At 35.6% G+C, this 144,179-nt stretch overlaps 1 protein-coding gene across 1 annotated transcript; it reads right to left on the reverse strand.

The window, feature by feature from the left end:
• Positions 1 to 55,185: 55,185 nt before the first annotated feature.
• On the reverse strand, positions 55,186 to 119,741 carry LOC145685161 (uncharacterized). The gene is made up of 5 exons (XM_081757514.1): positions 119,592 to 119,741; positions 118,195 to 118,246; positions 90,052 to 90,133; positions 80,239 to 80,345; positions 55,186 to 55,457 (listed from the first exon to the last, which is right to left on the reverse strand). Exons 1-5 carry the CDS (start codon positions 119,739 to 119,741, stop codon positions 55,186 to 55,188), a joined length of 663 nt encoding a protein of 220 aa, XP_081613640.1.
• Positions 119,742 to 144,179: the final 24,438 nt, after the last annotated feature.

Consider the following 144,179-nt stretch of genomic DNA (forward strand, 5'->3'; position numbering starts at 1 on the left):
TTTCTTTTTTGCAGCAATTCGTGTTAAGTGGACAATGTTCCCATAATGGCGAATTTCGCTCAGCACGAGAATAATCTAGGTAGTTGGTCTAACTTAAGGCAGCTTATATCATGTAAAAGCAGCACCTCGTAACAATACTACCACAACATGCGTATGATGCTACTTGCAAATAACGAACTTACTTGGGCAGTGTAATCTACAGAAAGATACCAGATGTGTAATCAAAAGCTAAATTGCAGAATACCTTGATAACCTGAGATAGGGTAGAGAAAGAACATTCGTACTACTGAATGTGACTCAATAACGACTCCAGAGAAGGTGCAAGGAGAGCGAACGGCCTCTGTGGTACGCCGATCAAACAATAAAGATTCGTATTTTATACTTTAAAAAAATATGTGGTCTCCCTTTCACAACCCGGAGAAATTAAAACCGATGTCGTGAAGGATTAATTGATAGTTAAATACTTGAATACTGTGAAGTAGCTGTGTATTAAATGTGAAGTGATCATGTGATAATTGTGTAAACTCTTAACTTAATTCGCTAAATTCAATTATTTTATTAAATTGCATTATCAACGACAGAATCATGAACTCTTGAAAATCCAAAGGAATAAAAACTTTTATTAAGATTGTACATTCTGCCGGTTCATCGCCGCAGATACTTTTGAGTTAGACAGCAGAGTAGTGGCATAAAGGTAAAGAAGAACATTATTACAATGAGTATCACAGACAGGATTCGACGCCCCTAGCAGTCCAACAGGATTGAGTTCCAGTTGTTGGCTAATACCAGAACATCCAGGTTCCTCTAGGGCAAACCCTTCATCGCTCCAGATGACCAGGACGACCCCAGCCTCGTTGGAATTATCAGGCTAGTGCTCTTCCTTTATTTCTTAATATTATTCTTTTCTCTCTGTCTCACCTATTTCCCTCAGCTAGTCATTTTTCAAAATTAGAAACATTTGAATTTCATTAAATTCAGCCATAATTTTACAGTTAAGTACCATGTTGTGCATCAGTTTCATCCCCATTTGGTTGGATTGATTTATTACGTATTCTGAGCTACAACTGATGGCACAGCACCGGAACAATACTTACTGTCAGGAGACTTCTCATTGAAGATATTACACTCATATGTCAGGAAAGAAAAAAAATACTCCTACTATTTATAACTAAAATAAAGTCAAATAAACAATAAAGATCAGCACGCAATAAAAACTTCAATTCGTTCCAGGAGATGTCAACCGCTGGAAAATATTTGCTACCGCCAACGGCGTGATGTGCAACTTCTACTACCTTTGTTTTCAATAGTGGGAAATGCATATGAATAGGTGTCATTAAAGACACCGTACCACTAATGTTACCTTGCAGTAACACATGTATTCATAAGATGGTAACATATTGACTCTATTAACTAAGTCATTCTATCTATTATTTAAACAGTACGCTATTTTAAAAATTCGATTTCGTTGGAAAGCTGCAGTGAGGAAAACACATGTACGTTCCCGAGGACATATGAATACTTCGAGGACTTATTAAAAGTCCACTTTGCGTGATTCTAATAACTACGTGGGTGGAATGTTTGATCGCCTTCACTTACCTCTGTTTTCCCCTACAACAGTATCTGTACAATTACAGAGTGCCATACGCCTTTCGATCCTGCATTGCCAGATACAAGCAGTATAACTATAATGTTTCAAAATCCATAAATTTTCAACCTCGCTTTGAAATCTGCATTTCCTCGACTCTATATCCAGCGTCCGTACGTCGCTGTCAGCAAATTCCTCTGTGATAAGAGCATGTAGGTATATTTCCTTAGGATTGAAAATGAAGGGCACTCCTCCAACGAAGGCACCTTCTATTGGTACATCATATACATTATGGCTCAATATCTATTGAAATACAAGTGGAAAATATTATATAAAAAATTGAACATGAAACAAATTATGCAAGGAACAACTTAGGGTTAACACAAATAGCCCTACACGGCTTTTTTATTGGATAGTAAGGCTTCATTACTATTCTTCTCTCATTACAAGATCTGACAGTAATTCTTACGGATTCCTTACGTTTAAATACCTAGGTAATAGACTTATATACTATAATCACCTGGGGATAGAGGAGCCAAGAAAGAAAATTAATGACTCTATATACAATTTATTAAACACTACACATAATTGTCTTATGAAAGATAAATTATTTTTAAAAAGAACATTAAATAGATTTGTACACTCCGCATAAAAAATTGCGACAGTTAACGCTGTGTAGTTAGGCCACCCACTATACACATTCTTATCCCGTAATCGTGTCAGGTAAAGAGACCCCCTCTCTCTCCTCCTTTCTTCTCTTCCATACTAAAATTAGCTTACAACATGAGCGCAATTCTAATTTCAAACTACGCATGTATTAGTTTCGATAAACTGAAATAACAAAACAAAGACGACAAAGGATTCATAAGTTGATGTAGGGAGAAACTGAAACACACGCAACGGAAAATTGAAACCAATGGATGTCTCTTTCACAGAGATTCAAAAGTGAGGTAGAGAGAGAGATGGAGAGAGAGAGAGAATGAGAGAAGAGGAGAAAAGAAGAAAAAAGTAAAGAGAGAACAGATGAAGCTGTGGAATTCAAACGTAGTAAGAAATGAACCTAATATTATAAAGTTTCATTTTCAGAAATCCAACAGTAATAGAGATTAACGTTTGTTTTTACATATTTTTTCAGAACTATTCGAATATATAGAGGATACTTTAAATATTCACTATGTCACTTTCATAATGGATATCATACTCAATTTCCAATAGAATTGTATATCTACGAGACACATCTAGGATAATGTCAAAATTTTAACACACATGCTTTGTTTCCGCGTGCTTCGATTGCACATTGGGTAATGTTCATTCGACGTAGTGATTCAAAATACATTTTAATATATATACAATACATAGCGTTGATCATATCCTCCAACTAGTAATTAACTGAACAAAAACCCAAAAGTAAACAAAAAACGAAAGGAAAAGAAAAAGAAAGAAAGAAAGACAAAATTGAAGTGTGTTATTTTATTGCTAAATTTCTACCCTACCCTATATTAAAAGTCCGAACTGTATCGTAATGAAAAGTTACAAATGTTCAAAAGGAAAAGTGTTACTCATAGATGTAGCACGTTTCAAACTTCAACGTGAATAAAACACATTGAAATATAGGATGGGAACAAATTTTGTGTCGAACTAGTATAAATAAAATTTTGTTTTCAAATAACCAAAGAGGTTACCATTCTCTAGTCTTTTCCGAGGATGTATCTGTTCCGAACATCCAGCATTGATTTCATCTCTTCCGGATATAACGTAATTTGCACAGATAAAATGAACGCGCAAAGAGCTCAAACGGATTATCGTGTCAGTCGGATGATGTTGGTTAGCTTATAGACCACCACTGGGTCGAGGATTCAAATCCGTAAATTCGACTGAGACTCGGTAACACAGTGGGTAAAGAAAGATATTTTACTTAGTCCTTTTCGTTTAAACTGTATTTCTGTCAGACATGACCATGACTGGAGATATTATCCCCAGAGCACAAAAAACATGACGCCGAAGTTAATAGTTAATTAGATTCTCCAGACCAGGCATATCGGGCTCTTGCTCCGTTTAAACTTTGGAACATGAAGTGCGTGTGTGCGAGAGAAAGGGAGAATTGAAAGATGCAAAGACAGGATAGGGAAACGTTAAGTAAGAGAGAAAGGGGACGAATATAAATATGAAACATACTTACCATTATAGTGTATGATATAGAACGCACACACTGTTTATCTGAATTATCGCTAGTAATGCCTTGTAAGTTCTCCATCAGAAGATAAACTTCTGCAGCTATTATTTTATGCAAAAAATCGTACTACCTGATGGGGAATCGAACCAAGGTTTTGTATTTGGAAGTCTAGCATACTACCACTATACCACCGATGGCTTTAGCCAAACTTGGTTTAACAAATGTTGTTGTGTTTATTTCTGAGAACGATAACACGAAAAGTAAATACTGCAGATCAATGATGTCTTTGGAATGTCCTGATAATCCCTTGTCCTTTCCCAGACAATATTCGTAAATCGTTTCTATCATGATACAGGTGCTTGCTTCCACATTTTATGTATTGTTTGTCCAGTATGATAAGTCGATTCTTCTCAATCAGTTTGTAAAAAAATAACTTCTGCGTGAACAGGACTGGAACCTATGTTACGTAGCTGTGTTATTCACAAGATCATTATGTTACCTGTGACAGAAATAGCCTACTGTTTAAACGCAAGGGAATATGTAAAATATGTTTTTATTCTTTTTGTTCCAGAGTCTCAATCGAATTACCGGGTCACTACGGATTTGATTTCTCGACCCAGTGGTAGTCTATAACCTAACCAACATCATCAGACTGACACGGTGATTTGTTTGAGCTCTTAGAGTGTTCATTCTATCTGTGAAAATTACGTTATATCCGGGAGAGATGAAATCAATACTGGATGTTCGGATCAAATACATCTTCGCTAAAGACTAGAAGATGGTAACCTCTTTGGTTATTTGAAAACAACAATTTTTTATACTAGTTCGACACAAAATTTGTTCCCATCCTATAATTCAATGTGTATTTTTCTGGTTGAAATTTGAAACATGCTACATCTGTGAGTAACATAAACTTTTCCTTTTGAACGTTTTTAACATTTCATTACAATACAATTTGAACTTTTAATATAGGGTATTTCTGATAGAAATTTAGTAGGAAAATAGTACTCTTCAATTTTCTCTTTCTTCCTTTCTTTTTCTTTTCTTTTCGTTTTTTGTCTTTTTGTTTTCTGTTCAGCATGCATTAGTTGTCTGACCAACTCTATCTATTGGGTATATTAGAACGTATTTTGGATCAGTACTTGGAATGAACACTGCCGAATTTGCAATCGAAGCACGCGGAAACAAAGCATATGTGTTAAACTTTTGACATTATCCTAGATGTGTCTCGGAGATATACAGTTTTACTGGAAATTGAGTATGCTATCCATTGTGAAACAATAGTTACTTCTATATTACTGTTGGATTTCTGGAAATGGAACTTTATAATGTTAGGTTCTTTTCTTACTACGTTTGAATTTCACAGTTTTATATGTTCTCCGTTTTCTTTTTCTTCTTTTTCTTCTCTCCCCCTCTCTCATTCTCTCTCTCTCTCCGCCTCATTTTTGAATCTCTGTATAATAGACGTCCATTTGTTTCAATTGTTCATTGTGTATGTGTCAGTTTCTCTGTATATCAACTTGTGGATCTTGTTTTGTCTCGGTTTTATTTCATTTTATCAAAACTACTACATGTGTAGTTTGAGATTAGAATTGCGCTCATGTTGTTAGCTAATTTTAGTATGGAAGAGAAGAAAGGAGGAGAGAGAGTGGGTCTCTTTACACGACTATGGGATAAGAAGCTGTATATTGGGTGGCCTAACTGCACGGCGTTATCAGCCGTATTTTTTGATGCGGTGTATACCTTTTGGAGGTAATAGTTATATAAATAATTGGTTGGTTAATTTTTGGCTTCGTGAGGCACCGACGAGTCGGAACAAGTCGGGATCGAGCACGGTCGGATCAACCGGAGTGGCGGGGCAGCTGAGGGCGGACGAGAGGGGTTCCGTTGTATCTTGGTTTTGATGATTTGAGCATATTCTGCAAAATAGCCTTGATTTGAGTTTTATATTTTTAAGAACGGAAGGGGGAATTCTGATTTTTTTACAACTATCTCGAAAATTATGAATTTTCCGAATAAAATAGTTGATTAACAGCATTGTAGTTTATGAAATTATACACAAGAGTATCTTTAAACATTTTCTGTAGAATCTATCATTTTAAAGATAAAGACTGAATTTTGTCTGATTAGAAACAGAGTAAGGTTTTTAGCCTGGATCTGCAAAATATATGTAAAAATAAGAATGATCGAAATTAAAAGTTGATATTTTAAATATTTTTAAATAAGACAAAATATGCCTATACCTAGGTATATATAGGGTGTCTGAAAAGTCCCCTGACATAAGGTAACTCTGTTATTATCAGAGTTACAACAAATTGTAAAAGTGAAAACCGTCTCCAAATATGAAGTTTTAATCTTAAGTGAAGGATTTTTTTAAAAAAAATCTGGCGAGGTGTTTCGGCTCTACAGTCTTTATGCACCTAATGCCAAATGAAAGTGTAACGTTGCCATTTCACTGGAACCACAATACAAGTGAATGAAGTTGCTGTCTTTACGTTAAAATGTCGATCGACAGCCCTAATTTCAAATAGTGACTTAATTCATTTATGTTGAGGGTCCACGTGAATGGCAACGTTGCATTTTCATTTAAGACATTGCACTGAATGCATGAAGTGTGTACAGCCCAAACGGGTTGTATGATTTAAAGAGAAATATTTCACTTTAGATTGAAAACAGCATATTTGGAGACGGTTTCCCCTTTTACATTTAGTTGTAATTCTAACAATAACTGAGTTACCCTATGTCAGGGCACTTTTGAGACACCCTGTATATATTGTCTTATATGGATAAATGTAATTTATGTAAAAAAAAAAACTAAGACTCCTAAGATTGGCGAACTATGCCTCTCTCCTCCACATGAGTAAAAGTGAAGGGGAACGCGGGAGGACGTCGTCACTGCACTTCCACAAAATTTCTGTGTTATCCCACTTTCTAAAAAAAATAGAATGGTCAAAGATAGGCACGGGGAACGGCGCGAAGTCAAGCGTCCCTCTAATTTTTCAGATCCACCTTTACCACTGCTCTTTCTCCATAAAAGCAAGTATTATCTGTCAGGAAAGTAAATGTACACCTATTTTTCGAGTCTGGCATTCCTGCGTTCCATTCGTGGAGACTATGAGAATTAAATCAATCAAATGTTTACTGAGGGGCAAAAAGAAAAGTTTAATCTGAATAAGACATTGCAGAGGGGCACAAGCTGTGAATACGAATAGTGCATAGTGTAAATAAAGGACGACACCGAAAGAGAAAGCCAGAAAAAAGCTGTTAAACTTAGAAAAAAGAGTAAAAATTGTCGAGGTGGGAACTTAAAACACAAATACAATAAATATGCCGACAACTAAACGTTCACCATGCCATGATCTTGGTGTAGTGGTTAAGGTGCTGGCATACAAATGCAAAGGTTGCCAGTTCGAATCCTCGGCAAGGACATTTTTAAAAATTTTGTTAATAATACATACAGCTCATGAGAGATGATAAAAGAGGCCTATTTAGTTTTTCGTAGCAACTATTATTGGTAATGTTAAGTACTGATAATACATTTTGTCTTCGCGTATTGCTCTTACTCTTGTCTTCATTTCAAAAGAGAAGAATATCCGAACAAATGCCACCAAAATTCCTCATATTATTAATGTAAACGCCATTTGGAATTAGTGAAAAATAAAAATTGAACGTTCCGATGTAGCTGCAAAAAGTGAAAAGAAAAACATGGAAGTGGAGTGTTCGAATCCATACTCATGGTTACTAAAATACAATTTCTACATGCCTTACACCTCCCAACCACGTTTCTACGTTAGCAAGTAAGAGACTTGTGTTTAGGTTAGGCTGGTCAATACGTTTTGCAAAAAGGCCCGATTTAGCTCTGACGCACCACAGGTGCGAGAAGGGAGCATAACACTTTTACTCTCTCCCTCTGTGAGTCTATTAATCTATCTATCTGTATATATATAACGGTATTTGTGAATGCCATTACCACCCTAATTTTCAGCGGATTGATACAAAACTTGGCACAAACATTAATTGTTGAAACATCTTCATGAGTTCGTTAACCAGAATAATCAGATGAAAATGTTCAAAATGGCGCCCTTCACACTCTTAAAAATTTCAAAGGGAACCAAATTTCGCCCATGAATAGGTATTCAGAAAGTTTGAATAACTTTTCCTCTTTTACTGAAATATTTGTGTGCAGGGACTTATTGAAATATTGGACCAGATTAATCGCCTAAAGAAGGTTCACGCCCTTTCGGTCAGGCTTTTTTTTGCAGGAGAGGGTTATTTTCGTATCGGAACAAGATGATTGTTAGTGGTGATATGAAATTACACATTGAAAGTGAAGCAACTTGTGAAACGTGTTATTTGAAAGAATAGTATAATAAATGTGCTTTCCTCTAACACAGAGAACTGTAAATCATGTATTTCGAGTTCGGGAGAGTGAATGGCGAGGAGCGTTATTTGATTTGCTTTTTAGTAACACATTGCAATGCAAATAGAGGTAGGCAACATTAATGGTAAGTGAAACAATAATAATAATAATAATAATAATAATAATAGGTGTTGTTTGTGACAAGGCAATATCTTCCTCAATTCTTCTTCAAACGTAATGATTGTAACGCCATATCTCCCTTACAAACAAAATATCAGCAATTTATATCGAGAGAACGGGAAACTGTTGAGTGATGGGAGAAACGTTGGACAGTATGCACTCATAGTACTCAGAAAAATAAGCGATTTCAATGCAAAATTAACGAAAAGTCATGGTTATGGGTAGTAAAGGGGCCACGGCAGAGCCCTCTTTAGGCAAAATGTCGATAACTTATATCGAGAGAACAGGAGGTGATAGTGGGATGGGACCAACGTTGGACATCGTGGACCCATAAGGCGCATCGAAAAAATTAGCGGGGAGCGCCAGCCAGCCTTACTTATTTCCACATAATAATATAAAATTATTGTCGAAATACACACACAAATTAGCTACTAATATTTCATATTATTATTATTATTATTATTATTATTATTATTATTATTATTATTATTATTATTATTATTATTATTATTATTATTATTATTATCGACAGCGTCTTTTCATTACGTGAGCATGTTTGATATGAAATCAAAGACAAGATACATCATTTGTAGAAAGAATAAGAATAGCCAGTTACTTTAACTGTGAAAGACAGCGAAAAATCGAAAAGAGTGACTACCTTTAGCGAAAAGAAAAAATACTTTCTCTCAAATGGATAAAAAATCAAGCCGAGATAGATTCGAACTCGCATGGACGGCGCGAAAAACCAGTGCTTTGTCGACTTTTTTTTAAAACTGACTCATCACCGAACGTGTTTCAGTAACTTACTTATTGCTAATTTTACTTCCTTCACTCGCTTAACTTGCTTTTTCTAATAAGTTATAACGACAGGGATACGAACACAGAAACATCGAGAACAGTTAAAAATTATAGATGTTCTTCCGCCGGGAATCGAACCAGGGACACCATACACCAAAGGCGCACGTGCTTGCCACTTTTTTAATTGATTTATTGACAGCTTAACAATACATTTGTGCAATTTAACAAAAATTACAAATTATACAACATAACTACTGATAAAAAAAACGCCCCAAGTTATGAGGGGAAACAAAAACTTCAAATAATTAGCAAAAAATCCATAATAAGAAGGAACATTTTGACATTTGACATGCGCACCGTACATAAACAATTTGTATTGGTATTCTGAATTATCAACATGAGTAACCAGATAGTACACCGTATAAGCACACAACCAGAGCATCGAATTTTGTTTAAGCTGCGCATTTAGTAAAAATCAGGAAGGCGTAATAAAGTATCTGGGAATGCTTGAATTCCACAGTGGCATATATATCCTAACATGGCCGTAATAAATGCCATATTAGTAAAACCTTAGGACACGTCGTGAGACGATGTTGAGAATCATCTTCCTGTCCACAAGAGTAACATACGTTGTTTGCAATTAAGTTAATGCGTACTAACCGAGTAGGTGTAACAAGAAGATCATGTACGACTTTATACCACTCAATGCGTATATATTGTGGTATGACAGTACTATTTATATTTTTCCAAATTTGCATCCGGCAAGAGGTGGGACTTATTCTTTCAACACGAGAGACTGTGGTATTGTGAGAAAGTAACCTTGTATTGTACAAATTTTTTGCAAGCTCTTGAGAAGAAAGAGTTGGATCTCGTTGTAAATAACTGCCCTCCAATAAGAGTTCTTTTAAATAAGAGACAGATGGGAGTAAGTTACCTATATTTAACGGTGCAAATATACCGACTCTTTCATAGCAGAATAAGGCCCACTCTTTAGTGAAGGAAGGATATTCCTGATACAGTTTACAATATCATTTTGTGAAATACAGAACATAACACTTTAAACGGATATTGATCAAATTAAGACCTCCACTCTCCTTCCTTTTACACAATATTGAATAAGGCACACGAAAGATGTGCCCTTGCCAAATATACCAAAGACTCAAAGATTGAATTTGACGGAGACTATCCTCCGGAGCAGGCAAAATTTGGGCAACATGCCATAATTTTGCATAAATATAGCTATGACAAATCCAGATTCGTTGTTCCAAATTAAATGGTCGAAAACGAATATCCTGACAAAGTAACTTTATATTAGTGACCACTCTCCTGCAATTAGAAATAATCACTGACGAAACATTTGGCTGGTAGACTATACCTAATATAGAGACTTGCGACACAACAGATATAGTAGTCGGCAGATAAGTCGGAGTTGTAACACCAAACTGTAAAGATTTACATTTATGCATATTTAGACTAGCTCCAGCAGATGTTCTAAAATGAGCCATAACCTGCATAACTTGTTGATAATCCTCTTTTGAACGGATAATGACACTAATGTCATCTGCATAAGATCGCAATTCAACTGTAGTGCCGTTTATTGGAATTCCAGTAAGCTGACGATCGAATTCCGTAATAAGAGGCAGGATATATATACTAAACAACACCGACGACAAGGGGTCTCCTTGGCGTATGGACTTACGAATGGGGAATGCTGGTGTCAAGAAACCATTGACTTGGAGTCGTAGAAGTTGCATGTAAAAACAGGGTTTGGACTTGTTGAATGAATTTATGAGGTAACCCTATATGTTGCATAACATGAAATAAATAGGAATGTCTCACATTATCAAAAGCTTGACAGAGGTCTAAACTCAGTAAACCACCCATAGTACCAATGGTATCAAACCAAGCAACTGTGTCGCGGAAGTCCATTAGAACATCTAACATTTTGTTACCAATACTAAAGCCACTTTGGGCGTCATGTAATAGATCAGGCTTGAAGGGGTGCAATCTACGAGCAAGACATTTCGCAATAATTTTGTAATCACAGTTGAGTAATGTAATAGGGCGGTAATCACTCAAGACCTGGGGTTTATCTTTCTTCGGGATTAAAACAATGACCCACGTATCAAATGTGGTAGACACCTGACCCGTCTCTAGTATATAATGAGCGACTTCAAGAAAGTCCGAGGCAATAATATCCCAATAACATTGATAGAAAGTATACGGAATTCCGTCAACTCCTGGACTACTCAATGTACTAGAAGATTTAACTACTTGGTGGATTTCGTTCATTGTATATGGTTGGGTCAAGAGGTATGTTTCAGAGGTAGTAAAATTCACTTGCGGCAGAGGAAATGGCGGATGAGACTGAGTAGGATCAGGTATGCCATTAAATTTATTTTGGTATTCGGAGAGAATAAAAGCCGCTATATCAGGTTGCTTCTGAAGAACATTCGCATCCCCTGTATGAAGAGAAGGAATACTGAGACGTTCTCGTCGGCGAGTTTCTTTTATATGTTGGTACATGGATAACCTTTCGTGTGGAATCGTCAGAGGATCACGTGTTCTTGCCTTAAAACCTTCTAAGTTTTTCCGTTGCAAATTTAAAACTTTTGCTTTAAAAATTTGCAATCTTTGATATTGATCTAGAAGATCATTCCTGTGACTCAATTCTTGGAGACATTTGTGATAAAATTGCAAAGTATGTGTAGTCTGTATAGCCTGATCTTGTGCGATGCGCATAAAGAAAGTTTTGATATTGGGTTTAACCATTTTCTCCCACCAATTGAGAATAGAGTTGAAGTGGGGCTTACGTTCACACCATTTAATCCAACAGTTTCGAAAGTTTTCTTTAACTTCAGGTAAATCTAACAAAGAAGAGTTTAATTTCCAGTAAGATTTACTCATTAACGTTCGTGGTACATCATAAGGGATCCATATTTGTACTGCAAAATGATCGGAGAAAGAATTATCACGCACATCATACATCACTTGTGGTTTACACAATCTATCACTAAAATAAAATCTGTCTATTCTACTCTTAGTATTATTACTACGGACATACGTGTACAAATGATCTTTCTTTTTAAAAATAGCAACATCCTGTAACCTAAATACATCGACTAAATATCATAATTCAGGACTATAACTGGTGTCTCCTGTGGCATCTTTTCCAGGTCGAATAATACAATTATAGTCTCCCCCAAAAATTACATGATCATATGTCAGATTAAACATATATACTAACGTTTCATTAAAAAAATCTTACGTTCATTTATTTTAGTATGCCCACTAGGAGAATATATATTAAGAAATAATATTTTGTTCTAAAGAAAACCAATAGCACGGCCATCTGGTGTCATGCGCAACTGAGAAATCTCAAATTCGTGCTTGATCAAAATTGTAGTACCTCTCCGGTTCACTCCCAAATTTACATAAGATTTATAACCAGAGAGATAAGCAAAATTATCTTCAACTACCTCTTGCAAAAAAACAATTCCGGGATCGTGGTCAAATATAAACTGTTTAAACAGGTGACGTTTCGTTTCCGAACTCATGCCATTAACATTAACACTAACACATCTCAATAATGACATAAGTAAACACAGTAAACTTAGTAAACAAAGTAAACACAGTAAACACAAGGTAACCTTAACACTCATTTCCTGTTAAATGTAAACAACTAAAGGAAAACGAAGTATTCAGGTATTTAAAGACGCCGTTTCAGAACAGTCCATATTGCTTGCCTGATTATCACCCGTATTTAATTTCTTTTGTGAAGCAGTACTATTATTTTGCAGATGAAGCGCAATTTGTTGACGTGTCCGTCTTTTTGGCGATGCATTATCATGTCTTTTATTCTCTAATCTCGAACGTTTAATTTTGCGTTGGCTAGATCGTAGTAATGGAAAATCATCATTACTAGCGATGTCATCGTCCTTGAGAAGGTCAGAGTTATTATCGTTTGTATCAGTTTGAATCACACAAGAAGCCTCTGTTTGCTTTCTATCGACACTCCCCGTTGTTGTTGTTGTTGGTGTTGAAGTGAATTGACCTTCAGTTACCTCGGTCTTAGCGAGTTCCATGAGAGAAACACCAGCTACTTCCTCTGGTGTTACGTCAGCTGTTTCTGCCTGTGTTTGGTTCTCAACACCTTCGCTTGAAGCTACAGGTCGAACATCATTAGAACTGAATTGAATTTCTTCCTTCGTTACATGTAATTCACTGTCCGTAGTACTAGATTGGATGGCAGAGGGGGGAGGTACAGGCACTTGACGGGGAACAGTAGGGGGTATTGGCAACACTGTAGGCGAGTATTTAAAGGACAATTAGAGCGTTCATGTAATTCTGAATGACATCGTTGGCAAGTTTTTAGCTGGCCTTCATAAATAATATGTCCTTGATATTTTGAAAACAGCACAAATGATGGAATGTTTCGTTTAAGCTGGACACGGGCAAGATAAATGCCATTATTTACAGTATATCGATATTGTCTAGACCATGCATCAGGTGTAACACTTAACACATTACCATAGGCACTTAAAGTCGTCTGAATACAAGGGATCGAAGTCTCCGGGGGCAAATTAAATATGCGTAACGCTTTCACTTCTAAAGTAGCATCACTTACCAATACTTTAGCAACGGCTCCATTATTATATTTGAAAGTGAGTTCACCATTAGCGTCGCGAAGAATCTGCTCCATTCGAGTTTTCCGCACTAATTTTAATTAAACACAACGCTGGGTGGTCGGAATTTGAATAGCAGCTATTTCGTCTTCTTGCAAATGAAAAGTTTCAAAAAACCAATCATGTAACTCAAAAGCTGTGCGCTATTTTCAAATAAAAATTGAATCGTATTTACACGATTCATTTTACTTCACTTTTACAGGTCAACAGAATAAACCACGTATCTGCAATACACAGGAGCAATAAGCTCAGAAAATTATTAATAACAGTACGTCTCACTAACACTCGTATGCAAAACAGTAAGAATAGTATTCCGAGAACACTTCCCCACGTCCGCTCTCGTCGACGTTTCGCACTCGTCACCACTAGACCAGCGGGGAGGGCACCGTTCACTAACTGCGTCGTTAGGGATTACGACCGCTGTATTGCCAGCTGTCACTTCTGTGGGTTGTATACTATGATCACATGTTTCTTCTTTGCTGGAAAAGTTAAAACTACATTCTATATAATACATGAGGTATCTAGACCTACATGCTCTTCATATAATGTAATAAAAGGGTCATGCTGGGAATAAGAAAAGGACATTCCTTGGACAAAACGGTAACTATTGGCATCAGAAATATTTATCTACAAGGCATGCGCAGTAGTATATTTCAGAAGAGTTACTGTTTAGTTCAGTAAACGAAGAAAGGTGTATAAAAAAGCAAATATGTCGCGTCAACGAGATCGACCAGAGTTGACAGAGGCGGAGGCAGATGTGTAGTAATTCAACAACTTGGCTAAATTGATAATTGGTTCTTTATTTTGTAGTAGGTCGTATCACAACTTTACGGGAGAGAAGAGGAAGACTTACTAACGCTATCATATAGTAATCTTTAGTAACACGATCATATAGACACAAATGGATGTAACTGTGAGTACTACAACTTGGATTTAACGAAAGCCGTTTAGATATTCAGTGGTTTGCAGGGTTGTATAAGACACAATACAATTCTTCATACCTCAGCTTCCAGTAGCTAGATACTGAAACTGCTGTCGGATTTTAATGCATGACGTATTGCAGGATGCAAAATGCTTTGCATTACTTGTTTGTTTGTAGACAGCTATTAGCTTAGGTTCTGAAAAGTTGTATATAAACTAGGGATAGCAAATTTCGGAATTATTACTTTCCGGACTCCCAAAAGTAAAACCGGACAAATTCCGGAATTCGGAAAATTCCGATTTTGGAATAATTCCGAAATTCGGAAAAGTCCGGAATTTAGAAATTTCTGATTTCGTTAACATTCCAGAAATCACCTAAATCCGGATTTTTCTCAATTCCGAAATTTTCTAAATTCCTGATTCTTGCCGAGTTCCGGAATTCTTCTGAATTCCGGGGTCTACTTGAATTCCACAATTTTCCGAAACCCGGAAAGTGAAAGTTCCGCTTTCGAAAAATGAATTTATTTTGGTTAATATGAATCGTGGCGGAAATAAGTCTTTGACCAGGTAATGGTGACTGCTTTGAAAGAAATGGAGAGTATGAGAATTCAATCTGTCATGTTTGTAGTTTCGTGTGGAGAAAAAGCAACCTTGTGAACCAACGATTTAAGAAAAACTCAAGTTAATAATGTAAACATCGCCGACGTCATAAAAGAAATACGAAAGACATTTCGAATCGAAGAAATAATAACATACAAGTTTGCAAGCGGAGACAAAGAAACCTAACGTAACCAGACTAAAGACTAATCGTTTATCGCGTAGCCATCGCGGTTCAGTGGTCAAGGTGCTTGTGCGACTGTACGTTGTATTTTTTTTTTACTTTAGGATTTTTGATGGCGATTGATCGGCGATAACATACGCTTTATTATACTCAGATATTTGAATACTCGGATGTTTGAATACTTGAACTATCAAATCTTCAGGAATAATAATAAACTAATAATAATTATTATTATCTCGTAGAAGATTCAAAGCTAGAAGCTAATTATAGCTTAGGTCATACCATTACAAGCAGAAACGTGACATTTGGAAAGAATATTTCGGTTTGGTTTAATGTGGCTCACTAGAAGAGGAATTTCTCATCTTGTCTCTAAAACAAACAAAATAACATGAGAATTAACATTTTACATTCGAGACAGGTCAAAGCTAACTCAAAATTTTCGTCTGTCTTTGAAGATGAGAATCGAGAAGAGACGAAAAGCATCGTAAAAATTTCCCGTCTTGTCTCGATTCTCGAAATAGTGAATGTCCATTCTTTAAGTAACAATTGCTTGTAGACTGAATCTCATAGTCTATTTCGTTACATTGTACTTCAGAGCTCATTGAATTATGCTCTGTGTAGTTATTTTTGTAGCAAAGCTTTTATATTTACCTCTGCATATCCTAAAAATTAGTTTATTATATGCCTTACTGTTGCGTGATATTCAGTTATATTTATTACAGTTACTTTCCTTAAAACATGCAGTAGAATACTTCCTACATGAAACTTCAATGGAACGTTCTAGTTTAAAATGTTGGTAATTGCAGAGGTGTGTGTTGAAGGTACGAAACCCTTTCCCCGAAATCTCTACTTTAAAGTAAGTTTTCCAAATTTCAGAGCAAGTTTAAAATTATTATTATTATTATTATTATTATTATTATATCAACACCGTGTATAATCTTTAAAAGATATGCGGTGTGTATCTGAATAGTAAAAGCTAATTGACTGTCGATGTCGGTCATCGAGAAGTCTTCAGGAGGGAAAGACATCGGTCACGTTCTGGGTTTGAGTTCCGAAGGGGCAAGTATTCGGGCTCGACCCAAAAATTGTTAAAATTTATAGGCTTCAGCCAAATATTTCCGAAACAGCTGGGACCGGGTTTAGGCTTTTCAACGGCTCGAGCGGCTCGGCTTATAGCTCATTCACTATCGAACCGAACCGAGAAGTGAGCCGAGCCAACAGCTCACCCAACCGAGCTGATTTGAGCCATCGGCTTAGTTGAGCTGAGTCGAAACGTGCCGATGGACTAGATTCAACTTAGCTGGCTCGAACCGGTTCACATGAGCCTAGTAGGTGACCCATCCCAACCGAGAAGGCTCGAGCCATCGGCTCAATTGAGCTGAGTCGATGGCTCGTTCCAACTGAGCCGGTCGATCTCGTTGACGCGATATATTTGCTTTTTTATACTCCTTTCTTCGTTTACTGAACTAAACAGTAACTATTCTGAAATATACTACTGCTCATGCCTTGTAGATAAATATTACTGATGCCAATAGTTACCGTTTTGTCCAAGGAATGTTCCTTTTCTTATTCCCAGCACGACCCTTTTATTACATTATATGAAGAGCATGTAGGTCTAAATTTCTCATGTATTGTATAGAATGTAGGTTTAACTGTTCCAGCAAAGAAGAAACATGTGATCATAATATACAACCCACAGAAGTGATAGCTGGCAATACAGCGGTCGTAATCCCTAACGACGCAGGGAGCGAGCGGTGCCCTCCCCGCTGGTCTAGTGGCTAGCACGTGCCCCTTTGGTGTATGGTGTCCCTGGTTCGATTTCCGGCGGGAGAACATCTATGATTTTTAACTGTTCTCGATGTTTCTGTGTTCGTATCCCTGTCGTTATAAGTTATTAGAAAAAGCAAGTTAAACGAGTGAAGGAAGTAAAATTAGCAATAAGTAAGTTACTGAAACAGTTCGGTGAGTCAGTTAAAAAAAAGTGGACATAGCACTGGTTTTTCGCGCCGTCCATGCGAGTTCGAATCTATTTCGGCTTGATTTTTTATCCATTTGAGAGAAAGTATCTTTATCTTTTTGCTACAGGTAGTCACTCTTTTCGTATTTTTCGATGTCTTTCACAGTTAAAGGAACTGACTATTCTTATTCTTTCTACGAATTATGGATCTTCTTTTTGGCTTCATGTCAAACATGCACACGTAATGAAAAGACGCTGTCGATAATAATAATAATAATAATATGAAGTATTTCGACAATATATTTTTTATTATGTAAAAATAAGCACGCGTCCATGGGTCGATGCGTCTTATGGGTCCACGGTGTCCAACGTTGGTCCCATCCCACTATCACCTCCTGTTCTCTCGATATAAGTTATCGACATTTTGCCTAAAGAGGGCTCTGCCGTGGCCCCATGACTACCCATGACAATGACTCTTTGTTAATTTTGCATTGAAATCGCTTATTTTTCTGAGTACTATGAGTGCATACTGTCCAACGTTTCTCCCATCACTCAACAGTTTCCCGTTCTCTCGATATAAATTGCTGATATTTTGTTTGTAAGGGAGATATGGCGTTACAATCATTACGTTTGAAGAAGAATTGAGGAAGATATTGCCTTGAAACAAACAACACCTATTATTATTATTATTATTATTATTATTATTATTATTATTATTATTATTATTATTATTATTATTATTTTTATTATTATTATTATTATTATTATTGTTTCACTTACCACTAATGTTGCCTACCTCTATTGGCATTGCAATGTGTTACTAAAAAGCAAATCAAATAACGCTCCTCCCGAACTCGAGATACATGATTTACAGTTCTCTGTGTTAGAGGAAAGCACATTTATTATACTATTCTTTCAAATAAGACGTTTCACAAGTTGCTTCACTTTCAATGTGTAATTTCATATCATCACTAACAATCATCTTGTTCCGATACGAAAATAACCCCCTCCTGCAAAAAAAAAAAAAAAAAAAAAAAAAAAAATCGGGTCCAATATTTCAATAAGTCCTTGCACACAAATATTTCAGTAAAAGAGGAAAAGTTATTCAAACTTTCTGAATACCTATTCATGGGCGAAATTTGGTTCCCTTTGAAATTTTTAAGAGTGTGAAGGGCCGCCATTTTGAACATTTTCATCTGATTATTCTGGTTAACGAACTCATGAAGATGTTTCAACAATTAATGTTTGTGCCAAGTTTTGTATCAATCCGTTGAAAATTAGGGTGGTTATGCCATTCACAAATAGCGTTTTATATATATATATATATATATACAGATAGATAGATAAATAGACACACAGAGGGAGACAGTAAAAGTGTTATGCTCCCTTCTCGCACCTGTGGTGCGTCAGAGCTAAATCGGGCCTTTTTGGAAAACGTATTGACCAGCCTAACCTAAACACAAGTCTCTTACTTGCTAACGTAGAAACGTGGTCGGGAGGTGTGAGGCATGTAGAAATTGTATTTTTAAAAACCCTGAGTATGGATTTGAACACTCCACTTCCATGTTTTTCTTTTTACTTTTTGCAGCTACATCGGAACGTTCAATTTTTATTCTTTACTAATTGCAAATGGCGTTTACATTAATAATATGAGGAATTTTGGTGGCATTTGTTCGGATATTCTTCTCTTTCGAAATGAAGACAAGAATAAAAGCAATACGCAAAGGCAAAAAGTATTATCAGTACTAAACATTACCATTAAAAATTGTTACGAGAAACTATATACGACCTCTTTTACCATCTCTCATGAGCTGTATGTATTATTAACATAATTTTTTATAAACGTCATTGACGGGGATTGGAACTGGCGTCCTTTGCATTTGTATGCCAGCACCTTAACCACTACACCAAGATCTTGGCATGGTGAACGTTTAGTTGTCGGCGTATTTATTGTATTTGTGTTTTATGTTCCCACTTCGACAATTTTTACTCTTTTTTCTAAGTTTAACAGCTTTTTCTGTCTTTCTCTTTCGGTGTCGTCCTTTATTTACACTATGCATTATTCGTATTCACAGCTTGTGCCCCTCTGCAATGTCTTATTCAGATTAAACTTTTCTTTTTGCCCCTCAGTAAACATTTGATTGATTTAATTCTCATAGTCTCTACGGATGGAGCGCAGGAATGCCAAACTCGAAAAATAGGTGTACATTTACTTTCCTGACCGATAATACATATGCAAGTGTATTAGCATGTAGTGGATTACTTCATTGCTTCTCGTACGAATTTTTATAAGTGTATCCCGAAGGAGGTGGGAATGGCTATTAAAACTCTTGATGAGAAAAAAGAACAAGAATTTACTCTCGCCCTTCGCCGTGGTACCCCTCTCTTACGAAAAATGAGGCGGAAAATTACATTTTCCAGTTCCGTAAACTGAGTATACTTTGGCTCATTTTTTTATTTTCAGAATTTCCATTCTAATATCTTGTAAGATTAGGAATATAATATAATGACATTTCTCCTTGTTAAAATGCAAACATCTGGCTTTCATTTGAAAGCAGTGAAAATCAATGTGACCAAAAATGATGATTATAGTTTCAATTTTTTGATGCCATGCAAGATTTTTCTTGTTTGGGGTAACGTTAGCCCATTCGTCACAATGATAAATTAATACACGAAAATATTATAAACACATTTGTGAAATTAACAATGTTTTGACTCAATTTCAATCGAACGAGAAATATCGTTTAATAAACATTACTTGTATTCTACTTGGATGAACTATAAAAGAACGCTACATATTTCTGAATACTTTACTTAAAATACAGGTATTTGCACAAACTTATGAGTGACATCATTTTGTTCAATTTAGAGGAAAAAAATATCGTTCAACGAAAATATCTCTAAGTGGATGAATACTTCCAAAAATAAAAGCATCATATTCTTCATTGCGCAAGAGTATTTTACCGGTACCACATTGCTCAGTTTTAGAAGAAAATTTGTGTATTCAGGCATTGTTAAATATCCTCATTTAGAACCTAGTGGGGGATTAATCTTCCTTATTTTATTGCACGATTTGTACGCAATTTCACCTTTAATATTCTACCATTTGCAACGCTTTCAAGAGACATATGCAAATCGTGACAGCTAGATATTTACGAAAATTGGTACCCTGAGTAACTGTGGATCGCTAATTATCGTGGTAATAATCCCTCGGCGTGGAAATGTTTTGTTTATCCGATGTGCATAATACATATACCAAACAGTGACCGAGATATGCCCCGAAAAGGCCAGAAAATGAAAAAGGTATGCAGGTAACGTGATACTTACGAAAGGGGGACACGTGTCCAAGAACACGGCAGTAGTGTCACACATGCAGTGTTACCATCCCAATACAGGCTTATAGATTTTTCAAGTAGAATGTTTCATGGTGGAGATGCTGTAGATTTGATCTCTGTAGTGCCTGTGCAGGTGAGTTAAAAAAATAATTTTGGCGTTTTCACTTTATTGTTCTCACAACATTTATTTGATGATAATTTTTATATGTTGCGTAACTTGCTGAGGATAATGTGTTTTTATCTGATTTTTATGATGATTTAGATGCTACTGAATTTTTTGAACCGATTATTACATCAACTCCAGCTCGCATACATTTTATGCGACAATGTTTTGATTAGATTAAAAAGCAATTACAGTTTAAGCATTCACTTTCGAGTATTGACACTCTGTCTTCGTTAGATTCTGACAAGGTTGAGTGTACTGTAGAAATGGATGTTGGGGGAAATCAGGATAATATTGGTATTTTGAGTCATATCCTTCGGCCAGAATCATTTTTGGAAGTATGGACGATGATATTGTTCGGTATATCGATTAATTTGAAGTATTTTCTCAATTTAATAATTCGACAGACTTGAAGAAAAGATGGATTCTGGGTTCACTTTTAAATGGGTCAGCAGCCTATTGGTTTGACACTACGTCAAAATAAGCAGATTTTCCGGAGTTGTCATACGATCGGTTTAAACAGAAATAACAGCTGCTCTCAAGGACGCGCTTTAGCCTCAACTAACAGAACAGGAAATGCAGACTCGAGAACAAAATTACGGAGAAAGCATTTTATCATACGTTTACGCCAAGCGCAATTTTATTTTAAGTAACGATAAGGACGCGCCAGTAGCTAAGCAAGCGCAGTCAATAATCGATGGTTTATCTTCGGAGTATATGAGATTGGCAATAAAAAAGCAATATGATACGGTTGAAGCTTTAGTGCAAGATTTGTTGTATGAAGAGAAGGCGCGCGTGTTGTTGGAAAGAAAAGCAATTGAAAAGCATATTAAGAAAAATCCGTTATTAGCAAATTCTCAACTAATGCAATGCAATCCGCCTGAGAATACTCAAGTTCAATTGGCTTCTGTTCCGCAAAGTCAGCTTTCACATTCTCCAGTACGGACTTTGCCCTCTCAAGCTACGAAAGCACAGGAACCTGATCAGGTTAAAGATCAGCTGGCTGGTACCTGGTATACAAAAGCAATTAACGCAATTGTCTTTGCAAGCAGAAAATAGGAGAACAGATGATCAACGTTCGTTTTCGAGACGTAATACTAACAACAACAATAATAATAACAATCATGGACGTAATTATAATAGACGGGGCAATGGCCAACGGTTTCAGCAAAATCGTTCCCGTGATGGTCAGAATAACAATACAGGGAATAGGACAAATCAGAGGGGTCCTATTATTTGTCATAAATGTGAAGAAGAAAACCATATTGCCACCCATTGTAGAAGTAATTTTAACTGATTAATAGAGTTGATGATGCAGGGCCATTAGGTCTTCAACGTCTTAAAGTTCCTATTCAGATTGAAGGTGAGCTTCCTCATGTTAATGTAACGGGAGCAGGTCAACACTCCCACAGCCAAAAGTCCCACACTCAGAAAATGTCAAAACACCCACACAAACGGTCATAATTCCTACACAAATGGACAAATCTCCCAAATCCACGAATGGTCATAACTCCCACAGCCAAAACTCCCACATAGGTAAGCAGTCATAATCCCCAACGGTCATAACTCCCACACAAATGGACGAAACTCCTACATTTAGCAACTGCTACAATCCTCACATAAATGGACAAATCTGCCACACAAATGGACAAAACTCACACTCGCAGAAATTGTCACACCCACCACGCAAACGGACAAAACTCCCACAGCAAAAACTTCCACACTCAAGAAATGTCAAAACGACCACACAATCAGTCATAATTTCCACACAAATAGACAAATCTCTCAAATGCACGAACAACCAAAATACCCTAGTACTTCTTTTTATTTTTTTTAGCGTGTGAAACTTACAAGACGTGCAAGCAAGATCATTTCAAAGTGTGGGAGATTTGTCCGATTGTGTGAGAGTTTTGTCCATTTGTGTAGCGGTTGTGACAATTTCTGGGCGTGGGAGTTTTGTCCATTTATGTAGGGATTGTGACCGTTGCTATGTGGGTGTTTTGTCCATTTGTGTGGGAGTTACGACAGATTCTGTGGACGTTTTGACATTTCTTGAGTGTGGGGGGGGGTTGGCTGCGGGAGTTATAACCGTTCGTGCATGTGGGGGATTTGTCCGTTTGTGTGGGAGTTGTGACCGATTGTGTGGGCATATAGACATTTCTTGAGAGTGGGCGTTTTGGCTGTGGGGTTTTTTGACCGTTCGTACATTTGGGAGATTTCTCCGTTTGTGTGGAAGTTATGACCGATTGTGTGCGCGAGTGTGGGAGTTTTGGCTGTGGGATTTTTGACCTAGACCCAATGTAACTATCAATGGAAAGGAGAGTCCTTTATTACTGGATTCTGGATCACAAGTGTCTTGTATTGGTCAGGCCATGCTCCCCGTTTTGCTAAAGTTCAAGCAACGCATAGTTTTTTGAAAGGCGTGACAGGGAATACTTTGTCTGCTAACAAGATAGCTTTGGTTCGATTCAAGCTTGGATCTGAAGTTTTTGTCATCCTTTTCAGCGTATTCCCAATCACCCCTCTTGGGGCAGGACTTTTTTTATGTACATAAGGCAAATTTATATTTACATGGTTTATATTTTGAAGTCACGCTAAGATTCCTAAGTTTACTCTGCCCACGGACAGTACAGTTAATTTTGTGTCTAACGAATTTGCTACGCTCGTATCTCCTGTGTATAAGGTTTATTCGTCTGTTTGTTTGCCCTCACGTTGTCGAACATGTGTTAAAGTGAAGAAATGTTTTGATTTATTAGCAAATAGAGATTATTTGGTACCTAAAAAGTTCGTAGTGGGTGCTGCACATGTTCTATTAAGAGATACTACAGTTGACAGCGTAAATTCACACATTTTGGTTTCGAATCCTACTGACAAGCAACTTTTGCTGTGGAAGAATAAAGTTTTAGGCCATGCAGTTCTGAATAGGGAGGAACATTTTAGTATTAATGTTACAGAAAATGCTGGTCTTCAAAAGAGTCAATCTGATAAATTTGATTGTACCAGGGTGGATGTGAAACCTGAACTCTCTGAGAACGACAGACAACTATTTTTAGTTACGGACTATAGAGATGTGTTTAATTGGTACCCGGACGATTTTTCGAAGGCACGGAACAATGTTCACGAATTTCAACTAAAAGATGAAGACCCTGTATATATCCACTAGTTACCCATTCCGTTCCATCTTCGGGATGCTGTTCACGAGCAAGTTGAACAGTTACTTAAACAAAATGTAATTCGTCCTTGTCATAGTAGTTAGAATAATACCGTCATATTAGTTAAGAAGAAGAATGGATCATGGAGTTCGTTGTAGATATGATATTTACGAATGCTAAGATAAGGCCTATTAATTTTCCTGTACCACCAATTCAGGAAATATTAGTGCGCTCTGGATGTTGCAGTTAGCCAGCACTGACATGCATCATGTACCTGTCAGCGGTTTGGACAATTAATTGCAGATCAGCTCATCGTATTATTCTTGGTCCAGTGGTAAGAAGTTTATCTTACAGCATCTATCCCATCTTGAGAACTTAAATCTTTTCTTCCTACGATTTCACAGATCTTTGCTGTCGAAACGTCAGGATTCTGCAAGGATTCGTCTTCTTCCGACTCGACATTTAGGAGGGAGGCCATGTTGCGGGATATGAAGTAAGGACTAGCTAGGACATCTTTATTTCATGCGGTAATCCAACTAGTCATCAATGGAAGCTAAGCAGCCTTCAAGAGTTCACTGGCTTATGCTATTAACACCAATATTCTGTTGCACGTCGCTAGCTGACTTTACATTGAAAGATAAATTAACTATTGCTTTGCTGTTATTGAGGAAGTCTTTGTACTTGTAATTTGTAATAAACAGTGGTAGCGACCTTTAGAACCTTCATCCTTTAACAGTCTCACACGCGAGTCTTTTAATTTGCTTTGTTGGATCAATTACTTCTCTCAATTGGTTCGACCTTATTGGCCCCCTTATAGTCAGGCTACTACAAGACATTGTCCGTTTCGTTCGTTTACCCACGACACGATGCTACAACAAGGAAGTAAAGATTATAGAAGTAAGTACTTTGACTCAGGTGAGTCTCCTTTTGGTTCGTTTACCTGACAACGTTAGCAAGTTCAGGAGCAAGTTTGCGAACTTTGTGTTGAATCGACATGTAGAAACATGAACTTGGTCAATGTCAGTTTTGGGTAATCGACCATGCTCAAGAAATCTTCTGGCGTCCCCACCATCTCATTCTGACGTAAGAGGGACAGTCAGGTCAAAAGCAATTGAGAGAGAGCACGAGCTTGGTCTTTGGATCTCAACCACGACACGAGACACATCGGAGTCTCCCTGCCTTTGGGTCCGGCATTCAATGCCATGGTTATTTGTCCGACAAGTTTTCAGCAGGAGATCATCAAGACACTCGGACCTGCAAGTCACTGGAACTTCGAGGACAACGCTTAAAGATCACCTACGAGTAAATAGGAGGAGAATGGAAGGACTTCGAATTAGGGTGAGACTGTTCAAAATTAGTTGATATTCCTTTGCTCTACCATCTATTGCTTAACGCCCTTATTGCTACCAATTCTCAATGAAAATGCATTGGTTAATTCAAATTATTTTAACACTAAATTGATATTCATTACCTTGTCTAGTTTTGCTCGTGGTTCTAGTCGCCTAAGACTAATGGGTGTAGCCCCCATTTATCATGTGTTTTATTTCATAGAAATATCGTATTGTTATCCCGCACCTTTTACGTGCCTCTCCTTTCTATCCCGACAGTTAAGTTGTGTCGCAATGCTATTAATGAGATTAAAACAATTAGCACAAAAGTAAAAGAAAATATGCAAAAGGTGGGTTATCAGTGTTGCCAAATAAGGAAGATATGAAGCTGTAAAGTTGAAAAATTATGGGGCTGTACAGAGAAATGAACAACGCAAAGTACAGAGAAACCAAGATACGAGTCATATTTTCTTTGGGCCAATGTTGCCCCAAAGGTTGGACCAAAGTCACCCAACGCAATTAAACGCTTAATAGTTTGTGCGTAATTGAACAAACATTTAAGGCGTTAGCTTAACAATATTCGCTAATGAGCATATTTTTATATTCTACTTACTTGTGCATTCAAGATACGTCGCTTTAGTGTAAAGAAGGCTCCGGAAATAAATCACTAGCGCTAACATTCACGTGTTTCTAATGTTGCAATACTTCGATCCATAACTTTTCTTACTGATAGAAACCATAAAAACCATGTAGAGAAAAATCAAATATTTCTCCTCCTTTCGGCCAATGTTGCCTTTAAAGGGCCAAAGTATACCGAGTTTACGGTAACACATTGCTAAAAAGTTATCTTCCTAGGTTAATTATGGTCTAAGCTATTGAGGGTTGAAGTCTTAACGCAGCAGTTGCGTCAATAGCGTTTAAACATTTTAATATGGCTTGATTGATAATAGATATTTCATTTATTACTCGAGAAAACTAAAAAAATCTTCAGTATAACATTTGATATATTTATTAAACTATTTATTACTTTATCGTGATATTAGTGGAACCCTTTGTAATAAATAATTCATTACTCGAAGTTGCAAATTTGTAATTTACAATAAATCAGAAGTTGTATAGAATCTCTTTATTCTTAGTACTAAATTTTTCGTGTTTTTTTGAATACATTTTTCTTGCGATTCGGTAAACTCTTCTACTCAATGAGGGTGCATATTTCTGCTACAACCCTGCCATCTATGATTTGTTTGTTTCCGTCCTTTATCGATTCTTTTCGGAATTATTTGATCCTGCTAAATTCTTGAAAACTCTCGACGGATGTGGAAGCGGGAGTGTTAAAAATCCCTTCGTTTCGGGCGGGAATGGAATTAATTGATTCAGAATGCCACGAGAAGTTATTTTGAGACGACTATGTGAAGTATTAAAAAGTAACGAAAAAGTAAGTAAGAACACAACAATTAAAAGAAACATCAACAAATATTTTCAGACCATAGAAAATATAAATCTTATTATATATATATATATATATATATATATATATATATATATATATATATATATACGAGGGCTATACGGAAACTGGTACCCGTTTGCGCCACATGAAGCTCTGATGACTCGGGGAGCCACTGGGCAAGGTCAGACCGCGTCAGTGGCTTGTCTGCCTGCTCTGTGAGAGGTTGCGTGACGGTAACAGTGCCTGTGTTGTGTCTGTGCTAGTTTATAATGATTAAACGAATTGAGAACCCCGCCAGTTGTGAAGTGAGGGCCGTGATTAAATTTCTTAATGCACGAAACGTTCGACCTTGTGAAATTCATCTCCAATTAAAGGAGGTGTATGTAGACAATGGATGGACGAGTCGTCTGTTCGGCGCTGGTGTCGCAATTTTAACCTGGGGAGTGGGAGTACATAAGACGAGGAGCGTTCAGGGAGACAATCTGTCATTACAGACTAACTGCTGAGGTCAGTAGACGAATGCGTGAGGAACGATCGGCGCATCACAATTGATGAATTCTGTGAACATTTTCCTAATTTGTCTCGATCAATTGTTCATGAAATTGTCAAAGACCATCTGCATTATTCAAAAAATGTGCAAGCTGGGTCCCTCGCTTACTCACAGATGAGCACAAAACCAAGCGTATGGCTGCAACACTGACGTTTCTGGGACGTTATTCCGATGAAGGAGACTTTTTTCCTGAATCGCATCATTACAGGGGACGAAACATGGGTTTGTTATGCATCACTTGAGAGTAAACGACAGTCCATGGAGTGGCATCACGCTCATTGACCAACCAAAAAAAAAAAAAAAAAAAAAAAAAATCAAGATAGTTCCCTCCACCAGGAAACTCATGGCAAGCATATTCTGGGATCGACGAGGTGTACTGCTCATTGATTTTATGGCCCGTGGGGACACAATTAATGCTAATCGTATTATGAGACATTAAAGAAATTACGGCGGGCAATACAAAATCGACGGCGAGGTCTATTGTCTACAGGCGTCATTCTCCTTCATGACAATGCAAGGCCCCATGTAGCTGCGAAAACACAACAACTTCTGTAGCAATTCAAGTGGGAAACATTCGACCATCCACCGTATAGCCCGGACTTGGCCCCTTTGGATTTTCATCTCTTTACGAAGCTTAAAGACTAGAGTATGCTCTTTCCAATAAAAGTGTGTATATTTGTTAATATGTACTACTGTGTCTTTATAGCACAAACGGGTAAAGGCAGGCGGCAAATCTTGTACTGTTATATAAGCGTATGAAATATTCTTGTGCATTGTTTCGGATTCTGGGTTATGGGCGGTCTAGCTTTGAGTCACATTTTCGAAATTAGAAAAAAATTCCGACCAAATTTAAACTTGGCATGTTAGTAGACACTGACCAGTTACATAATCGTTCTCATGATGTAAAGTATTATGGTGCACACAAATTCAGTTTCCGGTTTATATGTTGTGAAATTTTAAGCCATATTTTGGAAAAACAAAAGAAAAGCATCAAATTCGTCTGATCGGAATCCGTTTTGGCATGCTGGTGGACCATGAACCTACTTAACATGAGTTTGAAGTATTATGCTGTGCAGCGTTTTGGTTCCGGAATTATGAGTGTTAAATTGTGAGTCAATTGTTGGAGGGGAAAACATACCTTTCTGAAAAATTGTGTTCTGGTACTTCCTAAGCAGTGCACAATCAAGGTTTTATATCAACTAATAAATACTTTTCAATAAAAATTAGGATAAGTGTTGGACAGAAAAAGAATAAAATTCAAACGAGGGGCGATTACGACAACGCTTATTTCACTTGTAATGAATGATTTCTCATGTTGTTAAGTTGTTATTGTAATATTTCATGTTAATAGTTACATTTCAAGGAAAAAAAAACATTTAAATTTATTATGACGTGAAAAATACTTTATATTTTTATTATTTATAGTATAGTACACTTACTTGCACTTCTGCATCAATTGCCAAGGTATATATAGTTATTTCCAAGGGTTTGTCATCATTAAAGAAATTTTCTTCATCCGTTTTATCTCTGGAAATTAGAAGTGCACAGGTTTTCTAGAAACTGGTAATGTTATGCAGTGGATTACACGTATAACATTGATACATATTGGTTCACCGCTACTAAATCTAACATTTCTTTATTAATTTTAACACCACTGAAGATATTGCAATGAAATCGAATCAGACTACGACTTCATTAGGGAGAAGTGCAATATGTAGTAAGAGCGCTTGATGATTATCACTACCCAGAGTAGCGGCCTATCTTCTATCTGATTCGCATCTGTTTGTTTCACTTTATTGTTGTCAAACAGCTGATGGTCTCTGCAGAATCCGATCGTTATTCGGAGCTCAGCCTATTATTTGATTTGTGAGGATATATTTGCGTGTATGTGATCACACGATATTTCAAAATTATATAGATGTTCTCTTAAGAAGCACGCGTTTATTGTTTACACATGTAAGGAAAATATAATATCAACAATTCCTGAAGAACTTCCAAGCCAGACATACAGCAACTAAGTTCAGCATTTGGCCTTTGTTACATAAATTCGAAACCGAGAACACTTTATTGGACGAGTATCCAGCAGGTGGAGTCATAATTGGAAGAATGTGCAACTGGTGATTCTCAAAGAATCACTGTACCGCCAACTTCCACCCAAAAACACTTATCATTCTTCTATGAACAAGGCAGAATTCATGCGTATCATTTCTTTATGATTTACAGAATAAAACACGAAAATGTAAACAGTGATATACTGTCCATATTTCTTCTAGACACTTCGTGAGGAAAATTCTAAATTACCTAGTAGTAGTTTGGAAGAAGATATCCGTAAAAAGGAGTTTAACAAATCAAAATCTTAAAAACGAATGTCAAGAAGGAAATTCGATCCTCAGTGGGTGGATAGTTATGAGGGTCTCTCAAAACATAGGTGACTTTTTCAATAATGTCTGAATGCAAACACTGGTCACTTCTAGCATATGCCAAGCTGCCGTTACATTTATTGCAGAGTGGAGAACCTCATCTTAATTTTCATTGCAATATTCTCATTTATGTGAAAAATACAATAAAATAATATAAATAAAGACAGGGTTTTGTGTCGGCTGGATATCGTCTATTACTGTTTAATGTCTGTTCAAAATTTAAGCAGAGTCTAATATGTTATTGCATGCTCAAAACTATAGAACACTCAAAATAGTAACAGTTAAATAACATGTAAGAATATAGAAAATACTTCTGAAGTCTGAAGGTAGTTTATTAAATTGCCATCAAAATAAGACATTTCATTTAAATGACATACACTAATCCCAAGAATGATTCTACACAAATTCTGAAATAAATATAAAACTGAGTTATTAAGTGATTTTTTTTATATCGGAGGGTACATATTGATAAATATATATACCTAATTTTAAGTAAAGGTTGAGTAAACTTAAATAAATTATTCAATACTATTGGCATCTATATTTAAATTTCCTAAATAGGACTCAAGTAAATTTATTAAATCAAATTTAAACAATTGTTTTAATCAATTATAATCTGAATAAAGTAAATATATTTCCTTACTGAACTTGCAGTGAGTTCAAAGTAACACAGCTGAATTGGCCGTGAGTTATGTTCTTGATGATGTTGCAGCATGGCTTGGATATTCCACCGTACGTACAGTTAACGTACCTTAATTCGCATGGCCTGAAAGAAGGGAAGGAATTTATTATAATGTGGTACGTTATGTTTTAGGTCCAAATGTTCAGAAACAATATAACGTTTGGGGAAAACAAGGCACTTTTTGGACAATTGGGACATTCAGAGCACAAGGGAATCATGTCATATACCAAAGTTCTGAGAAAAAATGCATAAATTGGGTTTTCAGACGTGTATATACAGAATTTCATATATTTTACACTTTATTTTCTGTCTTCAATGGTTTTGCAACACGTACATTAATCCTGTATTTGTTTCCTAATATTAGCAATTCACATTTTTAAGCTATGCTGGAGAGGGTATTCTGACTATACTTCCCGGTTTCATGGAAAACTATGGAATATTGCACCATTTGATAGCGACGTGCGGCTCAAAACGAGTCGGACCTTCTGAACGGGTATTTTGCATGAGTAAGTGAATTAGGGACAGTTACTCAGAACAACAGGTCATATAATTCTGAAGCAGAACGTATACTTTCATTTTTTGAGTGAACACTGGTGTAAGGAGAGAAACAAGCTTGATTTGACAATACTGGTATCCGTGGTAATGTGGTTACTGGTATCCAATAGATTTTAACATGAATTGCAATGGGTGATATCAATAAAACGGAGAAGTTATTCATTATTCCCAATTTTGTAGTAGTTACTCTCATTGGTAACAATAAAAAGAGAACTGAGCACTACTCGTCTCGGCTAACATCGGAGAAGCTCCGCCCTTTTCAGGTAACCACACCTCTATTCTCGAGCCGAGTAACTACTCCACGTTTAATATAAATAAAAATCAAAGAATCCTCTGTGCTGCTAGTAACTTCTCCAAATTTGTGGAGCAAGCTAAATAGGTGATTCCGTGCGAAATATGGCAAAGTATATGATTGTTTTGCTACGTAGAAAAACTTATAAACTGCATAGAATTGTTGTAAACGGAGATTACAAAAAAACATTATAGGTTTATGAAAGAAAATATAAAGTGGTTAGAACATTTTCTTTTAGGAGAATCAACCAAAATTTGGGATGGTGCACTACTAATGACGAAAAGATATTTTTTTTGCGTTACGTGTGTGATCAGGGATTCCATGTCGGAATGTCAGGGGATTGTTTCCGGAAGTGTGCGTAATATGCAAACAGCAAAGGTAGAGTGGCAAGAACAATATACATTTCCGGGTACTATCGGACCACTTGACTATACAAACGTGGCAATAAAGGAACCTAATATTTTGCAGACGAATACGCTAATACACAGAGCTCCTTCGTCGCTAAGAGGTTAGCGTACATGCCTTTGGCATGAGAGACCCGCGTTCGATTCCCGGCGGGAGCTCGTGTGGTTCGGATTCCACGTTAATCAGTGGGTCCCGTCTCATATAGCCTCGTTACTGAAAAGGACGTTAAACTCAAAATCAACTCAACTCAACGTTGATAGGAAGGGTGTATACGTGAGACTGTATTTTGTTTATGTCAAGGTGAAAGGGGACACGTATCGTGTGGAAAACGCAATCAGATGGACGTGCTTTCTGACGTGACTGGATAGATTTTTTTTAAAGGAAACGAAGGGGCCAAGTGTCTGATTTCGTTCTTAAAGCCAAACAATCTACAAAGACCTTGAAGACCTTGGACAACACGTGATATGCGCTTGTCGTGTTAATCTTGATATTGCTGGATTCGAATCAACATCCATCAGCTCCAATAGATTCGCTCCCATGGTATCAATGTTACTTTCTTGTTTCCCATTTTATTCTTTTTCAATTTTGTTTTATTTTCGTCCGAATGTTAAAGATTCTCTTTTGGATTTGTGTCTCAGTCATAGATGTATTTGATATTTTGTTGCATTTCACTGTAATTGCCTTCAAAGCTTCGGCTTTCTTTCCTTTACTTTCTGTTAACTGTGACTTTGAAAGTGCCACTGGAAACTCTTTTATAACATCTACAAATGCACTTTTATTGAAACTATCGTTGCTACTTGCCCGTTCCATGGCGTTTAGGATACTACTGCATAGGATAAAAACAACGAAATGACCGCGCGACGGATGGGAGAAATGAGTAATCACTTCTTTTATTGATACGAAAAACTGCTAAGCGCAGAGGAAACGCGAGTGAACGTTCATAAATCTGGAGCAGTCTGGACCTGAGTAGTGGCTTGTTTTGTTGATACAAAATTGAGAGAGGAGATTACTCCAGGTGTAAAGCCTGTTTTTTATTATGATGGTGTTTGTGAGAGCTGAACGTGAAAGTGAATGGCCACTATACCTGTGGTCAGTAAAGCATATGCTGCTGTATTTCATTTCTGCTGGTCATCTCAATTATACAAGGTACGGTTTGTATTATTTGTAGTCAATGCAAAAAAGTCATGGTGATGTACTAGAGAAATTCATGGAAGGGGAGCACGTCGTACTCCATAAGGAAGGGCTGTGGAACGGCATCTGGTCTGACATGTATATCGAAACGACATTTATGAGATACGGCAAAGGACCCCGTGGAATCATCAGAATGACAATGAAACCATAAAGTATGAAGACGTGGGTATACAGCATGCACATATTTAGCCGTATTTTGCAAGATCTATCCGAATTGACCAACGACAGTCAGATGGATGAAGTCACTACTCATAAAGAAGAGAAACCAGCAAGGATTCGAGCAGATAGGATGGACAGAGAGAAAATCAGGAGTAAGCTAGAAACGTGTATTGATCCGTTTAACATGAAGGACTATTCTCAATCTCTTACCGACATATTAACTGGCAGAAAATGAATGTTCAAAATGCGTTGAATATTGGAATGGATCAAATGATTAAATATTCAGCTACCTGGCAGGGAGGTTTCTCCATACAAAATGAAGTTATAACAATGACTGTTAACAGGAAGTCCATATATGTAGGGACTACAGATGTATGTGATGCGACGTTGATCTGCTCTCGTGTTCCTGGATTACAAGGGCCAAGACACATCAATTTTCAACCTGTCCTCAAAAATGAACTTCCCCGGGACCAATTGCCATGTTTGATGACTACGGGGAGATGAGAATAACAAAATTGAAATCACTCATGATGAATCAGCTAAAACTTGATATATCTGCAAGAGTAATCCACAGACCAGAAGGTATAGTGATTGATGGAAGTGCTATAGTGTGGGTAGTATACTATCCGAACAATGAAACTATTCATGACTATTCATATGACGTATGTGATTATGTGTTTCAGAAGACAAGGTTCTCTAATGTGTATTTGGTATTTGACAGATACTACAATTATAGCATTAAGAGTGGCACAAGATTGGTCCGAGCTGGCCAGTTTGGTAGCAGGAGGCAAAAGCCTAGTTTGGAAACATCACTTTCATCCCGGAAAATGTACTTACTGTCACTGAAAACAACATACAGTTGACAGAGTTTATTATCGAGCAACTTCTAACTGATGTTCATATAAGAAATCTGCACTATAAATTGGTTATAACTGGAAAGGACCCCACTCCAATCTATATATGTAACAGAGAGAGAGCACACAAAACTGATTTGTGGACAACATACGAAGAAGCAAGTGTGATCATAGTGCAGCAACTAATGATGATTGCCGAAGATGGAGTGAAGAGTATCACGGTTACGTGCGACCATACCGATGTTTACATACTTCTCATGTACTTTTTTTCACGCTTAAACTGTCGCGAGTGTTAACATAGAAAACATTGGAACTAACAGGACCGTAATCGACATTGGTGCAAGCGTTGAAAAAGATAATGCATTTCTTCCAGATCTTCCAGGTGCACATGCTCTCTCAGGGTGGGACACGGTTGCCCAGTGTTTTTTCATCGAAAAGGGAGTGTACTGCGGCAACAAACTCAAGCTACATGGACAATTTCATGCAAATATTGGCGATGCTGTAAAAGAAATCTCGCATTTCATGTTCATGGCTACGAAAGCAAAAAGAGAGAAAACATATCTGATGTACGAGTCGATGCGTGGATGGCAAAGATGTCAAGGCGAAAGGCTACGTCAGCTCCTGATTTGAAAAAGTCTCCCATCTACAACGGAAGCGTTCAAGTTAAATGTGCGTAGAACACACATACAAACTTTTATATGGGTGTCAGTGTGCGAATTTTAGCCTCCCAAGTTTGATTCCGCTTTGTATGGCTGGAAACGTGAAGATGCGTCGAAATCTCTTGTTCTTGTGATACTACTATCAAATACTGTACTGGCACCTCCAGAAGTGTTTGATATGATTCATTGTGGTTGTTCATCTGATAAACCATTCTCAAGAGCTCATTGTCGTCGCAATGAAGCTAAACTGTCATGCACTGTGTTTTGTCTCTGTCATGTCGAAGCACGGTGTAATAACGAAAAAAATAAGATGTTTAAGATGTTTAAACATCTCAATACTTTTAAGATGTTTAAAGCAATTTGTGATCAATAAAAAAGCTTTAGTGTACACAACGGGAAGTTTCTGGTAGGATAATAACTTTGAGTGTATGCTCAAAATTTGTTTTATCAGTAATAGCAGCACTTAGTTTCCATAGTAACCCTTTTGAATCCAATGATGAGAAGACAACGTCGTGAAGTACTTCAGACAATTAGTATCAAAAATTAGCTGCTTACTTATACCAAAGCCTGGAGTTTGCATCAAAGCCTAACCTACGTGCCAGTGAAACCTATTTTTTTTACTTGCACAGAGAATTGAGAAACATTTTAAACGACGTCATTATATAAGATATCAATATAGTAATTGGCATGAACACTATCAGTATCGCAATGTATAGAGGGTACCGTGCATTCACCCAGGGCCTCAAACGTCGAAAAAGGGATTTTTTCAGAGAAATATCCAGATTTTTCTAAATTTCCCTTCTCTCGTACTTTGTAGGGGTATGATCTTTATAGCATTTAAAAGACTGCATCATTTTAAAGAGAATGACACATGAACCATAAAATTCTGATAAAGTGTGTTGAAGCATTAGGTACTTGGAAAAAAGTCGTAAAACTTGCTTAACGTCATTGGATTTGAAAGGGTTAATGGGTATTATGCAAAATGCCCAAGGGTGTACGAGCGACACCTTTCCTAATATTGTTTAGAAGGATGTAAAGGTCATGAAAATGGAAAAATATTTTATGCGGACGCACATGCATGGTACCATAGACTGACTGTTGGACTACTGCTTCAATTTTCTGAAAGAGGATCGTATGTTTTAGTGAAATGCATTAGCTTTAGTTATATAAGGATGAAGAGTTTTAATTGCGGAAATTGGAAGCATGGAAAATTTATGGACAGAGTGTGAAAACAAAAGCTACTGAATGAAGTTTACTTGTTAGTGTTACAACCTCATTGAGTCGAGCTGTCAGTGGTTTATTAGTGCGCACTAAAGAGGAACGAAAATATGTAATTAGAGGGCAGAAAAAATGGAACGACTGTTAAGCAGAATGGAAAAATAAATTATTATTCTCACGACGATGTGCTTAGAGTTAGAATTGTGTAAAGCAGCCATTTGATTAAACTTTCCACCGATTGAAATCAATTACGTATCGGTCAACCAACCCTACATTTGTCAATTTCCTTATGTTGATTTACAGAAAGTAAATCCTGTAAGAGTGCATACAAACAAGTAATCAAGAGTCGAGGTTATACCACCTTAAAAAATGTATTTAAGGCTATGCCTTACATTGAAAAGTATACATGTTTCCGTTGAAGAGCTGTGTGTTGCATCTTCTCACGAACATTCTGTCTTGCCTCGTGGACAACTATAGAACTCCCAATGCTTTATTCGCGTGGATAATTATGCATGTATGAAAGCTTTGGTTTTAGACTGCAAAGAAATATTTACCTGCTTTTTTTTACAAAAATATTTACGTTCTTGTCAAATATGGGATAAAATTTGCGTTCTATTATCCTTTTGGATGCCGAGTAAGGCTATCTAAATAGCCTATACAAACTTCATTTCCGTAGAAGGGGAGCATTTTCAATTCCCTCAACGATAGTACATACCGCCTTCACACATTCACTGATGAGAGGTAACAATTCAAGAATAACATACATGCTTTTGTACTCTCTGTAACGTGCCCGTTACAAGTCACAGGAAAAAAAGAAGAAATTATAATAAAATAAAAATGTAAATCTACGATAAGGAAAATGGTAAAAATAATATTAATGTATTTAATATTATGTGTTATAGACGGAGACATAAGCTTTATAAAAAAATCATCATCGATTTCTTTTTAAAAATAGGAGAGACAGATTTGAATGTAAAAATAACGCTTGTGAGAAGATTTCCTTTGCCTTTCGTAACCAAGAATTTCAAGGTCTTGGCTTATGCGCTGGTCTGCGTTTGCGCATGGTCACAGCATTGCGGCCGCAAGCAGCTTGCCTCGGCTAGCTGACTTGGGCTGTGATTTCCGAAAGTGCAACATCTGGATGGTTTTGGTTGTTCGAATGGATTACGAATCTAAATGGACGTTTCGTGTTTGGTTCACTTTTTTTGTCTTGAAGTATTCGTTGTAGAAGAGTGTGTTATTGAAGTGAAATAAGAATATCCATAATAAGTGAGGATTATGATTATCGTAATATTACATTTAGTGAAATATTACGTGTATTTGCTTTTTCTTGCCAAAATAGTGAAATTAGTGTTGCTTGACAAGTCGATAAAAGTGTTGAAAGGGAGGCTTGGTTTAGCTCTCTCTGATTCTGTTAGCAAGCAAATTACAGAAAAGTGCCTTAGGAATATTCAGAATCACATAATCATAATTGTTTCTGAATTTATTCTCAAATTTGTGAATGTGGGAAATTGTGGATCTACGTCCCATTTTCTCATTTGAGTTTTTGATTGAATTGGGATCGTTTAAATTGAATCCTGAGCATAACCTCGCTATACAGTGGATTATTCTTGTTTTGATAAGTGAGTCCAAGGCAATTGAGGGCAGAAAAACTACAAAAGTTGAGGTAAAAAACGTGGATTTTCAAAGGTGAGTGATTTTTCAATTTTCCTATTACATTGTCTGTCTGCGTCCATTCTGTGTTTTCAGTGGGTTGTCTTGTTGGCTTCCATTTGGCTAGATTTTCAGCGGAATATATAAAATTATCGCGAGTAAGCTCGGCAAATCCAGGGGAACAAAGGTGGAGGGATTGTACCCGAAACCTTTGAAATGTACTATTTACCCTATGTTCATTACAGGTTTGAATTTCATTTTTTTGATTCAAGGAGTAAAAATCGAACATCTTATTAATACTGATTTGAATATTGAAAAACTGGAAGTAAAATCTAATTCACTTTTTCTAAAAAGTAAAAATTGTTTGACTTGTTCGTGCTGTTTGGAGTAATGTTTGACCGGTTTATGTTTGAAATGTTTCGATGTTGCAACGCATTCGATTGGATACAGTAAAGTCATTCGCAGTTGCTTGACGTTCTAAAATTTTCTTTCCAAGCTAATTTGCGTTAAATTAATATAAATAGTATTTTTTTAATAAGTATCTACGGAAACTTTTTCTTCGGTTTGAAAGAAAAGGAAATCTTCACTCAATATTGATTCAAGGTACGAATTAATTTCTTGTTTTAAAGAAAGGAATATATTATTAAACAAGAGAGGTCCTAGACTGGCCTGGAGTATTAATACTAGCGTTAAGTGAGAGAGGTCCTTGACTGGCCTAGTATATATTTGAGTCAAACTTGAAAGGTTCCTGACCAGACTGGAGAATATACTTTATAATTCAGATTTTGAAGATTTACGATACAGCGGACGATTCTTTTTTGAAATTTCATTATTTTTGTCTTTTCTCAAACTGAGAAATAAAATAATTGATGAATCCAGATTTTGACTTGACAGCGAAAACATAGATTATTGTATTTATTTGTAATAAACATTTATTCCTGAATTTGTTGTGTTGTTATTTGTTTATATAATTAATGTTAATTTATGAATTATTACCCCTCTGGATTTCCGAATTGAAATAACAGCCTGAGCTTTCCGGGTGTTTGTGCGTGTGAAGCCCCTTCTGCGGCCAGGCTGGATTGGTTTTTCTCACCTTGTCCCTTAGGCTACGGATGGGGGCGTTACATCTCTGAATCCTCCTTGAGGTGTCAACTTTTAGATAATCGATTTTATAAGTAATTTATTGGTAGTCCACGGAATATTAGATGATACTTGTTATTTTACATTTACCATAATACTTATATATTATTGTCATCTCTACAGAATTAAAAACTATATATATATATATAAGCACAATTTATCTCTGAAATTAACACACAAACAACACTAACATTATTATCTTCTCGCTTACAATCTAAATGATTGTATTTTCATAACGATTTTTGCTAATCCTAATATTCAATGAAATTTTTGTATAGCAATACAACTTCTAAGCTAAAGTAATACTTACACGGAAGACCAGTTCAGACGAGTTTTGTAACAAAGGGAGAATGCCACTGAAGAATTTCCAGGCCGGGTAAAAGGATCCATTTCATAAGCAATTGAGTTGTAGTAATATTTATTCCAAAGAGATATGGAGACCAGAACAGATGCAATCAAAGCCACGATCCAAACACATAACCAAAACAGTCTTAGAAAGAGAATGAGTTTAACATTTCTTAAATTTTAATTTAAAATTGTACAGAAAAAGAAAATTATTTAATTGGCACTAGTGTTTCTAATATATTGAACGATTTTATATTCGAGTCATATAAAACATCATATAAAACATTAGTATGCATAAGTTTTATCATCTCGAAATTCAAGCCATTTTTTAAAAAAAATACATATATTGGCCTTCTTGTAGCTTGTAGGATATTTACTTGCTGTCAAACTAAATTTTAAATGGCTGTCTAATGTATTTCTCAGTTCTTTCTTTAATAGTTTCTTCGTATTAATCATATTTACTTACAACATATTGTGTTTCGTTTGTGTACGTAATACATTTTCTTTTCTTAATATCGATATTAATAAGTTATTTCTACACCATGCTGTTACTATATTCAAGTCTTCCTGTATCAAAGAGTTATCAAACATGTTGTTAACTATTATACGCAAATTCATATAACTAGCATATAAAAGTACATTTGATTATTTAATTTACCTTGAAGATCATTTTAAACAAATAAATTAAAGGGAGCCTTAACTGTAAAGTTTTTGGTATTCCAATTGTTTGTGATAGCAAGAACTAGAATCTGTGGGTCTGATTTTAATTGTATACGTTCTATTTGGTAAAAAGTGCTCGAACCAATGAATGAATTCATTGATTATCACTGGTTTGAACTAAAAACTGTCACAGTCCAATTTCGGGTATATTCGGAAAAAGTGAAACAAAGATGCCATGTTCAATACCTCAAGCTAACCCCACAATCGTGGTAAAATGTGCAGATGGGTATTTCTTCTTTTAAGTGCAATAAGACATTCTGAAATGTTATTAACTGTAGAAAAAGTAACATTCATTGAAATGAATAATGATAAAGTATTTCGAAACTATATATATATATATATATATATATATATATATATATTGTAGCGATATACGATTTTTATGATTTTATTTTGGTGATGGAAACTCATATTTATTAAAATTAAATTAAAGATATTAAATTGAAGTAATAATGTTGCCATGTCATACAAGCACGTGTATTTGTTTATTTACGTAAATGGTTGTAGTTGTGTTATGTTGTTACTGAAAGGATGGCTAGACGCCATGTCGTCAGTTTATTTGTTTTGTTTTGATTTGTAAAGTTGTGAACGAAATTTGTAATGTCATCAATGTGAAATGTTGTCTGTTAACATTGACACAATTTGAATGTGGCACAACTTCAGACTTGCAACGATTGTTAGTCTGGGAATTTGGTCACGATGTAATACGGGTTGAAACCAATGTTTCAACAATAGCTGAGATAACACAAATGATGGACGTAGCGAATTCTAGTGTCTGGAATCATGAATAAAAACCTCTTGTTGGAGACGATTGAGATCAGAAGTAGGGACAAGGTGATCAGAAGTGGATCAGAGGAATCAGAGACACTTAAGAAGGAAAGTAGCAGGCAAGCAGTGGTCTGCAATCCATTCAACTACGAATAGATGAAGGAAGATCTGTTCTTCTTCCACGTCCAACCATCAACCAATAGTATGGTTGGCATCTAGTTGGTTCAAGTGGAGACTACAACTATCCAGTCCAGGAAATAATAAACAGTGGAGTATCATTATCCAGTCCAGACACTCATCGTTTAAGCAGGTATGTGTATCTCAGCTATGTGCGTGTTGATCGTGATACAGTTTCTAGAGGTTTACGATTTGTGATCTGAAATGTTATGCTACATTTACATTCAAACATACACACAGACATCACGATATTACTTAAATCAATACAGTTATTAAATGAAGCTTAAAAGTGTTATCATTTCCTCTCAATTCAGTTCGACCTCCTCATTTCAGATAATGAGTAGTAGCAATCTCTAAATGTCTTACTTTGTTCATCCCCATGTTTTTAAGGCACGACGTTAGGAGGTTGTTAATATATATATATATATATATATATATATATATATATATATATATATATATATATATATATATATATATATATATATATATATATATATATATATATATATTAAGGTGGTCCATATATATCAATTTTCAGATCGGGCTGGTCTCACCCCCTAAAATGGTTCCATATGGGACTAAATTAAGCCAGGAGAAAATTAGCTTCATTGAATAATATTAAATGGTGCCCCAAGCGACCTAAAATTTTGAAAAAATGAAATCTTTGAGTTTTACGTCCCACGGTTATGCCGGTTAGGCTAAAGGAGACGGTGATGATCAGAGATGAGTGAAAATGGTGGAATGAAGAAAGTGGGAGGAAACGGGAGAACCCCGAGAAAACCCACGAGCACGGTGGTTGTCCACCACAAAGTTCACTTGGCGGGGGCTGGGATCGAACCCGGGACCCCAAGCACCAGAGGTGAACGCTCTACCACTGAGCCACCGCGCCCCCCCTAAAATTTTGAATCCGATTATAGTACATAGTACAGTATATAGAAAAAATCTGAAATAAACTCATGTAATTTAGAAACGGCTAAAGGTAATGCGAAGATACCCTGGATAATAGAAATACAGGAAGAAACATACCTAATTCTGTATAGTACTGTTAGTGCGGCTATCTTGAAATCCGCCATCTTGGATTCAGGTCAAAATTTTCAAATTGAAAGAGGGTTATGTGGCATATCTTTTTGAGGTGTCGTTTTACCAGAAGCACAAATCTGGCACTATTTTAAAGATAGCTTTAGTCGTGTAAGAATTAATACCCGTGAAAATATTTATCCTTTTCAGAGGTAATAATTCTTACACGACAAAGTAAAGAACATGAGTTTGGCGTGAAAAGAACGAAAGGAATATGCACGGCTTGAAAAGGAAATGGGAAGCGAAAGAAAATGCACTTCTGAAAATGATTTGTTTGAACTTTATACACCAAAAGACATGGAGCAGTTCAAATAATGAAGAGGAAAGCCCAGTTGAGAATGTTAGAGAAAACGTAAATACGGATGCCCGGACCCTCCAAGAGATATAAAAGGGGAAAAATTTATTTTATTACTCAAAGACTGGTGTTGCTCTTGATCGATAAAAGGTCTGATTCTGATAGCAATACATATTCTGACAGTGACGGCAGAAGCATTAGGCCATAATGTAGAGGAACTAGCAATAAATGGGTCTTCCGTTCACCGATGCTGAGAGAAAACCCGTAGCGAAATTGCACAGAACCAAAGAAACAATTTCAGAGTGCATCAAGTGCGTTAGTTGCGCATTGAAACGGAAAACTACTGCCGAATTTGACTGGCAGAGAGACTGCCGACAGGTTATCAATAATTATTACAGGAGATGGTCATGAGAGGCTAATTGGTGTTCCCATTTTGTCCTCATCAAGAGAAGAACATATTGCTTCTACTATAGTGCATTCACTTGAAGAATGGAACTTGGTAAAGTTCGTGCAGGCAGTTTATTGTGACACTACTCACTGCAATATGGGTCATTCTGCTAGAGCAGTAGCTCTAAAACAACCTTTTATACTTTCCTTGTAGACACCATATTTATGAATTAGTTTTAAAATGTGTATTTCATAAGTGTTGTGTTTTGTTTGCATCAGGACCGGACGTTCTCCTATTGGTTTTCAGAACGTGTGGTCTAGAGCAGATTGCACTAACTTTATTCCAGGAATTGATGATGATGTAAGGAACAATATTTCCGATGTAGGAAATGAAGTGTTGAATTTTGCTATCAAACTTGTAGAAGCAGAACACTACAGAGAAGATTACAAGGAATTTTTAGAACTGACCATCATATTCTTGGGTGGCATACCTCCTGGAGGAGTTTTCTTTCGTTTGCCTGGAGCAATTCACCATGTAAGGTGGATGGGAAAAGCAAGCTACTATTTAAAATATTTCTCTTTCACCAACAATTTCGTTTAACGAAGCAAATAGAAATGGGTCTTCGGGAAGTATGCACTTTGCGATACGACTATATGTTCACACTTGGCTTAAATGTGATCAAGCCATTACAAGACCTACAATTTTTGAAAGGTTTGTACAGTTAAACACAAATAGATGCTGAATTATCTGAAGTGGCTCTCTAAACTTTCATGCCAACTCTGGTACTTGACGGAGGAACACCTAGATTTTTTTTTTTTGATTTAGTTACCATAATGGAAAAACAAACAATGGTTGAAAGAATTAAAACTATAAGGAGAAACCGTGAAGCAGCAAAGAGGCTTGACGCAAGAGATGATACCATAAAAATTCTTGTGAAAAGAGAAATCTGTGCTTTTGTTACAACAAACACAAATTTTTCTCGAGAGATTTAAAATACCCAAAGGGTTTCTTGAGTTTGATCCGATATCATTGCCAAATAACAATGGCTATCTTAAAGGAAAGACAATAGTTAAATTCATCCACGTAACAAACGGTGCAGCAAAAAGTGGGAGTGTAACTAATAGAAGATTACAACAACGTTCTTACGAAAAATGAGGAGCATAAACAGTTTCTTTTGGAAATAGTGAATGCCCACAGATAATCTTTTAATAGATGTGACAAAATTGAACTATGTAGCAAATAAGATTCAAAAGTTACCAAAGAGATACTTCATAAATAAGGGATATTTCAATTTCTTCCTAGTTATAATTTTTCTTTTTCCTCATAATGGTCTATGAATCATCTTGATGGAAAAACTTATTTGTAGTTCAAAGCGAAACAAGGAATTTGTTTCAGTTTATCTAAAAGACTTTCAAAATTCTTACAAATCTGTGTTCCATAACTACAATGAAATAACACTACATGAAGCATTTTGTTTTTCACACGTAATACCTCTTACATTAATATAGGTAACTTGAAAATAATACCAGATTTGTGCTTCTGGTGAAAGGCTACCTCAAAAAGATATGTCACATGACCCTCTTCCTATTTAAAAATTTTGAGATGAATTCAAGATGGCGGACTTCAAGATGACCGCCATGATAACGCTATACATGATTAGGTTATTCTCTTCCTCTAGTTGCATTATCCAAGATATCTTTCGATTCCCTTGAGCCGTTTTTAAATTGCAAGTGTTTATTCCAGCTTTTTCCCATATACTATCTACTGTAAACGCATTCAAAATTTTAGGTCGCTTGGGGCACCATTTAAAATTGTTCAATGGATCTAAGTTTTCTCCTGGCTTAATTTGGTTCCATATGGAACCATTTAGGGGGTGAGACCAAAGAAATTCCCAAATTTATTTTTTCCCATATAAATTTGGACCACCCTAATATATATATATAATTTATTTATTTATTGAACAAATTCCCAGATACAGCATAACTTTGCCATTTTACACAGGGACATGCTAACAAAAGAAAGAAAAAAAACAAGACAACAATAACAACAACATAGAGAAAAGAGTGTAAAAGTAAAACTATTCCATCAAAGCTCGTTTAATTGCTCTTTCAAACACTGGGTAGCTCGAAAAAATGTCCACATCATTTGTTACTTGATTATAACAGTTTGGTATTCTATAAAAAAGAGACCTCTGTATAACAGCCAACCTAGGACGGGCAAGATGGAATAAGTGGGTATTCCGGGTGATGCGGGAAGGGACACGTAAGGATAGTTCCTGAAATAACATTTCCGATCTTAAGCTTCCATTAACTATTTTATGTAGATATTTCAGGTCAGAGATAATTCTGCGTACTTCAGGAGTCTGAATATTAAGATGTCGCAAGAGCTCCTTCTTAGATAATATCGAAGTGCAGGAACACGAAAACGGACTATAGCAATGAAGAAATTGAGAACAGAATCAAGTCTGGAGAGATGTGTAGGTGCTGCCATGGCCCATATGGGAGAGCAGTATTCGGTCTTGGGCGCTATTAAAGTCTTATAAAAAGTTGCTAATGAAGAAACAGTGCGTAGTTCGGTGAATCGATAAAGAAGTCCCAACATGCGCATTGAATTCTTTAGTATTGAGGAGATGTGGTCAGAGAAGGTAAGTTTTGAATCAAAGATGACACCAAGATCGTTATGACGAGCAGAATGTATGATAGGGGAATCGTTGATATGGTATGTGGAGGGAAGAGGAGACTTTTTCAAAGTAATAGTAATACTGTCACATTTCTTACTGTTGAGTTTCAAGTGCCACATTTCACACTAGTCTGTAAGGTAATTTATGTCTTCCTGTAGAGCAGTTGTGTCATGGAGACACGATATTTCTCTGTATAACTTACAATCGTCAGCAAAAAGCAGAAGGCCACTAGGTTGAGCTGATAAGTGCGTGTAGAGATCATCCAGATACAGGACAAACAGCAGAGGCCATATACTGGTTTTGTCACCTATGTTTCCATACGTAAAAGAACATTTCCAATGAAAAGAAAGACAGCGAACATAGCTCTCGTATTCATAATAGAATAAGGAAAACAAAGGGGAAAAACATGATTTGCAACAACTTTGAATCTCATTAGTTTGGAAATTCAGTTATTTCCCCAGAAGGAGCTCGGTAGTGTTCATGTTAGCTCAGTAATAAAGCATTGGAGTTGTAACCCTAAGATTATGAGTTCGATTCAGTTTGGGTCAAACGTTTTGGTTTTTAATGATGTATTCCTCTATGTATGAATAATTGCAGAAAACAATTAGTTTAAAATACATCAGTTGTATGTATATTCATACAATTATTTCAAGACATAGTAATTATTATATTTAAAATATAACATCTAATATGTGGTGGGGTTGGCTGAACGTTAGTATATTATATGTGGATGCTAGGAATTAAGGAAACGTATGCGTTGTGTATTCGTCTGCAGGTGTTTGTCATACGGGAGTTATTTCTTAATATTCTCATTCCAGTGTGGGATTTACGTTCTTACAGTAAATCTCATATTTTAATCCCTAAGACATTATAAGAGATTTGCATAATATATATATATTTAATTCGCTGTAAAGTTGTGTATTATTATCTATGCACTTTATTCGTATAATGTATGATCACAGTTTTGTAGTCTTAAATGCACTTCTTCTTGTATAATTTGAGTAAAGCAGTTTGTCCTACTGTTTCGAAATTATTGGCCTTTCTCCTCACACTTTACGTGGAAGATTGAAACATACGTAAATGTATTACTTTAAACACTTTCAATCTGAGGTTTTATGATGTATCTATAACAACCAACAGTGGTAGGATAGGTAACATTAAGAAATGATTAACTTATTTTACGAATTCCATAATATCGGAGTTCCAGAATTTGGAAATTTCGCTATTGTAGAAAGTGAAATTCCTATAAACAAAAATATGAAACATAACATAACATACAAATCTCTCAGGGCTGTATGAAATATATTATATAAATTCATACTTTACCTAATTCAGTAATGGAAGTAAATTCATATATTTTCATTGTCATTTTCTGTTTAAATGTATTTATTCATTTGCTACATTAGGACTCCAAGGTTTCGGAATATCCCAAGTTTAATAGAACATTTTAATGGGTATAAAGTCTTCGAAAACAGGTAATAAAAAGTAATTTTTCTTCAGAATGATTTATCTGTGTTCATGTTAGCTCGTTAGTAGAGAGAGGATTTGCAATCGTCAAGTGTTAAGTTCAAATCCCACAGAGACTTTTTTTAAGTAAACTCGGACAGAAATGTGATAAAAGAAGTGGTCGCTACGAGAAAAAAGATCAAATAGGTTTATGTAGTCCTAAAAGGGGTTGTTTGGCAGTTGATATACGAACACTTGTATTATATTCCTTCTGATTTATTACACGTTCCATTTTTCTGGGCATGGAGCCTATTAGATAGCAGAGAAAACTGTCTCTCTCACCTATCTTCATCTATGCCTCGAGAAAAAGCCTCAAGGTCATTCCGAGTTCTTGCTGGAATTGTCTCAGGTCAGCTGTCCAATAGAGTACACATCACCTCTGCCTATGTATTTCTCATGGGATAAATATCTGCGGTCAATCAATTACATCAATACTTCGATCCACATTCGCATGTACAAATGCCAGACAGTAAATTTTGTACCACTCTGGGAAATTTCCTTCACGACAGCAACAAAGCCACGTAACAATGTATGATGAAACCTTCGGAGCGTACGAGGAAAGTTGGGAGATTCTCTTGCCTGTCTAGACGTCCTAGTGGGTCTAGCCTGGCTCCGTTTACTGATCTCGCTTCTTCCGCCTTGGTAGACACATGCGGACTACAAGCTCGATAATTATCAGTCTGACCTTAGTAGCACATTGCCGAATCGATTTCCTGTCTGTAGCGACCGGGACACCATTTGCCCACGAGCTGCAGATACAATATAGCCCACCAACTCCCATGAGGTAATTGCAGTCTAACATCTATCCATGTTCAGCAATGCTCTAAGCCTTGAGTTGCAAAGAAACAAGTGCCAGCTGGTAAGTGATATATGATTGGTTAGTTGGAGGAGGATATCTTCCCTGTGAGGAAAGATTTGGTTAACATTCACAAAAGAAAGCAATAAATAGCACAAGGAATATAATAATAAGAAGAATAGTTTTCATAAATGACTTTTCAAACAAAAGAGATCCTGTTTTATCAAAAATGAATTGTTATACTGTCTTTACACGTATAAAAATATATATTCTGGATTTAAACCTCGGAAAAGATTTCGCAAGCTTTTTCTGTTAAGTAAATAACAGACAGAAGTCAATTAAGTTATTACTATTACTATTATTGCTATTATTTAATAATTATTATTACTACTAAACCAATTTAACTTTCCTTACATAAGATCAATAATGTATAATTAATGTATAATAAAATTGATCAATTTAGCGTGATTCAATGTAGGTTTGTTTTACAGACAGAAATTTTGGGCACTTTGCTTTAGTTGCAAAAATAGTTGATCGTTAAAACTTTTGCTTTGCTGGTTCGAGTTTGTTAACAGTATTTATAAATACAGAATTAGGTGCAAAAATCGGTAAAAACTAAAATAAACAACTGAGAATTATTAAAACAGAAAATAGAAAGTATAATAATAAATGTAAGTTGAAAGCGGAACTCGGATAATAAACAGAAGCTAAGTTGTCGTCACGCGTTAATGTTTTAACTTTAGCAATCGTAATGTCAGGAGGTAGGAGACAACAACTTAATATATGCTCGTAAACCTTTTATCTTACTATTTATAGACTAAAAGCTATGGTAGTCTATCAAATAAATTCAGTCTTTCTGATGTAAATATTTTTTAGTATAATTTATTCGAAATTAAATTACATTGCTGTATCATGAAACGACGTAATATGAAACATGCTTATAGAGTCGAGGTAGTCAATTTAAGCTTCTGTTCGAAACCAGTTTTCATATTTTTTCAAACAACAGTTCTGTTTAAGCGACAGTAACATATTCCTAGTTTCTGGCCAAAAGAGGAACGAACATTAGAAAAAAAAACACATAAAAACAGAGTTACAAAAACTACGTTGTGTGACATTAGTGATTTTCATTTTGAAAGCTTAGAGGACTCGTGTATATTTCGCTCATGGTGAAATTTTCTAATTCACATAAAGAAATTTTAAAAAATATCAGTTGCGATTAGATTTAAACTATTACTTGTAGGGCTTTAGTGGTTCAATGTTAGAATTTACTTCTGGTGCTATAGATGGTCGGTTCAATTCCTGTTTCCCCATTTGATATTTCGGTATCCAAACACCGTGTGTATGGGTTTTCTCAAGTTTATCCCGTTTCCTTCCACTCTCTTAATTGCATCCTTCATTATCCATTTAGTCTGAGTCAAAGTTTCATAAATAACTTACAAATTAAATTCAAATACTACGATTCCGGTCAAGTGTAGATGGTCCACCACTCTTAAAGTTGCATGGCTCTGTGTCACTGAAACAAACATCTAACAAATTTACAACTATCCACCACAAAACCATCATTGTTACCAAAATGTTGAAACTTGAACGAATTTCATATAAATTAACACGCAAACCGTAATATCCGGTCCCTGTGGTCTAATGTGTAACGCGTTAGAATTGGTATTATCCGCTGAATTTAATCTTTACTGACATTTTCCAAATTGATACTTTAACTGCACGTAAAACATGGAACACTCCAGGAATATTATTTTGTACCTTTTATCCGGCGTTGAATACCCGATATTTGAAGTAAAGCCGAGAACTCGTTTTCGCTTTAATATGTATTGGGGCACCTTGAACGACCTTATCGTTGTCTTCAAGCTGAGAAATAATCCTGGGAAATTATCACAACCTCTCAGAGAGGTCTCGAAAGCAGTATCGTCTAAATAGTACAATCATCAAAATATTTCTTTGAATTCAGAAGATTTTCTGTGGCAGAAAAGCTAACTATACTACAAGAATTATTAACATGTGTGCAAATGTTAGATTACCACGATAGATACAATTAGTTTCTTTAGATTTTTGGCTCTGATTAGTGTTCGTAGTTTGAGATACACTGCGGAAATCAATTTATTTAAAGAATACCTTTCACAAATTTTTAAAACAATACTCACAAGCATGAATACATGTTTTCATGACTAAAAGCAATGAGGCAAATATTTCTAAAGATATATACATTTGAAATTTAATTATTATACGCTGCGATAGCTTCTTCCTTTGGTTGAAAGTGTTATCGAAGTGTTTCGTGTGTTTTGGGAAGAATAAATTACACGAAGCAAAATATGGACAATGCGTCGCATTCAGTTGAAGAAAGACTTCACTTTCCTGTATAAACTTGAAACTTTTCACTGCTAGGTGTGGTCGGGAATTGTCGCGAAGTAGGAAAATGGAGACTTTCGGTGGGCAGTCTGTATTAACACCAGTAAAGAAACTGTTGTACCTGGGTATATGGGTGAATTTTGAAGCCAAATATATTTCCATGGACTCTCGATACTTACACATTGTACGTTCATGCCCATTCCTCTTTTAGTTAGCTCACAACAAGCTCCTCAAGTGTTAGCTGGATATGTGGTACGCTGATCTTTTGTAATGAATCTTACTTATTCTATTGCCTTTACGATTTTGCATAAAAATATCTACAATTTGTATGTAAAGTATTGTTAACGGTCGCTTCAGGACCAAAATCAATTTGGCAAACCAAACAATTTACGAATGAATGTTATGTTGACGCCATACAAACCTCTATAGTAGTGGTAGACAGAGATAGTGATATTGTGTTTCAATGGTCCAACCTTACTGAATTACCACTATTTGTATTTGAATTTTTGGCAGGAGCATTTGCTTCCTTATTATATTATCGTAACAATGTAAACATTCATTCTGATAACTTGGAAGTGGTGTATTGTTTAACCCGCAAGATTTGTGGATTGTACTAGTTGTTACCAATTGCTCATTTTGTATATGTACTTAATAACTAGCAAATTGTATATGTTGTTACTGATGAAAATAAATCAGATGAGGTTTCACGAGCTCTCGGCTCCATTTTGCAACTACCCTCAGCCAATCAGAGCTCACCACCTGGCGACCAGGTTTACAAAACCTGAGAGCCAGGCGGAGAGCGCTGAATTCGAGCAAATTTAGGGTACGAGCAGGGTAGAGTAGAGCGAGCGTGGTACTTCTGTCGATTCGAAAGACTTCAGAGTAAGTTTTGTAGATTGAAGGTCATATGTCTGCCAAGTTTGGTTAAAGTTGCTCCAGGCGTTTCTACGTTACGCTGGAATATACATTGTATCAGATACAGTTAAATATTGGTGGATGTGCGAGCAACACCATCGGCACTTTTTCTGCAAATCACCGATCCAATTGACATACTCGTTCGTCCCTAAACTTGTGATTGAATGTCGTTATGATTGTATTCTAAGAGGTTGGCGAACCGAAATTATGGATCGATACTAATCTCAGCCATTGGAGATACTTTATATTTCGCCCTTTCTCACTCTGCCACAATGCCGATAGTGTTGAAATTAGACTTTCAGACTTTTAGGAATAAAATTATTAATCTTAGGGGCATCGAGAACTATGGATTCGACAATATTATCAATTCGGCAACATTAGATATTTTAGTTTACAAAATCATGGGTTGGGGTTGTCGGTTCTAAATATCTAAATTCTTAATTTCTGTTATCTGGAGCTACGAAAACTGATGAGGCCATAGTACACATGCACTTTTAGTCAAATTGTAGCGATGTCATGTAGCGGTGCTATGAATGTTTTGCTCCGATCGAAGTAAACACCGCAAGTTTCAATTCTTGTATATTAGATTAGGTTTGAATTTATTGCAAGGAGACGGGGGCTTACAGCTTATAGTGGGATCCAAATCACATGAGCTCCCACCGGCGAGTCTTCCGTGCAAAAGGCGCGTACGCTATTGACATAACCAGGATAGAGCTGTCACCTCTTGAATATTAACACATAAATTATTACTTGAAGTTAATCTCAGATCGAAAATCTGGGACTTGGGAAAAATATACTCTTCTACCAATGTTTAATTCTTGCTTAGGCCAAATTATGCAAATTGCAACACCGAAATATGTTTTTTTTTACCAATACTGCTTTTACTACTAATATAATACTGCGGCTTCACTATTGTCTATGGTCTAACTACACAGATTTAGTGAATATTTAATTAGAACTGTGTCTTTCATTATTACTAGGAAGTTAGAAATTATATTTTTGGGCTCTCGACATCTATAGCGATTTAGCCGTCGCTTGGCGAACGCACTATCAGACGAAGGTGAACGAAGGAAACGGTGTGGAACAATTATGCTACGGACTACCCCGGCATTTACCTGCTGTGAATGAGGGGAACCCACGAAAACCTTCACTCAAAATGGTTGGCCTGAAAAGATGTTACTTTTTCGCCCGAGTGTACCACACGAGGCCAATTTTCATTATTATTATTATTATTATTATTATTATTATTATTATTATTATTATTATTATTATTATTACTATTATTATTATTATTATTATTACATAATTGTCTTTCGAGATGATAAATCCAAAACTCCAAATTCAGTCAATAATTCTTTAACAACGTTGGGTTAACAGTTAAATTTTCACACCAGTTAGACTAGTTAATAAATATGCGACAACTGAAGAACTTAAAAGCACTGTCATTTATCTAGTCAGATGATAGTAATAAAAATAATAATACGATGAATATTAGTACTGTATTACTATGGTCAATTGAGTTTAGTAGTGTTGGTTGCTTTTTCACCAACACTAAACCTACCCTTTGATCCTGTGGATTTAACTTTTCTTACACGATAAACGTATAAGACACTCTTGTATAGGAGGTAGCATTTCTAGACAAAGTACCTATATTCTTAGTAATTCTATTTTAAATAATATACTCAAGTTGTTCATTGAAACGATCAGTTTCAAATGTAGTAAGGTTACATAATTTTTAATGAATATGATTTCTTCTTGACAGTACAAAGACTGAGAAAGAATCTGACTCAAAACCTTCTTTACACAAATTTCGCCCATATTCTTTATTAATATTTTAAACCAATCTGCATTGGGGTACGAACAAAATGAATCAGAAAAATATAATAAAAATATAACTTAATTGTTAACTTTACCTTGATATCCAGTGAAGAGATGAATCCTGAAGTGTTTTTAAGGCATCAAGGGAACTATTCTGAACAAAATTTGTCCATTGAGAACGAAATGTTTTCCAAAACTTACGTACATGCATTTTGCTGTTGCTGTAAATCAACAAAGTATTTTAATTTTAAATAAACACGTTTACTGTGAATGTCTTGATGCCAATATTATTTCTTAATCTTAAGAATTATCTAATGCTCTGAAGAAAACAACGTCAATGTTTGTAAATAAATATTTCTAAATAGGTATGTATTTAGTATGTTTTGATCTACATATATATATATATATATATATATATATATATATATATATATATATATATATATATATATATATATATATATATATATTCATTTGACTCATTTTCTATTTGTTAGATATTCAGCAATCTCCTATAGTACTTTTTTCTGTTACTTTGTATTTCCCAATATTCATGGAAATTTGTTAATACGTAACAGAACATGGAAGATTTAATACGATATTATTTTGTTAGCCATTATAGATAATAGGTAAAAGCGTAAAAGTCTCCCTCTCTCTGGACAAATCATGAGGGCCTAAGAGTTAAAGATTCGACACTTTCCAGACTTCATCAGTAAGAGAACTGATGTAAAGGCTTTACGTTTTCTTGATTTTGGCATTCAGCGAGGTGGTATACAAGGTGCATTCAAGTTATAACACCTCCAATTTTTTCTTCAGAACAAGTAACAGATCCGTGATCACTCGTTGTCAATACGTGACAGAGGTGGCAACACCAAACTCTAGTGGCAGTGGTTTTTGATATTTACGATACTTGTAAAATTGCAACGTTTTCATAAAAAAACAGCGTGTAATCAGTTGCTCTCTCCATTTGCTTAGCGTGACGCCGCTTGAAATTCATCGCCGATTGAGTGAGACATGAGATAATGGTGTCATGGGTGTATCTAATGTGCTATCGTGGGTATGACAGTTCAAAGAAGGGTGAACGTTCTGTGACAACAATCCATGGCAATCGGGGCCTCGCAGAAGCCTTCTGACGACATGATCAAACATATGAAGAAAATTGTTTTGGAGGAGAACCGAATGACTGTGGAACGCATTGCCTGCAAAGTTGGCATTTCTATAGAATCTGTCAACACAATCCTGTATGAAGATCTGAAAACGTGAAGTGTCCACCAGGTGGCGAATGCTAATGGACGACCATAAGGTTGCGCGCCTGACATGTTCTTACGCAATTTTGACGCGTGATGACGACATGAATGGGAATTTGTTTTAATTGATTGTGACAATGGATGATATATAAAATGCCGTTTTCCAAACCTGGAAACAAGCACCAGTCATGGTCAATGAAAGCACACAGATTAACCACTATGAACAAGAACAATAAGTAAGCACCAGTGCTGCAAAAATGATGATGGTCATATTCTGGAACTGTGATTGAGTAATCCTTTTAATTGGGTTCCAAAGGACACAACGGTAACAGGTGAATCCTACAGAGAATTCTTTATGAAGCAGCAGCTCTGTTCATAATTGCATGAGAACCGGCCGGAATGGGCTGCACGTGTACCCTTCCAACAAGAAGAAGCACCAGTAGTTTCATCGTGAAAACAACTTAGAAAGAAATTTTACATGCTCTCTACTGACGAGACCTAGCTCCTAGCGACTTTTTCTTCTTTTCAACGATGAAAAAGCACTCTCCGTGGTTGTACATTCACTAACCGTGCTACTATTGCATCAGAGATTATCCAATGGTTGAAATAAACGTTCGCTGCGGTCATGAACATATGGTATCGACGAAGTAAAAATGTGTACGATTGCATGCAGATTACGTGGAGAAGTAACACAAGTTTCGTAGTTTTCGTGTGATTAGTTAGTGAGAAAAAAGACTGGTATTGTAACTTGAATATGCCTCGTAAAGGCTCTATACTTTCTTGACTTCACCATTCATTGACATGATCTAAAAGTTGTAAATTTTCTTTGGTTCACCATTCATGCAAATGAACTAAAGGCTCTACAATTTCTTGACTTCCGCATTAATGGAGATGACATAAAGGCTCTACATTTTCTGGACTTTCGCATTAATGGAGGTCATGTAAAGGCTCTACACTTTCTTAATTTCCTCTTTTGTAAAGGTTACGTAAGGGCTTTGTATTTTCTTAACATCGGCATTCATGGAAGTGATGTAAACGTTCCATACATTTCCGTTTACTTCGACACTCATAATGTTGATATAGGCAGTATCAAATTTCTTCGCTTCCGCAGATTACCATTTTAAAGGAAATTGAAGAAACTTAGAGAGGCATTCAACAGAGAGTAGAAACGAAAACATTTCTAGCTCCCACTGGGGATGGAAGCGAGGTCGCTTAGTGAGCATTAGATATTAGCAAATGATAATATTGTAACAAAATCCTTAAGTTTTAAACAACGTATGGCAAATTTAAGACATATCTTTATTGAAGAATAGCATTTAGTTTTGGACCATATGAACCTAGGAGAGAAAAATTTTACAGACTCTTACTTTTGCAATTTGTAACATGATGTAACTTGACACAAGGGTTTTATATGTACTGTTTATAAGTAATAAATGAAAAATATTACCTTATTTTCACTTCTAGGTGCTCAACAGAGTTACTTCTTCTAGGCTCAAGGTTTGGCATGTAAACCCAACGATTGTTTATAAAGACAACTTTTCCTCTTCTTATGTTGTTTTGCAATCTTTGTACTTCAAACTGCAACCCCACTTTATTTTTCTGTTTAAAATTGAAGAAGGCAATGTAGATTACTTGGAAAGTGAAGAAGAACAGAAACTCAAGAAAAGAAACCAAACTGATTCCTAAAAACAGACTTCCAACACCTCCAAATGATACTGTGGAGAGAAGAGAAAAGCAACAGTTAAAAATGCATATTAGCTTTAAATTACCAATTATAATGTTAAATGTAGTTGTAGAATTATCGTCAATTAACCCTAGAACGGATATGCGGTGTCTGACAGACTCCATAGAGATAACTAAAGTGCCTTGTGGTATAATAAATCTGCATCAAATCTTCATCTTTCGTTACATCTAAAATCTAAATGTGTTTTTGTAACTTACGTAATTTTAGCCTTGTGCAAGCAATAATTTCCGAGATTTCTGTTATTTTGTATCACTACTCCAAGTGTCCATACCTGGGGTCTCCCAGATCCCAACAAGAAATAATTCATTATTAGTAATGCTATACATGAACATTGTTAGATAAATGCATTTTATTGTCATTTACACATAGACTTAAGTTTTTACAACTGTTTTGTAAATTGTGTTGATGATTGAACATTTTATTAACATTTATATTAACATTTTATTATGTTAACATTTAATCTTAATACTTGTCTATCAAACGAAGACTCATATGTCTACTTGACTATAAAGAAAACTCATTATATTTGTTTGTGATTTTTCTCTGTGTAGCCCTTTTTCTCTTAGTTTCTGAGATTATGAACGTATTTATGAACCTGCTTGCCAATAATGCACCTCTTTTATTCATAATTTTAATGACATAAGGGAAGTAATCTACTTCAGGTGAAGTTAGTTTTACATTTTTACGTTCGAGTGTAATCTGGTGTAAGTTTGAAGACACGCTGACTTCCCAGTAAAGATGAGTTCAGGAAAAGGAAGACCGAAGATTCAGTGAGTCCGAAAGATAGTAACTTTAGAGAAGTTGTGTCTGAGTGGCTTGCAGAAGAAGGAGATTTATCTTCTGAGGGAAGTTCTGAAGATAGTCATGAGGAGAGTGATGCAGAAGGATACTTCGAAATCATACAGCATACGTGATCCGTAACAAATAGTTCAAGTGAAATCGAATTTTCTGATGGCAACGAAACTTGTTTTTGGATTCCGCCTTTAAATTCTTAACGCCTTTAAAATAATTTGCAACAAAAAAATACTTAACGCATTAACTGTTACCATATAGAAGGTGGATCATTTATCTTAAAACAGATCTTTAATTTCTAAATGACTAAACAAAACCATTGTAACTTTATGTAACATAAATATTGACTGGTATAAATTGTCTGAGGCACCTTGTAATTCCACCAGGTTAACAGGCTTGCCAACCCAACATAAAGTTGATTTTTTCCATTGTAAGATTAAATATGTCAGATTATTACATACTGTAAATCTACAGGCTGAACGAAAGCTTAAGATAGATACTTCATTCATTATTCAATGTTTAAAATTAACGAGGCTACAGTATCGTAAATATCCCAGCTTGAGAGATTCGTTCCATACTAATAGCGCAAGAGAAAAAATGAAAAGAAATCTTTAAGATTTACGTCCCACGGTTATGCCGGTTAGGCTAAAGGAGACGGTGATAATGAGAGATGAGTGAAATGGTGGAATGAAGAAAGTGGGAGGAAACGGGAGAACCCCGAGAAAACCCACGAGCACGGTGTTGTCCACCACAAAGTTCACTTGGCGGGGGCTGGGATCGAACCCGGGACCCCAAGCACCAGAGGTGAACGCTCTACCACTGAGCCACCGCGCCCCCCTAATAGCGCAAGAGAGACGAACGGGGCACTGTATATTTCAAAGTACTAGAGTGTCAAATATTATAATCATAATATGGGGATTTCAAATAAATAAACATATTTATTGTAAAACCAGATCTATTTCAAAAGTACTTTAGATGCTTTTCAGTAGACGTAAAGATCATAATGATAATACAACAATGTACTATTTCAAACCCTTTCGGAGAAATGAAAATGTTAATGGGAATTACTGTATGGCTTAAAGGTGACGTATATCTGGAAAATGTTTAATGTAGTTGTTACTTTGATTTGTTTCGATAACATTACATCGATATTTATCGGTACCTGAAATATCAAAAAGTAATTGTAATTACATAATTTAAGTGTAATGCAACTCCAGAAAACTGAACACAAGAATTAGTACATAAGATAAACTTTCTTTCTATCATTTGCATTCATTTGCAGCGATGAAGTTTAAACATTTACTAATGCGATTTCCGTTAAGAGCTGTCGATAGCGTGTTGTAATTTCATCTATTGAAAACAATTGCTGTTGTATTACACTGCTCAACAAATTTTCACTTTTTATTTTCTACAGAAAGGAAAGTAGCCAATCTTTATAGATTTCGAGGCGCTGAACACGAATATCACACTTCAAATTAGCTGAAAGCTCAGGGTTGCCAGTAAATGTGGAATTTACCTTAAAAATTCATGTTATTCACATTTATTTTGTTAGGTTTTACTCAGGAACGTATAATTACGTCCCTATTTACCGTTGCGGAATGTGTTATAGCTCTTTCTATTCGACGATGACCGTACTTTCCGAAAATTTAACAATCATTCCGGTAACCGGTACCGTTGGGAAATTATATACCCATATATTCGAAATTATCCCTTTTTAGAGGAAAATCCAATTTTTTATTTTTTTTGCTGGCAACCCTGCAATAGTAAAATTATGATTTATATATGAAAAGTAACCTGTCAGTATTGGGAATGTTTTCTGCAAATGTCGTCATGATCGAAGCGAGCCGAACTGTGAAAAAAAAAATATTATCCTTTCTACCGAAATACCGAAATTTTCCCTACCTTTACAACATGTACATTAAAAATGTAATATTGACTTCTGTATGCCGAACAGAACTATAGGACCATACATTTAGACAATGTAACTATCATTTCGGTAGTCTGTACTGGGGTGGAGGATTTTATGCGCTGAAATATTGCACGAAAAATTCCCTTTCTGCAAAATTCCTACTTTTTTCTGCCTACAGCTGGCAATCCTGCAATAAATAACTGAAAAGAAGGCTGGAAAAGTCATTCTAAGACTGGTAACATTATGTGACATCAAGAAGACCGAACTGAGAATAAATATTATCCTTTGAACTGCAATCCTGCAATAAATAACTGCACTAGCAATCCTCGGATAAATATAATCATAAAATATATGTTGAAACCAACAATTTATATTCTAAACACATCGACACAAAAAAAGTTTTTTTTCCCATGGGATGACTGTATTGTCAAGAAATTTCGAAGGAGTAAATGTCACACGTACTTAGGGAACAAATGAATTGCGTTGTTGTTATAATAGCAATATACAAAGAAGTGTAACAACGGTTTTGCTGCCGTCGTTAAGCAAGTTGTACTTGTTGGATCTGGCAACAATGCGTAAACCTCACTCAAGTGCCCACGATCCAATCACCTGATCATTTGACAGGCTGAAACTTGTTGGCGGCGTTCGTGTGTGTGTCCGCGCTCTCTTTTACTGTACTGTAAGGTGTCTTGGTTAAGAGGTGGTTGGTGATGACTGTATATACTGTTACACAGTTGTGCCTCGAAGTCCTAGGCCGGACTCCAAATTATAGGGCGAGACGCCCGCGCGTTTCAAATTGTGTGTGCAGTAAGGGAAAGAGAAATAGGGAGAACGGAGTCAGGTGAGGTCCAGATTGAATTATCAACCTGATGCCTCATTGACACCAAACCACACGCATGGAATAGTGGTATGACCCTGGCTTTGATTTTACTCAGGTCACAGAGCCGGGTCCTAGATGTAATATTTAGGAAATACCACGCAAGTGATAAAGACATGCAACCTATTATGTAGTTAGAGTTAGGTGTAAAAAACTTAAAAATAAATGTAAAATAGGAATTTCAATTCCGGCGTGATAGAGAAAAATCATAGAAAAAACCTAGAAGTCTTAACCACTATTGAGCATGCGCGTGAAGAAGTCTCTCCCATGCTCGATGAGGCTCGTGACGTCGCCTTCGAGCTACGTCAGAACTGGCAGAAATGCGTGGGACGTAACGTCTTTATAAGCGAGGCCTGCTCGCCGCTCCGGTTGATTCTGAAGTCGACGATCATCGAGTGTGTGTGCTCCCTAGCTCCGGACGCTTAGTATAACAACAGGTATGTGATTAATTTTTTCTAAGTTCCCCCTTCAACTAGAGATGATCACTTTGAGATTTGTAGTAGCACTTTGAGAATGTTTAATAACGAATACGAAGTCCCTTCAATCTGAGACCCAAATTCCCCCTTCGAGACTTAATAGTTTTCCCTTCGGGCCAATGCAAGTTGCGATGCACGAAGTTCATGTTTCACTATTTTCAATAAATCGCGGTTTAGCATAAATCCTTCTAGCACCCATTGAGTATTATAGGGGTTGTGCTCCCACTTAAGTAATGTAGTCTAACTTCCAAGTTGTCATTCCAAGTAACCGATTTTGTAAAATTCATCTGTATTTTTATTTTTATTTTTTTCTTAATAAATAGTCAAATGTAACGGTCTCTTTGATTTAGTCAAGCTAAACCCACCTAATTAGATTCAACTCACAGTCTTCATGTGTTACCTGGGTTTCGATTCCTAGTACCAAGCTCTACCACTGATAGTGCACTTTCCCATCATCTTCGAACCAGTAAGCCGAAGACGTTTTTCGAGACCGAGGCTAATAGGGAGTTGGACTCCGAACCAACTTTGTAATACTGGGTGGAGAGTGAAGAAGTGATCTCAATTACGATTTCACAAAAGAAAGTGTACACAATTGCTACGCCAATCTCAGAACAACAAAACATCACATATATAACAATTTATGGTGTTCGGTGTTCGCCGGGTAGCCAACTGCGTGTTCTTGAATCTCTAAGCAAATCTCTGGTGCTCATTCACTTTATAGGGGAACCAACTATCTCAGTTGTCCTAAAACGCGATTTTAGCAAATCGGGAGTGATTTTTTTTTACCGAAGAGCTTTCACTAGATAAAAGTGAAAAGTGTACGCAAAGTTTTCTTTTGACTAGTCAAGTGGGTTATCTGTAATATGTAAAGTCAGTAAAGTTCAGTGGCGTACTTAGCCTAGGCGGTGTTCAGCCTTTGACTCTGATATACAAATATAATTTTTTCTGCTCTAAATAGTGCGTTTCACAAGTAGTGAAGTGGCGACGAAAAATTTTTTATTCTCAACTTCTCTCGCTTTAAGTTGTTATAAGTCAGCGGAATAGTTGCTAGGTTCCGCAGAGCAAGACTCAGTTCACCTCACGACGTTTCTTGTGTAGTAAGGGAAATGGAAAATCGGGACGCGAGTGTTAAAAAGGAATTCAGCTCTTGTCTCATGTACTTGCAAAACTTTAAGTCTGCTTATGCTTCTGCTCGCTTTGGTAGGGTCACAGTCAGTTTTATCTCTGGTCAACAGAACCTCCCGTTTTACGGGATGAAAGTTCGACTAGTTTGTCCGGCGATAAGTGGCTAATACCTTTACCACTCATTTGGGGAGGATCACAGGCAGGTTATCTCTAAGACAGCAGAACCGCCCGTATTACGGGATGAAAGTTCGACTAGTCTGTCCGGCGATAAGTGTCTAAAATCCTTTCCCATGCAAAGCTTGGGGGTCACAGGTATCTTATTCTCTAGGTCCAGCAGGGCCCCTCTGTACTAGGGGTGCAAGCCCGACGGCTGCCTGGGAATAACTGCCTAAAACTCACCTTTATGCAAATGCAATACCTAAAATTAAAATGCAAGTACATGAACCAATGGTTGGATGATCGAAGTCCCCCTTGTGAATTTAAAAGCAAAATGTTTTGTAGTTAAAAAAAAAGTTGAAGTTCTTTTAAGAAAAGAAAAGAAAAAGAAAACAAGTTAAAGAATAGAAGTAAAAAGTAAACTTCTCATAAGTGAACAAATAGGCATTAACTGTTATAAACAGCTGTCTAGTCACTTTCCGTTTTCCGTTCTAAAAAGTAAAGCAAAAATTTATAAAGAAAGGGAAGTTGAGTATTTCAAGTTCAAAGGAAGTTAAATGAAGATATTGAAATAATAATAAGTCTCATAATACGTAACAATCTGACGTAGTATTTCCGAAGGAAGTAGCTATCTATGATTAAATTCTTACTATATCAGAGGAAATAGGTTGATTACCCACTGCCCTGGTTTGAGAGGCCACTGACTTGAAAGAAAAACAGATTTATTCATCAAAAATGAGTTTCGCGCAGAAAATAAAAGACAAGCTATTAGATTTAGGGCAATCGCATTGTCCTAAGACACCCACGGGCAAGCACCGTTATATTTTAGATCGGTGGAATAATTATTATTGTATTGAGTGCAATAAAATAAGTCCACGGGCATTCTCCTCCTGAGTTTGGTCGTTGGAAAAAGAATCCATTACCGAGATACTTGGATACCTGGAGTCAGCCCAGATATCGTGAACCAGCGACCGCTAGTCCTCCTACTCCAGGTGCCCCGGCGAGTGGCTGCGATCTAACGCCGCTGGCCGCGTCTAGTCCTATCCCGACTAGAAATGATATAGAAATACAAAGTGTTGGTTCAAGTGAAAAACCAATGCCAGCTCCTAGGACGATATATGTGAATTCAGATACGGACGAGACCCCACCGGGGGTAGATCCAAAAAACTCTAGTGAATGAAATAAATTTAAAAGATGAACTAGAGGTAGCCGAACTAATAACTGCAGGTCAGGAATGCCCGCAGGCAACAATTGAGATAGAAACAACAGCAGGTGTAATACCTGATGTCCCCTCGAACCAAAGTCCCTTAGATAATAATAAGTTAGCTGATAAGGAAAATAGATTAAGTGACTTAGTGTTAAGTTCAGAAAATAAAGACATTGGTGTATCAAAAGGACCAGATAGCCCGGTAGCGCTATATTTTCCTATAAAATACGAACCGTCAGATCCTAGAACGCCGTTAGAAATGCAAAGACCGACCTTTCAATCTTTTTATGCCGGTAGTAGTGATGAAACGGTTTATGCCGAGATCGGTCCTAGAACCATGTATGCTAACTTAGATACTGAATCACGAACATCAATGAATAAAGAGCCAATTTACGAAAATATTGGTCTCGAACCCAAGGCTTTCACGAATAAAGAGCCAATTTATGCAAATATAGGAACCGAACCAAGGGAAACGAAAATTGAGAACCCTGACGAGAATAATGAAAATGAATCGCGCTCTTTGTCACAATCTAACGATGAAGCGTTATTAGACCAGATTAAGCATTCGTTACAAACAGAACTGTCCCCAGCAGTAGGAAACTTAATTCGACCTTTAACTAAACAACTACGAAACAAGAAAGTACAGGTCACAGTTGTTCGTCGCCAAGGTGACGAAGAAGAGAAATTAGGTATTTTATTTCAAGCGGACCCCTCAGCCCCCTTTGAAGATTTATTACCTGAGGAAAATGTAGTTGGAAATTTTGATATGGAAATACAGACCGACGTTTTTCAAAAGAAAGATGTTAGTGTTCAGACCGAATATAAGTTTCCTAAAATGATCCGGATTGATACAGACCGTGAACTTAAGGTTCTTCGGACAACTGCTACTCAAACCAACCCTGTCATGTTTGAAGACAGCCTCACCCTCCAAGAGAAACTGCAATATTTGGACAGTATAGATAACGTACTCAGTGTAGTTAGTAAAGTTAGGCGGTCAAACGGAGATATTAGTAGTGCAGATTCAGATGGGGGTGAATCGTTGAAAGACGATTGGTTAGGTTACGAACTACAGAAATTACAAAACGAAGAAATAGCGAAACTACAAGACGACAACCCGGAGTCTCCTCCTGCGTCATCCATGGAGGATGAGACAAAACCTTCGTGGAACTCCGAGGAAGAACTCCGATATGACCATTGGGATCCTCCCACGGTCTCTACTCCCCGAGCAGCGAACCAAGACCCTCCCACAGAGTACACTGACCAGAGAAATGACCTCGTCGCCCCTGCTCCAGTTGAGAGAAGGTTAGGCGAAGAGAAGGAAAGTGATGATGTTTTCCCCTCAGTTTGCTCTGACCACCAGAAGCAAATTGAAGAGGAAGAAAAAGAAAATAGCGATTCCTGGTCTGAAAGTAGAATAAATGAAAATATTGGTAAAATCTTTGATTACGCGGAGTTTGGTGCGTCTGTAATTTGTTTAGATGAAGTAGAAAATAGAGACGATCCCTCAACTTCTCCAACCCAAAGAGAGTCTAACAAACTAACTGATACTGTTAAGAATAGTGATTTACAACCTTCAGCTAGTACCAGTTCTAAATTTAGCTCCTATAATGAACCTAGTGAATCACCTGCGACTAAAGAAATGAAAAAGTACCAACAAGAGGAAAAGTTAAATCCCTTACAGATAGTGTTCATTTTGCCACCTAGTAGCGTAGTTACACCCATGGCCCCCATGGAGAAATTAGAGTTTAGCGAAGGGGAAAAGACCGAAAAATCAGCATTCAGCGAACAAGATAGATCTTATACCTCAGAATTTAGTTCAGAACAAACCTCCGAGTTAGAAAATAGAAGTGTAACTGATACCGACTATAGGTCCGTTTCTGAAAACTTCAACACCTCGGCTTCTTTAGACAGGTCCTTAGATCTGAAAGATGAGCCCGTTTCACATTCTTCAAGTGACGATAAGACCTCTGACAAGCAAGAATCAAATTTTTCGTCCTTTTTAAAAGTAGATCCTGAGGATAAGCCTCGTATAAATTTAAAATCTGAGCAAGAAATTAAGACTAGTCCGGTTACAGAACCATCAATACCATATAGTTTTGAGAAACCTAAATTTACGGATACAGTAGTAACAGGCAAAGTTAGCAACCCTCCTCCCGAGGGTGACAATCAAAATTCTCCTATTAGTGCTAAACCACAAGTCTTTAAGATCTATCCAAATGTTGAAATTCCCTCCTTCTCTGGTAATAGATATGAGTGTGTGGAACTTTTTCTGCAAGAATATGAATTAGTGGCTAGCATATATGAATGGTCGACTCTAGAGATAGTAAATTACCTTCCTTACTGTCTGAAAGGGGAAGCTTTCTCCTTTTATCTAGTAGACCTAGCAAACATTTTACCTTTAAACTATAACGAGATGAAGGAAAAACTTAAAAAGGCTTTCCCTAGTATTGAGTATACTGCAAGATTAGAATATGACGTTGATACAAGAAAACAACAACCCCATGAAAGTACTTTAGCATTCATTTATAAGTTAATAAAGGATTTGAAATTTTTACGAGGTTGGGTTAATGAAAGTGAATTGATGAGTAAACTTAGAATGAGTTTGTTGCCGGACATCCTCAATAAGCTGATGCTTGAAGTAGACGATTGCGATAATCTCGAACAGTGCCTACAATATCTTAGAAAATTTCACAAGGGCACAAAGATTAGTTAGTCAGAGAATTAGCCATGACGTATTATGGGAAAATGACCGCTCGGACTGGTCATGCATTAAAGAACAATACCAACCAGGATTTGTACAGATTAGTTCTTGTTACACAGACGAAGTAGTAGCAGAACCGGGTTACAAAACGTATAGGAACAATCACCAAAATACCTATGGCCTTGGCCATGGGCAGGCGCAGCTTTGTACAGTCAAGATAAAAATAGGAGACCGCTGGGCGCAAGCTCTTATCGATTCTGGCTCTGAAATTTCGATAGCTTCAAAAACCCTTTTACCCCCAAAATTTCCACTAACGGAAAGACTGAAGGGTTATGTTAAGCTTCGTGGGGTTGGTGCCCAGCCCACGGATTACATTCCTGTGGTGAGAATAGCGTGTTGTTTCAAGGATCACTTGAAAACAACCAAACGAAGATTTCTAGACGTAGCTATAGTTGACCCACAGTTTTGCGCCTATGACGTTATTTTAGGGATAGATTTCCTGCACAAATATGTCACAACCATTCATTCCAAATACATGGAACTAGCAGATAAAGACGGGAAACATGTCGAAGATCTATGGTTTACAATCCCAAAAGGTACATATGGGCATCGTCACGGTGTGATTCATACCCTAGATTTAAAGCATGTTAAACGATACCCACCATCAGTAGGAAAAAGATCGTATAATGAGTTCCAATCAAGACCGAACGATAATGCTAGACAAACGGCTTTCTCTATTCCCCCTCATACAAACAAACCAATTTATAGGAAACGGAACCTCCCACTTAGGAGGAAGGATCTGTCTCCAGAATTGGTCACCGGAAATCACATAAATCCCGTTGTTAGTGTAGCTTATAAGAGACAAAAACTCCCTGTTAAGGAAATTACATCTCGTGTATTCGTGTGTTCCCGGGAAACTACAAAAGTTCCCTCGGAACCTACGAATAGAACGAATAGAAAAGTCAATAGTCGTAAAAAGGCAAGACGTAACCGAACTAAGAAAATCAAGGTATCTTCCAGTGCTCCTGAGCTGGAACTTACCAATTCACCTGACTTAGAGAGAGAGGAAAAGAATCTATGCAGTTTTGACCCTCAACCAGGCCCTAGTGGAATTTTGGCCGTTAGTTCCACAGATAGTTCGGATACAGAGACTATACCGAGAAAGAAAGAGAATGCGTCTTATGCGACAAGATATAACAAAAAGAAGCAACACTCTGTAAAACCACCCCTGGCCTCCCAGGCGCCTCATGAGCCTGTAGAGGAAAAATCAAATAGCGGACATTTAGAAACATTAGGAAAACAATTGATAACGCAAGGAAGTGTAAATGATCCCGCAACCCTCCCTGATCTAGAGAGTTCTGCTCAGGATCATAGTCAGAAAGAGGTCGTGCCAAACCCCTTGGGGCTGAACGACGAACTTTTTGATATCTATCCGGACACTACCTATAAAGTACACCTTCCAGCAAATGTCCGCGTGCCGTCCAAAGCTTCTTATGACATAGAAATTACCGCGCCAACCGGGAACGTGCATATTTGGGAATTTTTACCGTCTAAAGGAATTCGATATTGGCACTCCTGTTTGATCCCAAGAGGTCCAGTTTTTACTGATAATGGAAGTATTACTCTGACTATTTTTAATAGTTCAGATCGAGCCAGATCTTTGTCTAAAAATCTTTATTTAGGGAAACTTGTTCCCCAGGGCGAGTCCTTAAATGACAAAACGGATAATAATGTACAGGCCGTTAATCAGATCATACAACTTACTAACAAAGATGAAACAGAGGACGTGGAAGTCCCTGAACAACCCCAGAAAGTCCCCCAAACAAAGGAAGAATTAGCCCAAGCATTAAATATTGGCCCAAACTTAAACCCCGAAGAAAGAAATCAATTGCTGGACTTATTGATGGAATTTAGGGACGTTGTAGCCTGGGACAAGTCCCGTCTGACTGCGGCTACCGATAAATTTATGTGTCCCCTAGAGGTCATTACAGATATACCTGTTTCTCACCCCCCCATATAGAGAGACACCAAAACAGAGAGCGATAGTCGCGGCATAGATCCAAAGAATGTTAGACAGCAATATTATCCGAGAAAGTCAAAGCCCATATTCTGCACCAATTGTGATAGTAGCTAAAAAAGATGGCTCCCCGCGCATATGTACAGATTTCAGGGCTCTAAATAGGATATTAAGGCCCAATTATACGCCAGTGCCGCATATAGATGATATATTAGCATTTCTGAATGGTACCAAATACATAAATACGCTCGATATGCAAAATGGTTACAACCAATTATTAATCCGTCCGTGTGATATAGAGAAGACTGCATTCATCTGCAGCCGTGGAAAATTCGAATTTTTGAGACTACCATTCGGCCTAAGCACGGCCCCGGCCCTTTTTCAAAATATGATGAATGTTATATTTGGTGACATCATGTGGAAGTATGTAATTTGTTATTTAGACGATTTGGTTTGTCCTAGTCCTTCTTTCCCTGATTTAATAGAAAGAACGAGAATTATTTTATCTCGACTCCGGGAGGCCAACCTAAAACTCAACCCTAAGAAATGTTACTTTGGTTACGAAGAAGCCTCTGTGCTTGGTCACATCGTCGGTAGACGAGGAATTTGTGTAGATCCCGCAAAAACGGAAGCTATAGCCAAGGTACCATACCCTACAACAGTTAAAGAAATACGTAGTTTTATTGGACTTTGTTCCTTCTACAGAGCTTTTGTTCAAGGGTTTTCTACTATTGCAAAACCACTCATTTCGTTGACTAAAAAGAACGCCAAATTCGAATTTGGAGAAACTGAGAAACAAGCATGGGATACTTTGAAATCTTGTCTTACCTCTGCTCCGGTCCTTGCCCACTTTGATCCGAATCAGGACGCCATAGTTTATTCGGATGCTTGTCGAGACGGAATAGGTGGATATGTCGCACAAATTAAAGAAGATAACCAAGAACACCCAATAGCATATTTTTCGAAATCATTGTCCCCAGCGGAGCTCAACTACTCCACGGTTGAGCTTGAAGCGCTAGGAGTTACCAAGACAATTTTGCATTTCCACTTTCTATTGGCAGACCGTCCCTTTATTGTGCGGACCGATGCGCACGGCATATGTTACCTCAGAAACAATAAGATGCTAAATTCCCGTTTCATGCGTTGGGCAATTCGTTTGCAGCCCTATGAATTTACGATTCAACACGTCAAGGGCCGCAATAACGTGACCGCCGACTTTTTGTCAAGATGTCCGCTAAAGGATGAATTACCCTCCAAATTTGGTCAAGAAGAAGATTGTGCAGAGGTGTGCAACCTAGTGTTATGTCCCAAAATAGATATCACAACAATGCAAAAAGAGGACGATAAAATTAGAGAACTAATACAGAAGAAGAAAGATAACCCCACTGATCGTGCTCTAAAACCCTATGTTGTAGTTGACGATGTGTTATATCGAGTCATGAACAAAGATAAGAAACTAGTGATACCAGAAAAGGCTATTCCCGACATATTACAAGAGGCCCATTCGTCTCCGCTGTGCGGAGGTCATACGGGATTTTCTCGCACTTATTCTAAAGTGAATGAACGTTACTATTTTCCGAACATGGGGAAAATAGTTAAGGAATACGTCCGCTCTTGTGACGAATGTCAGAGGGTGAACATCCCTAGAGAAAAGAAACAAGGTTTTCTTCATCCCTTACCTGTAAAAGAGGAATTATTTTCCCGCTGGAGTTTGGATATTTTTGGCCCGCTACATAGTAGCGCAGGCTACAGCTATATCCTGGTTATGATAGAATATCTCAGCCATTTCGCAATATTAGTACCGCTACGAAATATTAAAGCCCCGACAGTGGCTAGGGCCATGTTGGACGAGTTAATCACGCGTTTTGGCCCCCCTAAAGAGGTACTGACGGATAGAGGAAGTAATTTTTTATCAACGATAATGGCCGAACTGAATGACTTATTTGACATTAAGCATGTTCGAACCGCAGCATTTAAACCGTCAACGAACGGACTGTGTGAACAATTCAACTCTGTCATTGCAAGTTTCCTTACTAAGTATACGGCTAAACAGCCTACTAAGTGGGCGGAATATGTCCGCTTGTGTGCATATGCTTATAATATATCAACCTCCCCTATTAGGAAATATTCCCCATATGAGATTGTTTTTGGTCAAAAGGCCAGATTTCCCACTCAGTTGGACACCCCGTATCAATTCACGAAAATACAGGAACATCAGAAACAACTAAAGTTAATCCGTAAACTAGCCCAGAAGGCTATGACACATGCACAGCAGCAGACTAAGTTACGCGTTGATCGCACTAGACAACCTATTAAATTAAAGGTTGGTGACTTAGTATTGTGTAGAGATTATTTACCTAAGAAGGATATTTCTCCAAAATTGACACCCAAGTATATGGGACCGTATTACCTAAGGAGTATTTCTCCCACAAATGCTTGTAAAATCGAATTAGTAGCAAACCCTAACCACACTCAGATTGTAACTATTGAAAGATTGAAGAAGTATTACCCCCGAGACAACTTACGCGAGCCGGAAGATTCTAGCGACAGTGAGGACGATGAATGTTAAGCGTAATATATGGGTCGCTCATGAGACCTGGTCGCCTCAATTGAGACGGATTTAAAAAAAAAAAGGGAAAAACTTGGCGTATATTCATTAGTGAGTGTGTCGAATCTCTCATACATCACATAGACCACTCAAAAGTGGAGTACCTGTAGTGATGCAAGACCTCTGGTATACCGGAACACGTGCATACAGGGCTATAGATAGAGCCTGAAAAGAATACATTGTGAAATTAAAAACAAACAAAAAGTTATAATATACTCTTCATCAACTTAAAAACAATAAGTTACTTCCTGGAATCCATTCTCCTCTCCATTCGATGCGGCATTAAACACCCATGGCCTACTATGGAAATAGGCAGTCATCCTAGTGGGCGGCGCTAATACGTGGTCTGAGGAGCAAATAAGTCATTTTTAAAATTAGGGCCCTACCACATCTACCAAACCTTCCATAACTACACTACCAAGGAAAAGTTTGACGCGTCACAGAAAAGTTATGTCGGATTAATACCAAAATAAATGTTTTGCCAACATATTGGGATGAATAATTTTTTTTTTTTGTTCTTTGTGTGAATGTGCCCGGGCACGAATGAGTTACCCTTCTTCTTCTCCTATAGGACTCCCAATATGCTGCCAAACACAGAGAACCTAAAAGGAAAATAAATGTTGACATAGCCGAAAAGTAAAATATTATTAGTAGCTACTAACATTAATACGTACAGGTATAACGCCTTGAATATGTAACTCCGACTTTAGCATACGTCGTTGCAGATGCAAACTCTTCAGTCACGGTCCAGGATTCCATCCGTTGCCGCCGCCTGATTATTTCATTTCTCTCTTACGAGAAATCCGCCGCTCTCCCTCTTCGTGTCTAGGAAAGCATTAACCTGGAAATTAAAGCAGAGTCCATATTGCCCGCTCTGGGTTGTTCCGCGACAAACTTATGCCTACTTAGGATACACGCATGCTTACGGGACGTTTTTCCTGTGACCCAGGATATCTGCCTGTTTTAAAAAAAAAAAAGAGAGAGAGAAAAGGGAAAGCTGGAATTCCCCCCACCAGATATTTACATAGGTTACTCCACACAATGCCTACCCCATTTGTTTCTTCTTGAGCAATTATTATTTTTATTTTATTTTTTTTCCGCGTAGTTCGGGCGGGAAGCATATTGGCAAGACAATTTAAAAATAAAATAAAATAAAATAAAACTATACTACAATACAATTAAGTAGAAAACGAAATATGGAGAAATACGCCTTAGTCTCTGACATGTTTTCTGCTGCTGCTGCTCCATGGATATGAGTGAAATTTTTCTGCGACCCCTTTTGGGTGACCACAATTGACCTTATGCTGCTGTAAAACTGACCAATCTCTTAGTGATGGCCAATCTATTGGCAAATTACGGCAATGTACTAGCCTACTGGGTATATTGTACATAATACATTTACAATTATATATGTATATGTATTGGCTATTCATTTAAAAAAAATGTAAATGGCTACCTGTGTACTATACTTCACTACATTTAGTTAGTAAGATTACATTACCTTTAGTTATATTCATGTTGGATTAAGATCAAGTGTTAACAGTGATGCTCATTTTAGAATAATATTTTCAGTTATGTTTATCAAATTACTAGATAGTATCATATGGTATCATTATTTCATTGTGGCAAGCTAAACTTAAGTTAGTGTTAAGGCTACCATATGTATTTCGTACGAATATTGGGGGTAAATCGAGCCCCCTCCATTTTTTTTCTGTCCTCCCACCATTGGGTAATGGGCTAGAAACCGCTCATTGTAACTAACCTGATTATATTACTATCACCATGTTATGTAAAGTCACGGTTACAAAAAGGACATCATTGTGGGCTATAGTAACATTCAAGATGTTGTCCTACCACTACACCACTATACCCGTGTTTTTCAATCACCCTTGTGTAACTGCCTTCATACAAGTTAAAATCTTCGCTTGGTTCGATTAAAAGGCACATAATGCTGAGAATACAACGCAGAGTGGTAGTAAGTCACGCTATCACCGGTACAGTAGAATAATAATAATAATAATAATAATAATAATAATAATAATAATAATAATAAAACATTGGAAGCGAATCAGTACGTGTACATCATTTCATAATTAGGTTCGATACTCGAATAATAGAGATTTCCATAAATCAAGGGACACATATTAAGGATATACGAGCTCTGTCAACTTGTTTTAAATAAATTTGGTGTAAACTAACTTAAATTTATTCAGAATTACCCTTATGGTTATGTCCGTCAAAAGATTTAAAACTACCAGTCAGGAGACTTTCAAAATTCGGTGGCCCCCTTCATAAGCGGCCCTGTCTAATAGGTGGAAAAAGCACTGCCTCACAACAACGCATGGCGCACACGAACTTTAGGATATAAATATAAAAAACGTGATGGTAGTTATCACTTTGAATGAAATAAATTGTGAAAATAAACAAACAAAAGTGTACTCTTTATAACTTAAAAGTTAATCGAATAGCATTTTGTTTGATGCAACTTCTTAAAATGTTCACGGATACTTTCTCAACACTTGTCTTTCATTCTGCCTTAAAACTAAAACAAATCACCTCTTATCGGGTGACGGAAGTGAGTCCAGCTGTTAACAAGGACTCAGGATGTTGTTGCGTGTAGCTTCTATACACACCAACATTTCTAACGGGAAAATAGATAAGTAAGAAACTAGGGGAATGACGTCACAACGAAATGAATACTAATAATAAGGTTGCCTCATAAATCATTACGATTGGGATAAGCCATAGTCTCAGATAAACAATTGACTCTTAGCGATTCCTGGTTCGAGCCCCTACGGGATCCCTTCTTTAATTATCGCTCCTCACGAGCGCAAGTTTGTACTTGAATTGGTTATGTAAAAGTAGGCTAGAATCAATTACTTTCAATAGACATTTAGTGGATCACATATCCTCACTACCTACACTAGAGGTCCTGAGTTCGAGCCCCGACATATTCCAGTCAAAATTAATATCGTTGCAAAAATGGTCTCAATTACCGGAGGTGATTGGCAGTTACGAAATTGTATCTCACGTTGAAAGGAAACAGATCAGTCGGAGATCGAGTCCCGACTCACGCACTTTTTGTATGAGTGACATACACTAAACAACGTTTTTGTTTTCCTTAGGGAAACACTTACTATATTCACAGGTAATGCAAACTGCACTTCGTATAATCACTGCTACAATGTAACGTCGGTCACTTGCTTTCATTATGATTCAGTAGTAATAAAAATCGGTATGGGATGCTCCCCGGATATGAACTGTGATTTCATTGCACTCGAGTTAGCACTCAACTAAGTTAACACTCACTAGTAAAACCAATTGGTAGCTTGATGTGAAGAAATTAAAAAACGCATGTTTCAAAAATAACACACTAACAAGTCAAGGAGATAGTACTTACCCTGTAACAAGAAAACCTCCCCTTAGTGTCTTTGGAGACGTACGTCTTCTCTTCTCCTTCCTTTGTGTTTTCCGAGCAACAGATGGTACGTATACTCCAACAAGCTGAAAAATATGAACCACAAAGTTAAGATCTTATTTAAACTCGTTGATTATCATACTCAATAAAAACAATAATTAGCCTCCTACTTAATATTTCAAAATTAAATAAGATAGCTCTCCTTCAAAACCCAGTCACGCCTTAACTACCAAAGTTCGTCAAATTCGATTAATAAGTAGCTGGGACACTACACTCAACTTCAGGTTCCCACGTCCAGCCTATAATGCTATGTGTGTGTGGGAGAATTTTTTTTTCGTTTCAGGTTTTTCCTTACAGAAGCCGAAGTAGCAGAACCGGCCCAGGTAAAAAGCAGTGACAGGACCTACGCTTTGGAAATAACTGAGTATCCATTTTCTTTTTTATATTTTTGTTAAAAGATAGTTATTTTTAATCACTTGAATATCGATTTCCTTCAAAACAAAAAAAAAAGGAATTTGACATTTTTCTTTATTATTCTTACTAAACTACTTACAAAGGGTTGCAAATATAATGAACAAATCACAATGTGCACAAGATAAGACTGCCTCCTCTGAGGGCCTCAATTGTCAATAATTAACGTTATAGAGCTCAAAACCCTACAATATTATTTCAAGAAATCTGTAACAATTGAGACAACACATTATCAAAGATTTAGCGAGACACTACAATTGAAAAAAAAAATATATATATATGCACGTTAACTGAGCATTTATCAAGTGATAGATTGCCCTATTGTGAGATACGTCTTGTCTTGAACACTATGAGTACATAAGGTGTAATAAAGTGTAAACCTAGAAATGCAGTTCAATTATGAAATCCTGCATGCTTAAGTTATATCCGTTTTTCTTGAGTGTGTTTTAGTTCAATTAGTTGCCAGAAACTTATATCAGTCTGCTTTAGATAAGTTACAATTTTTGTTTTTAATTAAATTCATTAACAAATTTTGATGATACTTTGCAAATAGCATATTTGCAATGGTATAATTAAATTTAATTAAATCTTGTTGAATCTCAACTCTGTTTAATAGTTCTGGGGTTTCCGAAGTAACCTAGATTCAAAACTCACAATCTTTGTTATAGTTAATTAAAAAAAAAAGAAATAAAGAAAAGGTAGATAATATTAACATTCCAAGGTATAAAAGATTGTATACAATAGACTTCTTGTACTCATGCATGAAAATCTGAACGACTGACCACTTCTTGTCTTCTAAATTAGAAAAACAATGCAAATATACTTATCTGACAATGCTGAGATGTCACTGGTCTGAAGCTGGCTTCTGTAACAGTATACTAGATGAAATCTCTCAGTTGCGATGCAAAACCCCCTTTTTCCCCTCTCTCCCTCCAAACATTCGTCAGCTGAGCTGATAATTTACCAAGCCACTTGTCAGTATACCAAGCTGTATAATTAGTTCACTTCCGCCACGCTGGCTAAATTCAAACTTCCTTTTAATACTCTAGTTCTCAACCTGACTACAGCTGAAACAAAAGATACGGCAAATGTATGTCAATATGGCCATTACGTCCTGACGTGTCATAACACACTAGGTATTGACCCATCTTGTAAAGTACCTTGGATTTACTCACCATATGATTCATCACCCATTAATCATAACAGTAAGTGGAAAGAATATTTAACAATGCAGTTTCCTCCATCATTATCATTCCACTCACAACGAAACAAGCCGAGTTAGGTACATCAATCTATTTGAGAAGAACTTGTCTTACCGTGACATTGTTCGATCTTCATCCACAGTCACAGCTTGAACACAAGAGGCATCCTAACAATAATGTGTGGTCAGCGCACATACAATCAATTCTAGGCTTCTGGTTTATTTGTTCAATGATACAAAATTGATTCTTGTGATATTACTACAATCACATACAATATTTAAACAGGTTTCTATGCCTAGATGCTGACGATGTGTGGTCAGCACATTCAGGACATCTGGAGGAAAAACATTCTGTATTCGAATCTCATCTTCGAATAGCCTCATTTTTGGGTAACCCCTGCAGGTTCCATTGATTACTATATCTTTCTTAGATTTGATGTGTGGTCAGCCCCGTTGAAAAAATATATATAATGAACAATTACAAAAGGGATTCGGTGGACTTCCTATGTGAACAAGTACTTCGCATAAGACAAAGATATTATGTAACGCATTAATGATTATGTAGTCTAATAGTCTCTCTGATTGCAGAGCCATATCCATTGCCTACCCAGTGTGATGTCTAGAGTAAGGCCCCCCCCCTGGTATCTGGAGGTACCCAAGGATCCAGATTGCAACCTGTCAGCCCCCTCCAGGGCTGATCCAGAGGGATGATATGGTAATCGATTACTGTTATTGATCGATCCATCACTGTTTAGAAATGGGCAACAGTGATCTAAAATCTGAATTTCCATCCGGATCCAGAACTTTCTTTGTGCTACAAACTTTTATAAAATCCTGCAGTGACAAGAAAATCTCGTTTATCTATGGACAGACTTCCATTGACTTACCTCAGTTCATTGCTTACAGGTGAAAAACTCTTCTCGTATCAGTACAAACAGAAAATTTGGACAAGTGATAAGACTCAAAATAAAAGGAATAAAAACTCCTTTCAAATCAGCGTTGTGAAAAATCATAAGAAGATTGTAAACATTTTTCAATATATGCATAAATGACTTTAAATATTTCTCAATATATGAAACAACTCAATTTCATTGTAATATCCACGATCTAACGGACCAATAACAAAAAAAACCATGGACAGTCATAGTCTAAATGTAAAAAAATTGAATTTCTATTATTTGGTCAAGTAAAAGCACAAGTTTGTTTTTAAACATGTAACGAAGCCTATAAGTGAGTATAGTAATCGAGTTTACACATTTTCATTCTACCATGTTAAAAACCGTAAGTTTTGGAACCCTCTGTATAGCTATCTTTTGGCCAACACCGAAGCGAAAAAGACAAGGAAATAATTTATTAAATTCTCCATTGCACATTGTATTTAACTGTGCTCAACAACAGTTCACCGTGACGCCATCATATAGAATTATTCTCCGCATAACTAACTCCCTTACACTAGGCATTTAAGATTTAAAAACAGAAAAGTTCACCACAACGGAAACCGAAGCCTGTTATCAGTCAAGGCTAGTAGAATTAAAAGAAAGAACGGAACATACTTCCGGTGTGTTTTAAAAACATATCAACTATAGCTTATGTTGTGGTTAACTTTTGCGTTTAAAATCTATCCTATAAATCAACAAGATCCACTAACACGATGAAACATGATGTAACTTGACTTCGTAAAATTCCCTTTGTAACCGCAAAGAAATCCCTTTATTTATTAAAAAAAAATAAATTAAATAAAGAAGACATAACATACGTTCATACTATTATTAAAGTAATAAGAATAGGAATACTAACGATACTAACCTATAACCCCCACTGACATTCCCCTCTAATTATAAGGAATCGATATGAAATCCCCTGCAAGAAACCTGTCTTTTGGTATAGCAAATGTAACTGCATCCCTGATTATTAGATTTTGTATCTGATACTACCATAGGCCATTAGGGCATAAACTAACACACTAACCATAGGGTCAGTATTTTAACCATTCAGACTCCCCCCTTTGCTAACACAACCTCTCATGGATTCATGAAAAGAAGTCTAGAGTTGTTATATGTAATCCTTAGGTGTGCTAAAATGCGCTAATCGATTGTAATGTCTGTACGTTATCAGTATACGTAAATATCATTGTGTCTAGCGTAATGCATACCACACAGGATGAGAGAAACCAAATCGAGGTCAAAATAGCAATCAGGCTGAGTAGAAGTTTAGAAAAACACATGTACATACTATGATTACCCTGTATAGAACAGAGCTATACAGTAAGTTTGAAATATATTACATTTTTCTTGCATTATCAATACAAAGAGCAATAACTAATAATGTGAGATGCATTTTTAATAACAATAGGATGAGTTTAATATAAAATGCGTATAGACGCATTTCTAACATTTATTAAGCATTCAGCAACTGTTGTAATCGCTAGTTGTTAATTACTCAAGTTATTTTACATAGGCGATTTAATCATTTAGTATGCAATCGCTTCTATGTTACAAGTAAATATATTACCAAATATATTACCAAATATGTAATGGAGTATTCAAATATCTTCAAAGGTTTACTCAAGGGAGTACTCCAATACTTTCAATACATTACAGGTTATAAAATCTTCATTTGATTCTGGAAAGTAGAGTATAGCCTATGATTGATAAAGTATAACTGGTATATAGAAACAACGTAAGAAATGTTGTTCACAAACTGTAAAGCACAACCCCGCATTAATTAAAAAAAAAAAAAAATTCAGGCAACACAATTGAATATACTAGTCTACATAATTACATGTTATCCCATTTGGCTTATACTATAAACAATGAGAACTACTCTTGTAATTTTATCGTTCATCACAGTCAAACTTTAAAGCGCTTCACGCTATTTTTTTTATTTGAGTGTATATAATGTCAAAAATTCTTTCATTTCTAGTTGAATAAACTTAATAGCCTGCGACAAGCACAATTAACACGTATAACTATACTTGTACTCAGTACCGTAAATACAATGGTAATTAGCAAATTATTGGATTCACAAAATCTTACTTTTCTTTATACTACTAGAAGTTGTACTCATAATCGGTTCGAAGTCATGCTTAATAACATGGTTAGGAATTGGTAAAAAAAAAAAAAAAAAAAAAAACAATAAAAAAAATACTATTGTGAGTTCATGCAAAACCTGTTGGTAGATATAAGCTAGAAGGAATCCATGGTTGTAAGGTTTCATCCTACAGAGTTTTAATCTAAGAGTTTGTTAATGGAATTGAGTAACATTTATACGTACTATAGTCAGTTATGACACATGAAATCTTACAATCACGCTCTCTTGCAGTTAGTCGTGCATAATCTCCAAATCCCTCAAGAAAGTTTGTTTTTTTTTAGTTTCCTAGCGCCTGACGTAAGGCCAGTTCTATATTAACCCTTTAACTCCCAGCAACTTGCCTTGGACAACCGTTGTTGTAAATGAATATAGATGCTAGAAAGACAACTTTCGACATTTTTTTTGTTTATTTTTTTTTTACCGAGGTCGGCGGATAACTGTTACACAGTTGTGCCTCGAAGTCCTAGGCCGGACTCCAAATTATAGGGCGAGACGCCCGCGCGTTTCAAATTGTGTTTGCAGTAAGGGAAAGAGAAATAGGGAGAACGGAGTCAGGTGAGGTCCAGATTGAATTATCAACCTGATGCCTCATTGACACCAAACCACACGCATGGAATAGTGGTATGACCCTGGCTTTGATTTTACTCAGGTCACAGAGCCGGGTCCTAGATGTAATATTTAGGAAATACCACGCAAGTGATAAAGACATGCAACCTATTATGTAGTTAGAGTTAGGTGTAAAAAACTTAAAAATAAATGTAAAATAGGAATTTCAATTCCGGCGTGATAGAGAAAAATCATAGAAAAAACCTAGAAGTCTTAACCACTATTGAGCATGCGCGTGAAGAAGTCTCTCCCATGCTCGATGAGGCTCGTGACGTCGCCTTCGAGCTACGTCAGAACTGGCAGAAATGCGTGGGACGTAACGTCTTTATAAGCGAGGCCTGCTCGCCGCTCCGGTTGATTCTGAAGTCGACGATCATCGAGTGTGTGTGCTCCCTAGCTCCGGACGCTTAGTATAACAACAGGTATGTGATTAATTTTTTCTAAGTTCCCCCTTCAACTAGAGATGATCACTTTGAGATTTGTAGTAGCACTTTGAGAATGTTTAATAACGAATACGAAGTCCCTTCAATCTGAGACCCAAATTCCCCCTTCGAGACTTAATAGTTTTCCCTTCGGGCCAATGCAAGTTGCGATGCACGAAGTTCATGTTTCACTATTTTCAATAAATCGCGGTTTAGCATAAATCCTTCTAGCACCCATTGAGTATTATAGGGGTTGTGCTCCCACTTAAGTAATGTAGTCTAACTTCCAAGTTGTCATTCCAAGTAACCGATTTTGTAAAATTCATCTGTATTTTTATTTTTATTTTTTTCTTAATAAATAGTCAAATGTAACGGTCTCTTTGATTTAGTCAAGCTAAACCCACCTAATTAGATTCAACTCACAGTCTTCATGTGTTACCTGGGTTTCGATTCCTAGTACCAAGCTCTACCACTGATAGTGCACCTTCCCATCATCTTCGAACCAGTAAGCCGAAGACGTTTTTCGAGACCGAGGCTAATAGGGAGTTGGACTCCGAACCAACTTTGTAATACTGGGTGGAGAGTGAAGAAGTGATCTCAATTACGATTTCACAAAAGAAAGTGTACACAATTGCTACGCCAATCTCAGAACAACAAAACATCACATATATAACAATACAGTAAAGTATTTGAATTAAACTGTGAGTGTTTGTATTATTTGAACGAGTGTCAGTTTTCATGAAAATGCCCCGCACCTGTATTGTTGTAAAGGTAGGGAAAATTTCGGCATTGCGGTAGAAGGGATAATATTATTTTCACAGTTCGGCTCGCTTCGATCATGACGACATTTGCAGAAAACATTCCCAATATTGACAGGTTACTTTTCAAATATAAATTTTAATTTTAGTATTGCAGTGTTGCCAGCAAAAAAATAAAAAATCGGATTTTCCTCTAAAAAAAGGGATTATTTCGGATATATGGGTATGTAATATCCCAACGGCACCGGTTACCGGAATAATTGTTAAATTTTCAGAAAGTACCGTCATCGACGAATAGAAAGAGGTATAACACATTCCGCAACGATAAATAGGGACGTAATTATACGTTCCTGAGTAAAACCTAACAAAATAAATGTGAAAAACATGAAATTTAAAGGTAAATTCCACATTTACTGGCAACCCTCAGCTACCAGCTAATTTTAAGTGTGATATTCGTGTTCAGCGCCTCGAACTCTATAAAGATTGGCTACTTTCGTTTCTGTAAAAAATCCACTGTAGACCAGTGTTATGGAAGAAAAGAAAAACTATAACCTCATTTGTTTGATGAATGAAAGTGAACTTCAATTGAGACAATTCACTTAAAATTATAAGTTTAAAGATGCATTGGATTAGGAGTTAAGTGCCTGAACTATACTTGAGAAGTGCTCGTTTTCAACACTAGCTTTACCAACGAAGTACATAAATTAATGTACTATAAAATCTAGAATACAAAACATAAAAAATGTTTATAGTGATGATTGAATTGAGTAAAATTTGCTGTATTACTCGGATAATTATTGATGTAGTCTACAACATGTTAGACTAGATAATTTTTGATGTAGTAATTATCTACAATTTTACCTCTCAGAGAATATGTAATGTATACTTGAAGAAAAAATCAGGAGATATTAGACGTACCTATGATTTCTAGAGTTCCAAAGAGAACATCTCGTGTGAATCCGTATGCCGGAAAGGCAAACATTGCGTAGAAAAGCCCATGCATCTCTTTATATCTGCCTCCATATCTACAAGCACAAAAGCAACCTTGCTTTTATTTTTATATCACTTTTGAATATTAAAGTAGGTAAATGGTATCTTAAAAGTGAACTATTGTGTACTAGCAATTTACAAAACTAGCATCTAGTATTATAGTTCGATATTTATTATTAGCACTTTAAATACGTATAGTTCAATTTCATGAAGTTGACTGTCTGCTAAACATTATGCTATGTTTGTACCTAAACACGGTAAAAGAAATATGAGCATAAAAGTACACATAGTAATATTTAATTCTACAAAAGAACAGGTGATAACATGAAGTAAGATGTATCTGGAAAATCACTAACAACCTTTGTCTTCAACAATAACTTGTTTGAAACTATAGGCAGGCTATAACTTCCACGATAGTCAGAGGGTTGTGAACTAAGGGATTTGCACAATACATAGGTTAACTCTACAGTTCGTAGTCACCATCCTCGAAAATTCGTACTTAAGTAATTGGCAGATGATAATTGCCCGATGCAATGATCGGAGAATAGTGGGATGTTTTAGAATTACGAACCAAGCCGAATTATCTTGGGACACATAACTTTAATAACATGTAGTCATAAGATTTTCTGAAACAAACTGTTGCTCCTACGAATGTACCCGAGCTGATATTTCGAATGGCTACAAAACACAAACTTCAGCTGATGTAGCTGTAATTCTAGTTGTTCAGAAGTGGGTTTATATGATGAAAGCATATGATGACGTTGAGCTTTAAAGTATGTTAAAGAAACTGTTTTCTTCTCACTACAACACTACTGTATTATGAAGAGACAACATAGAATCATATAATCTTCCCATGATACTATCTGGGATGTATATTAGTCTTGTGGATTCCATCATTCCACTGCACATCGTTCTTCAACCTGATGAAGATATCAGACCATTCCCACACGAAATGTATCTGATTTGTACGAAATACTGTATGATTTTTAACTATCCATATATCAGCATTCACTGTTTTGTGGGCTTCCTATGCATGACGCACCTTAGAAGGATTTATTGCTGTTCTTCAACTAGTTAAACAATCTAGAGTTTTACTGTGGCTAATTTAAGGTTTCCTTATAGTATATCAGTCATATTTTACCCAACACTTGCATAAGTTTAAGTATAAACTTGCAAAAGATATATAGATCCGTATAACACAGTCTGGATTCCCCACTTTTAATCTCATTTTGCTGCGAATTTTCTAAACAGAAGACTGCTTGGATCACTCTAACATGTTCCATTACAGTTTTAGGTACGTGTGAACACGAGACAAGTAACCAATCCAATCAATTGCTGAAGGCAGGTCTGTGTTCTCCTTATACTATTTCACGTTATACTGTTTTTTCGAAAAACACATTTGGGGGGAAAGAGACTTCTTTGGTGGGTTAAATGAAGAGAAGTGGTATTCGAAGAAGACAATGAATTTCCTTTTTGGCCAAAGTTTCGGCCTTATGTTTGTCCGTTGATATGCAGATGTTTGGGAAAATCTTACATGTTTCCACTTGCTGTCCATGATCCACATGTAGACATTCTGTAATGGGGTAATAAGCTACATATTCTGCTTCCTCCGGTTTTCAATAAGAGAAGTATGATTAATGCGTCGTAAGAACGGCTTTGTTAAAAATACCCATCAACTTTTTCTTAACTTTTTATGGGCTCCATCTTTCAGCAGGATAACAAATGCCACAAATTGGACCCAGAGTATTATATTCGACCTATTTATATTACTGTATTTTTATTTGCTATATCATAAAATATAGGGCTTATGTATATGGCGAGAAGTGATGCGATTGCTAGTCGGGTTCCAAAAACAGCCATTACCTAGTAGTACCATCTTATACCACAGACAGACATTCAACATTTATATGTCAGGCTAAATATCTGGACAAATTTTGTGACCGCTATTATTAACATCTCTTTACCTACCTACATATATGGTAGATATATTCTCTAGTTCGGATGATTCCGAACTCTCCATGTGATAATGACCTTCTCATCTTAACATACTTCCTCATTGCTAGGACATATTAACGTTTGCAGTTCAATGATTGAAATCGTATATTTTCATCGAAAATTATTTTCGAGTCTAAAGTATTTTACATTAAATAGAATGCTTTAGGAATGTGATTTCAGGGTACAAAATTTAAATTTCCTTCCGGAATACTCCGACACACTATTACTTTTCCTTATGTACCATCATGATACATATATTTTTTTGACACGGAAATATCACAAGGCGCCAATAAATTACCGATCAGCCAATAGTATCTCCCTCATCAATTTATCATATCTGAAAGCTAAGCTCGGCGCGTTTACAAAAGATACACTTTAGCATTTGGACAAAAATTGATACAATACTCAATATCACGAAGCGGAACTATATCGCTGTAAGTCCAAAGATTGTACAAGACATATCCAACAAAACGGTAATGTATACATAATGTAAAATTGTCACAGTGTAACGGAAAAACAGAGAGGAAAAAAAATAAGTAACATCGATGAACGACATAGAAAAAGAGGACAACATAACATTTGGGGAGATCCAGAATTATCAATCATGTAAATATGGGAGTGACTAACAGTCAGGGAAAGAGAGCTTTCTGTACACAGCACAAATCACTCTGAGCAGAAAGGCAACCAGTCACGTTACCGAAGCACAAAGATTACCGCTTCTCAACAATCAGTACATGTCACACGAATAAGTGAGGACTATCAAACCACAATGAAGGTGTAGTCGATGTTATCAACCACACACAAAACTACGTATATTGTGTTGAATACAATGTATCAAAATTCCGTAACCAGCAATACAACAGTACCGTATATCATTATTTGAAGAACGTTTGTGGTTACAACTTTCAATCGAATATCAGCACGTGCAATATGAACACTTGGGGTCAAGAAAAGTGTCCTGGGGCATATTCAAAGGCATTTCATTGTAAGCTCCATGCACATATACAAGCATATAACATGATTCATTGCTCCATATTTTGTGTCGTTCAGAAAAAGCATGTGTCTGAATCACGTACAGCGTCAGAAAATTATTTTTTCTTGCATTCGAAGGACTTTTTCCTGCAAGTAACATGCCCCTCTAAAAAGAGATATTGTATTACTCGTGGTTTTCACCCATAAAGCGACCTTCGGAATGATTTTACTCATTTCCACAGTACCCATTGTAACATTAACATCTTAAACAAAGAATAGTTCAATTAATCTGTAGTGAAAGATGGTACAACTGTATAGTAGCTAGTGCACTTCTAAAGGACCATCTAAAAATGTTTTCGTGTTGTCAGCTGTGTATTCGAAACTTGCGTGTCAGTATTTTCTTTTCATTATTCACAGGTCTATGTAGCATTCAAGTTTCTGGCGCGCTGTCTTTGTAAGCTTGCTCCCAATCTGATCTGTACCATTTTATCTATTATTGTTACCGGCTTCGATGATTCACGTTTATATCCAATCCTACTCCTGTCACTGTACACCGTAGTGACATTAGCAGCATTATTATCGTAATTCAATATCGTTAAGTTTATCTGTCAGCAGTTGACAATAGTGACTATTAGGTTCTTTTGACTTAATGTTTTTATTGGTCACGTGTCACGTAATGCTTGTTCGAGAGTGATAACTTCAATCCTCGGCAAAATGAGTGATACCCTCGTTCTGCCTCAGGGTACTTTTTTGCGGTGTTTCTTGAACTCACTCTTTGTACGCCTTTTGGAGGCTCCTCTTGGTACATTAACCCTGTCTATTGATGTCATAATATCTTGTATTGCCCTTTTTCTGTTTTTATGTGTCTATTACTTTTTTTCCGTTTGCAGTTCCACACATTTCTGTTGGAATCCCTGTTGCACTACAGGTTCTTCCCTAGTGTCTGTACTGCTTTGTATTTGATGGATATGAATTTCTGTATAGCCTTTTTATACGACAGAGGTATATTTATTTGAATGTTCAGGATATTTTTTTTTACATAATTACCTATGTTCATAATATTAAAACGTAATGTATTAGCGTAATTATGAGTTTAATTTACTTTCTTAGAATGAAATGCTCGAAGTAGTATTCGATATTTATAAGTGTAGGTGCATATTTCTCATAAAGTGTATAAATTAGGAGCTCATTTTTAATCATATTATCAGTGATAACTACGATTTTATATTACTTTAATAACTTAATAAAATCAGTTGTGAACACAAGTTATTTGATGAGTTTGAAAACCTTAAACGGTCACCAATACTAAAAGGAGAAATTTATTATGTACACTATTTAAAATAAGAAACTTGTCTATTTTTATATCTTTCAGGTTTCAATGAACTGAAAGGCATTCATTATCTCTTCGGTGTAACTCTATAGATGCACTTCCTATATTCGTCTAAACTTGAAGCGTGCTTAGAATGGCGCTTATGGTGTTTTTAATCCACCTTCATAATTAATGAAGTAGTTACGGAAGTACAGGAACATAAATATTAACTACTATTTATAGGGGGACGCATCTATAATCTAAATATTGGTCACTTGTAATAATCATCTAAAAATCCTTCATCTTATTCAAACTTAATCAGCAAGTTATCGCATAATAAAAGGCATTTGGTTGAGTATTTAGTTTTAATTGTCTTATTATTTCCGATTTAAATTATTTGTTTATAATCTCTGTTACTGTGGATTTTGGTAAGTTTAATTCTCCATTAATTGTCTTCATATAATTATCCTCTTTCCAAGTAATCATTTCAAATGTTTTGTCCGTCTCTTTCACAACAATTGATCTTTCCCTATGATCTTTTTTTCTTTTGATGGATAGATGGGTCCTTCTCGCGCATAAAGAATAATGTTAACGTTTCTCTGTTTTTAAGTAGCTCAAGATATTCTACGAGTAGTATGACAAGAGTTGTAGATCGACTACAAATTTTTAGTGTAACAGGCAGACTGCATTCTTGGTGCCTTTCACTTCATTGGAAACTTCACAGACATAAGCTACAAACTTTAAACTATCAATTGTATGTATTTTAACATTCAATTTTCAAAATTTATGAGCACATGACTATATAAAATTGACCAAAGAAAGTTAAAGTATTGTTTCAAAACATAAATAGGGTTTGGTGCGTCTCAGTGGGCTACACGTTATCATATCATTCAATCTTCAATAGGAGAGCAAAAAGTCTTCGTTGTTCTCGTCCAACCGAGAAATGTTGTTGGAAGCAATCAGATAAGAAAGTTCGCAGGAAGTGGACACAACACCTTTCATTTTTTGATGAGAGTTTTCCTAAGTGATTCTAGTCACTAACTAGTTCATTTTTAAAATAATGATTTCTTTTCACAGGTAGCGAGGTATATGAAGCCACAATTGTATATAAATCTCCAAAATTCACTTCTATTCCAGTTCTAGTTGTTATATAGTATACGTATATATCAAATAAATATTCTTTTTTTTAAATTTTCTTATTAATAAATTGGGAATAGTCTATATAAGTATACACATGTATTACTGTTCAAGTTAGAACTTTATGTTCTGTTTATTAGTTCGTTTGAAACGTTAACGTCTCTTTACAGCACTAACGATATATGAGACGGGACCTTAGTGGTATCCGAACCATTATTCAGGTTTGCATTTTCCTGGCATTTAACAATTTTAGGCATCTAAACCACACTATGCATAAATATCGGAAGTCGTATGATTTCGGAAATCCATTCAGTGTTTCAAGGAATCATACGATTTGTACTCATAACACTCTTAGAAACCGAAAGTGGTTAAATTTTTCAAGTTTTTCCGGTTTTAAATTCGATCACCATATATTAGAAACGGTAAAATATCATGAGTAATGCCTCTCTAATACAGGGTCCTCATTTGAGGAGGGCAGAGGAGCAATTGTTCTTCCTTAACCTTAGGAAGTCCAAGGGAGAGGCTTCTCGAACCCACTCGTTTGTATTTCTTAAAAAAAACGTCGTAAGTCTTAATTAAAATATTGAGAATTTTATTTATTGTCTATTATTACTTCCTGCATAAATCCACATCATTAATGTGCATTTTTATTTAGTAACTTGTAAGTTAAAAATTATTTCAAAGTAGTGGGCTCATAGAACCCCTCCTTGGACTTCCACGTGACATATTTTCTACAAGTATATTTTCTGAAGTTAGATTTATTTCGTTTGTATTTAAAAATGATTGTGTTCTTATGTTGGGAAACAGCATATCAGCCACGAGTAAGTTCTGAATGCTTATTCTATATTCATTTCTTTTTAGATGGCGTTATGTGAATTATAGTATGTTATACTGTGGGTTCGAGGAGCCCCCAATTGGACCTACTTGAGACAAATAAATTCTTGGACTTCCTAGGGTTAAGTTTGAGAAACTAGTGATGAGCACAAGAGTCTTGGTCTTGCAGTTAAGAGTCTTGCATGCAAGTCCAAGACAAGACCAAAACCAGGAATCCCGATGCAAGACCAAGACCAAGGGGTGCAAGAGAAAGACCAAGACCAGGAATCCCGATGCAAGACCACGGCCAGACCAAGGGGTGCAAGAGAAAGACCAAGACCAGGTATCCCGATGCAAGACCACGACCAAGACCAAGGGGTGCAAGAGAAAGACCAAGACCAGGAATCCCGATGCAAGACCAAAACCAAGACCAAGGGGTGCAAGAGAAAGACCAAGACCAAAACCATACCTGCAAGACCAAGACCAAAACTCTTGCACAAGAGCCTTCCACAAGTACCAGTAGTTCTTGATTTTTTTATAGAATGTAAAAAAGGAAGGGGAAAATCATTACATCTTCCACCATTTTCTTTCCTTCAGTAAAAATGCCTTTGGAGTTAATTTGTTCTTCTGTCTGTGTGAATTGATCTGCCGCTGTAGCACATAGCTACATTGTCTCGTTTTCTGAATCGGTTATTCGCGAGACAACCGAGAGTATAATATTATGAATTGTTACAAGGTAAAGAACTTCAGTATCTGATTTACTTTGGTCATCATTTGATTCATTTACGACGGACCATGATTGGATTTACGGAAATCATAAAAAGAAAAGTTGTGTTCATTAAAAGCAGATAAGCGAAAAAAAATTGGTTTAAACCAAAAACTGAAAATTGTTCGTAAAAGTGTAAGTGTTCATAACACCTTGCTGAACACACATTTGTGGGTTATCACGTTTCACTCCCGTATATTATTCGTTCGTATTATATTCAGACCTAAATTTCCCATTTATTACTCAAAGAGATTATACTACAAAAGCAACTTTTTTCTATATACTTAGGTATAAGTTTATGAATGTATCTTTTGTGATTTTTTAAAATAGTTTGTTGTTTGCAATCAATGAAAAATTCTAAATATTGTTTCGTTTTAATTAGGTATACTATTGATAAAATACATCGAAATGCCGTACTTTTGGGGGGCAGTCATACAAATCCCACGAGAGGAATTTATTGAAATCAGAAGTATTTTTGGTACCTATTTATGTATAAATGTGTCAGAGCCAAAGTGGACTCAAATAATTGGTATTTTTATTCGCTTTTCTTACTGATATACACATTAAGTCGTTGTATTTCTTTAACTTGGACTAATAAAGGTGGTTGTGAACTAACGTGGACTAAATTCTGTACTGCAGAGTTCTTCTGTGCTTTGCAGTACTTTGAAATTTTCCATATGTAATTCTGTATAATGGTTTCACTTGTGTAATTGTTTATCTTTTTGTCGTACTGAAATGATTCTTGAGAATTATATTATCAAGTATGTAAAGATCAGTACAACATATTTTTATCAGGAGTCCTTCGTGAGTGAGTCGGCAAACGTATCGAATTTGTGGCCAATTAGTTCCGGTTTCGAATTCAAATGGAGGACAATTTCTCTTGGATGTAAACCGACAAGCGGTTTGGATTCCGCTTTAAGCTTATGTGACCCCGTCCAGCATAACCCGGTTGTTGCATAGTAACACCAAGGCGAAACAAACTTATTTCTGTCCATATGTGATATAAATATATAGAGCAAATTATTATTTAAACTCAAAAACCTGGTTTTAACAAAAAAAGGTTTAAACAAAAGTTTTTTTAACTTTTCAATAAAAACCATGGTTTTTGCCAACCCTGGTCTTAGGGCTAGGCTCCCCAGGTTCAGAATCAGTGGAGTATTAGATCTGTTAAAAAATGGGGAAAGATTACTAAACTTTGTGATTTATCCTATAAGTAGTGTAGCGTGAAGCGCGTGCACCCATTGAAAAAAATGGAAAGCATCGTCTATGTTGTACACTATCATCATACTTACACGAAGGTAAACTACTGTATATTATGTTTAGAATCATATATTGTATTTTCATTACTATTGGCGCATTTTAGAATTTATTATCCCTCATATCCAGAGTAAAATTTTCCTATAAAAAGCATAAAATTTCTTAAAAGCAAGACTTGCAAGACCAAGACCAAGACGAAGACCAAGGGTTTCAGTGCAAGACCAAGACCAAGACTAGGTGTGCAAGACCAAGACCAAGACCACTCGGATTCTGATTCTGTTAGAGAGGCAAGATAGTACTCCGACAAGAGTTTGACGTTTTTTTGTTATATATTAGTATAGGCTTCATTTTTTTAAAAAAAATGTATTTCTCAAACTTAGGTAGGGACAATTGCTCCCCTGACCTCCCAAATGACTGCCGTGTATTGGAAAGTCATTACTCGCTATATTTTACCGTTTGTCATCTACGATGAGCAAATTTCATACCGGAAAACTAAGACAAATCAAACAGTTCCGGTTTTGTAGATTGTTACGAGTGCAAATGGTATGATTCCTTGAAACGCTGAACGGATTTTCAAAAACCGTTCGCCTATATCTATTACCGTTATGTCAATGTTAAGACTAGAAATTGTTGATTTTAACCACTCTCGGTTTGAGCAGAGGATTAATGGAGTAGATGGCATGTACTGTTGGGACATTTAATCGATTTCAGGAAAACGCTTCTGGGTATCTCTTGCCGCTTTGCTTAATGGAAATCAATAATGAAATCAGAGGTACAAGTAAATTTCAATCATGTTCGGTTTTAGCAGAACGTTAAGAGTACAGATGATATATTTTCTAGAGAATCTAATTCAACTCTAAAAATACAGCTTGTCGCCACGCATTATCGTTTTTGTTGTATGTCAATTAACGTAAAGCCCTGACTTGAACAGTCATACATTTCTACACTTTATAAACTATTCATAATGGTCAGCAATAAGAAATGCAAAGCAGGAATATTTTTTTTTGAAACAAATACTAGACCACTTTAACTGGAATGGCAGTGAAGTTTGGATATTCATATATTATTGTGTCTTTATATACCTCACTACCTGTGAAATGGAATCAGTACTTTAAAAATGAACTAGTTAGTGATTTCCTGTTATTTTTAATGCGTGACAAAGAATCACTTAGGAAAACTCTGATCGAAAGATGACGAAAGGTGTTGTGTTCACGGCTGAGTGGACACCTGCGAAATTTCTTATCTGATTGCTCCCAACAACATTTCCCGGTTGCATGAGCACAAGGGAGACTTTTTTTCTCTCTTATTGAAGATTGAAAGATATGATAACATGTAGCCCACTGAGATGCACCAAATCTCATATATATATCTCATATATATATATATATATATATATATATATATATATATATATATATATATATATATATATATATATTGACAACGACTAATTGTAGGTAACAATTTTACTACAACTGTTGCACATACTTACTTGCCAGAAGCAACGAATTTAATTTCATAGTTCTCTTCATCACAAGATGGATAGCATTTACATTCTTCCTTATAATTAAGTCCTGTTTAGGAAAATAATTTTATATTACTTTGCACAAGCGAATTAATGATTGAAATAGTAAAAATATCATATCATGATTTGAAACAAGCAAGGTGAGGGAATCTAAAAGGATTAAAGAGGCGAATTTTCTCGATTGCCTATTTACAGTCGTTTAAAGATGTGGTGGTTCGTTTAATAATTAATATTTTTACACATTAACTCAGCTCCTCGCAGTGTTACACAACATTAAATCACGTTCTTTTTATTGAAGAGGGCTTTGTTCACGTTCTCACATAAATTCGTACTGTTGCATGCGTTAAAGTTAGTAACCAAATTACTGAATTTAGTGGAGTTGACAATGTTCTTGATGCAGTCTTGATTTTCATAGCTCCAATTCACTTACTTTTCAAGCACCCGACCGTGCCCTACATGATTATGTTGACATAGTGATCGAATGCCAACTTTAAGAAGGAATATTTTATTATATTGTGACAATGCGTTGCAACGACTTAAACGGAGATTACACTATGTAGACGTACCACAACAGTATAAGTTTGCCTCTATTATCACGCTTTCATAACGTGTTCATGAGAGGTATCATTCATTTCTTACAGCAGGCGTACAAATAGAGGCAACCTTCTTTGACCACCAACGGACATAATGTATATTCAAATACTATAGGCATAAATACGTATACAGTTGGTAATACAAAGTACACATAATCCGCGAATTTATATCTTTCAACCTGAATATAGTATGCGAATGAAAAACTTGCTTTCATCGTCTAAAACAACCTTTGAATTTGAAATGAAATGAAATGCAATCTTTGAGTTTTACATCCCACGATTATGCCGGTTAGGCTAAAAGAGACGGTGATTATAAGAAATGAATGAATGGTGGAATGAAGAAAGTAGGAGGAAACGGGACAACTCCGAGAAAACCCATGAGCACGGTGTTTGTCTACCACAAGGTCCACACAGCGCTGGCTGGGATGGAACCATGGAGCCCAAGCACCGGAGATGAACGCTCTACCACTGAGCCACCGCGCCCAAGACTTTTGAATTTGAGTATTACTAAATATATAAGAGCTTATAAAGATAAACTGAATTCACAAACAACAAAAATAAAAAAAAGTTTCCCGTATTTGCATAGGCAATAATTTATGAAGCTATAATTTTATTGGCACAACATATGCAGAGATATGCATTATAATCTTACATTACTAATGTTTTAGAACAAGTCAGTCCCTATGCAATTAATGATATACAAAAGAGAGACAATGACACCAATGAAAGCTTAGTATGGCTCGGTAATCAAAACTCTCAATTCAACAAACCAAGATGTTTTTTATATCTGCACAGGTCACAAAAGTACTCGCAGAATATATTCAAGGCCTTTAGAAACGCAAACAAGTTTTTTTTAATATAAAAGAGAACCATACAGTGAAAGGCGTTAGTTGAACAGAATTAACACCAGTTGATAGTTTAGTTATGCTTGTCTATTATCTGGTGCATAAAGATTTACGTGATGTCCAAAGAAATTATATGTAAGCACGCTCTTCTAAATATTGAAAACAAAAATAAAAATAAATGCTTTTACGATATATCTTTGCATATTTATTTCAGGTTACGCGGGATAGCAAAACAAGTGAAGTTTCAAGATATCAGCATTAATTACAAGAAATTCGATCTGTCAATTTAATGTTATAAACTTCGTAATGGCACTATATGATGATACTAAATATGTAAAGCAGTACCAAGAAGAATAATTATAATGAAGTTGTTCACTTATACATGTATTTACTAGGAACTTGTGAAGTAATTATGCCCTACATTATCATATAATGTTAATGTTCGAACATAAGTTTTTACAAACCAAACATATTTCACTATACGCTAGGAATATATCTGTTCCGCTTAGTCAGAAACCAAATTATTAAGCATCTAACGCAAATAAACATCTCATTTGTTTTGGTCGTTTGATTTTCTCGAAAATATCAGGCAGCAAATACTGTTATGTCACATGCCGGTACAAAATTATTTTTTTTAAAAAAATAAAAGCAACTTTTGAACACGTATTATAATAGTGGCTAGTACTGAGTGCCTTTCAAAGCTATTTTCTGTGTACAGGCCTCGAAACTTACATTTATAAACATCCAAAGATCATGAAGCTAAATGTTCTTTATATCAAGTTTTTTGTTATAACAATATTACGCATAGATATAAAAAATCTATTGTATATAGAGTCAAAAATAAGGTCTATATTTTTATAGTTGGAAGACAAACTGCAGAAGAGAGCTTGCAAATATTTCTACTCAATTTTCGAGAAACGGTCAGCTCCTGCTATTATCACTTACACAATAAACTACTGATTACGTTATTGGAAGTATACACGGAATTAACCATGCATACCGTAAAACTGAGCTAAAACATTATCACTACGAACAAAAATATAATCTTGTTTCATCGGGTGGTACGTTTGGAACGCACTGGATTGTGAATGCAACTTAAAATGAAGAAGACTAAGCTTCCTACTCATCATCTTCCATTATTTAAGTGGTAGTGATGCGCAGATGTAAAACTTTATGTTAAATGTCAGATATAAGTGAATATATACTAAACTGAATAATTGTATATCTGCATTAGAGAATGGATTGGGGGCAGTAATACAACGATTGAAAGCACATCTTTTTATTGTAAGTAATTTCTACCTTATAACTTGAGAGAGATGATTATTTAGCTCGATCGTTTCCATAGTTATTACATCAAACGTTATTGTGATAATGAACATTTAGATTTTTAAGGTGCAAAGCATTTTTACATTTGAATATTTAACGTTATAGGAGATGATTCATGATACACAGTAATATTTCCAAATTATGTTTAGAATAAAGATCTCTACTCCCAATTTACTTAGCGTACACGTCCATTCTACTTCTGGTTCAGGTGCACTTCCAATAAAATTTCATTTTTTTTCCAAAGTTCAGTCAGGCGCTTTATACTTCATCACTTGGTTTCAGAAGTTTTTTTTCTTTTTTCTTCTTTTTCTAAGATCGGTGTCGGGCAGTGATGCAGACCGAACATATATTTAATCTTTAAATATCTATGCAGATTTTAGCATTACATACCGTACAATTAAGCAATTAACTTAATTAATAAATTAACAAGTTTTCTATACATTAAGCCTGATTCAAGACAAAAATCTTAGAAATGATTTAGAAACTTGCCAAAGCTGACACACGTAGTATTGTGAGCTAAAATGTATTTTAACTATACTATAAATGTGGGTGATTTAGCAATAATTGTACTCACCAGATTTGTATTCCTGTTTTGCAATGCAAGCAAGTCCTTTACTATCGCATTCTTTGTATTTTCCTTGGAAACAATATACTGTAGTTAGTAAATGAGAAATCATTTCTATAATTATATTACACCTTTAGTAAAATGTAAGCAAAATGAAATGAAATCTTTAAGTTTTACGTCCCACGTTTATGCCGGTTAGGCTAAAGGAGATGGCAATGATGAGAGATGAGTGAAATGGTGGAATGAAGAAAGTGGGAGGAAACGGGAGAACCCCGAGAAAACCCACGAGCACGGTGTTTGTTCACCACAAAGTCCACACGGCGTGAGCTGAGATCGAACCAGGGGCCCCAAGCACCGGAGGTGAACGCTCTACCACTGAGCCTCCGCGCCCCGTATTGTAAAATGTATTTAAATACTGCACACACTGGATTAAACGCTCAATATAACTTAGTTGGTTGTGTATTTAAAGAGTAACATAAAATCAGTTGTTTGACTTAGAGTTCCAAGAAATACATCAGGAACGAAAAGTGTTCTGCTTAACGAAAATCTTTGCTAACAACATAGGCTACAATACAATTCACTTTATTATCTTTAAAGGAACGTACACTTTTAGTAAGTTTTAATTTACCTAGGTATAAATTCTAATTTTAATACCAACATCTGGACAATCATTTTCATTAATTGCTTGGTTCAAATGAATGGGTATTATCTTGAAATTATTAAGTTAATGAGGTAAACTTCTGACAGACATCCCGACTAACATGTTAATAACTTAGCTTCCATTGTATGGGACTCTGGATAGAGAAAGTGCATTTTAGATTCGTATTGCTGCGAACATGATTCTGATCAGATGTTACACTGTGAACCAAAGTGTAACATTACTTCATGGTCAAAGTAAGATTAAGATGCAATATAAAATAATTATATTTCAATTTCAAGAATTGTAATCATATTCTTCGGAACGAAAGATGCACATATAATTTGTTACAGTGTTCTGTTAACTGTTTCGCTGCCACCTTGACTTCAGTATCCCAACCCAATGTGCCACCTACACTTTTGCAACAAACTAACTACACCTAACGGAAACCAAGCACGCTACAGAAAATGACCAGGCCAACACTGTGTGCCACCAGAGTATAAAAGCTTTATACCTACTAGAGGTCTGAACGGGCCAGAATTTTTAGCCCGGCCCCGGCCCGTCCTGTGAATTTATAAAGTGAAGCCCGACCAAAGTCCGAAATATGTTTTAGCATTTAGGCCCAAGCCCTGCCTGAGCTCATTTAATAATGAAATGAGCCCGAATTACACAAACGTAATCATTAACTCAAAATTGTATTTTTATTTTCAGCAGTTACAAGTTTAATTTTACAGTTGTGCTTTAAAAGTTCTCCAGAATGGTCCAATAAATATCGTTGTATACTATATTTACAAAGTTAGACCCGAGAAATATGGTTATATATTTAAATATTTACTGCCCGAGCCAGGCCCAGGCCCGAAGTGATATATGCTTTGTAGGCCAGAGGGTTCGGAACGAGCCCATGCAGACCTCTAATACCTGCGTGCTATTTTACAGAGAATGTCTACAGTGAGAACTACCTCTTGACGCCAAATGGCGTCAGTGGCATACAGCAAAATTATTATTGACGCCATATGGCGTCAAGTGGAAGCAAACAAGTTAAGATCATTGGAATTGATAATAATAAAAATGCAAATTCAGGTAATATAGTTGATCGTCAACTTAAGACCGACTTTGGTTACGATTGTGCTAGTAATATTTCAGATATATGTTATTATTATTATTATTATTATTATTATTATTATTATTATTATTTTCGTAGGTCGTTGTTAATAATGAACATGTAATCTAACTTTGACAAGTAGTCGTAACTGCACATGGTTCTAAGTCGATGATTAATTCTATACTGGAATGTACTAGAAAGCAATTAATGCCAATGAACAAAGTGGTCAAAATCCAGTTCAGAATATTATTCTTTTAAATTGTGACCACTAGATTCGAAAGAAAAAAAAACTCTACAAAGTTAAACGTTACAATACATTTGATGCATCTTGTACTTTCTTTGTAAGAATGATTACTATGCTATTTATGGCAATTATCATCATCTACTATATATCGATATATATTTCTAATAACAATTTATATCTCGTATATAATAAAGTCAACGGTAATACGCCAATACCCCAAATAACGCATCTGTTTATTTATATCTGTAACTTAAATTTTTATAATCTTGCTATTTTATAGATTACACGATATAAGCTTGTCATTGTTAAATACATATCTTAGCCAAATGATTCATTGTATGCTTGAAATATTTTTTTCTTTAAAAAAAATCAACATAATATATGGTTTTTAAAATAATATCATTCAACTTCCGCCTTTTGCGATAAACATGGTAGATATAAATTTAAACAAGACACCTTTGCGTTTCGAGCGAATTTTCAGTTAACAGAAATATTAAAAACAATATGTGTGCATGTGGTATATACAACGAGATATTTTGTATCGGTTGATAATTACTTGTATCTTGGGCAGAAAGTGCTTCTACACAAGCACTATACCTGATATAATGTTAACTAAAGATAACAAAAGAAGAATGTTTTAATATATGTAAGAAATATACATTATTATTGTATAGTTGGTTGCTATGTAGTTGTTTATAGATATAATTAACATGTATGATTGCAAGACATTTTGTGTGAATATACGTTAAAAGAGAATCAACGAATAAATTGTCTAATACTTATCATGGACTTGTAATTTCAGTATAAAAGGTGATAATACTAGTGAATGTAATTACGGAAGATATTTTAAGGTGTAAACGATTACTGCTACTAAAGATATACTTATATTATTAGCCGAACCAGGGTTGATGACTACCTTTGGTGAGTCGTTGTAAAATTTTTGGTTTACCTCACCCGGGATTCTTGTAAATTCGTATCCCGAAGTCTAAAGTAAGGGTGAATTTACCTCTGTAATAAGGTTCATGAATACGAACTCAACTATTCTCAGAAGTGGCAGAGTAATCACAAGAAAAATTATGATCGGTGAAATAGTAGAGAATGAAACTGTTGACAGTGTTAACAACGAGCAAAATATAGCTCCCATTACACCCGAAATGTTGACATTAGAAGACAAAATCTTAATGGCATTACAGCGTCAGGAACAAAGCCGAAAAGACGATTTAGAAGCCATGAAGCAAAATTTGGCTCAGATGTCCAACGAATTAAAACAGACGGTACAGCAGAAATCCGAAGAATTAAGTAGACGATTGGAGCACATAGATCAAAAGTCAGAAGAATTGAGTAAAGGATTAGAGCACATAGATCAAAAGTCAGAAGAATTGAGTAGAAGATTAGAGCAAATAGATCAAAAATCAGAAGAGACGAAACAATCTGTTATCCAGGCCGTAAGAGACATCACATTACAGTTAGATGAAAAGCTAAAAAGATTATCTGAAGATTGCCAGGATAATTACAACCATGTAATCCAAGAAGTCAATTGTGTAAAAAAAGATTTGGAAGTAATAGAATCTTCTGTTCGTCAGCAAAAGATTCAGGTCACAGATAATTCTAACCAAATACGCGCAAATACTCAATTGATATCTACCTTACAAGAGGAAATTAGGACGTTACAGGTTAAGGACAACGCATACCGCAACAACATGGTTAATGATCGTTTGGAGTTCCCTTGCTCACAAGAGATGACCTCCTCGCATTCACCCGCAGCAGATCAACGTGGACCTTACGTTATCTCTTCTTCAAGTAATCCATCCGATGAGGACATTATTTTGGAAAGAATTCACCCAAGGAATACAGATGGGCGGAAAAGAGATGGTGGAACCACGCATAACGCAGTAGGTAGAAATTGTCATTCAACGCGAACACGAAATGGTGAAAGGAATGTAAAGTTAAGTGTAAAGATGAGCGAAATACGTGCTATAAGTAAGTTTAGTGGTAAATGTAATGAAAATGCTACTTCTTTCCTAGAAAAATTTCAGGATGAGTGCAGTATAATGTGTATAGATAATTCGCAATATATGAAACTAATCCCTCATTTATTACTCCCACCATGTTCTTTATGGTTTAAAGCAGTACGGGATCACGTCAATACATATGAGGAATTCAAAGCAGCGCTGATTGCAAATTACGAAAACGACTTTTTACTTACAAACAGAGATGCCACGATTAGAAACCAACCTTTTAATCCTCGCTTGCACAAATCTGTTGTTGATTTTGTTGTAAATACGTATAACGAATTAAAAGTCGTAAATCTGTTACAATCGGAATCTAGAGTGATTGCATCTATTCGAAATCTACTACCGTTTAAATTACAACAGATCCTGTTTTCTACGCAGTGCATGAGTTTTAATCACTTATTAATGCTTGTCCAATGTTATGAAACTCAATACCAGACACTGAATCATCAAGCGGGAGTAGGTAAAATTAAAAACAATTCAGATCACCTTGTACCTGTTCGTAATCTAAATATCCGTAATGTGAACAATACGGAACGTAACCTAAGTCGAGCAAATTTAAACAATCAGAACGATCAAACTAGACGATCAAAGATATGTTGGGAATCCACCTAACCTAATCAACCGTGACAATCCTTATGTCAGACCATATAACCAAAGTAGATTCAAAAATAGACGAAATACATGGCGAAATTCCAGAAATACAGTAAACTACATGGATAGACGTAATCGTAATTCAAGAGATGGCACTTCATATCAAAATCAAGATATTGACACAATTCCTGTACAGAATAACAATGCGGGACATAATCATGATTGTGCGGTACAATGTACTTTATTGGAACCATATACGAGTATGAATTTAAACTAACTGCAGCTGATGTGGTAGGGGTTAAACCCATATCAGCTATAGATTCTCATGAACATTTATCTTCAAATTTATGCGATAATGTCAAACCCATATCAGCTATTGATTCTTATGAACATTTATCTTCAAATTTACGTGTTCATGTTAAGGATGAGAACGACCTTTTACATAACGTATCTGTAAATAATGATTCGGAAATAGTAGTCAATAGATGTCTGTATCAATTTATGCCTGTAGTAAATCGTTGTTGGTTCAAAGATGATAATGTCAATGATGGTTTTGGTGTTGAAGAAAACTTTGTATTTTTAAAATCATATAGTACTGCTAGAATCCCCGTCAAAATAAATGGGTTAAGCACAGAAGCTTTATTGGATACAGGCGCAAATGCCTCTTTATTATCATATTCGTCATGGAAAGCAATTACTAGTGATTATTCGAATTCTAAATTACAAAAAGCTGAGAATCTCATTATAGTCGATTTTACTGGTAAACATAAAAAGAGAGTAGCCGGAATTACTCGTGTGACAATAGCTATTCAAGATTTTGAAATGTCAATTCCTATTCTAGTGATAAAGGAACTGAATGAAAAACTAATTATTGGTTTAGATTTATTGTCTCAGTTGCGTGTCATGCTCGATTTCAGAAATCAAACGTTAACTATACCCGGCATACCTCAGGAAATCGTTCAGAAACTTCTTCCTAAATCTGATGATATTGCTTGTCAATATAATAATGTTCCTAATGTATTGAATAATGATTCTGTAAGTTCAGAAAGTGATAAATTAAATGATCAACTAACGCGAGTCACACAAAGTTTGATGAATTCAAAAGAAGATGTATTGTTTTCTGAGTGTGTTAAGTCACTTGAAAGTAGTCTTGATTTTATGGATGATACAGTAAAAACTCACTTTAAGGATATATTATATAAACATAAAAATGTCTTTTCAGAACGTCCTGGATGTTGTAAGGATTTTGTTTATTCTTTTAAGGTTAAAACAGACAAACCTATTGTGACTAAGCCCTATATAATTCCCTACCGATACAGGGAAAATGTACGTCAGCAAATTACAGACATGTTAAGAAATGGGATCATTAGGCCTTCACGAAGCATTCACCTTAATCCATTACATGTAGTTCCTAAGAAAAATGGTTCTCTACGTGTGGTTTTGGATTTGAGACGCACGAATTGACATATTGATTTGGAACAAGTGAGGTATTCTCCAGTGGAAGAAATATTAGCCTCTTTACAAGGGAATGCAGTATTTGGAAATTTAGATCTAGTACTGGCTTATAATCAGGTCGAATTGCATGAGGATTCGAAACCGTACACGGCATTTAGTTTTGAAGGTCACTTATATGAGTACAACCGTGTAGTCTTTGGGCTTATCAATGGTAGTGCGGCGTTAGCTTCCTGCTTAAATAAAGTCTTAGGTCAAGACTTACGCAGCAACGTGATAACCTACGCTGATGACATCTTGATAATGGGAAAAAATCCGCACGAATACTTGAAGTACTTAGATATAGTTTTAGATAGATTGGAAAGTTCGGGTCTTACTATCAACCTACAGAAATCCAAAGTTCTACAAAATTCTATAGAATTCCTTGGCTACCAAATTGATGCATCTGGTTTACAGTTCAGTCAATCTAAAGTACAAGCCATAGAGGATCTGCCTGCGCCATTAAATGTGAAACAGACACGGCAAGTATTAGGGCTCTTCAATTGGTTTCGCAAAGCCATCCCGTGATTTGCTGAGATAGCCCAACCTTTATTTATGATTATAAAGAAAGGAGTACCATGGCAATGGGGTCCGATTCAAGAACATACTTTTAATAAGTTGAAGGAGAGCGTAAAGCGAAACATCCATTTGAATCACGTTTGAATATGACGTTCCTTTCTATGTCCAGTGTGACGGTTCTCAACTTGGAATCTCTGCAGTACTCTGGCAACCAAATCCAACCATTAAGGAACCGGCCGTTATCCATTGCGCTAGCCGTACTTTAAAGAAAGCTGAGAAAGGATACACAACGACAGAAATCGAACTTTTGGCCGTACGTTTTGCGATACAAAAATTTGCTCCATATCTCAGTGGATGCCATTTCATAGTACTTACCGACCATAATTCATTACGATACCTTAACAGCATACAGGGATATAATAACAGACTACTTCGTTGGTCGTTAGATCTTAAATCTTATGACTTTGAAGTACAACACATTAAAGGGGTAGATAATGGACCCGTAGATACCTTATCACGTCTGTTTCCTGGAGAAGAACAACATATCTTGTCCATCAACGAATTTAAGGTCTTACAGGATGAAATAGCCACCATTTCAATGGAAGATCTACGAGAACATCAACTGAATCATCATGAATATAACCAAATCATGAAACATTTGTCTTCATGCAGTGTGGAGTGTAATTGTTCCAAACAATGGAATTCCAGATTTAAATTATCCAACGGAATTCTACTTATTAAAGATTTTAAATTCAAGTCTAGAAACAAAATTTGCATTCCACCTACGTTGACAAACCGCATATTAAAAGCTTATCATGACGATTTCGGTCATTTTGGTTATGTAAAAGTATGTGCCTTGATTAATAAATCTTTTTATTGGAAAGGAATGAGAGCTCAAATCAAAAATCATATCAAGGACTGTATTGAATGTATGCGAATCAAACATAACTACCAGGCTGTACAAAAACCTATGCTCTCAATAACGCCAGAGAGACCACATTCGTTCTTATCTATCGATCTATATGGACCGTTACCACGAGCAGCTACCGGAGAAACTTATCTACTTACTACTATGGATATCTTTTCGCGCTATGTAGTAGCTTATCCTCTGCGTAGAGCAACATCCACTGGTATCATAAATAAAATCTTGAACGTATACATTCCACATTGTGGTCCTATCGAACACATATTATGTGATAATGGTTCACAATTCAAAAGTGATGTGTTTATTAAAGCAATGAACAAGGCTAACATTAAAATTCATTTCGTAACTCCGTACCATCCTAGCAGCTCTGTTGTAGAAAATGTGCATCGTAATTTTGGTATGTTGTTTCGACACTTTTGCAAAGATAAACATGCCAAATGGATTAAGCATGTCAATCAAATCACGTATCTATTGAATCATTCGATATCAGACACTTCGGGCGTGTCTCCTGCTAATGTACATAACGGTTCTGATTTGATTTTCCCTGTGGAACAACATTTTAATGTCAAGTTAGAAGATTCGACAATCGTAGATTCTTCGAGTTTAGTGAATATGGTAAAAATTCGAAGACACAACAAATTTTTGAAACGTAATTCTCAATTAGAGTCTTTACAAGAAGGAAAATATCGGATCAAGATCAATGACTTAGTTTTTGTTAAACAACATCCACAAAGTAATGCGTTGTTAAAGAAGATTTATAAATTTTGTGACATTTTCTCAGGTCCTTATTTATGTTTCAAGGAAATAAACCCTAAAGTTTTTGAATTGTTAAACGCTAAAACGGGTACGTCAATTGGACTTCGTAATATAGATGAGTTGAAGGTTTGGAGTCCTTCCCAGTATACAAGAGAAAAATGGATGTGCCTAGTGAAAAGATTAGTTACACCTGACATCCTTGCTCAAATTAATAAGATTGAAGGAGACTAAAAGAAAAAAAAGGGGACTTCTGTTTGTGTAAAAATAAGTTTATTTTCTTCTTTTTGCTCGTCCGAACGTAGGTTACATTTAATTTTTGATTTTTACTTAATTTAATTTTCTTTAATTCTCATTAACCAATGATAATTTCCAAATGATTTTTTTAATTCTGTCTTGTTGATGTGAAGAATTATAAGTCGATTCATAATTGATTAAACACAAAGGCTATTTTTATTATATTGATTTGTGTTGAAACTTTATTGTCAAAGGTAAATGACAATGGAATGATGAATGTTTTAATATAAATGTATCTATATAAAATAATTGAACAAAATGATATATGAGGTGCGATCAAAATGTAAAGAATAGCACTATTCTTATGCCATCATTATAAACGGACCAGTAGTTCTTAAATATAAAAGCCAAGCTCGCTTGTAACTTTTATATTCAGTCCCATCATCGGGCGACATTTTATACAACGAAATATTTTGTATCGGTTGATAATTACTTGTATCTTGGGCAGAAAGTGCTTCTAGACAAGCACTATACCTGATATAATGTTAACTAAAGATAACAAAAGAAGAATGTTTTAATATATGTAAGAAATATACATTATTATTGTATAGTTGGTTGCTATGTAGTTGTTTATAGATATAATTAACATGTATGATTGCAAGACATTTTGTGTGAATATACGTTAAAAGAGAATCAACGAATAAATTGTCTAATACTTATCATGGACTTGTAATTTCAGTATAAAAGGTGATAATACTAGTGAATGTAATTACGGAAGATATTTTAAGGTGTAAACGATTACTGCTACTAAAGATATACTTATATTATTAGCCGAACCAGGGTTGATGACTACCTTTGGTGAGTCGTTGTATATAACACACTCCCTAATTTTTCTGAACAAAGTCGTTGGACTGACGCATGAGCGATGCAGTAGATATTAACCAAAAGCCTAACAGTGACAAAGATCTTGCTTGAACAGTTAAAGTAATGCTTGTGCGTAGAATTGGGAAAGCTGAGAATATATAAGAGTTTAATAGGGACCTGTTTCTGATGGCCAGACGGTTAGGAACGAGAACCTAAAACGCATCTTACCGGGTGTTCGTAAGCTGCTGTGGTTAGTTTTATCTAAAGGTAGGAAAAGGCCAACGAAACCAGTATCAAACGATGAGATGTAGAGATTACATCTCATTAAAGATGTCGGACATCGTAGACTGTCAAGTCTATAAAAAAGCTAATGCACAAAGTGTGGCACAATTAAGAGCAGATTTTGAGACTCTAATAGTGGACAATGCAGCACTGAGTCTGAGCACACAAGTTGATGTACATTGTTATATACGACGTACATAGTCAACTTTCTACACTTATACTGAAGTTAATCGCAACATCGCCAATTGAAGTTGGATTACTCAGGAGTTCATCGTCTTTCATCGCTGAGCAATGACACAACTTTATATGGTCGGATGAGTCATGATACTGTCTTCATCACATCAATGGCCGTGTTAGAATCCGTCATATCTGGGAGGAATAACTACGCAAAACGTGCTCAGTAGGATGACTACAGGCCGGAGAGGGATTCATTATGATTTGGGAATCTTCGCTTGGTCATCCGTGGCCCCAATATTGCCTGTAGATGGTCATGCGAAAATTTACAAATCATACTCCTAGCCACTGACGCATCATTCCTGATCATGTACATCAAATTTTGTGGAATACGTTTGCAACATTTGTATCATTCAGCATTAAATGATCTTTGTCACAAGGTCAGCATTGAGCTCTAGTGCTTGAAGGAGCAGAGTGATAAATTTCAATAGTTACAATGGCCCGCAAACTCACTCGGTCTTAACTAATTGAATATTTTTGGAATGCCATTCAACTCCCCCCAAAAATAAAGGAAGTCTTTAAGTTTCACGTCCCACGGTTATGCCGGCTAGGCTAAAGGAGACGGTGATGATGAGAAACGAATGAAATGGTGGAATGGAAAAAGTGGTAGGAAACAGTGGAATTCCGATTAAATCCACGCACACGGTGTTTGTCCACCACAAAGTTCAGTTGGCGGGGGCTGGGATCGAACCCGGGACAACAAGCACCAGAGGTGAACGCTCTACTACTGGGCCACCGCAGCCCTCATTCAACTCCAGATCCGACATCATTGAGTACCCAGGGTCTGCTCTATAATGTAGTCACAAAATGACGTGCCGAATCAATTAATATGAAGAAGAATAATTAAAAGAATGTTAACATTTATTTATTATACAAATGTGTAATGACTGCAAAAAACGTTTTTCAATATGAAGTTTACAACCCTGATTCATATCTTTAAGAGTTTTGGCAAGATAGTGTCAGTCATGATGCTTCATGTTACTCTCCCTTCAAGTGTTCTAGCTTGGCTCTTTCTATTGATTGTCCGCCACACAGACCTGCTCTTTAAACGCCTTACCGCACACATTTATCGTGACTGAATATAATGCATTTCTTCCGATCGGCAGACGGGGCCACGGGAGAATAGGAAATATTGCGGACCTTAAGAGCTGTGGCTGTGCGGAAGCACACAACCCTAGCGAATAGGTGTGTATTTGTTTCACTTCTAGCACACGCACAAGAAAATAACTCATATTGTATCTAATACAGGAATCCACAGCAGAATTGCAGCTCATTATTTGTTTAAGATGCTCATATTTAAATTATAACGAACCCTAAAATACAAACACGTTGATAGCGGAATTTAATAACACTCGACATGCTAACTTAACTTTTCTTGCACTCATTTAAGAAACTTTTGATGTATATTTTAATATAACAAAAAGAAATATGCGAAGCCACAAAAAACTATGTGTTACACTTGAAATTCAAAACTAGAAACTAAACAAGTAGAAAATACTGTAACCTTAATCCATTAGGGTAGGTTCAAGCAGGACAACGCTCGCGGGACGACAGTAAAGTCGGTGTCTTGCAGACTTGCATGTCTTCATGCATACTGTGAAACTTCGTCGTACATGTATGATTTGCAAACGCGAATTCAACTTGGGATACTAGAGTTTGATTCTCGATATGCGCTCGTGTGATTTATGGTGTACGTTGAATAGTCAGTACACGTCTTGGTGGTGGAAACGGAGGGTCGAATGAATTACTCTTGCTTCAGAAACGATCGAAATTGAATGTATTTTTGTTTCATTGCATCATGAAAGTGATTGTTATTTAAGAAATATATTGTAAACAAGCTGGTTAACTTTTCACTATAACGTACTTTCGTAACCGTTTCAAATTACACTCGTAAGTATGTAAGGTGTATCTGAATTAATTTTCCAGAATTGATGGAGAAGGGATTAATGGAGCTCATTGGTAGAACACACATCTGTGGTGTGAGGAGTTCCCGGTTTGATCACCACAATCGCAAGATTGTGTTGCACAAATTAACACTCTGAATTGGCAACCCTGCTGATGTTTCAGTGCATCAAAAGTTGTGTTAAGGATCTGTCTACATTATGCATTTCCTGAAAACAATGAAAAACAAACTTTGAAATTATCATGATAAAAGTTTTACTTACATGCACTCGGCAACACTGCTATTCATTTCTATGGACTATTTAAAGCAAGAGGTATACAAGAACAATTCTTGAACTATTCAAGACCTGGAAACGAGCATTCGCAATGCCATTGAGAACATTAACATGTCTACTCTTCGTAAAGTTGCTGTGAACCTGGTGAAACATGTGAACCAGTGTTTGAATCAAAACAGGGGACATTCCCAGCATCCACTGTGGAGCTGGTAACTAATTTCTGGTAGTAGCAGTGTTGCCGGGTGCATGAAAGTATGTTTTATCATGATAATTTCAAAGTTTGCTTTTCATTGTTTTCAGGAATTGCATAATGTAGACAGATCCTTAACACGCCTTTTGATGTACGGAAACATCAGCAGGGTTGCCAATTCAGAGTGTTACTTTAACAAAACTACGATTTCCCTCGTTCTCCCTTATAGAGGCCTCATCCGATTAGTTGTCGGTGGAAATGAAAAATTCTTTTTTCTGCTTCATAGTTTCCAAGCTACTGCAACTAAACAAACTGAAAATTAACGAGAGAACAACCATACGTATGGATTATGAGTCAATTTAATGTTTTCAAAAAAAAAAAAAAAATAGATTTAGACCTTCGGTTACATCTGGCAACACTGTATGGTTCCTAGTGTACTTCAATCATTGCTTCCTAATTTAAAAATATATGCATGAACAAGGCTTCATTTTGGTATAACCATTATTTGTGTATCGCTTCAGATTCAAAAGTTTTACTATCCCAAACTCTGGGTTGCGTAAAATATTGGACACCCTGTAGATATAGATATACTTCTTTGAGCTCTACATAGTTCCGGTAATGTCTACAGAAAATAATGAAAAATGACAGGTAGTTTTTAAGAAGATGAACCGGAGTGTTTTGCTACACTGTCTTATGTGCACTCTTTGTGGCAGGGTTTCTAATTGCATTGAATATTTCAGATGACATCTATTAGGCGCCACATATAATTGGAATTATAATTAAATGTTTAGTTAAATCTTTTTCAATAAAGCCTTAATATTAAGTAAAATAAAGATAAGATAATTTGAATAATAAAATGTGAGTACTTCTACAGTGGTTGTCCTTTAGCTAGTAATCTTTTATGTGTAAAAGGCTTATCCCGATATTTTTTTTTTTTGTACACTCGTCGGATGCATATGCAACCATTTGAACGTTAAATTAAAAATTTAAACGTGAAAGAACGTAGGAAACTAAATATCATCACATATAGAGAATCTAAAGTTTTTCAGCGAAAATTAATAGTACAAATGAAGCTGACCTATACTAAATTATTTTTAGCTTTTCACTTTTTAAGATACGTACTGCTATATCTACCATTTTGTATTCCTTGATCTTATTTTCTTATTATACATACCATAATTGTAAAACAAGTGGGGAATACACTTGCAGTAATCTATAGCATCTTTAAAATCACATTGAAGTCTGCAAGCAATGGGCGTGTAGATAGGGCTTATATCCAACTGGTTCTCATCTTGAAACAAACACTTTCTCTGGCTCACACTTAGTCCTTTCACTGCTGGCGTACTCTTCGTTGCGAGCAGAATTACATTATATGTATAGATTAATGCATTCCCACGGTAAGTCACAAAGTTCTTTGGTATCTGGGGAAATTCATCTGGTGAAGTGAAGAAAACCTGGAAATGTAATGGTGAAACGGACATTGATGTTAATCATAGTATATATATACAGGGTGTTTCAATACAACACCGATAACGTTTGGGAGGTGATTCTTGGCACCAAGATAGGACAAAAAGTGTAGACCAACCTGGGTGCACAAATGCTTACTTTCGGAGTTATAGACTGCGGAAAACATAAAAGAAACGAACTTTTAAGGACCATAGCCCCAAAACCGTAGTCGGAGCAAGAGTATACTTAGGAACTAGTATGCGCCCTATCCAAAAGTCTATGTTGGAGAATCCTAAGATACTCACGCAACAATTTTTATACAGGGAGTTTGGCTACGGTAATATAATCCGAAGTACTCACCAACTGCATCTATAAAAACTGTTGCGGAAGTACCGCAGGATTCTGAAATGCGGATAGGGCACATGTTAGTTCCTAAGACAAGTCTTGAGCCGACTATGGTAGGTTCCATAATATTGGAGCTCAGGACCTTTAAAATTCATTTTTTCATATTTTCGGCAGTCTATAAGAAACTACTTGTGCACATAGGTTGGTCTATACATTTTGTCTTATCTTTGTGTCAGGAGTCAGCTTCAAAACGTTCTCTGTCTTGTTCTGAAACATCCTATATATATATATATATATATATATAAGTGTGTATGTGTGTGTGTCAATCTGCTTGCAGAATATAAACTTAATTTTCTCCTCCATCTCAATTGATTACTAATATTAAACGATCAAATGTGCCAAATTGAAAATTATCGTTCATATAATGTATGTGAAGTATTTACATATAATTTTAATTAAACTTAATCAAAGTCCTGTGATATTATCATTGCATAAACTAAAAATCTTTGAGAATATTACACGATGATGTGTATTCCAAAGTTCTAGATATTATTTTGTGAATTGAAGTAAGAATATATGTTATGTTTATGCTGATTCTCTACAATTAAATGTAAATAACATATTCCCACTCTGTATATCCTCAACAAAATTGTAATGTTTACAGCAGATCCAATATACAACATAATTCTTAAATTCGGCATACGATATTACTCCACAATCTGTTATGCATTCAGCAGTTTGTTCTCTATTAATGAATGAGCTACCATCACATGGACAGCTTCCATTTTCTTTGCTAGATATATATTAACATAGGTAGAAGTTACATCATCCTCTACGAGCAGTCGTATCTTTGCCAATTTGGGTAAATGTATTTGTTTATCTCTCCGTTAACAAGTAACCGTGTTCGTTTCTAGTCAGAGACATTATTGTGAAGTAACACGCAGCTATGTTACATCTGTCATACTTTATTATATTTAATCATTATTTAATTAGCTAATTTTAATTCAACAAAGTAAAATTTAATAGCTTAACAAACTCCTCAATTTAATCGAGACAAAACACTTATTTATGTTGTACATTTTCGGACAGTTTAAGTAAACATGTATTTCATTACTGTCAGTACAAAAGCTACCAATAAATGCGAAAATAGTTTCCTTTCCTGCTTTCGTGCATTTCTAGCCTAGTGTTTCCTTGTTCATTGATCGCAAGAGTCATCGTTTTCTGATAAACAAAACCATAGGGGACATGTTCATCACAAGGGGTATTCATTATGAAGATTTGATACAGGTTATATCGAGTGAAGAAGACATCACCATACTATTGGAGATTGTCCAGTTGTATATCTTTTGAAACATCGTTCTAAAGGTTCAACACCGCAGAAATACTTTGGCAGAAATGAACTATTTTCATCATGGATTTGAATCAAGGCCCCTGGCAGTTGATAGAGTTTGATTCTAGTACTAGCTCCAATTTCTCCAGTTATCATCCAGATAAATGCGGACTCCGGAAAGATATATTCGTTATTTCAGACGACAAGGACGACACCAGTCATTCAGGCATGATTCAGGCTAGTACTCATCTCTTCTGCTCATAATCCAATCCTTACTTTTTCCACCTTGCCTTTCAAAGTAGTCACTTTTTACAAGACTGAGTCATTTGAATTTTATTTTCATTCAAACATACCCTTTAGAGTTAAGTTTCGTGAAGGACATCAGTGCAGGGATTCAGTCTGAGCTATTAACTGATGTTCCCAGCACGGTACATTATTTATACTGATTCTCTAAGGTGGGGTGCGTATTAGTAATTACTGGCTTTATATGAACTCCAGAGTGAATCGATTTTATTATTTGATAGATTAGTAGATCAAAGATACCGCCCAGCATACCCGTATTTACGACGTTGCCACATCATCAAATTTTTGGCTAACAGTACCATCTGACTGATCATACCAAGATCATATATTCATACATGCCATCTGAAGGCGTGAATATCATATATTTATAAAACATTTTAGCTTGATTAGAGCAGTAGAAGAGTTTTCTCTACTCCGCATATTGTACTCTAATCATGTTAAACACAACTAAAAATTTCTGAACTTCCAATCACAAATCACTGAGGTTAGTAAACTTTAAGATTAAATATTGACAAACTAAATCTTATATGTAGATAATGAAAGACGAACGGAAATAATTAGCACAATGACGTACCTTAAGGCCCGTCGGAGGATAAAGTACGAAATAAGATAATCTTACAGTGCTGATGGAATATGTCTCAATTTTAATGTTTTCTTTCTCATCTTCTGATTGCCTTGAAAGAAAGAGCAAAATTCATATTTGTGGACATCATAATTACTTTAATCTGTAACTTGTGAAATTGGAAATTATATACGTACTTCTATTTTTGAAATAAACGTATTGGGGAAACATGGTGAATGAGTTTGAATTAGAGTACTTACCTCTCGTGTGAGGAATATCGGTTTCTTTACCAGACCCATAAAAGTTAATTAAAGAAAATCTTGTTTCCGTAACTTTAATAGGCGTTTAATAGCCAATTATCTTTACCAAAGATCTTCACTGCCATTAATGTCCATCGTACCACTGCTCCTCTTAAACTCAAAGGACAATATTCCGGACTATTTCTTAAATGAAATGTTAAAAACACTTCCTTTAAATCCTTCCATCATATTATTATAATTATTCTATACTGGATTATATTTTGCCATCTTGAAGAAGAAACATGTTCTATAACCTTGGTAATCCACAACCATTTCCATCTTAGCATTACAATAGTTATCTTTAATATCACGTATAATTTCAATGTTGCTCCTAATTACTACGTTTCCATCCTAGCATTTATTACGTCCTTCATTGTTCGATTTCGTGCCAAAAACAATGTTGTACACAATTCTATTGCAATTTCAATAATTTTCTAATTAATGGATGATCTAGTGGTCAGCGGTATAATTACTTCTTTTCTTTACTCTCCAGTCACTCTTTTCCCACTTCGATTGTTATGATTTTAGTACTTCGTTACATCCCGATGTGGTGAATCATGAGGAGAGACGTAGCCACGGAGTTGGTTCCCACCCGCGACAAAATACTTCTTATACAAGATTAGTTAGCAATTTTCACATACATTTTAAAGGTGGCAATATTTAGAGCCTAGGGTTGTGCGATATTTTGACAAAATGATTGATACTTTTAAATATGAAAATATCGATAATGAAATTTTGATCGATATGTCGATACAATCGATATTTCGATATATTGAACAAGTTTCGGTATTTTGTCGATATCGTTTATTGATATCTAAATCCGGATATAGTAAAGCCATATCGAACTCCCTCTAAAATGAAGTTTTTGGGTATGGGCCTGTTAGGAATGTGCACGAGGCGAAACGAGACATAACTTTAGTTACGTAATTAGCGACGAGACAGAGCTCTCCCAATAGCAGGAGATACGGTTTTCGAGAAGAGACATAATTTTCTCTTCACCTTTTCTAGAGGAGAAAGCCTCAAATCTTGTCTCGTGCTCATCCCTGGGCTTAAAGTAATGTATCGTTTTTAATCTTAATATTTTATACCATATTATTAAGCTTAAGGCAATGTATAGTTAAATTGTAAGTTCAGTTAACATATTTTATTTCTCAAATTGCTTTAAAAAGTATGTACAAATAATTTTTTATTTACGTTCTTGAGTAGTTAAATTGAAGCATATTAATTAAACTTAGTTTTTTACATGGAACTCTTAAGATTAAAGCGATATAAGGCAACTTTTAAATTCAGTTAACTTTTTTTATTTCTATAAAGGTAACCAAGAAACTTATGTGGCTTTTTGTGGAAGTCAATGTTCAGTTAGCCCTCACGCCGTCAGATGAACGCGAATGGAGATAAGACGAAGGGCAGTTGTTAATGTGGGTATATTCAACTTACTACCTGGTGTGGCAGTTCAGTTACACCATGAAATTGCGTAAGGAGAGAGTGAACATGGGTCCTCCACACAGCGTCACAAGAGCTTGCATACTATACGAGTTCAGACTGGGGTCAAACGCTGCTGCAGCGGAGCTGAAGATATTTGTCAGATCTTTGACGAGGGTGTAGTGTCTATGCGGACAGAACATCAGTGGTTTAACAAGTTTAAGGACGGTGAGGAAACACGGGAAGACGCCCCACGAGGCGGAAGACTAACACTTGTCCAAAATGAAGATCTACAGGCAGCAATTGAAGCGAACAGTGCCCAAGCATTTGAGGAACTGGGACTACGATTCAGTGTGAGTGGAAAAATCATTCGGCAGTACCTTCATCAACTTGGGAAGCACTACAATTTGAGTCGATGGGTCCCACATGATTTGCTCCGGGTCAGAAGGCAACTGAGCAGACATCTGTGTTTCTTTGCTGTCTCATCTGAGAAAGGAGCCAGGGTGTTGACATGTGATGAGAAGTGGATCCTGTACGAACCTCCACGGCGCCGTCATCATTGGTTAGTGCCCCATGAACCAGTACTGAAACAGTTGAACCCAGCACTGCATCAGAAGAAGTTTCTTCTGTACGTTTGTTGGAATGCTAGAGGCATCGTGCATCGGGAACTGCTACCAGTTGGTCACAGCATCAATACAACTGTGTAGTGTCAGCAGTTGAGACGTGTTCAAGAAAAACTCATAACTTGGGACCCAGCATTTCTGAATCGTAGAGGGGTCCTCCTGTTATAGGACAACGCTAAGCCTTACATTTCTAGCATGACTCGGGATATCATTCTATGTCTTGGATGGGAAACACTATTGCATCCGCCATACTCCCCGGACATTGCAACGTCCGATTATCACCTGTTCCATTTCTTGCAAAATCTCCTTCGAGGACGCTTGTTGAAATCCCAGTACAGGTGCAAAATGCACTTGATACCTTCTTCACTTCACGGTCCACCAAGGTCTACCGCGATGGAATAATGACCTGCCAGAACATTGGCAGAAGGTGTTCAATGATCATGGTGACTACTTTTGATTTTCGAGGTACGTCTTAGGTGACATATCGATGTTCGAAGAAGGTGAGTGAAAAGCGAAAGAACTTTCTTGGTTACCTTTATACAATTGCTTTTAAAGTATGTAAAAACATTTTTATTTTCTTTTTTGAAGGCTAAAAGTGACGTACTATTCTTAAGTTTTGTATTTCATACTTTATTCTTAACGTTAAACTGTTCAACAGTTAGTTTTTACATACATTATATCAACTTACGTGAGTGACGGACTCTGGAACAAAACCGTGAGGACCATTGGAAGATTTCGATTTTGAGGTGACGGGTACTGGTGCAAAACAAAGGATTTAAAATATATATTGTTTTTTCTTGATCGGCTATTCGACTTTGAATTGTAAGTACATAGTCAATATACGAAGGATCGATGTGTCTTTCCATGTTACAAGTTCTAAGTATTCACGATGCTCACAGAAGTGAGAAAAGCGTAATGTTTCAACCTTAAAGTGACGGTCACTGGCGCTTTTACCCGATATTTAACATAGATGAGGATCGGAACTGGGATAATTTTTACCTTTTAACTTTTAGGGTGCAATTTTCGGTATTAGGGGGAAATATATAAAAGTGATCGATATTACTGTTGAATTCATAGTTTTCGGGGTCACTGAGGTGACCCTTTCGATGCCATTTAATTCAAAATTCAGCCCCGCAACTTGGGAAGGGGAAGATATGTAAAAATGACGAAAATGACCGATATCAGAAAGCGCTTCAGTTATAGTATAAAGTGACTGACTAACGGAAGATATTACTATTGCTTCTTTTAACCCAATGAGGCGGATAATTGACCATAGTAATATATAAAGAAGGTTACTGTAGAGAATTAATGTGAAACTAGATATCATAACTTTCAAGCAGTAAGCAGACTTGCTAATCTACAATATGATCAATACCAATTTACGACATAAGGGTATTGTAATATTCTATATGGTGTCTGTATTTGTAAACTTGAACATGTGCCTTTTATTTATAAACAAAGCCACGTTTTCATCTTCTGCTAGTTAGTACATGAAGCAGACGACAGGAATCCTCGTGACCAAATGGTCATGAGAAGGAAGAATAAGACCATCCCCATCGATGCTCAAAGGAAGGTATAAAACTCCCAGCAACGCTTCAATCGACATCAATTTCAGCTAGTTACTCCTGGTCACTTAGCTTGTCTGCAGCTTCGAGGAATGTAACCTAACCCCTTTTAAGAATATGTATCAAATTTTGCGTCTTTCATCTTACTTTCTTTTATACATGTTATTTTAATGTATATGTGGTACTGAATACGTTTACAATATAAAAAGACGTATTAGCGACATTAGTATGCACATCAACGGTGCAGAGTGACTAAGATTAAATAGTATTCTTATGCCTGAAAATTTTTCATCTTCAAAACGAGTTCAGATTTTTATTGCATCACTATATTTATAAATTCAAATCCATTGTTTTTTCCGGTGTACTAAACATATTTAATTTTCAATATGTCTTAGCTAGTAACATAAATTAACTAAATATATACATATTCAGAAAAGTAAATACAAATTAATTGACTATTTTTCTTTGATTTGAAACCTCAAAACAAGGCGTGGAAATACCTGCAAGAATGTATTATGAAATGATGTGTTTTGTAGCAGCCAACTCTTGTAGTGAATGTGTGTAGTACTCAAACGTAAGTCAAATACTGTTAACTAGCCATAATTCTTTTTAATCATTAAATACAAAATCAAATGCTTAGCAGGGTAATTAAAGACGGTACAAACTCTATCCGATTCGTGCTGTTATATACATGATCTATAAACATTCATTCAAATTTATTTCAAAGATAAAAAAACTGATCATGGAACTATTAATTATTTCAAGAATATATTACTGGTAGAATATTTTAGTGCTAATGACTTATTAGATAATAACACGAACTGATTGTGAACGAAAATATATAATTACCCGAAATTCTCCATGAATATAGAATTAACTGCAAGACATAACCCATATTGGGTTTTCATGTGATACTTTTCGAATAGAGTCTCCAAATATCCATGAAGTATTGACATTTTTGGGCTATTCATCACCTATAATATAAAATAGAACATATTTTAGACACCAACATATAAGCTATAATCACATATCAACACACCGACACCCACAATACTTTCAGTTTTACACTTAAATGATTCAATTTGAGTTTCGCGAATCGGAATCAATTAAGTTAATGAAAAGAAATTCTTCGATTATTACAAACGATATGACCCATAACTTGTTGAATTTTTCCTATTTAAGCCCACTGTTCCCAGATGGGAACAATTTTTTTTTATCCCTTTTTGTTAGTGAAATATTTGTTATGGATTTATTTCGTCTTTTGTAATAAGGGCCTGGTATTAGTCCATCTGCGTGTCTTTTTTTAATTTAGGCAGTCGCTATTGTTTGTCTGCCGTGTCTGAAATATTCAATTTTAGGTATCGCGATAAACTGGAAACAATTATAACTAATACTGAACTAAATTCTACACTTTGTTAAGAAATGTAAATTATTACAATTGAATAGTAACCATGATAGAATAATTACATTATCACTTCGTTGCATACTAGGGTACGCTTGATTCTGTATTCGATTTTAAATTTGAATGTTCCCTTTTGGGAACAGCGGACGCGAATAGGATGGTGAAGTATTGACCCTTTTGGGAACAGTGATACTAAATAGGAGAATAAAAATAAATTTATCTAAATGTATTTGGCATTTATGTTCAATTTCATGTAGTTACAGCGTACACAATAACGTTCATTACATTTCCTTTATTTTAGTAGCATTTTCGCACAATTCACGATAATAGTTTGGAGTTGGTGCACGTGCACATGATTAGCTTACCTTATTCAGTGCGAATTGTATGAAGGGGCAAAAACAGGTAACGCACAAGCTGAAGTTGGTGTTGGGGGTCAATAGTTTTGAATTTTCTTCGTAAAATACGAGACAAAGAATAAGTTGTATCCTTTGACAACTACTTCACTAGCGTTAGATTGTTCGAGAAGCTAAAAAAATAATGCGTGAATTCGATAGGGACGATTCGTGCCAATCTCACAGAAAATGCTTCTTTGATAGATGCAAAGTAGTTCAGTAAGTAGTCTAGAGGTTGATATGATCATGTTCTTAGAAAAAATTAGGTGAGAAAGAATTAGATAACAACATCGTTACGATTACATCAACGAAATCAGGGATCATCCGATTGCAAAAGCAAAGAGATATAATCAGTCTGAGAAAAACACATACTCGTATATCAGCCTTCTTGTGTTGTTTTATACAATATATGCATGGGTGTAGTTGATCACATGTTAGAAAATATATCAAACATGGGAATAAATATTCGTGGCAAGAAGTGGTACTGGCAACGTTCGACGTTTCCTTAGAATCTGTCGATGAACAGCGGATGGCAGTTGCATAAATGGACCAAACTACATTTGAATCGGAAGTTAGACCTTCTGGAGTTTACTAGTCAAGTTTGCTTGATATATTTACAAATATACTCGCAGCGACTCAGCATGGGTAGATCTTGAAGAAGTTTGAAACCAGTTGAAAGCAGAGTGACAGTACAAGTACGTTATGATGGTCGCCATCACGAAATAGTAAGAACAACTAAACGATTAAGGTGTGCCCATTGCAGAAGCAAAGCAAGAATTCAATGTTCTAAGTGTAAAATTGCTCTCCATATCCACGGTTCACCCGTATTTCATACGAAGTAGGTACTGCCGAGTGTAAAATGTAAATCTGTTATAAAATATACGAGAACATGCATCATTAGTAAACAGTAAAACGTAAATGCATCTTCATTTTTCATAATACATTTCTTTGATCCTTCTCTTTAAATGGAGTGCACATCTGACACAGAATTAGCCAGCTCCTTGAAGCCCACTGTTCAAAATTCGTAACTTTCTAAAACTTCATTACCCCGTTCGAATCCGCTGTTCCTAATTGGGAACAAAGAATTGCTCGCACACAAAGAACATGTGGGCACTAGAATCCTGAAAAAGGTATTAAGAGTGGTCAGATTCAATACGTTTTGAAAGAATTACGAAATTCAGAAAAAAATAAGACTGATTTAAATGGGTGAAGTAGAAAGACATTGTTAACTACTAGTGTTGAGATAAAAACTGACAGTGCAAGGTAGTCCACAGAGGATGTGGAGTAAGGCTTCACTGTTTTATTTGATTATATACTAGAGGCGTTGTAGATTGCACCAATATAAGCTTGCATTTATCCCTCAAATTGCAATAAATACTCATTTCTCAATAGATGGTTAAATTCTCCAAACCTGTTTGCAACAAAAATATTGCAACAAATAAATCCCACCTCCACCAGGGATGGAATTTCAGTGGTGAAGTTAGTGCATTCATCTTTTACAGATCACACTACAGAGGCTTTAACCCATCTCAATTCTAAATAAATATTTATGTGCGTAATAACAATCGCAACAATTTGGACCTTCATTCTCAAGTTATGCTTGATTTTTGCATTTCTCTGAAGAATTTTCGTTTTGTAATTGCACCAAAAGATAGCATTTCTACATCCAAGATTGTCTATACTTTTCGCCTTATCGTGGTAGCAGAAATTACCTCTCAAACGTTGTTAGTGTTAGTTAGAAACCTTCTGCATAATTATCAATTTCACATTGCTACATTGCTATCCTCTGAGAATACTCATCCATGAATAGACAAAAAGTTTATCAACGCGTCTTTTCGTTGGGAGGCAGAACACGTTGTTATTAGGTTTCGTTCAATCCGAGAGAGTAAAAGCAACCGGTGGTCCTAAATCATCAAGTCCACTATCCTGATCATTTCTAGACCACCGGTCGCTTGATACGAGCGGACGTTTCCCCTGTACATCTCCTCCCTTTCTACTGAAGATAAAAAATGAGCGTTTCTAACAAAGAGCCGTATCTCCGAAACTAATCAAGATATTAATGAATTACGCTTTCCAGTTTTATCTGTAAGATAGACCCTATGCTTTACAATTTTGTCTATTCATGCTTTGGATAAACACAACAGTTTTCGGTAAATTCAACATAAACATTAAAAACTGCCATATTTTGTCCAAAATATTTTCTTTTTTGCTCTGTATCTCCTCCAATGAGTTGAGGTATGGAGAAAACATCTCCAATTAAATTTATAGATCATTTAATTATCTTTACAACGGTACCAATATTGTAAAGTTTATTTCAAGAGGTAGCGGTACAGCAAGGTAAGTTTGAAGGCAAGTGCGCTTTGATTCGAATCCTGATGCTCCGAATGGCACGACTGAATTTCAGCTCACGTCAGTCAATAAAGTTTTTTTTTTCGGAGGTAAAAGCTGATTTTTGATTCCAATATTTGAAGGACAGTTCTCATCCTTCTCCCTTGAGCTATCCTGACTGTCATGATCATTTCTAGATCTCCGGTCACTTGATACGACCCTGCGTTAAGGATCACAAAATTTTGGGACAAGTGGAGTTGTCTTTTATGGTGTTAAAATCCGTTTACAGTTGATATTCATAATGATTTCGATTTTTCAACTCTATGTGTGTGCAGTATTTCCCGCCACCTTTTCTCCCATGTATTTACCGAGTTGAATCGTGTTAATTCTCGCAATAGAATTCTTGATAATTCTAATCAAAATGGAAAGCGAAACACGACCCACATCAACAAATAACAGACACCGACGAGACAAACTACTAGGAATATTGAAAATTAACTTACCTTTATATTGCCTCCTTGTTACCATTAAATTTTCGACTTCTCCTGGTCTCAACTACCTCAGATTCAATAATAAAACAAGAATAATCTAATATACAGTGAGGATTTCCTTAGATCTTTATTTTAAATGATCCCAATTTGAATCAGTAACGAAATGAGAAAATGGGACGTGCACTCACAATTTCCCATATTCAAAAATTAAGTTATAATTCTTAAAATACTGCACTTCTGTGATTCCAAGTAGTGCCAAGTTACCTTTCTTTCCTTTAATTTGTGAATAGTAACAGAGAGAATTAAGCCGAGCCTCCCTTCTATTACAATTTTTCACCAACAGTAAAATCACACATTCTTGCAAAATTAGCAACCACACGTAATGCCGCACCAAATTTAATAATATTTTTTTTATTTTTTTCTCCTGTTAACTTGTAACGGGTAACGTTACAAGGTGTACAAATGATCATGACAGTCAGGAGAGAAGGATGAGGCTCAAGGGAGAAGGATGAGAACTGTCCTTCAAATATTGAAAAAAATCACCTTTTACATTGGAAACAAAACCTTCATTGACTGACGTGAGCTGAAATTCAGTAATGCCATTGGTAGCACTAGCATTTTAGTCAATACCATTGGAATGATAATTAAATGATCTACAAATTTAATTAGGGATATATTTTTCCATACCTATATTCATTGGGGGAGATACAGAGCACAAAATATAATATTATGGACAAAATATGTTAATTTTTAATGTTTATGTTACATTTTCCGAACAACCATTGTGTTTATCCAAAGCATGAATAAACAAAATTGTAAAACATATTTTATAGATAAAACTGGAAAAAGAAATGCAATAATATCTTGATTAGTTTCGGAGTTATGGTCCTTTATTAGAAAAGCTCATTTTTTATCTTCAGTAGAGGGGGAGGGGATGTACGGGTGGAACTTCTGCTTGTATCAAGCGACCGGCGCTCTAGAAATGATTAGGATAGTGAACTTGATGATTTAGAACCACCGGTTACTTTTACTCTCTCGGGTTGAACCAACTCCTTATTTGGCGACTTTTCGAGATTCTGCCTCTCGACTATTTCGATTTAGCTGGCACTAGTCGTTATCCCCTACAGTGTTAATAACTTGGAAAGACATTTGGCCGACTGTAAGTAGAATATAAATCTATGTGTGTGATATTTTAAATTCTATGTGTTGTATTATAGGTATCTAATTATAGTCTTTGTGTCAACGTAAATAGAGCGGAAGACAACAAATGAAAAAGATCTAAAACAGAAATAAAAAATATGGTTTGAATATAAAATTCTTAAAAGTATATGTTTTAAATGTTTTAGATTATGTTTTTAGAATAACGTTTGATGTATTGAAAAGATGATAATTATCATAATGTTAGTTACCTGTTTCTGGATGATACTCAATGAAGTATTGGTAGGTGTTTTATAGTCACTGTACAGTCTAAAATCTTTGATACTAGAAATATCTAGATTGGCTACATCTTCAATATACTTCATAAAATATTTCAGTTTATCAGCTGGAGCCTTCCCCATTTTCCTAAAATTAGCATTAGAAATCATAATAAGCAAAACGGACTTTGAATTATTGCGAGAAAAAGAAACCTTAAATATCGAGTGCAGAATAATTGTAGTATTATTCAAGGCGAAAAATATTTAATATAGAAATATGTCTTATTTGTTCTGAAATATTTTAATTTAAAATTATTTTTACTTACTATATACATTTCACACCGTAGAGAGTTATCTATAAAAGTTATGAAAATTTCGCAACCACTTGGTAACAGTATTGTTCAATATTCTTTAATTTGACTGTAGTTTTACTTCGACCTTAGCCAGAACAAGCCTGTCATTGAACTTATAACTCTCATATCTGCATGTAGCTATCCCTGGACATCCGTTCTCCGTTACCTTTCGTACAGTATTTATTACATTGAAATGACAATTGCTCTCCATTTTCTTTGAGGTATTCTAGATAACGTTGTTTGCTTGAGATTGATATCGACCAAAAATATTGGGTTGAAAGATGTAATCTTTAGCTCAAACGTGAAAGTTATGCATGCAGGACCTCGCTAAGTTTTCGAGCATTTTTCTCGTTATTCACAACTTAATGCTGCATAGTGATATTTATCAATTGTATCAAGCGCAAGTAGCTATAAATCAACTCTGTGATGAGCGTATTTACAAAAAAGAAAAACAGCTTTATTTCGTAAATAGGCTATGTTCAATATAAAATGATAAAACATATCTAATCGTATTATCATTGGTTTGATATTGGTGAGGAGCTAGGTACCAAATAAAAATATAAAGTTTGCAGTTGAGTAGGCTATTTGAACGGGAAGTAAGATATTCAAATGTGACCTGGGTAACAGGCAAATTGTTGTATAAGGGAACCCGAATTCGTTTCCCACGAATGCTGTATTATTGGTATGAGTAAGGTCCAAGGGAACAGTTTGGTAACATTGTATTATAATTTAACATACCAAAGCGTACCAATGTGGAGCCCAAACGCCTAATACGATTGGAAAATATACATCATTTTAGATCGAAGACCATTTATTTCCAACAACTTTTCTCTCTTTCAATGTATTCGTGTCTTTACTAAAAACAGAACTTTTGATCGACCAAGTACATATCGCGAGCGTATTGATTTTTTAAAGTATTATTATACAGCCTCTTTTATATCGATCTTTTAAGTTGAGAAAGAATTTTAAATATATTGCCTTTTCGAATGTTTCTTGTTAATGTTTTACTGAAAATTCTTTGCGGAAATTTGTATAAATGTAGTCCTTGTTCATTATTCGTTTCAGCCGTTACATTATAAGTTCGTGTGTAGAATCTGCGGAAAATTGCATCTATATTTATGGCTTTCATGATGGAATTAATTGATTCCAAGATACTTTCGGGTGAAGCAGAACAGTGCTGTCGGATGCTTATTTATATAGAACTTAAATCCAATTTATTCATCACAACAATTAAGTATAAATAGAAAGAACTTAAGAAGGAAGCAAATTAAATGTTACATAAAATCACGTTAAAGATATGAAACTTTCGCTAAGAAATTCCACATAAAGAAATCCAAGCAAGCGCGGTTAAATGGCAGGACTAACCATGAGGAAATAACGAAGTTGAAAAGGAAAAGTCCAGACAAATGCCAGGAGCTGAACCTAAATGGTCTAATGAAGAGATTGAACTATTCATTAAGATGGCGAATTCGAACAAAGACAATAATGAAATGAATGCTATTTCAGCTAGTTATTTTCAAGAAAAAACGGCAAATGAAATTCGAAATAAGAAGAAGCATCTATACGAATAGGCAGAATTTCAGTGGCAAATCCCAGCAATTGCACAGATAATGAAAGAACAAAAAGAAAATATAACGAACGAGAACTTGTTGTAATGAATGAAGAACTTGAAACTGAACATGAAGATAAAATAAAATCTAAGGAGTAAGCGATTAAAATGCAGGGAGCTGATGATCCGAGTATAAGGCACGATAAAAGAAAATCCCAAATTAAAAGAAGAACTACAAGGCTATTGGAAGTGAGTTGGATAAGTGAGTCTAGTTTTATTATAATGACTCCAGATTAACTACAACAAAAAGGGAATACACGAGTTAAGTATAAAAGAACTGACAGGCTCGTTGTCTAAGAACCGAATTAATGACCATTTCCTTGGCGATACTAGGCACTCACAAGGTATGGATGTTCTTGGCAACATAGTCACTGAAGGGAGATATTTCCTTTTCAAAGTGGATTTAAATGAGCAAACTAATACTGAGATGAAAAAGTCAATTGAAAATCAGAAGGAAGAAAATAAAATAGAAAAGACGAATACAACTTTGATTTGGAGCTGGGACAAAATCATTGCTTCAGATTCTGCAAATGGAAGCAAGCACAAAACTGTACAAAAATTAAAAGGAAACAGTTATAAAGAAGAACCTATGAATCAAGGCTGTGATGATGATAATGATAATGATGGAGGTAAAAGGGACCTAACCAATATCTGGACTGATAGCCGAATTGAAGCAGCACAAGAGAGGTTTCAAAGAATTATTAATTATGAAAACAACTTCCAGAAAGTGGATATGGGAAGCTTTCCCCCTACTCGAGAAGTAATCTTGGAACTACTATTAACAGCTAAGGTCATTGGTCAGACGGACATGACAAAGAATTCAATTTTGAAGTACGTCGAAGATCTGCTGTCAGAGGAAGATGTTGAGGATAAGGAAAAAGAAGTAACGCTGAAGTCAATGAAATTTTCAAAGCAAATAGACAATTTACCAACCATACGTGAAATATTGAATGATGCATTGGATTATAAAATCACATTAGAGATATTTAACTTCGATGTGTTAAATAACCGAATAGTAGGTACCCTTAAGAAAAATGATAAAGATTATGATGAATCTAATAAGAGAGAAAAGAGAAACGAAAGCAATAGGAATTTCGGATCAGAGAACAATAAAGTAAAACAATACGCAACAACTCAGGAACTTTATCGTAGGAATCCAGGTGTTTTACCAAATAAAGTTATGGATAATAATCTGGATAAATTAACCAAAGATAGGACAGTGAAACCACAAGATGAAGATGTGGAGCAGTTATACAAGAACTTATGGGAAACCAAAGGCAACTCCAAAATTGAATTCTCCAAACATCACCTAGATGAGAATACCAGGATTAGGATGTTTGCATCAATTAGTAAACAGGAAATCATTGCTAAACTAAAGAAGCAAAAAAAAAAAAAAAGTAAATCAGCCCCCGGACATGATGAAATCAAGAAGAAACACCTTAATAATCTAGAACGTGTTGACACACTTGAAGTCCTCTTCAATGTAGTGCTAAAACTAGGTAAAATCCCAGCTAGTTGGAAGATTAACAAAACAACATTGATCCCTAAGAAAGACTATTTGGCACAGGCTAAGAACTGCAGACCTATAACTATAAGCCCCTATTCCATAAACTGTTTATTGCGGTCATTGACGAAAGATTAAGAAAAGGGATAAAATATATTAACAGACAAAAAGGTTTTTCCCCGGGGGAAGGTACGCAAAATAACTGTTTTCTATTCAATAAAGTCTTGTATAACAGCAAAACAACTAAGGGAGTTCCAATACTTGGTGCTGATATCTCGAAAGCATTCGATACTGTTCCAGTTAGCGCGATAGTGAAAGTACTAAGAGCTAAGGATTGTCCAGTACAGATAAAAAGATATGTATGTCGATATTAAGACAGTATTAAAAGGAGAGAAAAAATTGAAATGGAGGTGAAAAGACATAAAAGAGGGTAATCCACTAAAACCATTACTTTTTAATTTTGTCTTTTATAACTTAATAACAACATTACAACAAAACACTAGCGGCTTTAATGTAAACGGTCAAAGAGTATCAGTTTTCGCTTACGCCGATGACATTTTGGTGCTAGACCAGAACCAGAAAGGACTCTAAGAAAAATAGATATAATTACTAAATATTTAAACGATCTTAATATGGTTTTATCAAAAGACAAGTGTTTCACGTTTTTAATCAAACCTCTTAGAAAATCATGGTATGCTGCAAAAAATCAATATAGTAGTTAATAATGTATAGATCAAAAAACTAAAAGTCGACTAGGAATTTACATATTTAAGATGCAAATATACCATTAATGAAGGCTTGAGTAATAAATATCATCTTCAATTTATTAAGGACACATTGAATAGAGTTTGCAACCTAAAATTAAAACCTAGGCAAAAGCTGATTCTGATATTCACCTATATTCTACCAAAATTTTACTATAATCTAACTAATGGACTTGTACCCCTGAATTTTTTATTGAACTCAGATCAATTCTTTCGAAAGCTATCCATGAAGATATTACACCTGAATCATGTCATAAATGATTCGATATTATATTGTCGGAAAAAGGATGATGGACTAGGGTTGCCTAGAGTGACTAATGTTATCTCTTTGGCCACATTAAAGATGGGACATAAATGGGGTACTGGTAATGATAATGTTGTTAAAGAACTATCACCGACCTTAGCTTATTTTATTGCATTTGAGGAGAATAAGGAAAACCTTTGATAGATTTTAAACTTTATTAACCAGGCCTCGTACATTTCCAATCATTCTAGATACTCTTCTCTCATAGCTTTGGTATGTTTTTTCGTGTGTGTTTTGGTAAGCCTCAGTTCGATTTCGTGGCTATATATGGACATAAGACGTGGAAACAACGACTCCCTTTGTGATCACTCTCTTGAGTTCGAAAACGGGACATTTCCAGTTAGACTACACGTTGTTACAGATCATTGCTGGTTGGACAATTTGAAGCATCCGCTTCTCTTCAGCCAAAGAGCTTGAACTCAACACTAAACGTCATAAGCGGGTAACTCCAGCCTAAGGATTCATATGCAATATTCAACTAAGGAATGCTTCAGTGCTTTTCGCACCTTCTCGAACGCAGTGCTTTTTGCACCTTCTCGAAAGCAGCGGCCGTGCTGCCTACAATCATAAATTGTGCGCACTTTGAACACTTTCTTCAAAACGTACAACATATCCCTGTACGGGACGAACCTAAACGCCTCATTAGTTTGATCTGTGTCGAACAGTTTATTTGTAAAGTATTTTAAATGTGAGTGCCGGACAGTTTTATTTGTGAAGTATTTTAAATATGAAGACTGAGTCGGGTCGATTTATTCTTCATTGCGATAAATATCACGATAAGTGGAACACTGGAGCACGACCTCGTCTGTTATCTTATACACTAAGGATTACATTTGTGGCGCCAACTGGGAATATTAATTACGGAAGCAGCATTCAGGACTCGACCTCAGGACAGTGATAAAACAGAACCATTGGCTAGCCGAAGAATAACGTGAGTTGTTTAGTTCATATGTCAAGCCACCTACTTCGTTGATATATTAAGCAAAGGGTTGTTAACACATTTATTTTCTTGGATTATGTGCATGTAATATGTGTTTTTATTGAGTGATATTATACATTCATTATCTAAATCTTGGTTTTATCATTTGTTGCAAATCTAATGCATGATTTAATTACATATAGTACAGTAAATATTTTTTACGGTGTCTGCATCCGAGCCTATTGCGTCCCCAGCCCCAGTATGACAAAGACGTAGGCATGGGTATGGGCCGTGCTCGTCGTGGAATAGCTGGGAAAAGGAAAGAGAAAAAGTAAACGAAGAGACTGAGAGTTATTCCGAACACGACGTATATGACGGTACCAGAACTATATGTTACAAATAGAGTAGATGTTTTAATGACACGTCGAGGTAATGCACTTAACGTTAAATGATTAACTAATACAAGAATTATTGAGAAATGTAAGACAGAGATCGAAAAAAGAGAATTTGACAGATGGCATTCCTTGTCACTTCAAGGCAAAGGGATTGTGCATTTTGGTAATGATAAAATTTCTCATGCCCCATTTTATGATATTAATCTGTTGCCTTACTCAAGATTAATTGACATGGTTAAATATGTAGTAACACCTTCGGTACTGAAGTAGCATTGGCTCAGGCATCGGAAACAAATGACGTATCGTGTAGGCGTTGCAGAACTAAGAATGAGACATTAGCACACATTTTATGTGAATGCACTGAGAACAAAAATAAGATCATTCATAGGCACAATGAGATTTTAGTATTGATACAACAAACGACGAAAAAAGAAAATAATTATGACAAGATAGCTAGAAAGGAAAAATTGATAAGTATGTTAAAATCACGGATAAGATCAAAGACAAACTGAAAGTTAAAAGAGTAACAATTAGCTCATTGGTGTTTGGAGCTAGAGGAAGTATTAGTACGAAAAGTCGTGAGGATCTAAAGAAGTTACGGTTGTGTAGTGAACCAGTAAGGAAAACTATAAGAATGATACATATTCGTAGCAGTATTTTGATTGCAAATGCTCACTTGGACTATGGTTAAATCATGTTCGCGAATGGAATATAAGGTTTAGTATTTAACTAGTTGCTTTTAAACTACAGTAATTAATTATTACAGTATCGACATTGTTACGAAGCTAACATATGATGATGGAATGTATATCCAATATTGCAACATGAACGCTGACTTGATATTCTAGCTTAAAAAAATGTAGACATACGTATTGTATGGAATTGAAATGTTAACATTATATACTCTATTAGAGGAAGTCTTTTTCACATGAATAAAGAGTTGTAATAGCCAAATGCCTCGTCATATAAAACTTATAAAAACACGCAGTGCATAGAATATTTCTTCAATTCTGGTACATGAAAATTGGAACTCTTCGAGTTTTATATCACACACTAGTGCCATAGAAGCTAAATAAGACGAATGTATAATTGAAATAATGGTCATGAATGGAATGATGTATGAGGAACGTGATAATCTTAAGAAAACCCACGGACACGATGTTGTCTACCACAAATCAGGGATCCCTGTGATCAGAAAAGAGCGTTCAACCACTTAACCACCCTGTTTCCCCTCTTCAGTTGTTTATGTTATAGTCTTATAGAAGCCAATACTACACTTTACTTATTCAATATCTCCATCTATACATGTATACATGTTATTTATATCTTTTATTTGGCTATTTTAAAAATCTTTATTGCCCCATCTATTACAAACGCGTAAAGGCACTTATATAAAAAGTACTTTGGAGGAAAATAAGCATTGTTCAAAACTGAATTATACAAGACATTACTTATATGACTCTTACTCTTTTCCTAATTTCTTCACAAGTCTTCCTTTCGCGATAGGGTCGCAACACATGATCAGTGATGGGAACCTAAACACCCATTCATCACGATTCCTGTTAATTGTTAACACTGTGGGGTTATCTTGGAATTTCCTCCATGACTTTAAATTTATCACTACTGTCGCTGTGATACACAAGCAGATAATTATGATCCAGAACACTCTGAAAATGTAAAAATAAAATTTCAAAAATCGTCAATCGTTAGTAGAAATTCACCATTTGTTATAATGAACAACTACAAGAGTTACATTATAAACATATTGACTAATGATGTCTACATTATGCCGTAATATTTTTAGTTGAGAAGTGAAAATTCACATGTTATTCTATCCTCCTTAAACAAAAAAATGCGAATGAATGAACCAATGATATATCTAACACAAACTAGCAAGAAAAGAAAACTATAACATCATTGTTTTAATGTTTTCATATTATAATGTGAATCTCTTCGAAGTTAAATGGTTACCTTGTCAATATCGAATATAGTATGACATATAAAATTTGGTTACAAGAATAGGATATATGGCGTGTTCAGTGCAAAGGAAATCAAGTTTACATTTTCAGTAATTTTAGCTATATTTTATTTCAGATCTCTACCTGTGGCTTGTTTCAGAACTTAAAAGATTAATGCCCAAATATTGTAAATAATTCTTTACTGTAAAAACCGAAAGTTAATTCTTCCTTGTACACCCGGGAACACTAATATGTTTTTATAGTATACTTTACTAAACATTCGTAAATTTTACGACTTGAAGTAAAAGTAAGTGTTTCCTTGTTATAAACTTTTTCTAATATATTTTTCTAATATATAAATATTTCCTAATATAACAATTAATGTTTATTTATTTACTTTATAGGATACATTAAGAGTGACTAATTTCTAGATTTTTAACTAAAAGTTGTTGGTGCAATATATGCATAGACGGCTATTATTTAAATCATAAGCCTACTTCAAAAAAATAACATTACTTTCAGTGAATCCGCTTTTACTATGCTAAATCGAAAGGTGACTCAAAATAACACTTATGAAGTTATTTTGAGTCACTTCGATAGTAATTGGTTTTCAAATTACTATTTCAGAAAAAAATACACAACAATGGAAGTTACTTTCAAAATTGTAACGTTATCACTAATACCTCGTAAAATCCACGAATTGCCTCTCTATTTCACACTTACACGAGAGCACTGGCAAACATAATCTGCCTATAGCAACAGTTACTCACCAAATGAGATTAGTCGAGACGCCAACTTCAACGCATTCGTAGAACTGGTTGAAATCACCAAGTATCAGGTCGTCGTCGTAAATTTTACGACATATTAGTGTTCCAGGTTTTAGTGTACCAAACAAATTGTGTTTTACTCACAAGTTTGATAAATAGACTTGATTGCCTTGTGCTCTAAACGCCCTATATGCACCATTACATTTCTTTTGTTTATGTAAAATACTATGTAAATTGAACATACCTTTCTGCAATATGCCGATTTCTCCTTACAACTTCTGGGACCCCGTGAATCGACGTGTTCTCCACAAATTGTCTTATAAAGTTAAGCATGCTGAATTACGATGTAATACAAACTTGGGAATTGTTTACCTGTAAAAACATTTATAAATCATTATTACCAAATTATCCTGTAATATATTGTTGTATACAATAAAAATAGACAATACAGATTATTAATATTGTTTTAAGTAAATCAATAAAGCATACAGTAAGGTCAATATGTATGCAGTTAACAATTTGAGTTTAATACACGAACTTAATATGTAATTTCTTGAAATAGCTAATTAGGAAACCATGTTTCATCATGGCAGTACATAGACCATTGGCAAAGAGCAGATCCTGTTGAAGGCGAAGGATAGAAGTACAGATGTTGCTTCACTTGTATTGAGTCGAAATCAATGTGCAACTCATCGCTGTGAGATTGCCACGAGGCAAGCAACCACATCTTGGTAGTAACGTAGTAAAACAGTGTGGTGGAGCATAAGTCTGATGCGGCCGAAACTGAACAAATATTGGAAAGGCGTTCATTGTTCTTCTCGCTAAGTTCACGGCGTCGTGCGTCATTGAAATATGTCAGGTTTGTAATTTTAATGTATGTCTTACTACTGTGAATCGTATTATACGGAAATATACAAGACAAAATCCTGAACCCACCAAATTGTCCTGAGCAGCTTCAACCGTTTCCAAAAGGAATTAATCATGTTGATCGGCCATTCGTAGAAAGGACAAACTTCGTCTCCGACAGGTGAAACGAAACGTAAAAATCAATGGTGCATACTGCCAGACTCATGTACTGACTGAAATATACCAACTTAAAATCCTAGTATTGGACAAGCAAGACTTGAAGCAGGTTCAACTGCATCCAGACACACGACATCGCATTTTATTGCCGTGTGGGACAAGAAACTGGAACTTCGGCAATTCCCTTTTACGAGCCTATACCTATGACACTCGAATGGACTATTCTGATTCCGGACCCCTCAAGCGGCGCTTGTCTCATTGGCCTGTGGAAAACTTGTAAAGTGGGATCCAACGCCCATTATACAGCCACAATGCAATATCCTGCATTGGAACTCCAAAGCCTGGCAAGAGTCAGTGGTGGTGGCCTGCAGATTGAACAAAACTGGTGATGGACAAATGCCATTTCCTAATTAAGTAGCACATTCAAATTTGGCCAAGATAAGAGAATCAACATTTGTACTGAGAAAAAAATACTTATGGTGTAAGACAAAAATAATTTTTTTAGATATAACATTGTTACAGTGCGCATGCTAAATGTTTGTGGAATATTACATGTTAAATTTATACAGTTTCTCAAATCAATTAAAACATTATATTCAAAACTAAAGTTGGGGTTGTGGTTTAATCAACTTTCTCTTGTATTTTATGCTTGCAATTGATACAGAAGTTATAAGTTTGAGAAATAATGTCATAATAAAATTATTCGATTGATGTATTTCGACTGATGTTTACTTACTATAGTTTCATTAGCCTAGTAAATAATTCCATAATTGCATTGAAATTATTTTAATGGCTATATAATGTGCATCACAGAATTCTTATTGTAATGTGTTCTTATTGTATTCATAATATTTACATACATTATTATTCACGTGAATGGAAGCGTATTATTAAATCCGAATTGACGATTCCTGATTAAAATTACGTTTGGATAAGTAAGATACAAATTGTTATCAGACGTATGTGTTGGATTTAATTAGTGGTCTCTTTGCAACTATAATAAACTTGTATTTTATGTTACAATTAGTAAACCCATTTCAACACTGAACGAGGTGAGGCAGATTCTGCCGCCTCGACCGATAGCGGAGTGTTGAATTTCTGCAGACGAGAAAGCGCTTCGAATTGTTCGTGATGTTCTGAAATGACTTTAGGGATGAAGTTTACGTACATGAGATGCTGCAACAACAAACATTATAAAATATTAAGAAACGTAGAAATAATTAAAATATTTTCGACAGATCTTGGTGTCTCTGTGCAAAAACAAGCATCTCTGCTAATAAATACATGAAAGAAAATGTATTTCAAATCATATTGATAAATACAATTTTTAAGTATGTATAAAATACAATATTATGGTTTTGTTGCATGTGAAAAAATGACATCCTTTTGCGTATAAACCGAAAATACTGAACTTTATGGTACATTAATAGTGTCGTATGATATAACAACCGAATAATCAAAATATAGCTGATTTACCTGTCCTCTCGAATTACTATTTTTATTTTCTAAGAGATAGTTTGCTTCTACCTCAGGATTGTTATTAGTTCCCAAGAAAATCCCGTCCTTGCTTTCATGCAATTGAGATAGTTATTGCCTTCACTTAACCCGAGTTCAGTAAATAGCGAATGGTCTACATAGTTTTTCTCGAACCTCTAGCTCAGCGTTTCCCAACCGGTGTGCCGCGGCACACTGGTGTGTCGCGAATGGGCCGCTGGTGTGCCGCGAGGAAATGAAAACAAAATTATTAATTATATAGGAACTTAATTGCAAGACAGTAAATATGTGTATTTAAATTTCACATTACTGTGAACCTCTACAATGAAAAATACTGTAATTGTAATATATTATTGTACATACATTACTACTACATAGATTGTATTTCGAAAACAGAACTTTATTAATATTTAAAATTGTGACTTATATTAACCATGTTAATAAATTATAAGTTTCACACTGTGTTAGTGACTTATATTAACCATGTTAATAAATTATAAGTTTCACACTGTGTTACTTATCTGTTCATTTTTAATGTTGAAAAAAGTATTAATTATCATTGTTATGACCATTATTGTTTCTTTATTGTTACAGATTATTTCGTAACATGAAATTTTAAAATCTCATTCTATCTTTTCGACAAAGCAAACACTCATACAAATTACCGCAATTCTGTTTTAAAAGTACAAGAGATTTTTTTGTTCGTTCGTAATTTAGTTATCTTCCTTGTGAAAGGTTGGATACATTCTTCGAAAAAGAAAGTGTATTTTTTAAAAGACTGAGTTGTATATTTCATTGGAATTGTTTTCTATTTTTTTAAATTTGAATGAAAAGTAAGTATAATGATTTACGATGGAGGGAAACCAGTGATCGAGCCTTCTTCTTTGTGAGAAGGAGGTCAGTAATGAAAGAAAACAAATCCGACAGTATTTTCTATAATACCTATGAGTGTGCCGCGAGAATTCAAGTTAGACCCATAGTGTGTCGCAAGTTGAAAAAGGTTGGGAAACGCTGCCTAGCTGAATTTGCATTTAACGAGAATATTAATCCTGAGCTACCTCGTGGCAATATGAACAGCATACGTGGCAATATGAACAGCATACGAGAATCAGGATCTATTCCCAGCGAATGCAATTGTAATTCGTATCCCGCCTTAATTTGTAGCTCTGAAACTTGAAACTGTAAGCCGCTGAGAGGGACGTTAAACTCAAATTTAATTACATTCAATCCTACGAATACAAATCCGTGTCGTCTAGAACCATATAAATACATTCTAGAGCAGTACTGCTCAACGCGTTGTTAAATATAGCTCTTGTTTATTACTGAACTGTGATATCGCTAGCTTGTATACTTTCTTAATCTGTCCTAAGTGTTTGTTTTCAAATCCTTCTGGCAGTAGACTGTCGGCGGTATTGTATGGAGGAAAATATTTACAGTGTTACGACCCAAGGATATGCAGGAATCTATATAGTGAACACTATACTTAGAAATATTTTCAATCTTCAAGCTTTTAGAGATATACCCTTTAGAGACTTCGATATACCCTTTCCATAGAGGCTAGACGAACTCCTGAATTATATGTAGGAAAAGATAGAAAGATACTAAATCTAGCTCTTACTTGGGATCAAACTTATACTTCACTTAGCAATCAGAAAATGCAGTAATATTTCTTCAATTTTTTACATAAGATTCTTAAGTTCCCATACAATTCTGTGGTACTGTGCGTGAAACCCATATCCCACAAAATTTTTAACACGAATATAATGGTACCCCTACAGGGTTAGATCTTGAACACACTATCCCTGCAATCGTTAATGTTGTATATGCAGTAATATGAAAGCAACAGAAATAGTAGCATAGTCCAGAAATCTTTAATAAAGAAATTTCTATGCATTTAGACCTGATTTTCTAACGTACTTGTGTAGGTTATGGTTTCATGCATGGAGCTACATAATTATAAAATGACTTCGTGATTATAACTGAAAAAAGAAGACTTGTATAAAATTATTTACAGTTTTATAAAACGTGCATTGAGAAACTGCTTGCCATATTCACAGGTACAGGTTTTCATAATATATAAATATTCTGAGTACAGTTTCATTGATATAATTAGAGACTAGTACACCTAGTAGCTAGAACACGATTGGAAATAGAACAAAGATATGCTTTCTGTATTATGTGGTTCTAAATATTATACACTATGAACTATAGACTCCTGAAACAATCGTGAGTAACAAATACATGAAATACGTGTTTACCATAATGGTTAAGAAAAATTCCAGAGAGTTTTTATGTAAGAGTAGAATATATATCATTATTATGTATACTGAAGGCAATATACAAAGGGGAATATGATCAAATGGATTGGCTGCATTTAATGTATTGTGTCTCTTAGTCATGATATGATATAGACCTGTTCTTAAGTGAGATTAGTACAAAAGCAGTCAATATTTCTAATGGAAAAAGCATATAGCTTTTTGCAAGTGAAAAGCACGGAAATCAAAAGGAAAGATAAAATATTAAGATACGATGATTATTAATATTAAATATTGAAGCACCAATCGATTGTACAACTATAAGCAGAATAAACCTTTGTTATACAAGAGATCAATTCCTCATAACTATGTAGCTATCATTAATTATATATGAAAATAAATGAAGAATTATGTTCAAGTTTCCCATGAAAAGTATTGTAATAATAAAAGACAAACTGCCTAATATTTATCTCATGCTAACTTCTAGTAATAAACAATCACGCTAACATATGTTGCTATCTGGATTATTGTATGTGTGTCTGACACTAACACATATCTTTACTTGAGTTGCTGGGTCTTAAACTATGAAGGAAATATGCTGATTTAAAATTATTTTGACGATTAAATAGCAACTTAAAATTTAGTTTTTCAATTTAAATATTGGAAAACAGGACAAATGTCGTATCTATATTTACATTTGACAATTGATATTTATACAACGGCAAGTTCAGTCATCTAACAGCTTAAATACATGTATTTGGTATATCTATGATTTAGTAGGTACAACAGAGCAAAATAACATTTGACTGGTTCTTTGATGCGTAACTAGTATTAATCAACACGTAAAACATAAACATCCTTTTGTTAGTACGTACATAGTTACAGTATTTCATGCATGTCTAGATCAGATATAAATGTATGGTATTTTAATTACTTTTGAGTAAACTAAAGATATGATAGAATGCATAACATTAGGACTGTAGGATTGATAACTATTATATGAAATGTAAGTATCAGGAGAGATGAAGCATGTAAGCACATGCAGCCGTATTTGGACGAGCATTGTCAACCAATAATAACTCTTTCGAAGTAATCCACAGTACTTATTAATCGTAGGTTTTATCTAGTCAACAAACATTTCAGTGTTGAAGTAAGTTATCTTTTATTGCTGATTCTTTCTTCTGTTAACGTAGGGATCAAACATGTTCCACAAAGTAAAAATCCTAAATTTTTCTGCTGATTATTAAGTCTTAACAATTTATAGTAAGTTGTTTTGGAATGTTTCAATTTGGGAGCATATCAAAAGTCCCACAGCCAAAACTCGCACACTCAGAAAGTGTCAAAACGTCCACACAATCGGTCATGCCTCCCACACAAACGGGCAAATGCCCCAAATGCACGATTCCTTTGTTCACTTTCAGAGTATTAGTAATGGTACATGCTTTATTTGCACAGATAATTCTCTGCAGAAAATAAGTCGTATTCATTTCAACAGCGATTCAAATGTTGATGACACATTTATTTGCTTATACAACACTGTATTATGTTTCAGAATTTAAATTTTGCAACTTTGGTAAATATCGAGACAATTGAGTATAATGCCATAAGTAGAACAATGACTGATCTGAAAGCGATTAGCGAATTCACGACTGGTCACTGGTCGACTGGTATGTCTAACATAGCTTATACCACGACTATCGCATATGTGATCATTACTTAGAATACTAGTTGATGTCCGGCTGTTTTTTTTTCTGTTTCATACTTGTGCTACTATTTTGGACTTGAATAAATAATTGCAGATTTAAATTTCGCAAATTTGGTGAATGTTAAGACGATTGAGGATAATACCAGAAGTAAAGTAATGATTTGAAAACGACTTACAAATTCACGACTTTTTATTTGTTTAGGTAACATACCTCATTACACGACTATGCCGTATATGGTCATTACTTAGAACAGTAGTTGAGGCCCGGGTGATTTTTCTTTGTTGCCATAGTTGTTCAACTATTTTCGACTTGAATGATTAATCACAGATTTAAAGGAACATAAACTTCCCCATCACGAAGAGGTCAATGGACGAAAATTTCTACTGATAACAGGGCATCGAATGTAAGAACAACTAACAAATGAAAGTCTTTCAAAAGCAGAGAAAATAACAAATACAACAATAAAATATAACATAAAATAAACTATCATCAGGTTATAATAATTAAATGAAAACATTGATCCCAAAAGACAGTAAAAATTGAAAAATGATTACTACAACTCAACTAATGTTAAAATGAAAGTGTGATCTTGGGAAATAACTTCCTCGTAAGTACGAAATACTCCCAGGGTACTTATTCGATCGGACTCAAACTATATTACTGGTAATATCGAAGTAACCATTCGTCCACAGTTTACTCAATTAGTGCCCCCTTAAGAAATCATTAGTGAATAAAATTAAAAATTAGTAATAAGAATATAAATCACACATACCAATTATGAACGCATAAATAAAACACAATGATACATCACTAAAGCAGTACTGTCTCCATACAAGAACACAAGTGCATTAAAAAAAATGTGCGAGATGAGAATGTCCAATCAGGAACCAAGTCAAGAGCCCTTCATCTCGTCGACTACTAAAAGACAACGCCTAGCAATTCTCTAAATTAGATTTAATTGAGTCGAATTATTTCCCTTTGCAGGGTTCCAATCCGCTTGTCATTCAGAGCACATTGGTTGAACAACATTGCTAAATTGATCATAACACCGGAGACAGTGCTCCATTGGAACAGAAAACGAGGGTTACATGACGTTGCATCGGCATATGTATTTTTCGAATGCATCAGTCCGATACTAGACAGACAACGATAGTTCGATCCTGTTGCTATAGTCGGTAATATCAAACAAGAATGTCTTCCATGATTTGATACTTAATAATATGTTCTGTTAGTTTTATTAACACTTTGAGTGCCGGCGCAAATAGGGACACAAACTGTTAATTCTGAGATGTTTGCATGCTTTGAAATAACAAAATTCAAAACATTCTCACGTTAGAGGCTTCCATACAAAAGGAATATGAGGTTAATGTTATAACAAGACTTCCAATTGCTGTTTTATTTCTGTGAGCAGCTGTTGCTTGGTGGGTGATGATAAACAAAAGTGAAGCATTAGATGTGTCATCATCAAGCATGTGGTGACAAAAATATGTAACAATCAAAGGGAAGACAGTACAGCTGTAACACTCTTCGTGACGAGCTAACCATGAGCGTAATGAAGGACGTACTGTGTGTAAGCTATAAATGAACCCGCACAATCCTTATGGAAATTTAATTTCGGTGAAATTGCTTGAGACCGTGATACGCTGTAGATATTATAATCCTGAGAAAAAGTCTCAATGGGCACAAAACCAGATCAGCGACCGTTTGGCCAGTACGAGGCCAAATTTTTGAAAACAGTACAAGGTAACGATATTCTGGATTTAGGTGGAATTGCTTGAATCCGCCATATGTTATAGATATTGCAATCTTGAGAAAAAGTTCAATGGCCGCTACCACCGATCACTGACGGTTTGGCCACTAGAAGGTCAATTCTTGAAAACAGTAGAAGATAATTATATTCTCAATTTCGGTGGAAAACACTGAAAAGGTGATGTGCTGTGGAACCTGTCATCCTGAGAAAAAAGTTTCAATGGGAGCAACCTCGACGTTCAGCCACTACGAGGTCACTTTTCTCAAAACAGCAGAACGATACGATATTCTGGATTTCGGTGGAGTTGCATGAAACCATAATATGTTGTAGATACTGTGATCTTGAGAAAAAGTCTGAATGAACACAACCACCAAGCACTGACTGTTTGCTCACTACGAGGCCACTTTTTTAAAACAGCAAGGTACATTGATATTCTGGATTTCGGTGGAAATGCTTGAAACCGTGCTATATTGTAGATTAGACGAAAAAGTGACTTCATAATTGCCAAATGGTCAGTGGTTGGTGATTATGCCTATTGATACATTTTCTCAGAATCTCATCTACAATGTATTACAATTTCATTCATTTTACAGATATCCAGAACATCTTTATCTCTTGCTGGTTTGAAACAGTGGATCTGTATTGGTCATACGATCAGTAATTGGTGGTTTTACAAATTGAGATTTTTTCTAAGGATCACAATATCTATAACATATCACGGTCTCAGGCTTTACCACCGAAATCCAGAATATCATTTTCTTACGTTGTTTTTTAAACCAAGTGTTTTCGTAGTGATCAAATGGTCAGTGATTGGTGATTGTGCCAATTGAGGAGTTTTCTTACAATGACAGGATCTACAACCTATCATGATTTCAGTCTTTTTCAGGGAAATCCTGAATATCATTGTCTTTAGTTGATTAAATAAAAAGTGGCCTTATAGTGGCCAAACGGTCAGTGAATGGTGATTGTGCCCATGGATATTTTTTTTCTCAGGATTACATCTACAACATATCATAGATTCCGTCTTTTCCATCAAAATCCAGAATATTATCTTCAACTGTTTTCAAAGGGTGACCTCATAGTGGCCAAATACTCAGTGATTGGTAGTTGTGCCAATTACGACTTTTACTCAAGTTGACAACATCTACAACATATCACAACATCAACATCTTCTACTGTTTTTTTTTAGAAAACGTTACCTGGTAGTGACCAAACGGTCAGCAATTGGTGGTTACGCCCATTGTGACTTTTCTTAGGATCACAATATCTACACCATTTCACGGTCTCAAACAATTCCACCGAAATCCAATTTCCTTAAGGAGTGTGGAGGGTCTTTTGGCCATCAAGTAGAAGAAAGCGGAAGAATGGTTAGTAATTCAATATATCAGGGCTGCATAAAATCAGAGAAGTCTCTCACAACGTTACGGAATGAAAATTCCTCCACAATTAGATTTTGCTATATTTTGTGGTGTTATTTCCCACAAGTGTTCTATCCGCACTAAGGACCATTCATTGAGATGCTTCACTCTGAATTAAATAATTATACTTTTTAAACAATTGTGTAAGCCTCCTCGATAAACACCATCCTTACGAAGACACTTATGTGTTTTGTGGAGAGAAGTGCGTGCTGCAGTGAAATTTAGAGCTATGTCGGCGGTAGTTCAGTACCAGAAGGACCACCCCTACTGAGTAAATCTGAATCATGGTTTCTCAATCTGGGGATCGAGACCCTTGAGTGGTCGCGAAGATATGTGGAACAGATAAATATAATTAGAATCACTTACTGGAAAATATTTTTAAATATTAATTTGAATTTTGTTGTGATAGGCATGTTTTAATCTTTACACATACTGTTAAGAATAAAAAGAAATATGTTTACTAAACATTTTGAACAGACGCAGTTGTTTAAATGAAAGGTATGATATGAAACTAATGAGAACTGCATATTAAAATACCAAAAAATACGAATGCAACAAAACCTGCATATTGAAGTACAATTAAAATTTAAGGCTAATGAGATACCTGAGCATGTGCGGCACTTCCGGTTCTATCTTCGTGACGCACATTATCAAGTCATTTAAATTACTCAATAACTTTTCAACAAATGTCCAAGTCTTTTAAACCAAAATTAAAAATTACTTTACTTTTTATCATGTGACCGAAAATTAAAGGAGTTATGACGTTTTAAATTTTCAAATAGCATCCATTTTGAAACAGTGTGACGGATCGTCTTCGATATTTGTAATATTGATGAAATGACCAAATTTTATTTTAATCCATTCGCTTTTTGCAAAGTTACTGTATCCACTATATACATAGAATATGTTGATAATAGAGCTATATTGTTAAGACTTAAAGGAAGAAAGAAGGATCTAGTAGTAATAGAATCATGTAGAGGAAGGATTTCCCATAGAATAGAACAAGTACAGAAAAATATGATAAATTAGAAGAAATTATATACAGGGAGAAAAAGAGTACATGTCTAATTGTAACGGGAGATTTCAATGCAGTTGTAGGAGAAAAAACAGGAAGGTACCGTTGTAGGCAAATATGGTTTAATCGAAAGAAATAAAATGGAAGAGAGACTGGTCCATTTTTGTAAGCAGAATTCACTAGTAATTTGGAACTCGCGGTTCCATGAGCATAAGAGAAGAAGATAAACATGGAAATCCCCAATAGATGTGTTATGATTAATAGATGTGTTACGATTTAGAACAGATATAGGAACAACTTCAAGAGCTCGAAGACTCTTCCCGGGGCCAACATTTTCTTTGGTCATAATCTTGAGCTGACCGAAGAGGATATTCAGCTGAAAAATGTAGGCAGAAGAAAAGTAAGCAACAAGATGTTGAATACTGAAAAGTTGAAAAGCGAGGAAGTAAGAGATGTTTTCGCTGAGGAATTCGAAGAAAAATACTCAAACAAGGAAACGATAGGTGAAGGTAGTAACAGAACTGTTGTGGGGACATATTAAACTTTACATAGAGCAGACTGCAGAGGAAGTAGTAGGTTACCGCGAACACAAAACGGCTAAGAAACCATGGGTTACAGAACAGATATAGCAGTAAATGAGGGAAAGAAAGGAGGCAAGTAGGTTGATACGGAAGAGGGCAGAAAGATGTACAGGAAGTTAAACAGTGAACAGTTAAGGGAAACAGATAAAGTAAAGGAAGAGGTTTCTAAAAGAAAATACGAAAATATAGAAGAATTAAAATATTGGGAGATATGAGGATATGTACAAGGAGGTGAAATTTATGAAACTTCCGAGGAAACAAAGGTATGTTAGTACGGCAATAGGAAATAAGAATGGAAAGGTAATCAGCGAGAGAAATGAAGACTTAGGAAGATGGAAAGAATATGTTAATGACTTGTTTTTGAGTAGGAATAGAGGGTGTGGCCTAGATGTGCAAGTAGGAAATGAAGTAGGCGAGGATGTTAATGAAGTGGGCGGAATATTATGAAACATGGAAACTTCTCAGTTGCAGCAAGCGATCTGCCAGTAATGGCAAGATGTCTATGATGATATAAACAGTTTTCGGAAATCATTATATTATAAAACTAATTTTACTAAGGCACTTATTGAAATGAGAAAAGCTATAAATCTATGGAAGCAACAAAATCTCTAGTAAGGGGATAAACATTGGAATGTAACAGACGTAGAAGAAATACAAATGAACATATTAAAACTGACTGAGATACAATTTTGTTTTATTTTATAGATTATCGTTTTAGATTGTCTTATCTCTCACAAAACTTTCCGAAATATAAAACAATCTCACTTGCTACATAATTAATCATACTTCATATTACCAATTTTTTCTAATCAACAGGAATTCATCCTTCTTTGGAAAGTGAACGCAAGAGACGATATTTGTGAATATTATTAGGTATAGAAATATCAATACAAGGTCATATATCATTTTCGACACACACTAGTAGAAGCATCAGCTATAAAAAAACTTATGAATTATTTAACCAAATTCCCTACGAAATATACAAGATGGGTGTGTGTCTTGTGGAAAAATCAGGTCTTAATCAATTATAACTTATGTTTAAAGAAACATGCTTAAGTGGCGGAGAAAAAGGAGAAATTAAGTTACACGACGTTCAGGGATAACAATACAGCATGTTGTTTACAGTGATTTGATATACTCAAACTTGTTGAAGAAGTATAGGGCCAAGGAACAGGTTTTAGATAAATAGAAGAAAATTACTTTTGGGATTAAGGTATTTGATTATATAGTTGTTAGAAATTAGCTGTTGATCAACTTAATTATGCGTAGCCATAGTAACTAGCTTCATATAAGTATTTTCATTACCGAAAGTAAAGCGAATTCCTACTGTCATGAGCATTTTCTATCAATCTTAGCCATACTTTCCTCAATCTGAACCCAACAGAAAATTTATCTAATAAAATTTTATGTTAATAATTTATTCAGTTGTTTTAAATTTCTTTGTCCACATATGCTATTGTGTTGCTAGACAACCCTCTTGAGGTGTAGCCAAGAAATACAATAGTGACACACTTTTTATATTTTGTGCTAGAAAATATCGAAGCTTAAATATTATAATATACTTCAATTAAAAATGTTTTTACATCGATCTATTTGTTCATAAATTCAATTGTTATTTCTAAAATAAGTTATAATTCTTTATATGATACAAAAGAAGTTAATTGGCACACAAGCAATAACACACCATTCACGGATAAATTTGGATTAAAATTGAACTTGCCATTTGACAGCCCTATATTACGTGTGAACGACCACATTATTAATTATATGTACAGATTGTACACTAAGACAATTTTCTTCTTTGCAGTAGATTGTGTCGTGTAAACATAATCTCGCTTTACCTCTATATTGCATTGGTGGAAAAGTAATGTAAAAACTAAACATAAATGCTTTTATACACAAAAGGCTCACGAATTACTCCGTGACGCAGGTTCTCTGCAAACTTTTTTGTATGCGATGCCTACATGAAACTAGTGACCTACAACTATGCCTCTAAGTGCCCTAATTTTACATCCAGTATTACAAAGGTTTTACGTTTTGCTGCTTGAAATCCATTTCCAGCAGAGTAATCTCTTCAAGTAGTTTCTTTCCTCCCTCGGAATTTAAGGAAACTAAATTCTAATCTCTTTATTTGAGCTGATAGTAGTACATGGCGTCGCATTGACTCCTTACCAATTTACCCTTGCAAGAACGTGCGTATATTGGAAATGTATATTTGACAAATATTGCCACTACCTAATAATTTTGGTCGCCGATTAAAAGTAATTTTATGTTTGTTTTTCTCTGCATGTATCAAGGTTACCAACGCCATATTACCTTTTGTATACGATGGCACTATATATTGAATACTAATACTAGCAGTTTTATGGAAATATGGACTATTTCCTGAGTACAAGTTGTTGCAATTAAGTCACATTTAAACTTAGAATGTTTACTCTCTCAGCTGTACTATTTACATTATAATATCTTTGAAACCAGTTACCCTACTGTCAATACTACTTAACAGCCTGTTGTTGTTATAGTAACAGCAACAACACGCACACAATACTCCTATTAAAATTCAGAATGACTTTTTTCAATATAGTTGGACATAGATTTCGATCAATATTAACAAACGAGTTGTCAATGTGAAACACGCACAATATGATATGCTTTCGTTCATTATCTTCCCACTACTACCACTTGACTTCACAAAATTAAATTTTCTGCGTCTTTATTATGTGAGACGTGAAGTCAATTATATGGCATCTACCATCGCTTAATAACATATACGAAAGTTCTCTTCATCTATAATTTTCTGAGAAATGTGCTTCGTATTATTTGTCGCTACAGCTTGCCTTGATAACCTTCAACGCTTCTTTCTTTTTGGGATTTCCGATATTATAAAGTACAAAAATAATAATATCGTGGTTTCAGTCTGTGGCGTGACAGTACAGTTTCTCACTCAATGCACGCAACTGTTTGCAAACTTCCTTCAAGTGCTAAATGAACCTTTTAGAACTAGAATAAAGTAGAATTTTTTTGTTTCTCTTTTCATTTTTGCGGATTTATCTGTATACAGAATTACGTCAGTTGTATCTTGTTTATTATTTTCTATTTTTATTATTTTATCAATTATTGTATATCTCTTAATATTTTAACCTGTTATGCATTATTCTTCCTAGTTTTAACCTTCTCATAAATCATTGTACATTTACGTTTAACGACTAACCAAATGCTATAATTCCTAAAGTGGCAATAAATACAGCAGTAGTAGATCATTCATGTGCGTGGGCTTCCTGGCTCGATCCCAGTTTGCGCCAAGTGAGTTTTGAGGTGGGCAAACACAGTTTGCGTGTATTTTCTCAGGGTTTTATCCCTTCATCACTTTCTTAAAACTTAATTTGTTATCAATACCCTCTCATTTATCTTGTAAGGCCTAAACATTGGTCGTAAAACTGAAAGATTAAGTTTAATTTAATTTTCTTGAATTTCTAAACGATAATTTACGATACAAAGTTTTGATATATATCAACCTTAAGACATGTGCATGGTGAGAAACTGAAATAGTATACTCGTTCTGAACATTGTGCACAGTGTAAACAAATATAAACTAGTAGGAACTCTCTAGTTTTATGACTTCAATTATGTTTCACGAAATAAGATTGTAAAGTTGAAGTCAATATAAATTAGTTGTTTTAGTGCAAAGCTAACTTGTTAGCAAATTCTTTTCGATAAAGATACGCATTTTTGCAGATTGAATCTGGAATAATTGAGTTTTACATATAGTAAGGGAGTTCAATTACTAGTATAGTATCATAATATATGACTGCCTTTATCATCATAAAATTAGACGAACATTGTATACTTCATCAAACCCAACCAATTCAATCATGAGTAATGCTTATGGAATGAGTGATTTGCTTTAACCTACATGATTGAAAGCAAATGGTTAAACCTGAAGCTTCATATATCCATATATAAAGAACGTTCCACGAATAACACTAATGCCCGTCTCCTGAAGAAACCAAGGCTGACAGAAAATGAAAGGTTTTGTAATTTTCAAGGGACATAAAAGGCAACATTATGCTGATAAGGAGAATCCACGATGAGGGGGGCTCATGGGGGTTACGGATAGATCTGGAAACTGCATGTCGCTAGCGTGTTGCTAGCCAAGCTGGTGGCCATCCGTAATGTACGGTCGAAGTGCTTTTCACATATAAAACTAAGGCTCGTCCCCTGAATAAACCAATCAGATATGAAGCATGAAACCTTTCGTAACCTTCAAGGAACATAAAATACAACATTATGCTGGTGAGGAGGATCTCCACGAGGGAAGCCAAAGGAGGTTACGCGGGATAACAACAAAAGTTTAAATAACAACTTATTGTGTGGTACCTCGTTTGAAAGGTAATCAAGTGTAGAGACCAGACCGTTTTCATGACAACTCTAAAATCTGACATAGGCTTAGAAAGCAGGAAAGCGCAATACACGTACTACATGTATGGCACTGGAAGAGTATTGTAAATACGAAATATGTAAATTGAACTAAAACGGATGAAAAAAGAGAGTACCATAATATTAACGAAAAAATGAACCCTCCGAGGGTCGAGCTCCGAAGAGCACGTATACTGAACTCATGTGTTACCACTGTGCTACTGTCGAACTCCTGCTCTTGCGGGCGATGAGATGAAGTTCATAAGTACGAGTTGCTCGTGGTGACACTTTGGTGTTGGACACACGTACTTGAGCATAGTGACTCTGTTTACTCGAGAACCACTATCAGAT

This window comes from Thermobia domestica, chromosome 5, assembly GCF_964235325.1.
Source record: "Thermobia domestica chromosome 5, izTheDome1.hap1.1, whole genome shotgun sequence".
Taxonomy (NCBI): domain Eukaryota; kingdom Metazoa; phylum Arthropoda; class Insecta; order Zygentoma; family Lepismatidae; genus Thermobia; species Thermobia domestica.

Excerpts from the sequence above, each read along its gene's own strand:
- LOC145685161 (XM_081757514.1), bottom strand. The coding sequence starts at position 119,741 with ATGGGGAAGGCTCCAGCTGATAAACTGAAATATTTTATGAAGTATATT. Across the intron at positions 90,134-118,194 it reads AACAAGGAGGCAATATAAAG|GACTTAATTATAAGGAAGAA; the intron begins GTAAGTTAATTT and ends TTTCCTAAACAG. Across the intron at positions 80,346-90,051 it reads AAATTCGTTGCTTCTGGCAA|ATATGGAGGCAGATATAAAG; the intron begins GTAAGTATGTGC and ends TTGTGCTTGTAG.